Source organism: Salmo salar, chromosome ssa25 (genome assembly GCF_905237065.1).
Source record: "Salmo salar chromosome ssa25, Ssal_v3.1, whole genome shotgun sequence".
Taxonomy (NCBI): Eukaryota; Metazoa; Chordata; class Actinopteri; order Salmoniformes; family Salmonidae; genus Salmo; species Salmo salar.
Window position 1 is genome coordinate 19,242,487 of NC_059466.1, and position 144,179 is coordinate 19,386,665.

Consider the following 144,179-nt stretch of genomic DNA (forward strand, 5'->3'; position numbering starts at 1 on the left):
ATGTATTGAATGCTGCTTAATAATTATGTAATATGCCAGGGAGATATGTATACTGTAGCTAAGAAAGTAATACTAAGTGTATGTTGTGTAGTAAGCTGTTAGTAGCCCATGTGCCTCACCCTAATAATTTGGTCTATTTTCACCTCCTAATTTTGCCTACTGTTCTGACATGTAGCCTATAACCTGTTTTTGAGAAATGTAATCATCAAATATTGTAAGAGCTTTCATTGTCTGCTTTTATGCCCCCTTTATTTATCCTACAGTTCAGACTTGGTGTACAGGGAGAACACTGTAAGAACGGCCCGTGTTCTGAATTCTGTTGCTGTACATTTCAAAAGTGCTGAACAAATAGTTATATTGACTACGTCTGTCCTAGCTCGCTCATTAATGTCTTAATCGAAATTACAGATTGCCTCTTATCCGCTTGTCGTCCCCTTATGCCATAGTTTGTACATCTCAATTATCAGTAGAAACCACATTTGTTTAAGCAGGTCAGCCATATCAGCTATGTTTTTCTAAAGGCAGTAAATGAGGCTCCGCTGATAGCCAGGGGTAGCAGTGGTAAGGTGTTGGGACTCCTTATGTAGGCCCTAACAGTTTGTGGGCACCGTTTGTCACCGTTATAGTTCAATTAATGCATTGTTTAGTGTTGTGTAGTGGCTTTGCTGGCATGCATCCCACATTTATTTATTTTTACCCCACCAAAATGTACAGTTGAAGTGGGAATTTTACATACACCTTAGCCAAATACATTTAAACTCAGTTTTTCCACAATTCCTGACATTTAATCCTAGTAACAATTCCCTGTCTTAGGTCAGTTAGGATCACGACTTTATCTTACGAATGTGAAATGTCAGAATAATAGTAGAGAGAATGATTTATTCCAGCTTTCATTTATTTCATCACATTCCCAGTGGGTCAGAAGTTTACAGTCAATTAGTATTTGGTAGCATTGCCTTTAAATTGTTTAATTTGGGTCAAATGTTTTGGGTAGCCTTCCAAAAGCTTCCCACAATAAGTTGGGTGAATTTTGGCCCATTCCTCCTGACAGAGCTGGTGTAACTGAGTCAGGTTTGTAGCCCTTCTTGCTCGCACACGCTTTTTCAGTTCTGCCCACAAATTTTCTATAGGATTGAGGTCAGGGCTTTGTGATGGCCACTCCAATACCTTGACTTTGTTGTCCTTAAGCCATTTTGCCACAACTTTGGAAGTATGCTTGGGGTCATTGTCCATTTGGAAGACCGAGTTGCGACCAAGCTTTAACTTCCTGACTGATGTCTTGAGGTGTTGCTTCAATATATCCACATCATTTTCCTCCCTCATGATGCCATCTATTTTGTGAGGTGCACCAGTAATTTACTGGAATTTTCCAAGCTGTTTAGAGGCACAGTCAATGTAAACTTCTGACCCACTGGAATTGTGATACAGTGAATTATAACTGAAATAATATGTCTGTAAACAATTGTTGGAAAAATGACTTGTGTCATGCACAAAGTAGATGTCCTAACCGACTTGCCAAAACTATAGTTTGTTAACAAGAAATGTGTAGAGTGGTTGAAAAACAAGTTTTAATGACTCCAACCTAAGTGTATGTAAACTTCCGAATTCAACTGTATGTCATAACAGGTGTAAATATATGGGTCATGACAGTCTTATGACAGGTTATGACCAATCAAATGTATTTATAAAGACCTTCTTACATCAGCTGATGTCACAAAGTGCTGTACAGAAACCCAGCCTAAAACCCCAAACAGCAAGCAATGCAGGTGTAGAAGCACGGTGGCTAGGAAAAACTCCCTGGAAAGGCCAGAACCTAGGGTGAAACCTTGAGAGGAACCAGGCCTCTTCTGGCTGTGCCGGGTGGAGATTATAACAGAACATGGCCAAGATGTTCAAATGTTCATAGATGACCAGCAGGGTCAAATAATAATAATAATTCTATGGCAAAGATACTTATATGTCTCCCCTTTCATCTGTGTCTAGTGTTAGCTAGTTACTGGCTAGCTAGATCTTCAACAAGCATGGAACAAAAGGGGGGGAGTTTCATTCAATACTCTGATGCAGTTGTCATGTGCTGCTGTGAATTGCAACACAAGCGACATGCCAAACGGGAGATGTAAACAGAAAAAGTACATCATTCCTGCAATTTCAATGTTGTTTGAGTTGCTTTGTTTATCACCACATTTGCTACAACACTGCATCCAAGTTTATAGAAATAGGTGTTTTATGAATATAAGCTCCCCACCAACTCGGCCTGTCTTTTCAAACTTCTAGTAGTTAGCCATGAGAGAAAAAGTACTTTCTCAAATTTTTTGCATTTCTATCCCACCAAAAATATTATCGTGATATTTTAGTCACTCAAAAGCCGATTTTACATGGGACTCAGAATGACTGTTCTGGACCTTTAAGATGGTGGCATGGATCGTTCTGTTCTGCTCAGCTCGAGATGAAGAGCGGAAGAATTCAAGTGATGAATCTGAGCCTCAGTGTTATCAGCTGTGAAAGGTGGGGTTTACACAGCAAGGCACGGTTTTCATTTGCCTTGTCAGGCGTGATTTTAAGTTCTTCAGTTCAGCTTCCCATAATGTGTTGTACCGAGAGTACTGACTGAGAGGGAACTAAAGCTGGCAAAAGATTTGCTGTGATTAATTGCAAATTCTGAATTTGCACGTATTTAGCTGTAATTTGAAGTGTAGGAAATATGAGTATTTACTCACCAATGTAACAACACAGTGTGGTCAAAGATTTTATTGTAGTCACGATCTGGCTACTTCAAAGTAAACAGTTATGTTTTTGGGTTATTACATATTTATTAACTTATTCAGATATCTTCTAAACTACCCACAATGCGCTATTTCTCAACGTCATATGGAGGATCTACTCCATGCTACCAAGTTTGTATGCTAGCTCGGTAGCTAGCTCAAGCTCTTCACGGACTTTGTGACTGTGTTAACTAATGGGAACCCGTTAGCATGGCAGGCTCTGGTGCCTTCTTGCTGTGGGCTCAAAATGAAAGAAAAATCCTACGTGCCTGCTCTAATTGTGTAGTACCTCGTCTGTTTTGCTTTTTGTTTTCTCAACTTTTTTCATGTTCGCTGTGAAATTGGCTACGGGACTTTTTCCACCTTCCACCCAGCTGACTGACATCTGGAATCTATCCATTTCGGATTTTTCTCGCTATATAGCTATTGGATTTCCCTGACTCTTCCTCAGTCCAGTGAAGCGCCCGCCTCCCCCTCGCTTTGGTAGCTCTCAGCTTGGACTCTTTTAAAAAGGATGGGCCTGCACTCTACCATCGAATGGGCCCCGGTCATCAATCTGTAAGTCTCTGCTTGCGCTTTGCTTTTATTTGCGGTTATGTTTCAGTTGTGTTCTAGCTGGTCTCCAGTAGTTGCCGACCATAACCTTGGTGGTTGGCTAGGCTAATAGCAAGTTGGCTAAAAAGCGAACATTAGCTGGCTGGCTAAGATAACTTCATAAATATAACATTCTTTGATAACTGGTTAGATGGCATTATGTATTTCCAAAACTTTGGTTTACTTTAATGTAGCTATAAGGTAGGTGTTGATAGCAACTGGCTGACTTATTCAGTGCTACATTATAAGGAATAGGCTGGCTTGCCGGGTCCTCGATATTACACCGCAACCCGGAAAAACATTTTCTGACATGACATTCAGATTGCTGATTGGTTTTATATAATAAAAACTTTAGGAGAGTGATGTGTAACTTTGCATTGGGACTTTTGTTGTGTACACTAATGCAAATCCATACAGTATGTTATGTTTATGCTACCTACCCTTTAAGATTGATACAAAAAGCATTACAAGAATATTGACGCCTTGATCTTGCCCAAAGTAACATTAAACAAAATGTGGTAAATTGATAATCACACTTTCTTTTACCTCAATGTCAACCTGTTTTGACATTGCATTGTTGTTTTTAGCTGTATACAGTAGATTATCTATTTGAGATGTTTTCAGTGTATTTTGAATGCTTTCAGACAATGTGATTAATCGCAATTAAGAAAATAAGTGCACAAAAATGTTAAATAGTTATACCAATCACAGATACCAATACTATACATTTTAGTGTCAAATTAAAATGTTTATTTTTTTACCAATGTAACAGGACTAAACTAGGAGATGTTTATAACCAACACTCACTTGACATGTACAGACTTTGGCTAGCTCCACAGTTTGAATCCACCCCCTCAGTCAATTACTGACAAAGTAGAAAAGTTGTCTGCATTGACTTAAGTAAAATTACTCAGCAATTTAACAATTAACAGCACTTAACATCCTTCTTCATAGAAACAGCACTAACATTAACAAGGACACCTTTCTCTCTGCTGCTATATGTAAGGCTACGTCTTTACAATATAGAATATGTAATTGCACTTTCAACTAAGATTCAATATATTTAGGTGACAAGGGAAAACCTACGGTGATTGCATGTATATCAATAAGCATTATTATAGTGAGAAATGCTTTAAGAAGTGGTAACTAATTACTGCATACAGTACGAGCGCGATGGGCAGCGTGAGAGTGTCTGGGGCTACAGAACAGACAGAGCATTGTGAGCGCCTAAGAGATGATGGTCTTCAACCAATAACTGATTGGGCAACACTGGAGAGCCACAAACGATCACAATCAAGTGGCAGGGAAAAATACATGATATGCTATTTAGCGTCCTAATATATTACCACGCAGGGAGATAGGTCAAGGGGAATACTCTTATCCCCCCCCCCATTTTATTAGAATTTTTTTTTCTTTTCATACAAGGGTACATTTATTTTCCCCTAGTATATTTTTTGTCAGAGCTACGCAACAAAAAAGCATGAGATTTATTTTACTACACAACTGACCGTCATAGTAAGTTCAGTTCCCAGTTGAGTACAGTCTATTTTGCATTTAAACCCCAAATAACGGAATAGTCTAAATCAACAAATAGTCGTTGGTAGCCCTCCGGGAACCAACGAACAGTCTGATATGAGTCGTTGCACAGTGCGATGATTTCATAAGCGCTGCCTGCCAGCCCACCATTCTGTTTCTCCGATCCTCCTAGGAGACACTTGAGATGGTGCCAGCCCTGAGATGGGTGGAGCTTTCCGTCATGTGGCTTTGGAACAAACCATATACTCGCCCATAGCTCCACCCATGACGGGATGCACACAGCCTTGATTGAGTCACTGACCAGAGATCCCAAATGCCCTCCTGACCTCCCACCAACACTCCCTGGTTCATCTTCCAGACTAGCCCCTCTCTCTCCCTCTCTCTCAATTTCCTTCCTTTCTCTCTCTCTCCCTCCCTCAGAAGAAGGAGGTGTCGGATGAGAAGGCCCCAGCCAGCCTGAAGTCTTCTCTCATCAGGACACAGAAGAGACGCTGGGGGAGGGCCTTGGAGTAGGGCGCGGGCCGCGGGACACACGTACGCAGCAGGATCTCACGCCCTGCAGGGGGAGGGAAGTCTGGCACACTGGCACCTCCCATTGGCTTTTTGTCATCAGCTCCACCCCCACGTCCTGTGTCTTCATCCAATGGAGCCAAAAGGGCAGCCTGTGGGGGGCGAGGCAGACAGATGGGAGGAGTCAACAGCTGCGTTTAGACAAGACAGCTCAATTCTAATACCACTAATTGGTATTTTGACCAATCAGATCAGCTCTGAAAATGATCTGATGGGATTGGTCAAAAGACCAATTAGTGGAAAAAAGACCAGAATTAGGCTGCCTGTCTAAATGCAACCAAAGTGGCTAAAATTCAGGCTGGCACAAAATGGAGAATGCAGGGCCCAACACACGTTAGACTTTCTATAAAAGCCCAATAAAATGTGGAAACTGGAACACAATATATTTTTAGGCAGTCTAAGCAGAACCTTAACACATACTACACTTTTACAATGTGAGTATAACAGAGTGTGACACGCGAGACTGAGAAAAACATACATACAACTCATTCTATCGCTCCATATTCTAAGTCGTTGGGGGAATGAAACAACCTTGACAGTGATCAGACCTGGCGCAAGTGAAAGCGGCTGGACTGGAAAACGACAGCAGCATGTTAACACAATCTATTTTTACTGAGCAGGAACAAATTACGTGAATTAGAAAGCTGATTACAAATTAACAAATGCCTTCCCACATCTCCCAAACTATTGTCTAAGGCGAGGAAAGGAGAACACATTTAATGGATTGGAGCGATTCGGTGTGTGCTTCCAGATCAATGTATGCATTTGTTTTCAGTGGGGCACAGCATAGCCCTGGAGGGATGGCAACACAAGAAAGCTACGTGACGCTAAGATCTAAAGCCAAAAGGGATCAAACACATCACAGCAACCTCCAATACTTACATAGTAAACTAGCAGGCTAAAACTAGTATATAACTAACCAGATAGAAAAGAGCAACCTACCACTCCTAAGTGTACATTCTAAACAGCAGGATACCGCTAACCTACTGTAAATGTATACACAGTGTACAAAACATTAGGAACAAATTCCTAATATTGAGTTGCACCCCATTTTGCCCTCAGAACAGCCTCAATTCGTCAGGGCATGGACTCTACAAGGTGTCGAAGGCGTTCCACAGGGATGCTGGCCCTTGTTGACGGCAACGCCTCCCCAGTTGTGTCAAATTGGCTTGATGTCCTTTGGGTGGTGGACCATTCATAATCAAATCTTACTGGTCGCATCCACATATTTAGTAGATGTTATTGTGGGTGTAGCGAAATGCTTGTATTACTAGCTCCAACAGGGCACTAATATCTAACACACACAAATCTAAAAGTAAAAGAATGGAATTAAGAAATATAGAAATATTAGGACGAGCAGTGTTGGAGTCCGGAGTATAATTATATATGTACGCGATGGCATGTTTAGACATTAGGTGGATAGAATATGTAGTATATCTGAAGAATATGTAGGATTCTTGATATACATGGGAAACTGTTGAGCATGAAAAACCCAGCAGCGTTGTAGTTCTTGACAAATCGGTGCGCTTGGCACCTACTATCAAAGCCCGTTCAAAAAGGCACTTAAATCTTTTGACTTCCCCACTCACCCTCTGAATGGCACACATACATAATTCATGTCTCAATTGTCTCAAGGCTTGAAAATCCTTCTTTAACCTGTCTCCGCCCCTTCATCTACACTGATCGAAGTGGATTGAACAAGTGACATCAATAAGGGATCATACTTTAGCTTTCAGCTGGATTCACCTGGTCCGTCTATGTCATGGAAAGAGCACGTGTTCCTAATGTTTTGTGCACTCAGTGTATAGAGACATACCACTCCTTAGTAAACATAGTATACATAGTAAACCAGCAGGCTAAAACTAGTCTATTATAAACCAACCTCCACATCCACCAGAAAACACTTGTTTATCAACGCAGACCCATCAGAGAATGAGAGCAAATGGACATACAACAAAAATAATTGATTAGAGCTACACTAACAGATAGGTGGTTAGAAGAATAGATGGAAGGGAGGAGGAGAAGAAGAGGGGGAAGGTGGTTAGGTAAAAAGGTCAGGTGGGAGGTTAAAAACACGGTAAGTGGCATCGCTTTAGGAACCCTGTGCTTCTCCTTTGTGTTATGGAGGTCTGGAAATTGCAGCGGTTCACTCTTCCAAACCATTACCAGAGAAATAACTGTAATCTTTGTCTGTATCCCTCCCTCAGCTAGCCTGAACCTCAGTGGCAGCACTGCTTTGCAGGTAGAAAGAGGGAGAAGTCATCGTCGAGAGGGGCATGGGGGGTGGATGGATGGACTGGGGGGGGGTGGAGGCAGCTAGGGTGGGGGGGGGTGAACTAGGGGTGTGAAGGGGGGATAGGGAGGGTTGCTAGTGGTTACCTCATCACTGCTGTAGTCAGCGAGCTTGACATGGGTGAGAGGCAAGCAGCGTCAGGAGACAAAAAACACAATACGATGGAGAGAACGAAAAAACATAAAATAACAAACAGAAGAACAAACAACACAAAGTCAGGTGATTAAGAGGATTAGGTTCTGCTTGAGAAGACATGACATTCATCCCACCGAACGCATCACATGCATAGCATACGCACTCAAGCCAAAGCAAGCGGCATTGCAATCAGACAACAATCAAACTAGTGCTCTAGTCTTGTACTGGTAACATGGGTAAGATGAGGGGCAGGACATCTCTCCTCCCTTCTGTGTCTCTCTTTCCCAAGAAACTCACCTCATTTGATTGGCTGATGATTTCATCTGATTTACATGTGCTTGGGATAATTACTAGCTTTCTTTTGAGAGCTTGGCAAAACACAGGCTGTAATTTAACACTCCGACATCTTGCTGGGTGAAAGAAAAAAAAAAGTGATTGAGGGAGTGAGAGATTGCTGAAATCTAAGTATTTTTTCGCACCGTTTCATCCTCCAACACAAGGCACAGGGGAGAGAGCCAAGACAAGCATTCATTCCCTGTTTGCATTTTACTAGCAATTATTCTAAAGGAACAGATCTGGGGCTAGGGACTGCATCTGATGAACTCCGGGAAGAAGACACATTTATTGGCTTTAACTAACTTTCACGTTGAACAAACAAATGTATGCGTCGTTGGATGTGCCAAGACCAAACCAGGCATTGTACTTCAATGTGTTACAGCCAAGCATACACTTACTTTCATAACCAATACAGGTGCAACTACACAGCACAATGCTAGAGGTAATCTATCATTGCAAGAGCCTTTTAACTGATCATCTCAGACTATCCAGTCAGAGTATACTCAGAAAGACATGCAACACAGAATAGACAGTCATTTGGTCCAGGGGTCTCTCTCCTTGCTTGTCAAATCATATCAGACTGAATAAAACAAGACATGTGTTTAATTGTCCTAATTACCATAAGAGGGAATTACAGACCCTGGATCTTTATCTGTCAGATTGCACGAAGCCATTTCTTGACAGAAGTTTACCGTAAATTCCGGACTATAAGCCGCAACTTTTTTCCCAGGCTTTGAACCTCGCGGCTTAAACAATGCCGCGGCTAATATATGGATTTTTCCCGCTTTCAATTTTTTTTCGCAAAAAAAAAAAAACACATTCTGTGACGTGCTCAGTTTTTTGCCGGCATGAAGCTTTCATTAGACCAACGAAATTGCCGAACGGGTTAAGGTCAAACAACTTTTTTATTTACTGTTTAGATTAAATCGAGCGCTTTCAAACTTCCAATCATTCCATTTTGTCACCCTCATCATGGCAAAGACACGGAGAAATGCATATGATGCAGCTTTCAAGTTGAAGGCGATTGATCTGGCTGTTGGAAAAGGAAATAGAGCTGCTGCATGGGAGCTTGGTCTTAATGAGTCGATGATAAGACGTTGGAAACAGCAGCGTGAGGAATTGACTCAGTGCAAAAAGACAACTACCGGTAAAGCTTACTGCAAATTTTTTATTTTTTGTTACAAGCCGTGTTTCGTTAAAGCCTATTTATTTTTGTTACAAGCCGTGTTTCGTTAAAGCCTATTTATTTTTGTTACAAGCCGTGTTTCGTTAAAGCTTATTTATTTTTGTTACAAGCCGTGTTTCGTTAAAGCCTGTGTAAAGTTCATTTGTTTCAATGTACCGGTAGGCACCTGCGGCTTATAGACATGTGCTACTTATTTATGTTCAAAATATATATATATTTTTTAAATTCAGTGGATGCGGCTTATATTCAGGTGCGCTTAATAGTCCGGAAATTACGGTATATCATACTTGGTATGAGTTGCATTATGTGATATGCAAGAAGAGTGACTTAACTGAAGCAAGTAAAACGGTTTAATAAAGCGGCAAGAAGAAAGTAGTGATAAGTGAACACATTAGAACACAGTCGAGCAGCAGCATGCTTTTTGTTACTCAGGCAGCATGCCCAGGAGCCCCTCAGGGCCTGGAAGAAGAGTGGGGTTGTAGGAGGGGAATCAGTCAGGGGGAACATAACATCTCCTGCCTGGGCCGTTGGACAGACAGCAGGTGAGCCGATAGTGGTGGCGGGATATCCTGTGATGCCAGGATTTAGGAAAGGCTCCAGTGGGAGACGGTGTGTATGTTTGTACAAGTGTGTGTGTGTGTGTGTGTGTGTGTGTGTGTGTGTGTGTGTGTGTGTGTGTGTGTGTGTGTGTGTGTGTGTGTCCTGGATGGTGGTGACAGTTTGAGAAGGTGTGCTTTACCCTCTGAGCACTGACAAACAGCTTGTGGATGATGCTGCCGGCTGGGCCGCGTCCTGCTCCGATCACAGACACCTCAGGCTCCTCCAGCAGAGAGCTCACGAACCTGAGAGCGAGAAGAAGAGGAGATGGGGGAAGAGGTTCATTTCAGGGGAGCATAGTCAGAAAACACATGCAGGTATATTATATTTAAAAGACATGCAATTGTACTTTTACCAACGGAATAACGATAAGGGGTTGTAAAACTAGCTACAGTACACAACATGTGAAAACTACAGCCTTTTGGAACGCATCCCTCTCCCCCGACACAGGATCTCGGATACAAGACAGGACAGGCCGTTCATTGTTGGAGAGAAAAGGGACAGGTTAGTGGCTGCATGGTGTTCCAGGCCAGCTCTGAGTGTCCTCAAAATGAGTCTGGCACTGCCTGGTTCTACTGCCTGACTGGCTGGGCCATCAGAGGCCCCTGGGACAAATGAACACTGGGTGCCTCCCTAATATAACCCTGTCTGTCTGTATATCTATGTTTCTCTCTCTCAATGCACCTGAACCTCTGACACCGTACGTAAATACCTAGACAGACAGACACACAGACAGACACACACACACAGGTGGATCTATTCACTCCCAAGATACATACTCCAGACACACACTCACTTATTCACTCCCAAGATAGGCACACGCACACAAACACACCCACTATACTATGCTCCCTTATTACAATCTGAGCAGAGTGTGTGCCTGGGGAGAGGGTGGTGGAGTTTTAATATAGCACACAACACAGTACGTGTGTTTGCCAAACATTTATTAGCATTCCTACTCATGCGCCCCCCCCCGAGCAGGGTGTATGATGAAATAAGAGCTGGCTTGTGATATTAATAAAGCGAGAAGTACGGGATGGAAGGTACACAAGAGGTACCCACTCCAATTCACATCCCGCCTCAACTAAGCCACAGATGACACAATCTCTATTGCACTCCACACCACACTCTCCCATCTGGACAAGAGGTACACCTATGTGAGAACGCTGTTCATCGACTACAGCTCATCGTTTAACACCATAGCGCCCTCCAAGCTCATCACTAAGCTAAGGACTCTGGGACTGAACATTTCCCTCTGCAACTGGATCCTGGACATCCTGACGGTCCGCCCCCAGGTGGTGAGGGTAGGCAATGGGGATTTTCTCTAAAATCGACAGTTTCAATACCGGGAATAATTCATATAACCAGAGAGTCCTGGGAAATAGAGCAAAAATCTGAAGTGCCCATTTAAAGCGTTCAAAACCAAGATATGGTGACTATGCAAGGATTCTCCGCAAATAAGAGGGGTGCTGCGCCAACTTGTCAGCGCCACTACGTAAAGATTTCACAGAAAGTGAAACTGATTAGCAATTAAATTGTTGTGAATTGAGAAACAGGCCGTTCACAAATACAGAGTGTTATCATGTTCCTCAATTAATTCATCACATTTCAGCAGTTGGTCCAGGCTACAGTATCTTGACACAGAGCGCACCCCGAGTAGGCTATAGCGTTGTCGGATCATACAAACTCTGTAACGGCAGTCAAACAAAAGTAAAATGACCTAAGTTGAAAGCTTGCTAGATAACCTCCAACGAATGACAGAATATCTCCTATTTGGCAAAGTGGAGTTGATGATTATACAGACAGCAGATCAGCTCATGAATAACGGGGAGATGATGAGAGGGAACTGTTTAAATATCAAGGCATCTTAACGGGGACCAACTATAATTTTTTTTAATCCATATCTACTCTCATACCGTTTCTTGGTCACATTCTCTACGGAAGCTTTCATACGGGCAGCAATACGAGACAGCGCAGACATCTTATTTTGACATGCATTAACATGCATAGGCGAGACATGCTTTGAAAATGCAACCTATGGATTACAGAATAAGGTTAGGAATTTTCAAGCGAGACAGGAGTCAGGATTTGGGGTTTCAGTGGGATTGGGCAATAGGAAAGTAACCTGGGGTCTATATAAAGGCTACTAAGTGAGTCAATAGATAAATAACACACTTGATTTAGGCTACAATATTGCATTCTAAAAGTTTCTGATCAGTGATAGATGAGCAAATGAATAAATGAGCTACCACTTCCACCTGTCCAGCCAGAGATCAATTAACCAAATATACAGACAGAGATTCAGTGAAACAAAATCACATTGATTGATTATCAGACAAGTCAGGGGTTTTTGGTCAAGAGTAGGCCAGGTTACTACACGAGTGAAGGTCAAGGAGACTAGCATGTATAACATACAGTGCATTCGGGAAGTATTCAGAACACTTGACTTTTACCACATTGTTATGTTTTAGCCTTACTCTAAAGTTAATTCAAAGTTTTTCCCCCATCAATCTACACACAATAATCCATAACGACAAAGAAAAAAACAGGTTTTTAGACATTTTGAAAAAAACTGAAATAATCACTTTTACATAAGTATTCAGACCCTTTACTCAGTACTTTGTTGAAGCCCCTTCGGCAGCGATTACAGCCTCAAGTCTTCTTGGGTATGACCCTACAAGCTTGGCACACCTGTATTTGGGGAGTTTCTCCCATAGTTCTTTGCAGATCCTCTCAAGCTCTGTCAGGTTGGATGGGGAGCGTTGCTGCACAGCTATTTTAAAGTCTCTCTCTTAAAACGTTTGATCGGGTTCAAGTTAGGGCTTTGGCTGGGCCACTCAAGGACATTCAGAGACTTGTCCCTAAGCCACTCCTGTTTTTTTTGGTTGTGTAGTTAGGATCATTGTCCTGTTGGAAGGAGAACCATCACCCCAGTCTGAGGTTCTGAGCGCTCTCCATTCATCTTTCCCTCGATCCTGACTAGTCTCCCAGTCCTTGCCGCTGAAAAAGATCCCAAAAGCATGATGCTGCCACCACCATGCTTCACAGTAGGGATGGTGCCAGGTTTCTTTCAGACATGACGCTTGGCATTCAGGCCAAAGAGTTCAATTTTGGTTTCATCAGACCAGAGAATCTTGTTTCTCATGTCTGAGAGTCCTTTGTGCCTTTCGGCAAACTCCAAGCGGGCTGTCACGTGACTTTACTAAAGGAGTGACTTCCGTCTGGCCACTCTACCATAAAGGCCTGGCTGGTGTAGTGCTGCAGAGATGGTTGTCCTTCTGGAAGGTTCTCCCATCTCCACAAAGGATCTCTGGAGCTCTGTCAGAGTGACCACCGGGTTCTTGGTCACCTCCCTGACCAAGGACCTTCTCCTCCGATTGCTCAGTTTGGCTGCTCTAGGAAGAGTCTTGGTGGCTCCAAACTTCTTCCATTTAAGAATGATGGAGGCCACTGTGTTCTTGGGGACCTTCAATGCTGCAGACATTTTTTGGTACCATTCCCCAGATATGTGCCTCAACACAATTCTGTCTTGGAGCTCTACGGACAACTCCTTCAACCTCATGGCTTGGTTTTTCGCTCTGACATGCACTGTCAACTGTGGGACCTTATATAGACAGGTGTGTGCCTTTCCAAATCATGTCCAATCAATTGAATTTACCACAGGTGGACTCCAATCAAGTTGTAGAAACATCAGTGATGATAATTGGAGTTTGAATACTTATGTAAATAAGGTATTTCTGTTTTTTATTATTGTGCAATTTTTTTCTCCCAAAACTGTTTTTGCTTTGTCATTGTGGGGTATTGTGGGTAGATTTATAAGGAATGCATTGTATGCTACCAGCTCTCATGTCAGAATTACATGTTTGTCAAACGTCAAATTTGGAAATTATTCCAAATGTCAAATTTTGAAGTGTTAAAAGGTTAAGTTAAGGGCATTAACTCCGGTTAATGTAAGGGTTAAGGTAAGGGATTGGCCCCCCAAAAAATTACACGCAACCTTTGGAATCAGAGGCAGATGCTTACGCTCATCCGCCGTCCCTAACGCACTTGAAAAACCGAAACCAACTTAAAAAAAAGGTAACAGCGCTCACTGTTTATCCTTGTGGCCGGTTTCCACTTCATCTCCCGACATCGCCAGACATGGATGGACGTTGAATACTAACTTGTATCACGAGTGACCTGGCTGAATATATGAGCAAACGTAAAAATAAATAAATATGATCATTAGCACTCACCTCAACAGCTAACATTTCCCCTAGACTAATTGTTACCAAATATCCAAACTTAACACTTGGTCCCCATCGGGGGTGGATGCTCAGTCCCCTCCTGTACTCCCTGTTCACACATGACTGCGTGGACTCCAACACAATTATTACGTTTGCTGACAACACAACGGTGGTAGGCGTGATCGTCGACCACAATGAGACAGCCTATAGCAGCGGTTCCCAAACTAGGGGTCGTGACCCCATGTGGGGTCACCTGATATGAAAATGGGTCGTGGATAATCTCCAAAATCCTGAGAAAAATATATACAGTTGAAGTCAGAAGTTTACATACACCTTAGCCAAATACATTTAAACTCAGTTTTTCACAATTCCTGACATTTAATCCTGGTAAAAATGCCCTGTTTTAGGTCAGTTAGGATTACCACTTTATCTTAAGAATGTGAAATGTCAGAATAATAGTAGAGAGAATGATTTATTTCAGCTTTAATTTCATTCATCACATTCCGAGTGGGTCAGAAGTTTACATACACTCAATTAACATTTGGTAGCATTGCCTATAACATTTTTAACTTGGGTCAAACGTTTCAGGTAGCCTTCCACAAGCTTCCCACAATAAGTTGGGTGAATTTTGGCCCATTCCTCTTGACAGAGCTGGTGTAACTGAGTCAGGTTTGTAGGCTTCCTTGCTCGCACACGCTTTTTCAGTTCTGCCCACAAATGTTCTAAAGGATTGAGGTCAGGGCATTGTGATGGCCACTCCAATACCTTGACTTTGTTGTCCTTATGCCATTTTGCCACAACTTTGGAAGTATACTTGGGGTCATTGTCCATTTGGTAGACCCATTTGCGACCAAGCTTTAACTTCCTGACGGATGTCTTGAGATGCTGCTTCAATATATCCACATCATTTTCCTCCCTCATGATGCCATCTATTTTGTGAGGTGCACCAGTCCCTCCTGCAGCAAAGCACCCCCACAACATGATGCTCCCACCCCCGTGCTTCACAGTTGGGATATTGTTCTTCGGCTTGCAAGCCTCCCCCTTTTTCCTCCAAACATAATGATGGTCATTATGACCAAACAGTTCTATTTTTATTTCATCAGACCAGAGGACATTTCTCCAAAAAGTACGATCTTTGTCCCCATGTGCAGTTACAAACCGAAGTCTGGCTTTTTTATGGCGGTTTTGGAGCTGTGGCTTCTTCCTTGCTGAGCGGCCTTACAGGTTTTGTTGATAAAGGACTCGTTTTACTATGGATATAGATACTTTTGTGGCTGTTTCCTCCAGCATCTTCACAAGGTCCTTTGCTGTTGTTCTGGGATTGATTTGCACTTTTCGCACCGAAGTACATTCATCTCTAGGAGACAGAACGAGTCTCCTTCCTGAGCGGTATGACGGCTGCTTGGTCCCATGGTGTTTATACTTGTGTACTATTGTCTGTACAGATGAACGTGGTACCGTCAGGCGTTTGGAATTTACTCCCAAGGATGAACCAGACTTGTGTAGGTCTACAATGTTTTTCTGAGGACTTGGCTGATTTCTTTTGATTTTCACATGATGTCAAGCAAAGAGACACTGAGTTTGAAGGTAGGCCTTGAAATACATCCACACGGACACATCTCCAATTGACACAAATTATGTCAATTAGCCTATCAGAAGCTTCTAAAGCCATGACATCATTTTCTGGAATTTTCTAAGCTGTTAAAAGGCACAGTGAATGTAGTGTATATGAAATTCTGACCCACTGGAATTGTGATACAGTGAATTATAAGTGAAATAATCTGTCTAAATAATTGTTGGAAAAATTACTTGTGTCATGCACAAAGTAGATGTCCTAACCGACTTGTCAAAACTATAGTTTGTTAACAAGAAATGTGTGGAGTGCTTGAAAAACAAGTTAATGACTCCAACGTGTATGTAAACTTCTGACTTCAACTGTATATACCCTCCCAAAATGATCATAATATCGTCTTTGTATCTCAAAATCATTGCAACGTGGTTAACCATAATCTACATTTTTCAAATCTAAAAAGATACAACTCTACCAGAGTGCCCTTAGATCATTTGAAAAGGCTGCACTTGACTGTTGCACTTGAATCATTCCCACTGTGAATTGCTAGGCCCCCTATGCTATGAAACCACACACTATTGCAGAGACTTTGATATTACTGGCTGCAATTGATATGGTGAAAACAATGTGTGGGGTGGGAGAAGTACAGAAACTCATATCAATACCTTTGTCAGATAACACTTCTAAATTAAGAAATTAAGCTATTGCTAGCAATCAAGAGAAAACTCTGACTGAATGACTCAAACTCCCCAGCTTATGCTCTCCAAATGTACGTTAGCTGTGAGGGCCGAGATGTACAAAAATCAATTCATGGATGTCGGGGATGCTGTTCACGAGGACATATTGTTCCGTCCCACGACTCCCGAGCAAGAAACGGCACAGGGGATGTTCAGTGTGCTGAGTGGCTATATTGACGAAAAACAGATTCCATGGGATCGAATGGTGGGCTTTTGCACAGATGGGGCTCCATCTACTGCGGGAAGGCAGGCGATCCTCTGCACTCTAGTTATGAATGTGTCTCCCTCTGCCATATGGAAGCATTGTATGATACACCGAGATAAACTGGCAGCAAGAGAGCTGAGCACAGAACTGAGATATACTGCAGCAGGTAACTTCAATGGTAAACTACATCAAACCATATCCACTGCACGCAGGCCTGTTCACAAAACTATGTGATATGGGATCAGAGCATGACAATGTTCTATTTCACACTGAGGATTGGTGGTTAGCAAGGGGGAGGGTTGACATTTTTTTCACATTGACAGAGGAAGTTCTGTCATTCACAATGGATGTAAAAAAAAAAAAGAAAAAAAAGACGACTTTCTGTGTAAAGTAAAAGAAAATGTCTCCTTGCCTATGCAATAGACATCTTTGGGAAACTGAACGCAAGCATGCTGGGGAAATAAAAAACATTCTACAGATGCGTAACCGCATCAGTGGATTCTGAGGAAAGAGTTCTTATTGGAAAGTCTTACTTATTGGAGAGTCTTACAAAAGCGAACCATGCCCCCTTCCCACAGCTGAGCATGTTTCTAACAGAACACAGCATCAGTAAGTGAACTGGGAACTCAGCAATCTCAGACTTCTGACTTCAGTGCATTAAGGACAACTGGGAACTAGGGAAAAAAACGAGCTCTGACTGGGAAAAATCCTTTTGAACGGTCATCCAACTCGGAATTCCAACTCGGGCCTCTTTCTAGAGCTCCAACATTCCGACCTGAAGATCACTGACGTCATGATTTGACCTCTAATTTTTCAAAGTTCCCAGTTATCTTGAAAGCACCATAAAACTCATAGTACCCTTCGCCAGCTCAAATCTGTGTGAAGCTGGATTGAGTGCTCTCGTTTGCATTAAAACCAAAAATCGATCCAGGTTGGATGTGACAGCAGAGATGAGGTGCACACTGTCGACTACGACTCCTGACTTTGAGAAGCTCCGACGCGACATGCATCAAGCACACCCATCTCATTAGTGGTGGTGAGATAACACATTATGTCAGACTCATTTGCAATTGACTGTCATAGCCCCACACTCAAAGTATGTGATGGTGAGTTAAGACAATCAGAATGTTAGAAATGTTTTTCAATTGACTGCAATAGCCCCAAATAAAAATAAAAAGTTAACATAGGCGCGCGCTACCCTCTGTAGCGTCTTGCGGTCGGATGCCAAGCAGTTGTCATACCAAGCGGTGGCGTAGCCAGTCAAGATGCTCTCAATAGCGCAGCTGTAGAACGTTTTGAGGATCTGAGGGGCCATGCTCAATCTTTTCAGCCTCTTGAGTGGGGAAGAGGCGTTATCGTGCCCTCTTCACGACTGTGTTGATGTGTGTGGACCATGATAGATCCTTAGTGATGTGGATACGAGGAACTTGAAGCTCTCAACCCGCTCCACTACTGCCCTGTCGTTGTGAATGGGGGCGTGCTTGGCCCTCCATTTCCTATCGTTTTCCATTTCCTTTGTCTAGCTGACGGTGAGGGAGAGGTTGTTGTCCTCGCACCACCCTGCCAGGTCTCTGATGACCTCCTTGTAGGCCAGGGGTTCTCAAACTTGTTTAGCCCATGACCCATTTTGATATATGAAAATTCTCACGACCCCAACCATGTGAAAGAAAATTGTCATTAAGAGCCTACGGTTGAGGTCACGAGAGTTTGGGAACCCGTGGCCTTTTAGGAGGTTGTCAGAGACCTGGCAGGGTGGTGCGAGGACAACAAACTCTCCCTCAAACGTGTTATTACTTTTCTATTATTTTCTTTCTCTCTGCATTGTTGGGAAGGGCTCGTAAGGAAGCATTTCACTGTTAGCCTACGTCTGTTGTTTACGAAGCAGGTGATGAATAAAATGTTATTTGATTTGAGAGGACAAAAGAACAACAGAGGGGATGGAGGAGTAGTGGCATGGAGGGTTGGTTAAAATGTGCCTGCTGGTTTCATCAAGAGTAGGGCTGGAGAGAATCTACAGGGAAGTTAAGAGCACTGTCTGAAAACCGAATCGATAACACTTAAGCTATTCATGGTTTCGATTGGTCTCACTTGCAAAAGAGATTTTATCTCAATAGAAATAGACCTGCATAGAAATAGATAGGTTTGAAGTAGTTGGATTGATTTCATTTAACTCCATAGGTATTTTTGTATCTCTGCAGATCTATCTGGCCCTACTGGTTGACATTAAATTACTTCTGGTAGCGCTACGGTGCTTGCAATGTCAGGAATGTATGCATGCCTAAGTCGCTTTAGATAAGTGTCTGCTAAATGGAATATATTCTTAATATTTCAGGGCGTGCTGCTTTTGTCCTACTGTACCTCTCCAGATCCTCTGTGTTGTCGCCCTGCTCTGCCTTCCCGATGCCAAACTTGGCCTTCAGAGAGCGGGAGCGGGCAATGACCGTCTCCACCGCTATCAACTGGGTAATCACGTCCTGTTGGAGGAGACAGACACATAGACACAGTACTAGGGTGGATGAATTGGGGGTAGAAAAAAAGGTATACTGTAGCTACTTTGCAGTCCAACCAATGGGTTAGAGGTAGAGGTTAGGGATTAGAGACTGGTAGGGAGAGATCGTCAATCTTGCCAGGTCTCCCTTGAAAAACAGGATTTCTCCTGGTAAGATAAAGGCTAGATGAAAAAAAATGTTGTTTCCAGTCACCTCTAGTTTCTTGTAGTCTGGGCTGGGGTGGCGCAGCAGCTTGCTGGCATGAGAGGTGGCCTGCTGGATGGCCTTTCTAGCAGATAGGATGTCCTCTACTGACTCTGTATGGGAGAGAAGAGAGGAAGTTGGTGAGATATGAGAGAGAGATAGATAAAGAGATCAGAGAGCAACAGGACCCTGCAGTCACTAACCCTCCTCCTTCTCCTTGAGGATGGCAGCATGGAGGATGCAGGGCAGGAGATGACGGGTCAGGTCTGCTGGCTTCTGTACCGCCAAGTAGTGCAGCACCTGGGGGTAGGAGAAGAATATCAAAAGCAAATTCTCTCTCTCCATCTCCCTCTCTCTCTCTTACAGCAATTATGATTCCAGAGGTTGTCAGGGACCCGGCAAGGTACTTGACATTTCCAAAGGCATTGTTCTTTTACAAAACTGGTTCATCGGCTTCTTTTGACTTATGGAGGGTGCCTGCCGCATAAACGCAATTGTGTTGGCGAGAGGCAGCGTTGCATTTTAATGACCCTCCTCTTTATACAACACAGGGTCATTCGTTATGTTGAGTGAGTCGGTGATGAGATTCCAGGAGCTCAATCTGATTTGGTATCCCTTAATAACGCACAACCCTTCAGGCTCTCGTGCACAGGGAGAGAACAGGGATAGAAGGAAAGGCACAGTACAGCGCTCTTAAGTTGTCGCAGAGTGACCTTGTGGCGATGATCTTGACTGCAATCAGAGGACTGTGGAATATAGAAGCACACCTGTCATCTACCTACTTAAGAGGACACCTTACTGGAGCAGGAAGAAAAAAGGAAAGAAATAAATATATAAATCAGCAGTAAATTAATTCCAAACTAAATTGTGCACCTGGAATTTCCCCAAAAGAGCCGGCTGGCTGGCGGCAGCCATACGGATGAAGGACGCGGCGCTATAGGCTAGATGACCGACCTTCAAGGCCCGGCAAGGTTCCCCTGAACTCAGTTTAAACTCTCAGGGAGGGGACCCATGGCAGGGAGGGGAGGGACACCTTGTGTGTGTGTGTGTGTGTGTGTGTGTGTGTGTGTGTGTGTGTGTGTGTGTGTGTGTCTCGTAGCAGGGACACCTTGTGTTCTGACCTACTTCCTAATTCTAGCAGCGCTGCATGGTGATTGGCTGAAACAGGGACAAACAGAGAGGCAGAGTGTGTAGTGAACCTGGCAGTGTTTAGTCCTCTGGGCTGGCAGCAATGAGCTGCAGAACAGGTGGAGGTGCCATTCACTGAGTCTCAGTCTAGCAGTTCAAAGGAGAGGCCTTTTGAACGGCTACTTATATTAAATCAGTCAGTGAATCACAATGCAAAATGTCTCTGGGTAAAACTTGTTCTTTGGCACAACTTATCCTCCCCAAATCCTAACCTTGAGGGAAAACCCCAAACTGAGCTTATCCTCCCTTTAAGTTTTTCCTGGTCTGGTAACCAAAAACTCTGGAACCAATATGGTATGGTGTGATTAATCAGTTGTAAAAAGGTTTAATATGGGCTCTGATGGGACCAGAGTATTTCTAAATCAGGTCACATGGTTTTAAAAACTCCTGGCCTTTGGGAGGATGAAAACCATGTCAAACTGCAGCAACCTTTATATTTTAAAGCTAGACTAAAGGGGTTCATCTACACATACACCGAGATGCCAGAATTATTGGACAATAGAACTCACAGGGCTGAGCTTGCTTCATGCAGGTCTGCTTTACGCAGGTCTGCATCGTGTAGGCCTGCACTATGCAACTATAGGCCTAATAGAAATAAAAGACCTCACAGTCTATGAGTTTATTGATTCATTCCAGTTAATAATGTTGAATTGAAAAAGTCTAGGTTTCCTTTTCACCCAAAGTTTGAATATAAACTAAATTGGATCCCATTCACATTTTTTCAAAAACAAAAAAATGAGCTAGCTATAAATACACAACGTTACCTCTTCATTTACCCTGGCCAGAGGGATAGGGTGTAGTAGATTGTATGCAGCTGTTAGGATTCCACAGTTGATCAGACTACATTTTTTTTTTTAATTATGGCGGCCCTGCAATGCACAATACAATTCTTAAAGCTCAGTACCTTCTCAGCCTCCTTGGTGTCGTCAAACAGGCGTCTCTGTCTGCGAGCGGGGGTAGTCTTGGCTGTGGCCCACGCCTCCATCCACATGTTTCCCGGGATCTTCATCCTGGCACTCAAGTCACCCCTGACCACCGTGTCCCCGTTCTCGTCCACCACCTCCTCCTCAACGTAGTCCCTGGGTGAGTACCACCTCACAAAGTCCTCCAGGGTACAGCCAGGGTTCGCTGCCTAATGGACACGGACAGACACAGGCTTGTTGCAGTCACCGTCATAGCCAAGTCATGTTCTCAAACCCCACAGATGTTCAAGGTTTTCAACTATATTATAATCTTCCAAAACATAAATACACACACAGAGAAATCATAAGCCTTCTAAAAAAAAACCTGGCAATAGTAGCAGAAAACACACATACATCTGGCTGATGTCATCACCACCACTAGCGCTTCAGCTCCACTCCAGAGAGGTGCTCGCTGTCTGTGAGCTCATGACTCAGAGACAGGTGATGATTCAGGTGCTGGAGACAGCATCAGTCTGTTAATGGCCCTCAGAGGGAATGAGTCTGAATCAGAGTACCTGCTGCTGTGAAATAAATCAATGTCTCACTGTTTCCCTGCTTCCTCTGGAAACCAACCGACTGACCAACTGAACAAGAAGAACTTTTGTGTGACCTTTCGCTGATGTGCGTTAGTGAGTTTCAACACAGTAATTTCTCTCCTTCATTCACACTCCATAATTAATTAGAAGCCTGCCTTACTTCATTTCCTCTATTTTTTTCCCCCCTGTGGTAAGTTTCATAGCGAGGAGACAGCTCCATTTCAGTGCAGCGGCAGTAGATGGATTGATGAGAAAAAGGATAAAGCGTGAATAACTGAGACAGGATCCCCTCCGTAGCCTGGGGGTCCAGGGCAGGACAGGAGGCTTCTCCTCTACTGCAGTCCCCCTAAAGAAGAAGTGTGTGTGTGTGTGTGACGTGTATTTGTGTGTGTGTGTGCATGCCGGCATTCGTGCGTGTGACATATTCAGGTGAGGAGGGGGCTGGTTACGTAGTGCTTGGCTGTCATATTCCTATGTCCCTACCATTCATCAGTGGTCCATCCTTGGCATTGCGCCCGCAGGGACCGGGATAATTAAAGCTAAAATGCCAGATAATGCTTGGCTAAGCACAATTACATACAGAGCAGGTCGGCCCGGCCCATGAAACATTTTGAGGCCATTCTAACTCAACTAAGGGCCCCATTTACCGCTCTGGCTGAATACACAACATTCTTCTTCCTCTAGTTTATAACCCATCTCCCTCCTCCTCACGTCAGCCGTTGTCGGAGCTCAGAAAGAACAGAAGAAGAAGAGGTCGAGAACATTACAACTAACTCCAAAGTAGAGCATTTAGTGGGCCAGCTAAAAACAGACCGGGGCAATGCAACAGAAAGTTGCAACTGTGCCCCCTGAAAGAACACCATTTGTCAACGTTTGTTACTGTTGGGAACAAAGGGGTCGAGCCGGAAGTCCCATCAGAGAAGTTTAAAGATAATGACTTGAAGTTCTGAACCTCTTGAATCCAACAGCTTGGAGTTGGCAGGTGTGGCTGCATTCTACTCAGCAGAAAAATGGGGTACGTTTCACTGTATTCATTGCACAATAAGGTGACCATAGAGATTACTGAAGCTTTCTTTAGCCTGAGTCCATTCTTTTTTTTAAAGGGACAACTATTAAATGTAACTTGATGAAATGAATGACACACAGTAGGATTGTAAAGAGCGGCTTTGTAGATTTGTCTGCATGATGAAGGAAATTGACATGAATCATCAAAAGCATTTGTGTGTTCAATCTTCTATCAACTAAATACTTTTACTGACATAACATCAACGACTAGTATTCAATAATTCAACACGACGGAGGCTTATTTTCTAAATGGAAATATTTTGAAGCACTAAAACAGAAATCTATCCAGTATATCAGCTCTCGAAGACCTCTTCAACTGTCCAAATCCACAACCCTCACGCTTTCTAATAAGAAAGAAGTCTTTCATTGATATTAATAACACAATTAGCATGCCCTCCACTATGCCACCGTGTGAGACAAGGGAGGCAGAGAGACTGAGAATCAAATCAAACGCCCCCAGTCTGACACATTGACTGACTGAGAGGACGGAGAGCACTAATAGGCTCCTGTGCCACTCAACCAGTCTGGGTGTCAGTGAGAGTGCCTCTCTCTGTTTGTGTGTGCCAGCATTAATTAATTAATTTTTATATATCTATCTCTCTCTCTCTCTCTCTCAGGGTGCGGTGTGTCCCCTCACCTTAAAAGACTCCATGTCTGAGAGCAGACAGGCACTCTGCATGCGGGCGCGGAGGTGGGCACCCTCGGCTGACGTGCCCAGTTTGGCCAATACCTCCGACTGCTCCTCCAGAAGGTCTTCTGTCATGGGTGCTGGCTCCTGGGGAGGAGGACACTCAGGGTTTCTGTGTTTTAGTGGTTTTACTGTGTGCATGAAGAAGCGTGTGTGTGTGGGTTGGTTTTCCGACACACACAGAAACCAGAAACTGACCCCTAAAGTTGATCCATAAGGTCTGTATCTTACAGTACTTACTAGTGCGAGAGACATGCTGCAGTGACACAAGGTTTGGCCCGGTCATTCACTCTGAGCAGAACAGAGGAGACAGCTCGTCATGTTCATTAGCAACCTGTGGAACAATGGAACACTTGGGGCACCTACAACCCCATGCCAAAACACCTACAACGCCCTGCCAATCTCCCATCAGCCCCAGCTAATGAACACTGGTTCTGTCTTGTAGAGCAATGTCCACAGTCCTGTCTAGTGTCCAAGTTGCTGAAGGGCAACTGAACACTGCATAATGTTCGCTAAGGTCGGACTCGGATCCACCACTGGCAAAGTCAGTCATGATCAATGGCCAATCAGGTGCATAACCATTTTAGTTATGCACCTATTTCAATGAGCAAGAAAGATTGATTACATGTAGAGGTAGGTGGTGGTTGGCCAAACTCCACTTGCTTGATGAGTAACCGTGCTTGAGACTCTGGAACTTGAGTTAGTCCTCTGAGCTAAAGCCCTGGCTAACATTGTCTTGAGTAACACAGATTACCCAGTTTTAATACCGAGTAGGTTTGTTATGTACAAAATAATCACGATTGTTCAGATAAAGCTGCTAAAGAAAAGTTCCTAATTTCATAGAATCCTAAATGTGCTCCTTGGCTTGTAATAACTCCCTAATAGCCATTACTTAAACATTCTATAACCTGCTTTAATTGGCCATTCCTGCCTTTTTCATTGCTGCCATTATGCAACTGTTTTCCAGCACAAAGCAGGCTTATATAACAATGGGCTCGATACAACACCCAAAGGACTTCTCAGCGGAAGTAGCCCAATGTAAGGCTGCTGTACCTACCTTTTTAAACAACGACCGCATACCTCTAAATGCAAAAGGCCACACCATGCAATCATGAATGGAAATGGGGTGGGGGGGGGGGGGGTGCAGAATCCAACTGTGCCTTTCTTTCTTTACCATCACAGCCTCTAATGCATTCTACCCAGTAGGCTCAGACTGACTAATGCACAGTCGGGTCTGGGAGAAAGAAAAGACTAAAAGCCTGTCCCCTCCTGAGCAACTTTCTAATGAAATAAAGAAAGACCTGAGTCAGAGGGGACCATTAGCTGCGGCTCTTGAGAGACCCGCGTCCTAAATTGCACCCCATCCCCATATATAGTGCACTACTTTTGACCAGAGCACTATGGGCCTTGCCCCTTGTCAAAAGTAGTGCACCATATACAGTATAGTATGCTATTTAGGACGCAACCAGAGTGTGGAGAATACAAACAGGGCAGACAGGAGCGGCGATCAAAAAACACTTTACCCAGACTAATTAAAACTAGGGAAGGAAGGTGAGAATGCCGAGCAGAGCATGAGTAGTAGTGGAGCAGAGGCATCCACCTCATTACAAATAGTGGCAATGCCATGAATCTAAAACACCCATCTCTGCCTACCTCTGTCCCCCCTCCTTCTACCCTGCCCCTGCTGTTTAAAAGTTCGACAGAGAGGGAGAAAGAGAAAAGAGGGAGTGCGGGAGAGAAAGAGAGCGCGAGCGAGAGATTGACAGGGGTGTCAGAGAGGAAATGGTTGAAAGGTAATAGAAAGAAAAAAAAAACAGACAGGTGAGTAGAGATGGAGACAACAGATCCAGACAGAGACAGAGCAGCACAGATGAGCAAACAGACGTACAGATAATCGATGGATGTAGGAAGAGAAAGAGAACGAGAGAACATGTCATTGAGAGGACAGACAGCGGGAGAAAGAGAGAGAGGAAATGGAAAAGGACTGAGGGGTAGTGGGAGTGATATATGAGAGACAGAGACACAAAAGTTTGGAGAATGGTGTGTAGATAAAGAGGGAGAGAGATAGAAAAGCGCAGACAGAGAAAAGACAAGTGCAAAAATCCCTGCATGATACACCGAGACAGCCAGAGACTGAGGCCATGTCTAGACTTGACAGTTAATGAATGCAGTTTTTGTATTCTTTACGGATACATCATGCATCTACATTTAAAATGTATCCAGTCAGTGTTGCCAATTTAGCGACTTTGTCAATATATTTAGCCAGTTTTCAGACCCCCTCCAGTGACTTTATTGGTAAGTGGATAGCGCCAAATTCAGCTACTTTTCAGGCTGCTTTTGGGGAGTTTCGATACCGAGGATTACTCCGATTTTAATAGCATTTTGCGACTTTCCCCACTCAATTCTGCCACAAACTTGAGTGGGAGAAGCTGTCTGTGCAACAGAAGTCACTGCAACGGTTCAGAGACAGGCAGAGAAGCACAAGGGGAGGGGGTGCAAGGTAAATTAGTCCACATTTTGTCAGGATTTTCCACACTATATTCAAATGCCAGTATGTAGTCTTCAAACGGTGGAATAGGCTAAATATTATAACACAACTTAATGGTAGTAGCTAACTACTGTAGCTAACAAGACAGGTAACCTCTGTGGCTAGCCAGCAAGCAAAGCTAAAGGGATTGCAAACGGGTTAGAATAACTCTAGAAATAGTTGCTAGCTGGCTAGCATTCATGAGGCCAGCAAACACGTTCCTCACACGCTAGGAATGCATTTCCGCAAATGTTATAATGAAAAGGTGCCGCTCTTTCCCTAAACCCAAGTGTTCTGGACTCTGTATACACCAGGGATCATCACTGAGATTCAGCCGCGAGACAATTTTTTCTTGAGCGGATGGTCGAGGGGCCGGAACATGAATACAAATAATTTGTAGACTGCAAATTGACCGCAAGCAGCCCAAACATATGTTTAACTAAAACATAATCATGTCAAACCTTACATTTGTATACGATCACGTCTTGTCTCTATTATGCGTGGGAATACTTGGGAACAGATTTCTTCAATTAAAATCCCTTGGAGCTGATTTCCTGGGGACTTTTACAATATTTTATGTCCAACAATGAAAATTCCACACCCAATTATTATTATAAACATCTTGAGGGAAAATGGCTCGATAAGGTGGTCAGCCAGATCTGAACACAATCAGACCACAATGCAACTTCAGTGCGTCTAGACCTGATCTTCGATCTTCGTATTCCGATAGCAGAAGTCAAATGTAAGTGTCAATTGTAGACACGGCCTGAGACTGTGTGTGTTAGCAGACAGAAGCTGTGTGAAAACGTTGGGGCCCATCTAGAAGTGCTGACACTAGTTTATTTTACACTCACACACTCCATCCATCTCTCCCTCCACGCAGCACACAGTCGTTCCACTCTCTTAACACGGCAAGGCGTCCGTCCTCGCCCACCATCTGCAGCATGTGCTGTGTGTGTCCGCGTACTGGGTCTGTGTGTCGTCTTTGTGTGCGTGCACCGTGTATATGTCCGTGTACTGTGTGTGTGTGTGTGTGTGTGTGTCTCTCGTCTTTGTGTGCGTGTGCGTGTTATGCATTTGTGGATAGATAGCAGCTTCAGACAGGCCGGGCCACTATCTCCCTTCCTGCGTCTCACCTCCTAGTGTTAATCATTGAACAGTGTCAGCCTGAGCCTTGTGCATTAATTAACTCTACTATTCATCCCAGTCTATAATTGATGAGGGGTAGAGGAGCTACTCATCTCTCCAGGCTAGCTCTGGGCTCACACACATAGCAGGGAATGTAGAGGGAGGGAGGTAACACTATCAGAGAGACTCATAGCATAGAGCACATGTGCCAAACTCGTTCCACGGAGGGCCAACGGTCTGCGGGTTTTTCGCTCGTCCCTTGTACTTTATTGATGAATTAAGGTCACTAATTAGTAAGGAGTGCCCCTTACCTGGTTGACTAGGGCTTAATTGAAAGGAAAAACCATAAACCAGCTGACACTAGGCCCCCCATGGAATGAGTTTGACACCCCTGGCATAGAGGCTGATCACCAAATGGAAGAGGATATAGCCAATTATAACAAGATGTATTGTAGTATCTACCTGCCCCCAAATGCCTTCTACAATAACAGGCTGAGCACAGCCTTTGTTGAGCTGATTCTGTCAGGCTAAGTTCCACATCATGCTGCTCTTGGCTTTTACCATACTTATTAAGATGAACCGACAGACATTTAAAGCTAATTATGGGATTTATGTTACAACAATTTCTTAAGTCTGTGATAAGGAATTAGGCACTGTGGTTTGGTCAGGATTTATGGTACCATAGTAACAATGAGTCACAGTATCACTACAATGTAGTACTGAATAGTTCAATGAGTCACAGTATCACTACAATGTAGTACTGAATAGTTCAATGAGTCACAGTATCACTACAATGTAGTAATGAATAGTTCAATGAGTCACAGTATCACTACAATGTAGTAATGAATAGTTCAATGAGTCACAGTATCACTACAATGTAGTAATGAATAGTTAAGAGTTAGTGGTGCATATTGTACAGTACATCTGCCATGGCTGTCTGTCTGTCTGTCTGACCTGTGGCATTGTTAATGACATGGTCAGTATGTGGACATATTGTTCCTAGGAATCATTTTACAATGATATGCACTGAGTATACCAAACATTAGGAAACAATTAAAGGGTGCTTGAAGCCACCTGTCAATCACATGAAGATTGAAATTGCTGTGTGCGCTTGTGTGTCTGACCTGAGTAACAGGGATGTACAGGGGTTCCTGGGAGTTGAGCAGGGTCAACTTCCCGTGGGGGTGGAGCCGACCCTCTGGCTTGGCCACCTTGGCCCCGCCCTTCTCTCCGTCTGTGGACGCAGCCTCCTTCATCTCCTCCGTGTCGCTCAGGCACTCAAAGAACTCGTCCTCGCCCTCGCTGTCACTCCACGAGTCCCACGACTTCCCAGGAGACACCTCTCTGCCCATCTCCGCACTCTCCGGCCCCAGGCGCCCATTCTCAGTCCCGGTCGACCCTGACTTCTTCCTCTCCCTCCCTCTCTCCCTCTCCTTCCCTCCCTCAGCAGTCTTCCTCCCATCATCCCTCGCTCTCTTCCTCTCAATGCAGCAGTTGAGCATCTGGGGGGCAGAGACGGACAAAGAGTGATGAGTGCAGGGAGTCAGGGAAACAGCAGCAGATGGCGAGCTTTTGGGCGGTGTGTGTGTGTGTGTGTGTGTGTGTGTAATTCTATCCGGTATAACCCCATCCCTTTGCCCCTTATCGAGCCATTTCTCATCATCATGTCCCTGTGTGCCCACACTAAAGTCTTCTCTTCCTCCTACACTGAGCTCCAAACGTCTACCTAGTGCAGGCTGCAGCACTTTATTACTATGAATAGAGTCACTTCCTGCTCTAATACTGATGCATGCCTAGCCTAGGTGTGTGTGTGTGTGTGTGTGTGTGTGTGTGAAATAGAGAACAGAGAGAGAGAAAGAGGAAAGAGAGCAGAGAGGTAGAGAGAGAGAGCGAGAGAGCGATACAGAGACAGACTCAGCTTATGAGTCAGGAGCTCCCTGCCCAGCGCAGCCTGGGCACCTCTTCCTCTTATTAAAGTGATTGCAGATAAAGTGGCTCTCTCCGCCTTTCCAGAAAGATATTACCTCTCCTTCCTTCCCTCTCATCCTCGCTCACACTCTCTCCGGACATCTTTATTACCACCTCTCCCTACTTCCTTTTATCGCTTCCTCTCACTCTCCTCAATCCCTCCCTCCCCCAGGTGAGGCGTGGGCAGCTGAATAACAACACTGTTTATGGGTCTGATTCTGTCTGGGGCCTCTGCAGACATCTGGCTGGGCCGTGGGGAGTAGGACTGGCACAACAGTTGACTGGATGACCACAATGCAGCAGCAGGACACATAGAAAAAATTATTAATAGAACAGGCTTGGAACCGCTGCATGGTATTGAAATCATTTCCAAAGTAATGTAGAATGTTCATTCAAATGATGTTCACAGATTCTTTTTTGGGGGGGCTGTTCTATTCATTCTATTTCTATGGCAGCAGTCATAGAAATATACAGTACCAGTCAAAAGTTTGGGCACACCTACTCAATTCCAGGGTTTTTCTTTATTTTTACTATTTTCTATATTGTAAAACAATAGCAAAGACATCAAACTATCAAATAACAAATATGGAATAACGTAACAACCAATAAAGTGTTAAACGTAGCCAAGCTGTCATCAAGGCAAAGGGTGGCTGCTTTGAAGAATCTCAAATAGAAAATATATTTTGATTTGTTGGAACACTTTTTTGGTTACTACATGATTCCATGTGTTATTTCACAGCTTTGATGTCTTCACTCTTATTCAACAATGTAGAAAATAGTACAAAATAAAGAAAAACCCTTGAATGAGTAGGTGTGTCAAAACTTTTGACTGGTTCTATAAGAATATTTTGAAGATAAATACACAACGCAGAGGATGAGAGGACGACAGTACTAAAAACTAAATAGAGTACTAATGGTCAATAGGGAATTGTTAAGGGAAATAGTTGGGTCTCAGTTCAACAGATGTTTAGAATCTGTGGAATGTCAGTCCTGAACTCAGAGCTACGTGTGCTACATTTTCATTGGTCTGTACATTGAGTCTGGAGCAGGATCCTTGTTATTTGGCCATTGGCCTAGTTGTACTGTAAGGACTTCTGATTGGTCAACTCCAGGCTAGGGTGGGGGGTTATAAATGACATCCTGTTACTTTGTTCTGTGGAGAAAAGCTGAGGACAGGGGAATGAACATCTACCTCCCAGCATAACAGCTATGATTTGTCCTTCTCAAATAAATTGTATTTTTTATTTTATTTTCTCCCCCGATTTGCTTTGGGGTTTGTGTTAATGAAGTACAACAACTGCAAACAATACTGTATAGATTTATTTTCTTGCTATTCAAATGGTTATTACGGTGACCGCGGTCATTTGGCAGGTCAATCACTGTCATCCAAAATTCCATGACCGTCACAGCCCTAGGGGGGAGACACTCCTACCTGTCGACTGGCTGGTCGCCTCGCTCGCTCCCCTACCCGTCGCCTCGCTCGCTCCCCTACCCGTCGCCTCGCTCGCTCCCTCTCCCTCTTACCTAACTAGTCACTCACTCACACCCTCTCCATCATAAACTTAAGGCAGAGGCATTATTAGCAACAGTTCTACCTTATTCACCCTATCCTCTCCAGGATAAATTTAGACTCAATTGAGTGAACACTCGGAGGAGAGATGTTCTTACATGCTATCGCTATCAGACTAATATGCAAAACACACAGAAAGATAGAGATCCTGGTGTACAAGTTGCTGCTGCTGCTACCACCATCTTAATCCATCATTCCTAAGCAATTAATTTCTGCAGATAGTTTGCTTTGTGCTGGATTAATGCTTTCATGTAGCTATTGTTTATGTTGGTGTGTGGGGCTTATAGTGGTCTTTATCAAAGACTTTACAGAGAGCTTTGTTGTTGTTGCAGGCCTTAAAGAGAGAAAACTCTGACAAAGCTTTTTTTTAATTAGGACTGAGTAAACAGCCTTAGTAATAATCATAGTGAGGTCTGTATGTATACAGTTGATAGACTGGGCTAGTCACCTGGAGTTTCTGGTGCAGGAGACAGCAGCGAAGGTCTGGAGGACCACTGGCCAGTCTGAAATAAAAGACAGGGAAGGGGATAATTCAGTATACAGTCACAGTGTATACCCTCAACATCATTATTGATGGGATTCCGGTTTGGGTTCAATACAATTTGATGAGGGTTCAATCCAATTTCGATTTCTATTCCCTCTGTAATCAAGTGCAGTGTTTCCCCCAGGATTTTTTTCAACAGCGGTGGGAAAGGTAGCGGGAGGGGTGGGGGGGCTCTTCGCTGCGGGGGTTCAGGCGCATGCCCCCGGTGATTTTTTTGTAGAACGACTTTGAGAAGGTGACAAAAAACAACAACATTTGACACCAAAATGCATGAAAATTAAATGATGTTGACACCATTTAAATATAACTGATGGGAGCCAGTGCACTGTAGAGATATGAGCAAGCGGTGGCTGTGCGCTCGTGGCTCTGAATCGCGCCACTGCTCGCTCTGCTTGCTACAAATATATGATGTAACTTGTTTCTCTGATCTTATAGGGATAGTGTGAGATTTTGGGAATTACCATTTTTTTATGTCTCTGCGTGCAGTTTGAACGAAGTTGAAGGTAGTTTCACAAGCCATTGCTAACTAGCGCAATGACTTGAAGGCTCGGGGAACAGCTAGCACGTTGGTAGTCTACAGGAACAGCTAGCACGTTGGTAGTCTACAGGAACAGCTAGCATGCTAGCTGTTCCCATAGACATGCAGTCATTGCGCTAACGATAGCTAGCAACTTCCTTCAAACTGCATGCAGAGACATAAAAATGGTATCCATGAGTTCATCTGACTCTGGATAAGTAAAGAAATGGCTCAGTTGTCAAAATGTCACACTATCACTTAAAAAAAAAAATTAAAAGCACACCGCTGCTAAATTAATATATAGACTCAGCAAAAAAAGAAACATCCCTTTTTCAGGACCCTGTCTTTCAAAGATAATTCGTAAAAATCCAAATAACTTCAAAGAGCTTCATTGTAAAGGGTTTAAACACTGTTTCCCATGCTTGTTCAACGAACCATAAACAATTAATGAACATGCACCTGTGGAACGGTCGTTAAGACACTAACAGCTTACAGACGGTAGGCAACTAAGGTCACAGCTATAAAAACTTAGGATACTAAAGAAGCCTTTCTACTGACTCTGAAAAACAACAAAAGAAAGATGCCCAGGGTCCCTGCACATCAGCGTGAACGTGCCTTAGGCATGCTGCAAGAAAGCATGAGGACTGCAGATGTGGCCAGGGCAATAAATTGCAATGTCCGTACTGTGAGACGCCTAGTACAGCGCTACAGGGAGACAGGACGGACAGCTGATCGTCCTCGCAGTAGCAGACCACGTGTAACAACACCTGCATAGGATCGGTACATCCGAACATCACACTTGCGGGACAGGTACAGAATGGCAACAACAACTGCCCGAGTTACACCAGGAACGCACAATCCCTCCATCAGTGCTCAGACTGTCCGCAATAGGCTGAGAGAGGCAGGACTGAGGGCTTGTAGGCCTCTTGTAAGGCAGGTCCTTACCAGACATCACTGGCAACAACGTCGCCTATGGACACAAACCCACCATCGCTAGACCAGACAGGACTGGCAAAAAGTGCTCTTCACTGACGAGTCGCGGTTTTGTCTCACCGGGCGGGGAGCGGCGATGGTCGGATTCGTGTTTATCGTTGAAGGAATGAGCGTTACACCGAGGCCTGTACTCTGGAGCGGGATCGATTTGGAGGTGGAGGGTCTGTCATGGTCTGGGGCGGTGTGTCGCAGCATCATCGGACTGAGCTTGTTGTTATTGCAGGCAATCTCAACGCTGTGCGTTACAGGGAAGACATCCTCCTCCCTCATGTGGTACCCTTCCTGCAGGCTCATCCTGACATGACCCTCTAGCATGACAATGCCACCAGCCATACTGCTCGTTCTGTGCGTGATTTCCTGCAAGACAGGAATGTCAGTGTCTGCCATGGCCAGCGAAGAGCCCGGATCTCAATCCCATTGAGCACGTCTGGGACCTGTTGGATCGGAGGGTGAGGGCTAGGGCCATTCCCCCAATAAATGTCCGGGAACTTGCAGGTGCCTTGGTGGAAGAGTGGGGTAACATCTCACAGCAAGAACTGGCAAATCTGGTGCAGTCCATGAGGAGGAGATGCACTGCAGTACTTAATGCAGCTGGTGGCCACGGCAAATACTGACTGTTACTTTTGATTTTGACCCCCCCTTTGTTCAGGGACACATTATTCCATTTCTGTTTATCACATGTCTGTGGAACTTGTTCAGTTTATGTCTCAGTTGTTGAATCTTGTTATGATCATACAAATATTTACACATGTTAAGTTTGCTGGAAATAAACGCAGTTGACAGTGAGGACATTTATTTTTTTGCTGAGTTTAGTTTGTTGCGTAATAAATACGATAATGATCTCACCCGTAGACGAGGTAGTTGTTCTCCCAGCGGTATCTCATCTCCAGGACAAACTCCTGCCAGAGGTGAGCCACCGCCCTGACCCCGCCATGGTAGAAGTTAACCAGACACACACACAGAGCCAGGCGGTATGTCAGACTGTCACTAGGAGCAGACTTCAGCTGGTTGTACAGGTTCTGGAGACGGTTGACAAAGAGAATGCAATCAGGATGCAGTACTACAGAAAATTACACTAATCAATCATGGATTTTCTGAATGTGTAAGTTTGACAATAGAAAATTGTATTTGTGAGTTTCGTTCAGTAAGGAACAATCTCGTTCACACTGAAAAAAAGACAATGAGTGCTTTTATCAGACAAGTTCAGGTATTTAAATGTTTTTTTGGAATGTCATGCCTACTGAACTGATGTACAATGTCTGTCTGTCAGAACGATAGTGAGATAGAGAGCAGACATACATAGTCGTCAGACTCCTTCTCTTCTGGTTTCCCATCAGTATTCAATTGAGAAGCCTTGCTCTCGCTGTTCTCTGAGGATGACTTGTCTACGGCGGCGTCTGGGAAGAGATACTGAGACACACACAAATATGAGCTTAACCATTCTCTTACATAGGGAACAGCCATTCCATCTCACCCTTTGGACAAATAAAACCCCTCAAGGAAGAATTCTGCTACCAACTGAGAGTCTGGTTTAAATGTTTTATTCACCTCACTGACTCACCACTGAGCCTCTAGGCCAATGGCAATGTGTGTATCCCAAAACGGCACCCTATTCCCTATTCAGTCCACTACTTTTGACCAGGGCCCATAAAGGCCCTTAGGGACTTGCCAATTGAGACTCAAAGTGTCTTCACGGCTGATTAAGAAACTGTTCCACACAGCAGTGCCAGTGGAGCCTGGCTGCAGACTCATCTCTCTCACACACACACCACACACACACAGCCAGTGAGGCAGAGCCACTTGTGTAGTGTGTCAGCCAGACTAAATCCCCATAAGCCTTCAGAGGGCTGCAGTAGACATCTGAGCAGGCTAAACACATGGCCTAGTGAACCCATCAGAGCTGATGCATTGTTTATATGGGGTTTCACTGTGTGTGTGTGTGTGTGTGTGTGTGTGTGTGTGTGTGTGTGTGTGTGTGTGTGTGTGTGTGTGTGTGTGTGTGTGTGTGTGTGCGCGCGTGTATGCGTTGCCCCTCTCACCAGCAGTATGGAGTTGAGCACATCGTTGCTGAGCGGTGATTCGTCGACGCGGCGGTGGCGGCGGATGCGTTTGCGGGCGCTGTGCACCATGTTAGAGACAGACAGCTTGGGGATGGGCACGGCCGTGGGCTCTGTCAACTTAGACAGGGCATGGCTGATGTCATCTGTAACGACAGGGGAGGGGAGGGAGACAGAGAGAAATTATACACAGGGAGGGAATGAGGGTGGGCTCTGACAGAGAGAGCATATGCTCCCTTCACATGCACCAGCAAACAAACAAAAATGGAAAGACACAAGCCAAGGGTGCATCTCAATAATCCAAAGTGGCTTCATGTTCTACTCTTCCTTTCCTCCATCAGCACTGAGCTCTGCACAAATCCCCTTTGGGCATACAACATATTGGGAAATGAGAGGGAGTGATGTTAGACTATTGAGACACATCCCAGTAGCCATAGAACACACTAATAGAGAGGGAGTCCTATTACCTTTGCCTTCCTCCTCAACTGGACCCCGTCCCAGGATCTCCTCTGCTGACTCCTTCTTAGAGCACAGCTTGAAGAACTCCGTCAGGAAGTCACCTAGGATGGGCAACATTAGGTTTTATTACATTCAATTCAAAGTTAAATAGCTTTATTGAAGGGTTGGGCAATGTCAACCTTTGTCGTATCGTGCTTAGGTACCCATAAAACATTGTGATATGATGCTCTCTCTACTGGCCACCAAAAAACTTAATCAGCTAAAACAGTGGCGCTAGTGTGAAATTGAATGCAACTGGAAGAACCATGACAAAAGATAATGTTGTTGAAAGCCTGGGCAGAGGCTAAGTGCCGGCAACGGCAAATCTTTTCTAATTTTCCTTTCTGGTGGAGGAGCAGAACAGGTTTGTGTGTGTGTGTGTGTGTGGCACGTACATGCTGGAGCAGTAACTGTCTGATGAGGAACGGGCTTTGTTACTGTAGTGAGCTAGGTTATAGGCCTACATCACGGGCTGGATAGAAGCAGTCTACCGTCTTCAAAACTGGACAATAATAGCTTTATTTGCATCATAAAATAATAGAACAAACAATATTATTTACTTTTCTTTCCCTCAAAGCTGTGAGTGAGAATAGCCTATGCCTAGACCATAGACTTCCATTCTGGTTATTTTTGAAAGCCACAACTTTAGGACAACACCTTCGTAGGCTACAATATTTGGGAAATAAGCTACTGTTCATCACTTTAACTTGTCTTGAAGCTTTTATGATCGGCCTCGTTGGAGGATAGGTTATTGGCCATTTGGTTTTCAACCTCGCATCATTTCTTTCTTAAAAAGCTTAAACTTGATTTAACTAGTCATTCTATTTTTCTATGGATATTGTTTGTTCTCTCTAATTATTAATACTCTGGCTACCTTAAGTTTTTAGACTATTCAAATAACTTTTGGAGATGGAACTCGGTTACATCCATGGCTTGATCGGAGACAAAGCCATGAATCACGAGGAAGCATAGCCTTCAATCATATTCATAGCCTATCGAATTGAGAGAGAAAGGAATATAGGACACGTTTTTTTGAAACAGCTAGACACAAGATAGTTAAATCAGTGTCCGATATAAAATAGGCCATAACAAAAAGGAATAGGCAAATTACTCGGAATGTCACTTGTGTGCTGCCCTGTGACACTCAGTTTTCTTTACTGCGCGGTGCCAGTCAAGATCAAATAGGCTAAACCATCATCTGTCACATGATTTAGTCACCATTGACCTAACCCTACTTTATTGTCCAACAAATCTTACAAAAGACGTCTTTTGCATGCATCTCCCCCTAACCCCACTATCCACATATCTGGTAGCTGAAGGACAATGGAAATGCGCACTACTCTACATGGGTATCCATAGGATTCTATAAGGTCAGTAAGTATTTTTGTGAAGGTCTTACCGAGTAAACACGTGGGGCTGTCCGCTTTCCTGACTCGGACTGACCAATGAGGGGCCTGGAGCGGGTCCAGGTCACTGAGGTCACACAGAGAGCACGGTCAGACAACACAGGGGTGGAAGGTAAACTGGCCCTGGATCGTTTCAGTGGTTCACATTTACCATTATAGTCGAGGTTAGAACTGAACAACGGCTATTAAAACATGGTGCTCTGAAAGGAAGAAAGGTTCCTTGTTAGTGTGGTTTATTTTACAGCCTGGAACTTCCTGGTGTTAGTATAGGGATTATATAGTGGGAAGAGTAATTACTTGATAATCATCTATTGACTTCTTGGTTAATTTGAGATCCTTGAAGTAAGAACCACTAAATATATCACTTGCCATATAAGCTACACTGAGTGTACAAAACATTAAGAACACCTGCTCTTTCCATGACACAGAGTGACCAGGTGAATCCAGGTGAAAGCTAAATCCACTTCAAATCAGTGTAGATGAAGGGGAGGAAACAGGTTAAAGAAGGATTTTTAAGCCTCGAGACATGGATTGTGCATGTGTGCCATTCAGAGGGTGAATGGGCAAAACAAATATTTAAGTGCCCTTGAACGGGGTATGGTAGTAGATGCCAGGCTCACCGGTTTCTGTCAAGAACTGCAATGCTGCTGGGTTTTTCACACACACAACAGTTTACTGTGTGTATCAAAACTGGTCCACCACCCAAAGGACATCCAGCCAACTAGATACAACTGTGAGAAGCATTGGAGTCAACATGGACCAGCATCCCCGTGGAACGCTTTCGACACCTTGGCCATGCCCTGACGAATTTAGGCAGTTCTGAGGGCAAAAAGGGCTTCTTACCCAGGTACAGTGAGGGAAAAAAGTATTTGATCCCCTGCTGATTTTGTACGTTTGCCCACTGACAAAGAAATGATCAGTCTATAATTTTAATGGTAGGTTTATTTGAACAGTGAGAAACAGAATAACAACAAAACAATCCTGAAAAACACATGTCAAAAATGTTATAAAATGTATTTTACAGAGGGGTAAGTATTTTACCCCTCTGCAAAACATGACTTAGTACTTGGTGGCAAAACCCTTGTTGGCAATCACAGAGGTCAGACGTTTCTTGTAGTTGGTCACCAGATTTGCACACATCTCAGGAGGGATTTTGTCCCACTCCTCTTCTCCAAGTCATTAAGGTTTCGAGGCTGACGTTTGACAACTCGAACCTTCAGCTCCCTCCACAGATCTTCTATGGGATTAAGTTCTGGAGACTGGCTAGGCCACTCCAGGACCTTAATGTGTTTCTTCTTGAGCCACTCCTTTGTTGCCTTGGCCGTGTGTTTTGGGTCATTGTCATGCTGGAATACCCATCCACGACCCATTTTCAATGCCCTGGCTGAGGGAAGGAGGTTCTCACCCAAGATTTGAGGGTACATGGCCCCGTCCATCGTCCCTTTGATGCGGTAAAGTTGTCCTGTCCCCTTAGCAGAAAAACACCCCCAAAGCATAATGTTTCCACCTCCATGTTTGACGGTGGGGATGGTGTTCTTGGGGTCATAGGCAGCATTCCTTCTCCTCCAAACACGGCGAGTTGAGTTGATGCCAAAGAACTCCATTTTGGTCTCCTCTGACCACAACACCTTCACCCAGTTGTCCTCTGAATCATTCAGATGTTCATTGGCAAACTTCAGACGGGCATGTATATGTGCTTTCTTGAGCAGGGGGACCTTGCGGGTGCTGCAGGATTTCAGTCCTTCACGGCATAGTGTGTTACCAATTGTTTTCTTGGTGACTATGGTCCCAGCTGCCTTGAGATCATTGACAAGATCCTCCTGTGTAGTTCTGGGCTGATTCCTCACCGTTCTCATGATCATTGCAACTCCACGAGGTGAGATCTTGCATGTAGCCCCAGGCCGAGGGAGATTGACAGTTCTTTTGTGTTTCTTCCATTTGCGAATAATCGCACCGACTGTTGTCACCTTCTCACCAAGCTGCTTGGCGATGGTCTTGTAGCCCATTCCAGCCTTGTGTAGGTCTACAATCTTGTCCCTGACATTCTTGGAGAGCTCTTTTGTCTTGGCCATGGTGGAGAGTTTGGAATCTGATTGATTGATTGCTTCTGTGGACAGGTGTCTTTTATACAGGTAACAAACTGATTTTAGGAGCACTCCCTTTAAGAGTGTGCTCCTAATCTCAGCTCGTTACCTGTATAAAAGACACCTGGGAGCCAGAAATCTTTCTGATTGAGAGGGGGTCAAATACTTATTTCCCTCATTAAAATGCAAATCAATTTAAGACATTTTTGAAATGCGTTTTTCCTGATTATTTTGTTGTTATTCTGTCTCTCACTGTTTAAATAAACCTACCATTAAAATTATAGACTGATCATTTCTTTGTCAGTGGGCAAACGTACAAAATCAGCAGGGGATCAAATACTTTTTTCCCGCACTGTATATTATCCATTCAGTCAGGGAAGGTAGAATTTAAATTTCAAGTTGCCACGAGGCATGTCATATCTTTTTTTTTAAAACGCCAAAATACCATGTATAACATTTCTATCCCAGAATGCCCTAAGGGGATTCAACAATAAATACAACCATCAAAATAAAACCCAAAACATATTTGGAGGAGGACCATCTTAGGCTAGGCTAATCTCTGTCTTCGATTCTCTTCAGAGGGCTGAGATTAGTCTCGATGTCTTTATACAGTGAATGTCATGAACATTTAGGATGAAGGGCCTCGAAGAAAAACACAAACACCGTTAATAAGATGCGCTGGATCACTGAGCACCACTTTATCACTAAACTGAAAAGCGTAAAGTCACTCAGCTTTAATGCAGTTGAACAAGCGAGTGGTGTTGCTAGGGCTGAAGTACTTGTTATATCAACTCCCACACAACTCCTCCACATACGCCCTCAACACCTACACTGTCTGGCACACAGGAAATTATTATGGGCAACAACCTTTCCCAATGTTTCAAAGGGAACTTCTTTCATTGTTGGCATCACCTACCTGGAGGTTCCCTCTCTCTGTCTATCTCAATGCTCACTTACTTGATGAGTTTAAGCTGGCTACTGATTCTATTTATTGAAGACGACACCTCCATCTTCCCTGTCTAAATACCTGTCATTCTGTGGGGGGACAAACAATGTTGTTGATAGATCATAGCTCAGGTTGTTGAGATGTATTTTCAGTGTGTGTCAACCAGCAGCGCAGAAGAGAGGGAGGGTTGTGGTGGATACTTACGAGTACACATCGTTATCCACCACGATGCCTTCTGTCAGGTGGGGCCAGGTGGTCGCTAGGTGAAGCTCACTAAACAACAATTAAATACAGATATGTTTGTTTTGCATAATCAACTTCACATTATGAGATTAATTAATTACATAAAACAATTAATTAAAGGCTCACACTAAAAGACACAAATAATACACATGACCAATGATGTAAATTGCTAAATCAAGCATGAATTGTTTTATCGTCATGGCTACAGTACCATCGGTCCTACCTGATTGGATCCTCACACGCTCCGAATGGCAGCTTCCCGAACTCCACCCCTCCCACCTCACCTCCGAGGAGAGCGTCGAAGTCTGGAGGCAAAGAAAAAAAACACACAAAAAAACACCACTTACCTTCATTGTTCAAACATGACTTTGATTCAGCACACAATAATTCCACTTAGAAGTAGCTACAAGAACCCAAACTGTAAACACTTTTTACGCTTTATCATCTTCAATGCCTTGAAGGCAAACAAATTCATCCCATAAAAACTAAAGGTCCAAATATACTCTGGTCTCTCAAACTAGAGCTCACCAGCCCCATTCAAGAGGAGCAGAAATAGTGACTGTTTGTAAGCCGTTTAAAAAGCTCTCCGAGCTCTTACCTTTTACCGCCTTCCCTGCACCACTCAAAGAGTTGAGCATCTCTTTGCAGCTCTAAAATGTACCCCGGAGAGCAGCACTTAACATGACCGTGGGAAGAATCATCCACTATTGAATTTGGAGCAAAGAGATCTAGTGGATTATATCAGTTTCCTAAAAAAGTTGGCAATGCGCGTGGAGGCGTTGAAAGACCGGTTCCAATACACTATGGGCTAACCTATATAGGCCTAGCACCATTTTTAAGTTCAAAAGTAAAAATATAATAAGTCACATAATAAGTTGCATGGACTCACTCTGTTCAATAATAGGGTTGAACATGATTTTTTAATGACTAACTCATCTCTGTACCCCACACATACAATTATCATCTGTAAGGTTCTTCAGTCGGGCAGTGATTTCCAACAGATTCAACCACAAAGACCAGGGAGGTTTTCCAATGCCTCGCAAAGAAGGGAATCTATTGGTAGATGGGTATAAATAAATAAAATGCAGACTTTGAATATCCCTTTGAGCATGTCGAAGTTAATTACACTTTGGGTGGTGTATCAATACACCCAGTCACTACAAAAGACACAGGCATCCTTCCTAATTCAGTTGCCAGAGAGGAAGGAAACCGTTCAGGGATTTCTCCATGAGGCCAATGGTGGCTTTAAAACAGTTACAGAGTTTAATGGCTATGATAGGAGAAACCTGAGGATGGATCAACAACATTGTAGTTACTCCACAATACTAATCTAAATGACACAGTGAAAAGAAGGAAGCCTGTACAGACAAAACATATTCCAAAACATGCATCCTGTTTGCAATAAGGCTCTAAATAAAACAGCAAAACGTTTGGCTAAGAATTTAACTTTGAGTCCTGAATAGAAAATGCTATGTTTTGGGAAAATCCAACAACAGATCAGAGAGTACCACTCTTCATATTTTCAAGCATGGTGGTGGCAGCATCATGTTGTAGGTATGCTTGTAATCGGCAAGGACTAAGGAGTTTTTTTGGGGGGGATACAAATAAATGTGAAAGAGCTAAGTACAGGCAAAATCCTAGAGGAAAACCTGGTTCAGTCTGCTTTCCAACGGACACTGGGCGACAAATTCACCCTTCAGCAGGACAATAACCTAAAGCACAAGGCCACATATACACTGGAGTTGCTTACCAAGACGACATTGAATGTTCCCCTTCATAACCAAGTTACAGTTTTGACTTAAATCGGCTTGAACATCTATGGCAAGACTTGAAAATGGCTGTCTAGCAAAGATCAACAACCAACTTGACAAACCTTGAATAATTTCTTAAAGAATAATGTTCAAATATTGTACAATCCAGGTGTACAATGCTCTTAGAGACTGAGTATCTTGTGTAGATCGTCAACAACAAAAAAAGACAAATCCATTTTAATCCCACCTTGTAAGACAACAAAATTTAGAAAAGGCCAAGGGGTGTGAATACTTTCTGAAGACACTGTAGCTCCTTTCTGTTTCATATTTTGTGGTTTTATAAGATCAGCCAGGTAAGGTTGGAGGAGTGCGACTGGGCGAGTTAGAGGGGCAGTGGGCTGAATTCGAACCCATATCGACTCTGGAATACACAGTGCCTTCCGGAAAGTATGCAGACCCCTTGACTTTTTCCCACATTTAGTTAGGTTAAAGCCATATTCTAAATTCCATTGATGAGGGGAGAAAAACAATCTACACACAATAACCCATAATGACAAAGCAAAAACAGGTTTTTGACATTTTAGCTAATTTATTATAAACTGAAATATCACATTTACGTAAGTATTTTTTTGCTTGGACATGCACTGTCAACTGTGGGACCTTATGTAGACAGGCGTGTGCCTTTCCAAATCACGTCCAAATAAATTGAATTTACCACAGTTGGACTCCAAGTTCTAAAAATATCTCAAGGATGATCAATGGAAACAGGGTGACCTGAGCTCAATTTCGAGTCTCACAGTAAAAGGTCTGAAAACGTATGTAAATAAGGTATTTCAGTTTATTTTTATTACATTTGCAAAAAATTCTAAAAACCTGTTTTCGCTTTCTCATCGTGGGGTAGTGTGTAGATTGCTGAGGATGTATTTATTTCTTTAATCCATTTTCGAATAAGGCTGTAACGTAACAAAATGTGGAAAAAGTCAAGGGGTCAGCGGCTCTAATAACTAGATACATTTCTTCCAGTCTAGTAGGCTGTGTGGTTGTGTTGTTGGTGGTACTTACCAGGGGGCTGCTGAGGCCAGGAGTACTGCTGCCAGTCTTGCAGGACATACGTGAAGCGGATTGCGATGTTGATGGGAGGAAGAGGAGTCAGGGGACAACCCTGGAAAACAACATAAAAGAGAGAAGAGAAAAAGGGAGAAGGGCAGAGACAGAAAGAGTCAAGATGATATAATATCTTGTTTTATCCATATGTACAGTTGAAGTCGGACGTTTACATACACCTTAACCAAATACACAAACTGTTTCTCACAATTCCTGACATTTAATCCAAGTAAAAAAATTCCCTGTTTTAGGTCAGTTAGGGTCACCACTTTATTTTAAGAACGTGAAATGTCAGAATTATAGTTGAGAATTATTTATTTCAGATTTTATTTCTTTCATCACATTCCGAGTGGGACAGAAGTTAAAAAAAAACTCAATTAGTATTTGGTAGCATTGCCTTTAAATTGTTTAACTTGGGTCAAGAGGGTAGCCTTCCACAAGCTTCCCACAATAAATTGGGTGAATTTTGGCCCATTCCTTCTGACAGAGCTGGTGTAAATGAATCAGGTTTGTAGCCCTTCTTGCTCGCACACGCTTTTTCAGTTCTGCCCACAGATTTTCTATGGGATTGAGGTCAGGGCTTTGCGATGGCCTCTCCGATACCTTGACTTTGTTATCCTTAAGCCAATTCGCCACAACTTTGGAAGTATACTTGTGGTCGTTGTCTATTTGGAAGACCCATTCGCAACCAAGCTTTAACTTCCAGACTGATGTCTTGAGATGTTGCTTCAATATATCCACATAATTTTCCTTCCTCATTATGCCATTGTGAATTGCGCCAGTCCCTCCTCCAGCAAAGCACCCCCACAACATGATGCTGCCACCCCCGTGCTTCACGGTTGGGATGGTGTCTTCGGCTTGCAAGCCTCCCCCTTTTTCCTCCAAACATAACAATGGTAATTTTGGCCAAACAGTTCTATTTTTGTTTCATCAGACCAGAGGACATTTCTCCAAAAAGTACAATCTTTGTCCCCATGTGCAGTTGCAAACCGTAGTCTGGCTTTTTTATGGCGGTTTTGGAGCAGTGGCTTCTTCCTTGTTGAGCGGCCTTTCAGGTTATGTCGATATAGGACTCGTTTTACTGTGGATATGGATACTTTTGTACCCGTTTCCTCCAGCCTCTTCACAAGGTCCTTTGTTGTTGTTCTGGGATTGATTTGCACTTTTCACACCAAAGTATGTTCATCTCTAGGCGACAGAACGTGTCTCCTTCCTGAGCGGTATGACGGCTGCGTGGTCCCATGGTGTTTATACTCGCATACTATTGTTTGTACAGATGAACATGGTACCGTCAGGCATTTGGAAATTGCTCCCAAGGATGAACCTTGAAAGGCCTTGAAAATACATCCACAGGTACACCTCCAATTGACTCAAATGATGTCAATTAGCCTATCAGAAGTTTCTAAAGCCATGACATAATTTTCTGGAATTTTCCAAGCTGTTTAAAGGCACAGTCAACTTAGTGCATGTAAACTTCTGACCCACTGGAATTGTGATACAGTTATAAGTGAAATAATCTGTCTGTAAACAATTGTTGGAGAAATTACTTGTGTCATGCACAAAGTAGATGTCCTAACCGACTTGCCAAAACTATAGTTTGTTAACAACAAGTTTTAATGACTCAAACCTAAGTGTATGTAAACTTCGACTTCAACTGTATCATAGAATTTAATTGTTGGGACTGAGTGTCCGGACCCAGATTAACCCTAGTCATGGCTTAACGAGCATGCTCAATGGAGATTCACCTTTGAAAGTACATCCTAGTCCACTATGCTTACTCTCATTCCGGGAAACCAGTCTTACAATTATTTATGGGTGGCCCATGTGAAAGGCACTACTCATAAATGCCCATGTAAGGCAATAAGTAAGCCCTGGTCCTTCCATACTCACTATTTTGGACTTGAAGATGTCCAGTAGGCCTGAGAGATGGTTGTATTGGCTGGGCACTTTGCGGAGGTGGACCATCTCAAAGTCGGTACGCACCCCCAGGCCCTGGCACTCCCCATGGTACATCCTCCTCCACTTCTGCTGGATCTGAACAAACATGGGTACCTGGCTGCATGCCATCCACAGGGATAGAGGACACTTCAAATTCTAATTCATTCAGATGTTTTGTGGGAAGGTAGCCACACATTGAAATCCTGTTGCTACTGTAACTACACCTGTTCTTGTGTCAAGACGAGGTAATGTCCTATGCCATCAGTTGTGAAGACATAGCTATGCGCATCAACTCCAAATGAATGAGAAATATAAACACCATCTAGTTGAATCATTTTAGATTTTGCTCATCTGTCCCATTCGTTTGGGATTGAGGCATACAGTTGGAACTGCACAACAGACAAATCATGATGTTTGAAAAACTTTGATTTTGAAGTGATCCCTTTAGAGATATGCAAGGCATCTCTGGTATCAATGTGGAAGAGGAGCCACACACTGAAATCCTGTAACTACCTCAGCATCCCTGATATACCACAGCTACACAGCAGCACCTGGTGCACAATAGAGAAATTACAGTCAAAACATACACCACCTAGTGGATTGAACAAGTATGGAATTTAAATAATAAGCTTTGTTATATCTATTGAATATTATTCTATTGACCAGTCGGTCATTCATTTTTTATTTTTTTTTCCAGTCACAAGATTGTGGTAAAAAAATAAATAAAATTGCTGTAAATGCTCGATGCATTAGTAATAGAACAAGTGCTCATGCAAGAAAAGAACTTGAAGCTATACAGTGCCTTCGGAAAGTATTCAGACCCTTTCCCTTTTTCCACATTTTGTTAAGTTACAGCCTTATTCTAAAATAGATTTTTTTTTTTAAATGGCGTAATTTGGAAAGGCACACATAAGGTCCCACAGTTGACAGTGCATGTCTGAGCAAAAACCAAGCCATGAGGTCAAAGGAATTGTCCGTAGAGCTCCGAGACTGGATTGTGTCAAGGTACAGATCTGGGGAAGGGTACCAAAACATTTCTGCAGCATTGAAGGTCCCCAAGAACACAGTGGCCACCATAATTCTTAAATGGAAGAAGTTTAGAAACATCAAGACACTTCATAGAGCTGCCCAAACGGAGCAATCGAGAGTTTTGGTCAGGGAGGTGACCAAGAACCAGATGGTCACTCCGACAGAGCTCTAAAGTTCCTCTGTAGAGATGGGAGAATCTTCCAGAAGGATAACTATCTCTGCAGCACTCCACCAATCAGGCTTTAATGGTAGGGTGGCCAGATGGAAGCCACTCCTCAGTAAAAGGCACGTGCCAGCCCGCTTGGAGTTTGCCAAAAGGCACCTAAAGACTCTAAGACCACGAGACACAAGATTCTAAACCAAGACTGAATTCTTTGGCCTGAATGCCAAGAGTCACATCTGGAAGAAACCTGGCTCCATCCCTACGGTGAAGCATGGTGGTGGCAGAATCATGCTGTGGGATGTTTTTCAGCGGCAGGAACTGGGAGACTAATCAGGATCGAGGCAAAGATGAATGGAGCAAAGACAGAGATCCTTGATGAAAACCTGCTCCAGAGCGCTCAGGACCTCACACTAGGGCGAAGGTTCACCTTCCAACAGGACAACAACCCTAAGCATAGAGCCAAGACAACGCAGGAGTGGCTTCAGGACTTGTCTGATTGTCCTCGAGTGGCCCAGCCAGAGCCCAGGCTTGAACCCGATCGAACATCTCTGGAAAGACCTGAAAATAGCTGTGCAGCAACGCTCCCCATCCAACCTGACTGAGCTTGAGGGGATCTGCAGAAAAAAATGGGAGAAACTCCCCTAATACAGGTGTGCCAAGTTTCTAGCGTCATACCCAAGAGGACACGAGGCTGTAATCGCTGCCAAAGTTGCTTCAACAAAGTACTGAGTAAAGGGTCTGAATACTTATGTAAATGTGATATTTCCGGTTTTTATTTTTAATAAATTAGCAAACATTTCTAAAAACCTGTTTTTGCTTTGTCATTATGGGGTATTGCGTGCAGATTGAAAAAATACAATTGAATCCGTTTTAGAATAAGGCTGTAACGTAACAAAATGTGGAAAAAGTCAAGGGGTCTGAATACTTTCTGAAGGTACTGCATGTTCTGCTACATGCTTCCTCCTCTTATAACCGTGTTATTAGTGTCACTCTGCCTCACAGTAAACTCCCAGAGACACAGTGGGAGGCCAGGTGACCTTGCTGCTACCACAGAGCAGAGCTGCAGAGCCACAGCACTCGGAGCATCTACAATGGTACCATCTCCCATTTAGCCCAGTGTTGCCATGGATACCAGCTGATCTACCGCATTACGATGCCACAGAGAGCTGTACTCACCACCCACAGTGTTGCTATTTTAAAACATGCTTGTGTCATCAAACAGAAACACACACAAAGGGCATGTTGCCACTAGATGTGTGAATGTGTAAGAACTAACATTGTTTTCCCTTAGCGTAGATTCATGAATATGAATAGAACACATTGGCAGTATCAGCCCTTTTCTTTGTCAAAAAAAATTCTGTTACCAATTTTAACTTGATTTTCCATAAGAACATAAAGTGATGTTGTGGCATACTAATGTAACTGTGCATTATAACAATTATACTGTTCCCAAAGAGTATTAGTTAACATAGTATTCACTGTTGCTCTGAGTTACTGTCACCTACCAGCCTGTGTTGGCCAGAGAGATGGAGATGGAGCTAAGTAGCAGGTTGCACTTGGACTCACTGATGACCGCCTCACAGTTGGCCCCGGGGGAGATGACCACAAACTCACGCATGCCATACCTGCAAACACAGACGGAATACTTTAATGAGAGCAGACAGCTACCATCTACCATCCATCAAGTTGAGTCTTATTCAAACCAAACTCTAATATATTTCTCAAAAAGATCAGACATCAGCAGGATTTGGTGTTAACAAATATCAATAGCAGTTGTGAATGTCTATATTCAGTCATTTTAATTCCCATCTTAAAATAAATGTAAGAGGTAAAGGTTAGAGGTCGGAGGTTAGGAGACCTGTACTCACCATCTGACGAGGCAGTGGGCCCTGGGAGGGAAGTCATTGTTCATACAGAGCAGGTCCTGCATGGCTGTGGGGAAGGCATCTGGGGAGAGAGCAGAGTGGGAAACTTCATTTATATTTTAACATCCACTAAGATTCTCTCTGTTGCTGGAGAGCAGAGCAGTGGTCCAGACAAAACTGTAGAGTTCATCCATATAGTCACATCATATAGTTTCTGTGTTGGAATGGTGTGGGAATACCCTAACAGAATGGTGTGGGCGTATGCCGGTCATTACAAATATTACATTTGAGTAGTTGCTGATTGGCCAGCTCCTCCTCCTCTAGACCACTGATTTGCCAGCTTATCCTCCTCAGAGTATGACATACTCTGTGAGGAAATAGCAATACTTTTTAAATGGTCTGTTTGAGATACAAATTTGAGGTGGGGGTTTTGAAGTGGGTTTTTTTGTCCAATTTATGCTTAGGCCACAAATACATGTATAGGACGAGTCACCAACATTATTTGGGTATGAGTTTACAGAATAATTACTTTTAAAAGTGAAATTATCTGCAGCCAAGAAAGGGACCTCTAAAATTTTAGTTTGGAGACCACACCCACTACACTAAGTTTGCTACCACTGCTGAAATAAATCCTAGGGGAAACACTGAGTGACAATTCCTATGAGACAGATATGATAACAGGGATTATAAATAAAAGCCGCAGCAGTAATGTACCCTCCTCAGGTTCCTCCTTCCCCTCGCCCTCCTCAGACTCCTGCTTCAGGCAGTGGTGCGTTACGGAGAATTTAAAATCAGCAAAATTGATATCCTGGGTCTTCTCCTCCCAGGTACCACTGGTGTATTCACCCTGGATCAAGACGACAATCAGGGAATCCATGAATGAATTCAACAAGCTTACCAGATCGCTGCTTATTAATGCGTGGTGCTTGTTACATAACATTAAGGTCTGATTGAATGAGGGTTTATTGTTACCTTCTCTGGTGGTTTGCTTGAATTGTTCCCAATCAACTTCCAGTCATTCAGAACCTCCTCTACTCTGGACACAAACCTAGCAAACAACATGGTGGATCATAACATATACAAGCAGAAGTCAGAGAGCAGTGTTCACACAAGCAGGCGCGCGTGCGAGCACACACACTCGAAATAAATGGCTCTGGGAAATACTGTTGATAAGGAAGGACAAGCTACACTACAAGGTCAAAGGTATGTGGACACCTGCTCATCTCATTCCAAAATCATGGGCATTAATATGGAGTTGGTCCCACATTGCTGCTATAACAGCCTCCACTACTCTGGGAAGGCTTTCCAACTTTATGTTGGAACATTGCTGTGGGAACTTGCTTCCATTCAGCCACAAGAGCATTAGTGAGATCAGGCACTGATATTGGGCAATTAGGCCTGGCTCGCAGTCGGCGTTCCAATTAATCCCAAAGGTGTTCAATGGGTTGAGGTCAGGGCTCTGTGCAGGCCAGTCAAGTTCTTCCACACCGATCTCGACAAACCATTTCTGTATGGACCTCGTTTTATGCACGGGGGCATTGTCATGCTGAAACAGGAAAGGGCCTTCCCCAAACTGTTGCCACAAAGTTGGAAGCACAGAACCGTTTAGAATGTCATTGTATGCTGTAGCATTAATATTTCCATTCACTGGAACTAAGGGGCCTAGCCCGAATCATGAAAAACAGCCCCAGACCATTATTCCCCCGCCACCAAACTTTTGTTGGTTGGCACTATGCATTGGAGCAGGTAGCATTCTCCTGGCATCCGCCAAACCTAGATTCGTCCGTCGGACGGCCAGATGGTGAAGTGTGATTCATCACTCTAGAGAACGTGTTTCCACTGCTCCAGAGTCCAATGGTAGCGAGCTTTACACCACTCCAGCCGACGCTTGGCATTGAGCATGGTGATCTTAGGCTTGTGTGCGGCTGCTCGGCCATGGAAACTCAATTCATGAAGCTCCCGACTGACAGTTCTTGTGCTGACGTTGCTTCCAGAGGCAGTTTAGTGTTGCAACTGAGGACAGATGATTTTAACATGCTACGCGCTTCTGCGGTCCTGTTCTGTGAGATTGTATGGCCTACCACTTCGTGGCTGAGCAGTTGCTGCTCCTAGACATTTCCACTTCACAATAACAGCACTTACAGTTGACTGGGACAGCTCTAGGAGGGCAGAAATTTGATGAACTGACTTGTTGTAAAGGTGGCATCCTATAATGGAATGTCCCTGAGCTCTTCAGTACAGGCCATTCTACTGCCAATGTTTGTCTAGGGAGATTGCATGGCGTAGGGCTCAATGTTATACACCTGTCAGCAAAGGGTGTGGCTGAAATAACAGAATCCACTCATTTCAAGTGTGTCCACGTGTATGTAGGGCTCTGCTGAGCTGTCAACATTGGTAAGCACGGTTGCCATCTTTCGCAATCCTGATGTGACAGGACAGGTAGCTTATGGGTAAGCCACTAACAAAACCCTTACAAAAAATATTGCCGTTTTGAAACTGCAGTAAAAGTGAAGTAACTGCAGTCGACTGTGGTATTTTTGACACAGTAATTGCAGAATAACTGCAGTGTACTGCACTGTAACTGCAGTTGTACTGCAATATTTCTTCGTGAAGGAATGCAATGCAAACCAGCATAGCTAGCCGATTGAGCAAGTGATTGACAGCACAAGACAGGAGACGAGAACGTTGTCTGCCATATACTCAGCATATTATGCTAGCTATATGGAACAGGCGAACTATATTTGGCCAGCCATGAATAGCTTCTAATCCAATTCTTCCATCTAGTCTGAGTCTGATGATGATTCACAACTAATGTTACTGTTGTTGTTAGCTAAAGCTAATTTAGCTAGCCAGAGATCTCCAGTATCCACCTACCTCTCCCACTCCGACGCGGTGGTAAAATCCGTGATCTCGAAGACCTCCGACTCGGGCTGCAAAGGAAATAACGTTAACATCCAATATTTTCTAAACATTGTTAATATCATGCAATGTTTACTTTATAAACTGTACACCAGTACTGTACTCACGTCACTGTCAGCCGCCATTATGAATCCCTGTTTATGATTTTTGCCGTCCGTTGCATTATGGGATTCTTGTCGACGGAGTCTCTTCCGCAATTAATCAATGACGTCACCGGATTTGACACGTTTTACACCAAAAAAAGCTTTTGACACAAGGCTCGTGCTTTGAACCACTCGTAATGCAAATGGTCAATTTACCTTCATTCGAATCCTTTGTTTTAAATTCCTTTCTTTAATGCAGTTTAATTTGTTCATCTAGTAGTAACAGTAGTAGAAAAATATATCTTACTTTACAACTTAGTCTTGGAATTACTATCAGTCTGCATATTGTCAAACACTCAAATAAGATCAAATCAAATGTTATTTATCACATGCGCAGAATACAAGTGTAGCCCTTACAGAGAAATGCTTACTTACAAACCCTTAACCAACAATGCAGATACTTACAAGCCCTTAACCAGTTTTTGCAGATACAATTATTGCTTTGATACATATTGTAATATATTTGTTACTAAAGGTGATATGATGACATAATAATAAGCCAAATTGGAGACATGAAATGCCTTCATGGACACATGTTGCCAGCAGATGGCAGCAAATAGTGACACATGTGACATTACACAAGGTATTTACCGAACACACAACTCCAGTTCCGTAAGTGCCCGTGACTCGTCAGTTCTTCCAATTTATTCGAACCGAGGAGGTAAGCAATCTACACATTTAAAGAAAAAAATATTAACTGTGCTCAAAAGCTAATGATGATGTAAGGTAGGCAATGTCTTTTACTGTAATTTTCATTCGGCATTTTACCAAAAGTGAAAGAGTGCTGTGTGTTTTTGGTGCTAAAGAAGGTACTGTAACAAACTGGACTGCAATGTAATTAATGAAGTATAATAATGTTTCTGCATGCATAATAACACAATTTCATTTTCTTATTATTCTAGCTTCCACTGTAATTCAGAGGAAGATTACATCATTTCAATCATGAAGTCAGTTGTCAGCATTTCTTCCTCAGTTAGGGCTGTGTGTCAGTATTCTCCCAACTATTTCATGACTAGTAGTCGGGGATTAATACGTCACTCAAATTCATCTGGAAGAATATTGAAATCGGACGTTTCTTGTAAAACCAGAATGGCACAACCATGTGTAAAAAGTACTTTAGGCTGCTTCCATAACACACGTGAGATGGGGGCGGTGGCGCAACAGTTAAGTAACCTCCCATTTGCAGAAGAGAAAGACTACGAATTAAGGGTTCACCTGGAGAAAGACCTTTTGCCCAAAACAGCTGGACAGCCTTCCATTGACACCCAATTAGGAACCAGTGCTTCACCAACAAAACTAGGGCACTTAAAAGTGGTGCCACTTTCTGTCAAATCCCTTTTTGAGGTTGAGGTTTTACCTGAGTTGTTAACACGTTTGAAAGAAGCTCCCAGCAATGAGAAAACTGAGGGTCTGGCAACTTTACTGGGAGTATGTGTTGAGTTTGGTGTGGACTATCAAAGTTCAATTGTCTCCAGATTGAAAGAGGAGTGGAGGACACACCTCTCCAAAACAGACATTGGGGTCATTCACCTGTGCCATCTTGGAGAAGTAGCCTATAATCTGGAGGGGAAGAGGTCAGAGATTGTCGAGCAGGTTCTCGACTACGTGAGCATCAGCATTGATGAGGCTGAGGCTCTCACCCAAAAGGAAACCGCTCGTGTGTACTCCTTCCTTGCACTACTCGAGGACCCACACCGTTGCCAAGATCTCATGTCAAGACTGCACAGACACACAGAGAAATTGATACACAGACTACAAGCCATCAACATCAGTGACATCTTCCACTCCCTGGTGGCATTACAACAGAGGCAGGCCATTGCACTGATTGTGAAGCTGAGCAGACGGGCCTCTAGGGTATTCAGATTGTTCCGAGATGAAGAGCTCATCAAAGTTCTAGGTGCCTTAATGCATTTCGGTCAGCATGATAAAGACTTCATAACAGCCATGGAAAAGCACCTGCCAGGCAAAATAGTAGACGCAGACCCCGAACTCACAAGCGTGGTGATGGAGTTTTGCCTTCAGATGAGGTGTCGCTCAGAGCCCATATTCGAAGCTGTGGCTGAGAGCTTTATTTGCAACTCAGAGAAGTATACCACCACCCAGATAGCCCGGCAGATCATTGCCATGGGGAGACTGAACTACCTGCCCCAGTGCTCCAGTCAGATGTTTAAAAAGCTGGAGAGTGTCCTGTCCTCTCGCTTCTCCCAGTTCCAGCCCAGGGCTCTGATTGAGGTGCTCCACTCCTGTATTCACCTGGAGAGATTTCCACTCAACTTTGTGTCCAAAGTCTTCAGCCCCTACTTCCTACAGAGGTTGCAAGGTAGGCTAGTCAGTTTATGTGTGTGTGTGTGTGTGTGTGTGTGTGTGTGTGTGTGTGTGTGTGTGTGTGTGTGTGTGTGTGTGTGTGTGTGTGTGTGTGTGTGTGTGTGTGTGTAAAAATAAATAAAAGTGAGTGAGAGCAAAAGTAAACAGGCTACATGTGAGTGTGTGTGCACAATTTCATGTCACGTGTGTGTGTCTATGTAACAGGGTCCGTTTTGTCCTTTCCATTCAGTTGCAAATTAAATTCCTCCAGATGATGGTCAGAAATACTCTTTGGCTCAAGTTACTAATCATACTAGCAGCACAGTTCTGTCACTGTCCACAGCTGAGTTAGCCAGAGTCATGTTATGTATGTGTCTGATGAAGGCTGCTATTCTTTCACAGCACAAGGGGAGCCCCTGGACAAGCATGCCTTAGGCCAGCTAACCCAACTCAACCTCTCTATCTCACTAGAGTGCACCTACTACCGGGTGAGTACCTCACTAATAACATTGTAAATATACAAATAAATCATACAATAATTATGCAAAATTGTCTGTCAAATTAAAGCCCTCTGACTCTTACAATGGGCCTTCACGTGTCACACTGAATGAAAAATATTATTTTGAAGTAGTTGGATTGAACACTAAGTTCATTCTGATGTATATACTGTATATTATACTGTGTTCCGTACAGGGCCCGAGATTACCTTACCATCTCCATGTGAAGAAGTTTTCCTCCGTGGACCACTCCTTTGAGAGCCCTGTAGAGAGCTACCTGTACAACCAGGTGAAGGGCCCTCTTAACAAGCTGCTAGAGGGAAAGACCTACTACTCTACCAGGGTCTTCACACAGCCTGGATACACCATAGACGTGGAGATCTGTCTGGATGAGGAGGGGTTTGTCCTGCCTCTCTCACAGTGGGACAACACTCATAGGAGGTTAGAGCCATTGGAGCTGTGTTAGAGGATCAGTCTGACAGGGTGCTGCACAGACTCATTCCCCGATCTACCAATCACCCTGTTTTCCAAAGTGCCCAATAAGTGGTCCTTACTTCCAAAGATTCAACTCAATTGAAATACAACAATTTAATCCAATGAGCAAATCTTCACAGCACCTTGTTCAGGCAGATCCTCCCAGACACAGAGAATGATACTTATTGCATTTCACGACTTATCACCCATTGAATAAAATGTCCAGTCAGATAACAGGTGATGTGTTTTCCTCTATGTAGGATTGCCTTGTGCCTGGATGCTCAGGACCGCTTCTGCAGCAACACCCATCACCTTCTGGGAAAGGAGGCCACAAAGAGACGCCACCTCTGCAGAATGGGCTACGAAGTGGTTCAGGTAGGGGAACTACCTGGCTTCTTTCACATTACAGGCTAGAATAGACACACAATGTGAGGTGTGTGGAAGGTGTGTTAGTACTGTATGTGCTTTGAATTCATCTCTATAATCAATGTAATGTGTCATTTTCTGTGTTATTCTTTGACTGAGTTACATTTGTCTAGGGGTATTTCTTTTCTCATGAAGACCTATCTGACATTGGTCTTTGTCTGTATGTTCCCAACCAGATCCCTTACTTTGAATTTGAGAAATTGAGAACACAAGAGCAACGGGTACAATACCTTCATAAGAAGATATTCCCCACATTCTTCAGGTTTTACCGGTGACTTCTCAGATAGGATAGGAGGACGTTGTGTGACATCACATCCAAGCTCTGTGACCTCTGACCTGACATGGCCTTCAACAAGATGAACTAGGATGTTTCTTAAACTGTCTACTAATCATCACAGAAAACATTGGATTGGATTAGGCATGAACCTTCCATTTATAAAGTCTTCATAATACTATTGTTATGACAGTGTTGGGCTTATGACAGAGTGGTCTAGAAAAGTGTTAAGTCATTGCACATAATGTATATATGTGATGGCATTTTTCACAAAATATGGCTATGGTAGGTAATAGGTAAACTATAAACTGCATGCTTCCATATAGGAGCTTTCTGTAGTTTGTTAGTTATACACTGACTCTATATTCATAAATAAATCAGGTTTGTGTTTCCATGTAAGCTTGAAGGTATATTTTGTACAATGTACTGTATATTCATTTACATTTTAGTCATTTAGCAGACGCTCTTATCCAGAGCGACTTACAGTAGTGAATGCATACATTTCATTTTCATTTCATACAATTTTTTTTTTCTTCTTTTTGTACTTGGCCCCCCGTGGGAATCGAACCCACAACCCTGGCGTTGCAAACACCATGCTCTACCAACTGAGCTACGGGGAAGGCTATTCCAATACAGATGATTCTATATTGCAAAATAAAATGTGTAAAACCAGTTTTCAAACTACTATGGGGGAAACTCAAAGTTCCATCGCTGTTATGTGTTTTTGTAAACAATAAACATGATTTGTATAAAGCCTCAGCTCTCTTTAAGTTGAATGGGAACGTAATGTAATAGATTAAAGGGTATTTAAATGCTGACAGGCATATGGACCAAACATGTACAAGGGGTGCTCTGCGTAACAGGCTTGCGTAACAGGCTACTGCAATGCTCTACTTTCCGGCTACCCGGATAAAGCACTAAATAAACTTCAGTTAGTGCTAAATACGGCTGCTAGAATCCTGACTAGAACCAAAAAATTTGATCATATTACTCCAGTGCTAGCCTCCCTACACTGGCTTCCTGTTAAGGCAAGGGCTGATTTCAAGGTTTTACTGCTAACCTACAAAGCATTACATGGGCTTGCTCCTACCTATCTTTCCGATTTGGTCCTGCCGTACATACCTACACGTACGCTACGGTCACAAGACGCAGGCCTCCTAATTGTCCCTAGAATTTCTAAGCAAACGGCTGGAGGTAGGGCTTTCTCCTATAGAGCTCCATTTTTATGGAATGGTCTGCCTACCAATGTGAGAGACGCAGACTCAGTCTCAACCTTTAAGTCTTTACTGAAGACTTATCTCTTCAGTAGGTCCTATGATTAAGTATAGTCTGGCCCAGGAGTGTGAAGGTGAACGGAAAGGCTGGAGCAACGAACCGCCCTTGCTGTCTCTGCCTTGCCGGTTCCCCTCTTTCCACTGGGATTCTCTGCCTCTAACCCTTTTACAGGGGCTGAGTCACTGGCTTACTGGTGTTCTTCCATGCCGTCCATGGGAGGGGTGCGTCACTTGAGTGGGTTGAGTCACTGACGTGGTCTTCCTGTCTGGGTTGGCGCCCCCCCTTGGGTTGTGCCATGGCGGAGATCGTTGTGGGCTATACTCGGCCTTGTCTTTGGACGGTAAGTTGGTGGTTGGAGACATCCCTCTAGTGGTGTGGGGGCTGTGCTTTGGCAAAGTGGGTGGGGTTATATCCTGCCTGTTTGGCCCTGTCCGGGGTATCATCGGACGGGGCCACAGTGTCTTCTGATCCCTCCTGTCTCAGCCTCCAGTATTTATGCTGCAGTAGTTTATGTGTCGGGGGCTAGGGTCAGTCTGTTACATCTGGAGTATTTCTCTTGTCTTATCCGGTGTCCTGTGTGAATTTAAATATGCTCTCTCTAATTCTCTCTTTCTGTCTTTCTCTCGGAGGACCTGAGCCCTAGGACCATGCCTCAGGACTACCTGGCATGATGACTCCTTGCTGTCCCCAGTCCACCTGGCCTGCTGCTGCTCCAGTTTCAACTGTTCTGCCTGCGGCTATGGAACCCTGACCTGTTCACCGGACGTGCTTGTTGCACCCTCGACAACTACTATGATTATTATTATTTGACCATGCTGGTCATTTATGAACATTTTAACATCTTGACCATGTTCTGTTATAATATCCACCCTGCACAGCCAGAAGAGGACTGGCCACCCCTCATAGCCTGGTTCCTCTCTAGGTTTCTTCCTAGGTTTTTGGCCTTTCTAGGGAGTTTTTCCTAGGGAGTTTTTCCTAGCCACCGTGCTTCTTTCACATGCTTTGCTTGCTGTTTGGGGTTTTAGGCTGGGTTTCTGTACAGCACTTTGAGATATCAGCTGATGTACGAAGGGCTATATAAAAATAAATTTGATTTGATTTGATTACCCGTACATGTCACGTGAAATATGAGCATAATACTGATTAACTACAGAGCTGAGTGTCAGAACAGCTTGTTGTGACTGAATCAACAAATTTTTGGTGTAATTTATGATTACTAATTCACAGTGGTGTGAAGTACTACTTAAGTAGTTTTTTGGGGGGTATCTACTTTACTATTTATATTTGACAACTTTTACTCCACTACATTCCTAAACAAAATAATGTACTTTTTACTCCTTACATTTTCCCTGACACCCAAAAGTACTACTTACATTTTGAACGCTTAACAGGACAGGAAAATTGTCTAATTCACACACTTATCAAGAGAACATCCCTGGTCGTCCCTACTGCCTCTGATTTGGCACTCACTAAACACAAATGCTTCATTTGTAAATGATGTCTGAGTGTTGAAGTGTGCCCCTGGCTATTCGTTAATTAAAAAATCAAGATCATAGTGCCATCTAGTTTGCTTAATGTAAGGAATTTCAAATGATTTATACTTTCACTTTTGATACTTAAGTATATTTTAGCGATTACATTTACTTTTGATACGTAAGTACATTTAAAGCCAAATACTTTTACTCAAGTATTATTTTACTAAGTGACTTCCACTTTTACTTGAGTCATTTTATTTTAAGTTATCTTTACTTTTACTCAAGTATGACAATTGGGTACTTTTTCCACCACTGCTAATTCATACGGGAAAAAGATACATTTGACAGATCTCACTTCTAATTGTAGGCATGCACTCAGTATTGCCTTCATTTGTTTGAGAGGCCCATTCAGACTGCTAATTAATCTACTGTTGGCTGACTATCTCCTTGGTAACAGAATGTAAACATTCTAGCGACACTGCACAGGGAAGGAGAGCAGACATACACTGAATAAGCTGTTTAAACTAGAAGGAAGTTTACTTATAAAACAGCTGCTATTAAAATGCAGAACATTATATTTGTTTGTCAAAGAACATTGGAGTAAATGTGAAGCATGAAAATTGGGCAAAGGATTGAGGAAGATATTTCAAAGTCGGAGACCAAGAGTACTGAAGGTGAGTAAAGTTGTTCATTTCACTCAACTGCTGCTTTTCTTTTTCAAGACTTCTTGCTTTAACTATGTCCATTCTGACTGAAACCTGTAGTACTATTCCATTAATTGGTTCTAGAATGCTAATCTGTAAAGAACTCCCAAAATGGTTTAAATGACTGGTTGTCAGTCATGAATCCACTAGGACGCTGGTTAATGTTCCAGAGATGAATAGTTATTATTATGATGCCAGTCAGGCCTGTGGTTTGAATTAGTTCTAGTACTCTCTCATTAACTCGTCATTGTCTAAGTCACATCATGAGTCAGTTTTTGTGTCCCTAATGGCACCCTATATCATTGTTTCCCAACCCCAGTCCTTGAGTACCCCCAACAGCACACATTTTTGTTGTTGCCCCAGACAAACTCACCCAATTCAACTCATTGAGGACTTGATGATTAGTTGACAAGTTGAATCAGGTGTGCTTGTCTGGGGCTACAACAAAAATGTGTACTGTTGAGGGTACTATATACAGTGCCTTCAGACTTGACTTATTCCACATTTTGTTGTGTTATAGCCTGAATTCCAAATTGATTTAAACATATTTTTTTCTCATCCATCTACCCACTATATCAAATAATGAATGTTAAAACATGCTTTTAGAAATGTTAGCAAATGTATTGGAAATTAAATACAGAAATATCTCATTTACATAAGTATTCACACCCCTGAGTAAATTCATGTTAGAATCACCTTTGGCAACGATTACAGCTGAGTCTTTCTGGGCAAAAGCCTTATTCATATTGGCAGGTTGAAGTGACTCAAGTCAAACTTGAGCCATGTCACCAAATTACTGTTGTCTGAACTCTGAACACACACAAATCCAATTTGGTCGCTTGTAACTTGCTGTTTGGACAGTAATTATTCCAAAACGGATTTGAAAAACAGAACTGATTTGAGCACTAAGGCCTGTAGTGTGAACAAGGCAAGAGCGTTGCACATCTGGATTGCGCAACATTTGCTCATTATTCTTTTCAAAATTCTTTAATCTCTGTCAAATTGGTTGTTGATCATTGAAAGACCATTTTCAGGTCTTGCCTAAGATTTTCATGCAGATTTAAGTCAAAACTGGAACTCGGCCACTCAGGAACATGCACTGTCTTCTTTGTAAGCAACTCCAGTGTAGATTTGGCCATGTGTTTTAAGTTATTGTCCTGCTGAAAGGTGAATTCATCTCCCAGTGTCTGGTGGAAAGCAGACTGAACCAGGTTTTTCTCTAGGATTTTGCCTGTGCTTAGCTCTATTCCGTAAACATTTTTAATGTGAAAAACTCCCCAGTCCTTAACGATTACAAGCATACCCATAACATGATGCAGACACCACTTGAACATATGTAGAGTGGTATTCAGTAATGTGTTTTGGATTTGACCCAAACATAACACTTTGTAATCATGACAAAGTTAATTTCTTTGCCACATTTTTTGCATTTTTACTTCAGAGGTTTATTGCAAACAATGCATGTTTTGGAATATTTGTATTCTGTACAGACTTCTTTCTTTTCACTCTGTCATTTAGGTTAGTATTGTGGAGTAACTACAATTTTGATCCATCCTCAGTTTTCTCCAATCACAGCCATTAAACTCTGTAACTGTTTTAAAGCCACCATTGGCATGGTGAAATCCCTGAGAGGTTTCCTTCCTCTCTGGCAACTGAGTTAGGAAGGATGCCTGTATTTATCTAGTGACTGCGTGTATTGATACACCATCCAAAGTGTAATTAATAACTTCACCATCCTCAGATGGATATGCAATTATTCCATTTTATTTTCACCCATCTATCAATAGGTGCCCTTCTTTGTGAGGCAGATAAAGACATTTCAGCTTTTAATTTTTTATTATTTTGTAAAAGTGTCTAACAACATAATTCATCACTATGGGGTATTATGTGTAGGACCGTAGTGCATTACTTTTGACCAGGGGCCCTGCATCAAAAGCAGTACACTGTATAGGGCCCTCAAACACAACTCTGGACATCAAAGCCAGTTCCACTGCTTTTTTCATTGTTCCCCTCTAATTTAGAGGGGACTCCAGGTGCGTGCAATTAATTATCAGGTAGAACAGAAAACCAGTAGTTTCCAGACCATGTAGGGTAAGCGTTTAATACCCCTGGTATAGGGGATAACAGGCTATCATGTGAGGCAGTCATTCTCTGATACACATGATACAGTAACGAGAGGAAATGTCCTCCACTCCACTGTCCCTCTCCTAATAGAACTTATTATATTATAGTAATTATTATAAGCATGTGCGCTAGATTGTGTTGGAGTGAAAGCCTACTGGACGGTAGCTCTAAAGGAACAGGGATGGAGAGCCCTAGAGGCTTGCATCAACATTCAACACAAACATACTGAAGCCCCACATCATACGTGGAGGGACCAGATCTTGAAAGAAGAGAGTAACCACGTACGAAGTGTCCACAGCAAACAAACCAAGCTGAAAGGCAGCAAGTTACAGAGCAACAAAACAACCTTCACTGTTATCTCTTACATTCATCCTTCTGGCTTCTATTCACACCAACTTGTCAACAGGACCCTTGTGGATGATGGAAAGTAGTGAGAGAAGGGGTCTGGGGGCTGGTATTGAGCTGCTGAGGGGAGAGCTGGAGGTGGTAGGCCTGGGGCTGGAGGAGCTGGGAGATTGTCCCTGGGAGGAGGTGGATGTTCCCCGCATGGAGGGGGGCTGTACTCCCCTTATCACTGCCTGCCAGAGGGGCTTGACTGAGGTAAGCACCATTGGGGGAGGGGAATTTGGTTCAAGGGGAGGTCTGTCTGGTAAGTTAGTCTGCTTCAGAGACCCTTTGACTGAACTGATAAGATGTGATTAGTATTCTTATTGTTAGTGAAAAAGCCTATATATTTGAATGGAAACACAGCATGGCTGATATGCTTTATACAGACTTTGTTCTGTTTATGTGGTTGCACGTTTATTAGTCTTGCACATTGTAATCTATATTCAACAAAAGCATCACTGTGTGAATGAAGGAATATTTAAATCAAAAACAGATTAACATACTGTGAGGATGTGAACAATCCATTTAAACACAGGAAACACAGAAAAAATTCTAGACTATTTATTCCTCTCAGCGTTACAGTGACATTACTCATCAGTTGAATTTTTTCTTCCCAATAACAATAACACGGTGTCATGTGACATTGAAGGGGGGGGGGGGGGTGAAGACCCATGATCATTCTCTGGAGATACACTATCAAAACAACCACAATACTTTTTTAGTACTGTGTCTAAGGCCACAGGGGAAACAATTGATTGCATGTGTCCCAGGAGTTGGGTCTTTACGGCTTTTGTTTTGACTCTGTATGATTTAACAGATTTCACTGTTGCCAAAGCAAAACATGGCATTGTACTTTGTACACTGAGAAAACATGCAATAAACCCCATACTATTATGTTGGCTATCGTTTACTTGACCTTTGCCATTTTGAAATAGTGGACCAAAGCATGTCATTAACCCTACCCTACCAATAAAACATAGGGGGGGGGGGTATTTTAATGTAAATTTTGTTGTCAGGTTGTACACTTCCTTCTGAAAAGAGGAGCCGATGTGACTCTGTGCAACCATAGCAACCAGACACCACTGCATGTGAGTCTTCCAGTCCTCCAGGAGGTGCTGTTATCAGCCATGTTCAGGGCTCTGCCCCACCAGACCCAGCTCCTCCAGGCTGCCTGGCAGGGAGACCTCCACTCCCTGCAGCACCTCCTGGTAAGTCCGCCTCCCCCCAAAACTCCTTTACAATGTCTCACCATAGACCACACACACACGCGCGCACAAGCACACACCAAGCGAGCACACAGTCACTGCCACCGCCACTGATATCACTCCCAACGCCCTTTACATTGTGTAACTGGAAATGTGATACACAACATCAGGTGCTTGTCTAACAACGGGGGTAGGCTAGAGTTTAGATTAGCACAAAGGACAGCATTGTGTGGATGCAGCCGAAGCAGCTATGAGCATTCCATCTGTAATCATCTCCAGCACATTTCTCACTTGACCTATCTTTGTTCGTAATGTGTAACTCTCAGGCACCAGTGCTGAGCCTATATCTCAATGTCTGTGTGTGTTGCAGGCCCAGACTGACCTAGTGGACGTGAACACTCAGAACCGCGACGGGCTGACCCCTCTAATACTGGCTGTGAGGGACGTCGACCTGTTTGAGGAGCTGGACGTCCGGTTGCCATGGGAATACAGACCTGTGGAGGTGGTCAGGGAACTGCTGGCTCTCTCAGCGTAAGGAAACCAGCAGCAATGACAAAATCGCTTTGGTTTTGTTATTACAACAGCCTAAAACCTTACATTATTATAGAACCTTATTGCAAAATGACCTTATTATTACTGCAATACAATTTTATTACAATCTTATAACATAATAATATATTCCACCTCCCAAGCTAACAACTTCCTTGTTCCATAACAGCACTCACAAATACTTTTTCACATTGCCCCTGCATTTTTATTGGTCTATATGCTGCCTTCCGCTCTATAAATGATGTTAATTATTCTCCCTCTTTCCAAACAGTGACCTGGGGGTGTGTGATGTCAACGGCTGTTCTGCTCTTCACTATGCTGCTCAGATAGAGAGCCCCCTGAAGGACGAACTCATCTACATGATGGTTGAGTCCCTCAGACAGCCAGGTATAACATGACTTGCAACCAAGATGGTCAGACAATGTTGTTACTACAGTTACTGCTGTGTAATTACCAGACATGACTTTCAACCAAACAAATCCAACATAACACAATCCCGATTGTTGGTATGGTTTGATATATTCTCTGTTTACATTTGAGGATATTCCAGGGAAATACTTCTCTATCCAAGTACAAACCATGTGATCTGTTTGTTATACACATACTTGTACCACACCAAATCTGCTTGTTTGTGGCAGTTCGTTCTTATGACATCACAGCACTCAAGTCATGTGCAACATGATGCCTTTAAAGTTTTCCTCTAAAGTAGATTTTTTCAAATCGATACTGACAGAAACGCAATATGGATTTGACTTATCTATTAGCTTAGTGTATAGCACAGGAGGCTGCTGAGGGGAGAACTGCTCAAAATAATGGCAGAAACAGCACAAATGGAATGGCATCAAACACATGGAAACCATGTCTCTGATACCATTCCACGTATTTCGCTCCAGCCATTACCATGAGCCCCTTCTCCCTAATTAAGGTGCCACCAACCTCCTGTAGTGAATAGTATTGATTTAGTCGATCCGTGCAGTGTGTACTTGCGTAATCAAATGTTTTCCTGAGCTTGGAGGAGTGGTCAAAGCCAGCACTCATATGGGAAATCCTAGTGAATTCCTGAGGGGCTGAGTGTGTGAGAGGGCCTTGTTTCCTCTTGTGCTCAATGACTCCACACCTCCGTCTCATTCTGCCCTGGTCAACAAACAGCGCCCACACCCCTGGACCTGCAGTGCTTCCACCCTGATGAGCTGAGAGTAAACTCCCCCAGACCCTCTCCCTCTCTGACCGATGAGCTGAGAGCAACAAACTCCCCAAGCTCCTCTCCCTATCTGACCCAAAATGTCCTCATTCAGACTGCTGTCAGCACAGAGGTAAGTAAACGTCCGGTCGTACAGTTATGTAAGAAGTGTACAAGTCTGTAATTTTGTGGAGACCTACTTCATAATGTAATTTTGTTCACTGTCTGTTAACACATTTTAAGACCATCAAATATATTATTACAAGACAAGTTAGTTGTATTGCATTAACAAACAAAAAATGACTACATCATAGCTTCTTTCTCAAATGCATTAATTATTACTTAACCAAACAATGCCCAAATATCCTTAATCAATTAAAAGACTTAATCCATAGTGGCTCTTCCCCCAAAGCAATGGGGCCCAATTCACCAGAGACCTGAGTTAGATCAGTGTAATTGGCTGGTGGGGAGTCCGTGTTCTGACTAGCTGACTCTTAGATATATCCTGACTTTGCTTTGAAGTGGCCTTAACAGGTAAGACAAGGGCAGGGAGCGCAGCTGGCTACTGTCTGGTGTCTAATGACCCAGCCCACTTATTGAATAGAGGAAAAGCAGATGGTTGAAAGAGGCTATCCCAGGGGCACACAAACATAGCAGACTGGGCACTAATGTGAAGCTATATAATATTTTAGGGCCCCCCCCCAGGGAAATTAAATGGGGGGGGAGTTGTTCATTATAGGCTCTGAGATAAATTTCAGTTGAACATAACAACCACTAGCTACAACAGTCACCATCGTCCTCCTAACTACACTTAGGACAGTGATATCATAGATATGTTTGTGGATACGTGCCAAATGCCACAGGGTTCAAGGCTACTTATGATCATTCTTATTTTCCCATTGTAGGATTTGCTGGAGTCTCCAGAGTGCGTTCTTTTATCCGACCATCATAAAGCCATCAATCAAGGTAAGCTATATTTCCCTATTGTGCACTGTCACCTACAGTAGGTAGGGTCTTGGACAGTGACTCCTTGTGTCTCTGGTCTGTGTGCCCTGTTGGCTCTACACAAGACCACCCCCTCCTCCCAAACACACCCTTCCCCTCTCTTCACACAATGGGCCTATCCCACAAAGAGACAGCCACAAAGGCCAGCCCTGCCATGGCCCAAGCTGATTGGGTCAGTGTGCTAAATCACTCCCCTCAGGGAGACACAATACAGACTCCCAGCTGGAAACCTTCCTGACTCCTGTCAGAAACACACAACAGAACAGAGTAGCTCAGAGAGCGAAAACGAGAGCGAGCGAGCTAGAGGTGTACAGCCCCTCTCAATCTCATTCTGTCATATAATCTGAGGAGGCTGAGATGAGGGTAGATTGGATTAACTGGCTCAGAAACAGGTAACGTCTATTGTTTCTTATGTTGTTCTCCAACCACTTTGTTTGGAAAGTACTGTAAATGCTAAATGTAATTTGTAGTTTTCTGCACATAGGCTGTGTATAGAAACAGTTGTGTAAAAACAATGTGTAAATAGTGTAAAATGTTTGGCATTATGCAGTGATAATAAATTGTATTATTGGTTCATTTTGATCTTGGTGAAATTCTACTGAGTTTATCATAAACAGTGTCATGGTGGAGCATCTGGGATCCAGAGTGGCGCAGCGGTCTAAGGCACTGCATCTCAGTGCAAGAGGCATCACTACAGTCCCTGGTTCGAATCCAGGCTGTATCACATCCGGCCGTGATTGGGAGTCCCATAGGGCGGCGCACAATTGGCCCAGCGTCGTCCGGGTTCGGCCGTCATTGTAAATAAGAATTTGTTCTGAACTGACTTGCCTAGTTAAATAAAGGTTAACTGGAAGAAAAAAAATCGGATTTGTCAGTGAACTGTTGTGATACTGAATGCTATCCTACGTGTAACAGAGGAACCATTCACTGTTGGCTTGGGACTTTTGCTGTTGACACACAGTAGCAGTAATGTCCCTGCTGTATGTGAAAGGTACATCAACCCCTACTGACCTCAGGCTGTGTTGGGTCCTGTAGATAAGGGGCTCTCCCTCTCCTTCCAGAGCGCCATGGATACTCTGATGGACATGAGGCAAGCCTACCAAGATCTGGGGAAGGGTAGCAGGTGGGCTCGCACACACGCTCCATGTTAATTAGAACGGCTATAAATTAATACAACAATACAGTAACCACAGAGCAAATTGACAGTCAGGAACACACCCAAACACCAACACCTGTTCATACAGACACACACAAACACTTATGCACACATCCTTGCAATTAACAAGCACTCTCACACACATGAACAAACAAATCCACCGTATGCTAGTCCCTCCTCCTTGTGTGTACTTCAACCCCCCTTCCACACCTCCCTCTCACTTACATAAATACAGAATAAGAAGCATCCAGTTACACGGTCAGGCCAGCACTCATCATGTCAAGGGCATGCCAATCTCCCCAAACAGAGAACAGAGGGAGACCGAGAGAAACAGAGGGAGGGAGGGAGAAACCGAGGGAGAGTCTACTTTGCTTTCTGAAACAGATCATTGTCTGTAGGGCTCTTACTGCTGAAAGAGGTCCAAAGGGATCTTGGGAGAATAAACCCCTTTGAAAAGTTCTCACTTTACAGCATCAGCCCCTGGCCAGCGTCCTTCTGCTGTGCCCTCTGTCTTGCGTCCACACAGAACAGAGAAAGTGCAATTGAAAGGGACAGTGTTCATTATTAGGACATTATATAAGATTACCCTTCGTCTCGGCTCCAGGTTTTGTGAATTATAGATGATTTTAATGAACCAAATTATTTTACCAAGATTACCTGTGAGAGCATTGTGAGGTGTAAAGGATTTATTCTCAAATCTAATTTGTTCTCTCTTCAGTCAAGGTTCGTCTCTACCCAGTCTGTGGCTCAGAGCCATACACTTAGACAAACTGGATCCTACACCGGGGCTGTTGAAGACCACAGGAAGCTCCTCCTGCCTGCCTGTTCCCCCCAGGCTCAGATGTGAAGCTGTGGCCCCCAGCCCGGTGACCCCTCACCCAGCCCAGCTGAGCCAATCTGCCCCCGGTCTATTGGAGCCTCTCCTGGACTCCAGCTCTCTGGTCCAGGCCCGAGTCCACATCCAGAACAGTTAGTAATATAATAATCCTATGTCTGCTCAAGGCTTAGAGGACAGTATAAGGTCAGCATGTTGTTGATTAATATGTTTAGGTAAAGGTCATGCTCATGAATGTGTTTAGAGAAGTACTCTTTGTTGAGGAAATGAGTTACATCATTTTGTGTTTGTAAAGCTTGGCACGTTCTTGTCTTGCAGGGCTTGGGTGTGGTGAAACGGAGAAAAAAAGCAGTGGTCGAAAGGTAGGTCAACTCAAATAAATCATGTTTTATTCGTACATCACATTTTCATACAGCTTCCTTAGTTTGTAAAACCACCTGTAATCTGCTATTTATCCACCTTTGCCTTTTCCAATCATCTCTGTCCAGGGCTCCTTCCCTGCCCTGCTTCCAGGCCCCATCAGGACCCCCAAGCTGTTAGCCCCTCTGGAGGGGAGGCATAGAAACGGAGGAGTGCTGCCCGGCCTGAAGCACCCTTCTCCCCTAAAGCCCATCAGCCTCGTGCCCCTGATGCCCCTGACCTCCATGTCCTCCATGACCTCCAGGCTGAGGAGGGAGAGGCTGGCCAGGACCAGGGTGAGCCCCAGAGGATCCCCAGGCACCAGGGAGGGCAGCTTCAGTAGCCAATCCTCCATCGACCTGGAGGTAGAGGTGGATGACAATAAGAGAGACTTAAGAGACATAAGTGAGACTACAGCAAAACAACACGCTGGAGAGACTTTTGAGGGAAGGTTGCAGTTGGATCTAGACTCATCTGGAAAGTTTCATGTTGGAGATTACAGTGAGGAGAACGCAGACCATAGGAATAGGGAGTCGACAAGACATCAGGGTGCCTTTCCTAGGGATAACAAGGAGGGAGTATCTATCAAATCTGACCCTGGAGAGAGAGGGTACAAAGCAATAATTGAGTTGAGGCACCAACTTAACACCGATTTGACGAATTTCAAAGATGTTAACAGCACTTCATGCTCTGAGAGGGACTGTGAGGGTGAGGTTGTGGCAGTGGAATGGACAAAGGTGATGTGCTCAGGGGGTCTCTCAAAAGAGATCACAAGTACTGAGCCAACTACCACATGCCCCTTTGCATCTAAAAATGGAAACAAAGATATTCAAGTTGATGACAATGCAAACACTAGTGTTGTGGATAACGCCAAGTATCAATGTCTTCCTTCTACTGTGAATGTCACACTACCTGAATTAAACCTTCCTACAGAGAAAAAGATCAAACCTATCAAGCCTGCCAAGAACAAAGAGAGAAGAGGCAGCACTAGTGTCCAAATCAATCAGTCTTTCAACGTCTTGGCACACAAAGATCACATTCGGGGGAACAGCAAGTCCAAAAGCAACCTGAGGACTTCACCCATTCCTTCACAAGTCAAAGGCAAAGTCAGAAAACCTCCTGATCTCATCGTCAGTGGGATAATCTCTACAAAGACTGGTCAGAAAAGCACAGACTCAACCTCTGTCAGAACGAGGGTTACAGAGCCCGTACAGCCAAGCTGCAAAAGGCTAAACAACGACAAAAAGGCACTTAAAATAAAAGTCCCTTGTCAGAAACATATTCAGCAGAGGGAACCGAAAAGTGCCAGACAAGCCAAGACTGGGTCACAACTGGGGACCCTGAGGGCCAAGTCAGCCGTGGACTACATCACGTATAGTGATATCTTCCAGGAAATCAACACCGGGGATGAGGGACCAGTCATCTATGAGATGTTTGCCGGCCCGGTGTTTGACAACATAAGAGTTTCCAGTTCATGTGAGAGGACCAGACAGGTCCAGTCTGCCCCATCTAGGAAGACCCAAACCCACAGGACCAAACACAAATGCCCTAAACCAATGGAGAGCATAAGAGTGAGGCGAAGCCCAGTGGACAAGGCCAAGCAGAGGAAGAACAGGGCTATTAGGCCTATATCCAGGGGAAAGTCGCATCTGACGCCTATCGCCATCACGGATGACAAAGACGACGTGGTGGTTATTTCTGGGCTCGACTGGCAAATCCACATCCAGACTAAGACTGAGCTGGTCCTCGGTAAATATGGAGAAGAGACCGTCTCTCCCAGCACACCAGAGGTTCAGGAGGTGGACCATATGTTGTCACTGTCAGTGATAGAAGAAGTGCTGTCTATGTCCAGCCATGCGCCAAACCCACTAATCTCTCACCACCGGCCGAGAGACAAAACCTCTCCCAGTCAGACAAAGACTAAACTCACATCTCATTCTGACCCAGATGATGATCACCTCCATGTGCTGCACAATAGGGGACCCATGGGGAACAACATGTCAGAAAATGAGAAAAACAAGGCAAATCACTTGGACCATTCATCCACCCCATCCGATTGCCCAGTGCAGCCTAAGATCAACACCTGGACCTCAGGTAGCTGTGACAGCAGGACAGTGTCCCCTGTGTTCCAGAAGTTTCTGGATGATGTGGGGGAGGGACCACTGACCGATGACCTGCTCCGTTGTCTGGCAGAAGAGCTGATATCACTGGATGAGAGAGATGGTGGATGTCCAGAAAACAACTGTGACTCAGACCAGAGGGAATTCAGAAACGATTCTGAGCTGAGATGTGAGAAGTCATTACCGGGGGTAAGTTGGCACTAGTGGAGTACCTACACCAATTACAGCTAATCATATATACACACACAAATACTTGTGGTTATGTGTGTGTAACTTCCTACCCTGTGCCCCGTCCATTAGGATATTACATCACCTGGAGAAGTGCTCAGTGGGTCTGGGTTGGTAGTGGATGATGCCATCACCTGGAGGAAAGGAGAAGTGCTGGGCAGAGGAGCTTATGGAACTGTGAGTATGTCAGCTTCTCAATATGCCTTGGAGAAAAGGAAAAGTTACATCACAGAAAAGAGAACCAATCATGCCAACACCCAAACCTTGCTATAGTTGTATAATCCCATATCAATACAAGGCTACCTTCATTTTATAGATATTCAAATGAAACAGTCTCAAATTAGCACCCGAGCCTGTCTGTAATAGGAATTTTAAATAAGTTTTGTCTTTAAATCCTAAAACATCATATTTACGCTGGTTTTAGGTGTTCTGTGGACTGACCAGCCAAGGCCAGCTGATAGCCGTAAAACAGGTGGCCCTGGACGCCTCAGACCTCGAAACCGCAGACAAGGAGTACAACCGCCTACAGGAGGAAGTAGACCTCTTAAAGAACCTCCATCACAGCAACATTGTGGGATTTCTGGGCACCTCTCTGCGGGACCACCTGGTCAGCATCTTCATGGAGTATGTCCCCGGAGGCTCCATCGCCAGCGTGCTCCACCGCTTTGGCCCCCTTCCGGAGCGTGTCCTGGCCCTGTACACCCGTCAGATCCTGGAGGGGGTGTCCTACCTGCACCTCAACAGGGTCATTCACAGGGACCTGAAGGGGAACAACGTGATGTTGATGCCTACGGGAGTAGTCAAGCTGATAGACTTCGGCTGCGCCCGCCGTTTGAGTTGCCTCACTCACACACACAGTCATAGTGACCTCCTGAAATCGGTGCACGGCACGCCCTATTGGATGGCGCCAGAGGTAATCAACGAGACGGGTCACGGCAGGAAGTCGGACATCTGGAGCGTGGGGTGCACAGTGTTTGAAATGGCCACGGGGAAGCCGCCACTGTCACACATGGACAAGATGGCAGCGCTGTTCTACATCGGGGCGAGGCGAGGCCTGATGCCCTCGCTGCCTGACAGGTTCTCAGAGGACGCCAGGGATTTTGTTCAAGTCTGTCTGACCAAGTGAGTTGATTTACAATTCTGTACTACATAACACTTTTAAAGGCATAGTTCAACTGAATGACTGGATGTTTCCTTACCTTGAACGTGGTCTCCAAATATGAGGATTGGGATCTACACTCTGGGTTTATATAGAACGCTACGAAGGCTAAAGTAAAAGTGTGGATTAACATTTCAGTAATTTAATTAGATCAACAATTACTAAGTCAAAGATGAATGTGACAACTCACCAACAGTCAGTAAATCATGGTAATAAAAGGGCATGCAAGTTGAATAACATTCTGTCCTCTTTGCAGTGACCAGAAACAGCGCCCGTCTGCAGAACAACTATTGGACCACCCTTTCATTCCTAACAATGTGATCTTAGTTTAGGACCTACACTCAAAGTTGTTAGGAAATAGCGCCAGAAGTGCCAATCAGGAACACCTATCAATCATTTATATAACATGTCCAAATTGTATATTTAAATTCCCTTTCAAATGTATTGCTTGAAACTTAGATACATTCCCTAGGCTATTGCAAATAATTCCTTGAATTTTTGGGCACCTTTGATACAAAGAGCATTTGTCAAACATATTGCATCCATACTTTTCATATAGCATACAGTAAATACCAATCATACAACATGGGTCATGTTTTAAGGTAGTGGTAACCGTAAGATTTATTTGTAGAACAAAAAAAACAAAAATGGATGTCACGGTTTGCATTTGCCTTCTTGTTGAGACCAAACCACTGTAATAATGTCTGTGCCCAAGAATATAATCACTATCAGTACTGGGGAAATATACCATCTTGGCCTCAATACAAACTGTCTGCACACTGAAATAAAGGACTAACCAGTCAAAGAACAGTTACTATTGTGTGTCCAGAATTGAGAACGATATACTCCATATATATATTAGGAAACTGACCCGTTAGAGAACAAACAGCCTACAAGCCACCGTACTGTATCAACACTGATGGAACGTTAAGCCCTACAGCCTTTACTGCTAGCCTGGTCCCAGATCGGTTTGTGCTCTTGCCTACTCCATTGTCAAGCCATATCAATTACATAAGGAGTTGGCAAGAGAGCAGAAAGACTGGCATCCAGGCTACTTTTCTGCTGTTGTTTTCTTTCACCAAACATAAACAATACTACATTACTTACCTACAGCTTTGTATCTATGGGCTATAGCGTCAAGCCAAGTAACAATTTTGTGTAAATGCTCTTCACAGCAAAGGTTAGGCATGTAAACGTTATAGCACTATTATTATTGTCCTCTTCTCATGTATGTCTTTAGTTTTTTTGTGTGAGGCAAAGCCTTTGGCATCCAGCTTAAGGTAATCTTGGAAGTCCAAAAAAAAAAAAAAGTGTACAAATTGCATTGCCTCTGACAACATGCCAGGTGGTTGGTACTGTTTGTAGGGTCTGGATTGGCTGAGTTGGAAAGGTCGAAGTTCAAGTGCCATCTCCTGGCAGCCAGCCATGTGTAATACAGGCTCTAAGCACAACACAGGAATGTGGCAGTCAGAATCACCGATGATAGGACTCCTACATCAAGTTACAATAGTATTTTTCCCCAATATATATATATATATCTTGTTATATAGTTACAAGCAGCTCCAAACCTGAGTATTTATGGTATAGCTTTTTAAACATACAAAAATGTATGTACATTTATCTTTACTTTCTGTAAACAGCGGTCAGCTTTCTGCGTTATCCCTTTGATGATTGCATGCAGATCCTACATACAGTATTCAGCATAAAAAAGGAAAAACTAATTCAAGAGAAATTAACAACTAAAAATCCAACTTCCATTGGCAGCCATGTTTGGCATGCCTTTACTTCTGTCTGAGCTAAGCCCCCTCCTGGCAACACGGAGGTCTACTTGACATGTTTTCTCACCAGAATGGATAACAGCTGTGACAATGCTGTTTAAATTATTATTTGGAAAAAAATATTCGAAATTGCACCTTTCGTGCCTTTTCAGTATTTATACTTTTTCCCCCTCCGAACATGGAGATTTAAACTCGGATGACCCCCCCTAACACTCACACACGTCCGCATTCCAAGACCCATCCTGAGAATATGGAGGACAAAGCAGCAATTACACATTGAAAAGGGCAGGACTATACCAGCACTGCCAAAAGATCAGATGATCAGGAAGCATTAATTTCTCATTTTTTTGCCTCAACCGTTGAAATGTCCTACACTTTCCGTTATATTTTTTACTTTACCTTCCTATGCTTTGCTACAAAGTGTTCATGAGTTAATTCCTTGGGCACTTGAGAGAATCGAGCATGTCAAAAGTGTTTGTAGTCTGCCCGATGGCAGAAAACGCCCGCACGGCTCCCTCAAGACTGCGGTTCTCCACTGGCTTCTTGTCCAGTTTCACTAGGGCGTTGAGATGTTCGTAGCCCACCTGGTATGTGACAGGGGGAGGAGGGGGGAAGGGAAGGTTAAAACCAGAGCTGTGACTGAGACGACACACACTGTGACTGAGACGACACACACTGTGACTGAGACGACACACACTGTGACTGCAGCTGAACAGAGGAACAATGAGAGGAGGAGGAACTACCTGCGCCGCCCTTGGAGCTTTTGCTCGTTTTGGAGGAGTGGTGGTTGTGGCTTGCGACGTGTGGGTGCCCCCTCTTGCGGGAGGAGCTGGAACCAGAGCTAGGGGCCATGCCCGCCACCCCCTCAACACCCCCCAGCCCTAGGGGTCTCCGGAGGACGGCTGGCCCGGCCCCCGCTGGCCCCTCGGGGACCCCTCGGCCGTTGCCACTGTGCTGTGCTGCATGAAGGTGAGAGTGGCCGTGCTGCTTGTGGTGGTGGCGGTGGGTTGAGTGTTCCCGGTGCTTCTCCTTGCTCACTAGCGGGCTGGAATGTTTGCTCTTGGCCCCGCCCTCATCAGAAGAGCTGTGGCGCTCCGAGGACACCTTGATTTTCATCTTCAGCTCCTCTTTGCTGGCCACGCCCCCCTGAGAAGGAACTGGAAGGCGGAGTTTGAGTGAGCCCCCCTTGTCCCGTTTGTCAGAGGGGACCTTGTCCTGGCCTGGCGTGGCCAGCTTCATTTTAAGAGGGGAGGCAGTGGTGCTGCTGCTGCTCCCAGGGTTAGGGTGGAGCTGCATGTGTTTCCTATGGTCTGATTGGACAGAGGAGGGTATATATGAGTCCCTGCCGTCAGGCTCGAAACTCTGCTGCTCTGCCCTGCGTTTATGCTGCACCGCCAGCTCAGCAGCGTGCTTCTCTCTATACTTGTCCAGGGACATTTTCTGAGCCGGCGGGGGCGGTGGAGGGAAAACTGGCTGCTGTTGCTTCCCCACACCCCCTGCCGACCCGACCTTATGTTCATGTTTAGTAGGGTTGAACTCTGTCTTATCTGGTCTGTTCGGGTTCATTGGAGCACCCTGCTGGAGGCCAAGTGCATCTGTTTTGAGGGAATAGCTTCCTCCCTCCAAGCGACCCCCCGTATCCTGGGGCCAGTCGCTGGGGGCTGTGAAGGTGTAGGAGCTGCCCTGCATGGACGCGATAGAGTCCAGGGAGAGGGGCCCACTGGCGTGCCCTGGCAGAGGGACAGGGAACGATGAAGCGGCCTTGGAGAAGGCTGAGTTGGAGACCCCAGGGATGGCATCTCCCAGGGAATGTTCGTGGACCAGGGAGGGTCCTGGGTAGGGGTCGTTTGCCTGAGAGCCATCTCCCTTGGTCTTCTTGGCAGCTTGCGTGGTCTGGCAAGTGGGAAAAGAGAAAGATGGCGTGAGGAGGCGATTTTGCGAAGGGCATTATATAAAACTGTACAGCCATAAAACTACACTGAATTAAAATCAGCAGACACAAGACGCTCTAGTGTTTAACGTGAGTAAGAGGTCTTAATAATTCACTGGTGAAAAACTGAAGCTTACCCTCCAATTTCGTATCCTCTTCAACCTGCTCGGTGTCTTCTCCAGAATCTGAAGGAACTCATGCGTCAGTTCTGAAGGCAAGGAAAGATCACACTTGGTTTTAACACCTAATTCATAGCAATGACATATCGCAAACATTTCTCATTGACGAAAACAAACTATTCTTCTAAACTAAACCACATTGTAACTGTGGCTTTTCGACTATGAGCATGAATCAAAATCAAATCCTCACCATCGAGAAGCTCCAGGGTGACAGAGTTGTCCACGTACTCCCACCAGTGTTTCCCGTCAGTGGAGACAGGGATCTCCCAGTTGGACCATTTACAGGCCAGGTGGATGCAGACGCAGGCGATTACTGTGGGCTTGTGTTGCAGGCAGAAGGTGGTGAGGTGGAGGCTGCGTGAAGAGAGGCCGGAGCACAACGGGTCACATGGACGAGAGGGAAGAAAAAACAAAGAGGGGAGGGGGGAACAACGTTAGTAACAGGTGCTTAGGGCTGAGGTAAAACATAGAACACACAGTATTAGAGAAGAATCATTATAACAGAAATGTTAGACCCAGATTGACACAGTTGCACACTTACCAAAATAACAAACAATGACTGACATGCAGAATAGACCATGAGTCAGTTTCACATTGTGGCTACCATCCTAGTGTTTACCACAAGGAGCTGCAGATATAGCAATAACTTCAATTCTAATTAAAAAGATGACTAGTATTTTTTTGTGTGTGGGGAAAGTGACCGAATTTCACCCTTTATTGAAACATCAACCGCCAATAAATAACACAGGAACATTTTATGGCAAAGTAAACTCAAGTTAATTCAAACACACTCAATCTGCATTCATCACTCATAACTAACTGGTTATGGTGAGACATGCATAGAAATGCCTTCTTCTGGTCAACTCTAGTGCAAGTTGGTTTGAGTTCTAAAGAAGCTGAGTAATAGAGAACTAGATCGAGCTACAATACTGAACCTTACAATATTTTCTAGCACAGAGAGCTAGATAGCCTACCATTTGAAAGACCGTGGTAAAAGCTGGATGGTAACCTTGTGTCACAACAAGTACAATGCCTGGACGCTAGACAAAACGCATATTATGGGGAAAAATGTTATCCATCTCCTGTATGACTGCGCTGCCTGAGACTAGTGCGCACACAATCCTGAAAAACAACAGATCAGAAGTTCCAGAATTCACCATGGTGACTAACCTTAGTATTTCTATGGTTTGAATTCTACAACAGACATTCCCATTCAAGTCAATTATATTTCTATGCTCCTACTTGCTGTGGCTGGTCATTGGGTTCAGTTCAGGCATTAAGGAGGCATTTATCCTCAAATTACAGCGATGTCTCAGGCACAGCGTCAACCTCTTATTCTCCTTGTTCACTGTCTATAAGCCTCTCCAGTTCTAACGTGTCAAACCCAGCCCAACAGGCCGCTTTTGGAACACAACGCTGTTTTTGATATTTGTTTCTATAAAAAAAGATATATATATATATATATATCCATACGATTGCTGAATCACAGCACCTTAATTAAGACTAGGCCTAACAGAAAAGCAACTATCAAAATCTGCGTCCAGACACTGTAGTTTGTTTTGAGGGCATTCAACAGTTGGAAACAAAAAGGCTCTAATTAAATCCCAACCCAACATGTCATGTTAAAAGTAACCCTTTAAGGACCTAGTTCTACGAGAATTTGCAGAACATGAACTGTGAAAGGTTGATTGTACGCGAAAAGCCAGAAACCAAGAATAATACGTATGATAATGGGCAGATGTGGCACCAAATCAGTATTTTACCATGCTAAGGTGTATGAAAACATGAATTCTCCTCTTCAAATCTAATAAAAACTTGCCATTTGAGCAGGTCCTTAATGGGTTAACATCAGAAATGTAAAATTGCCACTTCCATTTCTGTTTTATATACAAAACAGCGCATTCGGGAAGTATTCAGACCACTTGACCCTTTCCACATTGTTACGTTACAGACTTTTCCTAAAATGGATTAAATCATGTTGTTTTCCCTCTATCTACACACAATATCACAATGACAAAGTGAAAACAGGGTTAGAAATGTCTGCAAATTAATTCATTTAAAACAGAAATACCTTATTTACATAAGTATTCAGACCCTTTGCTATGAGACTCGAAATTGAGCTCAGGTGCATCCTGTTTCCATTGATCATCCTTGAGATGTTTCTACAACTTGATTGGAGTCCACCTGTGATCAATTCAATTGATTGGACATGATTTAGAAAGGCACACCTGTCTATATAAAGGTTCCACAGCTGACAGTGCATGTCTGAGCAAAAACCAAGCCATGAGGTTTGAAGGAATTGTCCGAAAGAGCTCAGAGACCGGATTGTGCCGAGGCACAGATCTGTGGAAGGGTTCCCAAAACAATTACTGCGTCATTGAAGGTCCCCAAGAAAAAAGTGGCCTCAAACATTCTTAAAAATGGAAGAAGTCTGGAACCACCAAGACTCTTCCTAGAGCTGGCCGCCTGGCCAAACAGAGGAATTGGGGGAAAAGGGCCTTGGTCAAGGAGGTGACCAAGAACCCGATGGTCACTCTGACAGAGCTATGGAGTTCCTCTGTGGCGATGGGAGAACCTTCCAGAAGGACAACCATCTCTGCAGCACTCCACCAATCAGGCCTTGATGGTAGAGTGGCCAGACGGAAGCCACTCCTCAGTAAAAGGTACGACAACTCTCAGACCATGAGTAACTAGATTCTCTGGTCTGATGAAACCAAGATTGAACTCTGGCCTGAACGCCAAGCGTCACATCTGGAGGGAACCTGGCACCATTCCTACGGTGAAGCACGGTGGTGGCAGCATCATGATGTGGGGGTATTTTTCAGCGGCAGGGACAGGGAGACTAGTCAGGATCGAGGGAAAGATGAATGGAGAAGAGTACAGAGAGATTCTTGGTGAAAACCTGCGTCAGAGCGCTCAGGGCTTCAGACTGGGGGTGAAGGTTCACCTTCCAACAGGACAACAACCCTAAGCACACAGCCAAGACAACACAGGCATGGCTTCGGGACAAATCTCTGAATGTCCTTGAATAGCACAGCCATTGCCCAGACTTGAACCTGATCAAACATCTCTGGAGAGACATGAAAATAGATGTGCAGCGACGCTCCCCATCCAACCTGACATAGCTTTAGAGGATCTGCGGAGAAGAATTGGAGAAACTCCCCAAATACAGGTGTGCCAAGCTTGTAGCATCATACCCAAGAAGACTTGAGGCTGTAATCGCTGCCAAAGGTGCTTCAACAAAGTCCTGAGTAAAGGGTCTGATTACTTACGTAAATGTGATACAACATTTTTTATTATACGTTTACAAAAATTTCTAAAAAACGGTTTTAGCTTTTATCATTATGGAGTATTGTGTGTAGATTGATGAGGAAAAAAACAAATTTCATCCAGTTTAGAATAAGGCTGTAACGTAACAAAATGTGGGAAAAGTCAAGGGGTCTGCATACATTCCGAATGCACTGTATATGATATCATTCCACTAAAAAGTATTTGGTTAACTGACTTAAAAATGTTAAACTTATGAAAATACTTAAAACTATTTTGTGAAATTGGAAAAATACAAATAAAAAGAAAATAGGGTATTGGTACTTACCAGGATGACTTCTACGTTATGTTTACATCTGTGTAATCTTTAGCTGCTATTCAGGCTACCAAAGTGTCTTTTTAGACATATGCACTTGTGTAACCGAGCAAACGTGAGGTTCTAGCGCACCACTACACTTCACATTGTGCATTCAACCCCACTGTGCCAACTCTGGTCCCTTGTACAATACACCGCACTGCAACCGGGGCCGGTACCGCCAAACGCCCCCAACCTGGGGGGCAAGGAGGGGGCTGGCGTCCCAGTAGCCACCGGCGCATAGAGGGCCGTTGGACACTGAAAGGGTACCCTGCATTAAAGGAAGCTATAGTGTGCAGTAGTCACAGTGCAACAAAGGAGGGTCAGGATAACAACCTGTTGGTAGCCATGAAATAGGAAGTCTGTGCCAGATCCTTGCTTGCTGCAAGTGAAAGAAAAAGAGGGTAAGTTTTTGCCAACCAGTAAGCTCCGATAAGGGTTATCATTAGAAGTTCACAAATTGTACATCATGTTTTGTGAACTTGAAGGTCAACAATGACTTGTTGCACAATCATTATGTCAGCATTATCTTCCCACCCACCCACATTAGAGGTTGGGTGGACTAGAGGGCATGAAAGAGCAAAGAAAGAAGCCTCTACCTCTCACTAGCTGGGAACATTTCACCACATCAGTGTGTGGATGTTCAATAGTTATTTCAAATCCTGGAACAAAATACATGACAGGTGAGTTTCAACAGTAACACAGTTTGTAGATTAAATGTATTAAAGTAATGTTCTATGGTTCTTCCCCTCTATTATTTATCACAAGAGCACAGTCAGGATAACATGTGGACTATGAAAGGGAGTTCTCATTTCTTTCCATCCAAATAAGGGTGAGTATATTGGTGTTGTATAATCGAAATGGCCAGATGGTGGCCACATAATTAGAGTATTTCGTAGTCATAGAGACCACAGATTGGAACATGCTTGGGACTGCTGTTTGCCAAGATCTGAAATTCATCATAACAGAAGAACATTTTGACCTGCGCGGGTACAATAGAATTATGACATTGAGGAATGATCAACATCTTACCATGACAAACCTAATTTAAACAGCCGGAAAAATGGCAATTCACCAATGCCTGGCAGCAATGAACCAACAGAATATTCAAACACTTTGTAGACAAGATCAAGCTCTCACTATACGCTCACTCCGTCAGACTTTACTTACCTAAAGTCTGCAGCACTATGGTTTCAAGTATCACCAGCTCTTGAGCTTGCTGGAGGTATGCCTGAAGTTCAATAGACAATCATTACATGACATTTATAATTTGTCTATCCATACCTCTATTTCAAAGCCCAATTCCAAACTGTAACAGTATTGTTTTCTTAGTGTTAGTGGTTTCAACTCAGTCTCACTACTAGGAATAATATTAGCACTCAGATCTTGCTGAGAGTGGACTGAGACATCAGTCTGACAAAGCCTGAAGATTGTCACCAGAGGGCGAATCTAGATTGACAAAGGAGAATATACGCTGAGTATACCAAACATTAGGAACACCTACCTAATATTGAGCTGACATCAATAAGGGACCATAGCGTTCACCTGGATTCGCTTGGTCAGTCTCATGGAAAGAGCAGATATTCTTATTGTTTTGTACACTCAGTGTATACTAACACTTTGTATAAACCTTTACACTCAAACCTCAATACAATCACACAAAAGAAAGTGTTCAAGCCATTGACAAGGTGGGAAGGGAAAATAAAACCTACAATACCCATACTACCCAGACTTACATTACTCTTTGTATCAAGTGGGGTCTCTTGAGGGTTTAGACAAGCATGGGCAACTTTAATAACATGCTCAAGTTTCCGAGGTTGCTCTTCAACTTTCGCAGCTAGGAATAAGGTGGTTGGAGAAATTATCTGTAACAAAATAAATTGATTTGAATATATTAATATGTAAACATGTTGCAAATTGTATGGAGAAAGCAGAGAGTCAGGCTGACTATAGATAATGAAGAAAATAAAATACTTACATTTCTGTGGAATTTGGTGAAAGAGTGGAACATATAAAATCTATGCATGTAAACAATTGCTGTATTTATTGTAAGTTGTGAGCTGGAGAAAATGGGTTAAGGAAATCAAATATATTTCAACTTGCCCTGTTTCACCAACTAGCTAAAATTATGTATTTTAGTCCACAGATCACAATTGCGTTTACAATCAGTCCAATTGTGATATTTTTTTTTGGTCCTTTGACCAATCAGATGAGCTTTAAAATCTGATGTGATCTTTTTTCCCCACTGATTTATCTTTTGTCCAATCACAATCGGGCTGCCTGTATAAACGCAGCCATTGTTATCCATGATATAAGCCATTCGTTAATTAAATCAAGTCAATGAGATGTGGCAACTCCTAATCATTTGATCCACGTTGTGTTGACAATGCTGGCTAGATACTAGCGATCTATTAGTTAAGGTACAGTAGCTACATACATTTTATCCAGTAAGCAAAATACTAACATGGCAACCGAAATTGACAAATACAACAATGCACGTTCTGCTTTACCTGATTGAACTTGCCCGCGCCAACTAGCGATAGATAGCAAGCTAAGCAACTTAGTCACAACGAACTAGCTAACTTGACAGGACCGTTCAATGCTACTATAGCTGGCAAGTGTTGGCATGCTGGGCAGCTATCACTTGTCTAAGCGAAGGAACTATGATTCATCATTAAACATCAGCGTTAGCTAACTAACATTTCAGTTATGGTAACTAACAAGTAGTGTGCTAGTTAGCTGCTAGCATGGCTAGTTTGCTAACTAGCGCCAGAGAGATGCCCTTTATGTTGAATGTAGGGTGATGTTTGCTAGTTAAACTTGGATGGATAATAACCGACACCACACTGGCACATTTTAAATGTTCTACTATGACAAAATAACGTCGAACATAACCTGCCTCTAGCGCGTGCCCCAGACACGGGCCTACAAAGAGCGCTATGTAAATCCTCCTTCCTTCGACATCTGATGACTGCAAGCTCGTATATAAAGGATACACGTTGAGTCTCTGGCCCATGTCTTGAATGAGGTTAGCCGCCTGCTGTCGGTAAGATAGCTCCCTGTCCGGATCCACTCCCGAACGGCGGGACGGCGTGGCTTCGATTTGCTCCCGGGTGAAAAACCATTTTGAAGAGGATCCCCGGCACGCCGCCATAGCTCTCCAGTTTTCACACAGCACACCAAGGACCGAATGGACGCATGCGCGGCACGTACCGGAAACCACAATAGTTTTTCTTCGATAGCTTTTTTTGACACAGCCAAACCAACTGGTAGTGCATCATCGCCACCATTCGTTCTGGAGTGTGAACTTCACGATTCTGATGTGTAGTTCAATGCGCACATTTTTTATTAATAGGCTCATTTTAATTCGGTTACAGCCGATAAAAGCAATAGAGAGGAAGAGGCGAATCTTGGCAATATGGGGTAGCAACGCCCCTTTCCCAATGATCCCTCTACCTACATGTCCTGATGGACAAAGATAAAATGAACAATGAACCAAAATTGTTAACAGTTCCGGTCTGCTTAAGGGGTGGCTCTCCCATTTGCACCAATGCATTAGCAACTGGGTCTGGTCTTCTTAGTTCATTGATTGTTTATGAACCAGAAAAAAAAGGAGCAAAGGAGATATCTGCTGATGGAGGCCCAGCAATGGCAGTTTATGGTTGTGACTAGATGGCGTACAGCCAGCAGGCTAGGAGAGCATTTGAGCTAACCCACTTTTCTAACCTCAACCAAATTTTTCCAGAACCAAAAAATATACATTTTCAAGGAACAGAAACAGAACCTGGAACAAAAGTGATCCATACTGTTCCATAACAGAACCATTAATTTAAATGCATGGGAACCGGTTAATAAATGTATTTAATGCACCAGGCATTTTTTTCTAGTCCCACAAAAAAACACCTATGCAAAGCCCTCACTCTGTCCCTCAGAAATGTATTCCAGTGTTTGCCTGCAAGCTGAAAATCTTTGCCTGTGCGTGTTTTTTTTGCTACCTGCTCCTCCCCCTTCAAAGCATAGGCTACTGTACTGACATTACAAGCTTGATTCAGAAGCAAGATGTTTAATTAGCTAGATAATGCATGTCACAAGAAGATGCCCAGTGTCTCAAGCCTCATCAACCCTCTCTAGCTCTCACCCCACCCGCAAAATTTCAGTCGCATCTTGCGCCATAGGCTACACTGTCTGCCCATCACGCATGTAAATAATTAGCTTGCCTACTCTATCCACACTTGATTGGTGAAGTAATTTAATGAGCTCAATGTAAAAAAATACATGTATTTCACAGGTTAAAAAAGGAGCAGAAAGGAACGATATAAACCAGTACTTTTTGTTATAAAAGCTTTATGAATGCATGCATAAAAACACCTACAGTAAAGTGTTACCAAATATTTTCTGTTGCAATCTTCAGTTGGCTCCTCTTATATTAAATGGATAAAAGTATTAGTGTGATATAATGCTTACTTGAGAATGTAAGTGCAGTTTACATTCGGCCATAGAATCAATTACCAAAGAAATACATATTTTCAACTTCTGGAATTTACATTTTCTCAACTTTTTTTCGGAACATAAAAAATGTGCCCGATTTCAATGTCCAAAAAATACATATTTTCAACATCTGAAAAACACATTTTCAACATCCGGTTAATACGTATTTTCACCTTTCATCCAGAACCTAATATTAACCTAACTTCAACATCTGGAAAACACCTTTTCAATGTAATTTTTCGACGTGATAACTCATGAGGAACATTTCAACAAAGAAATTTAAGCATTGTTCCCTACTTTTAAGTAAGTTTGATACTCATGATTTGGAATAATAATTCAACAAGCTCAGACTCACTGCAGAATTAAATGTTGATCCATGTTCTCCAAACTTCAAATTTTGAAGTTGCTCCAAACGTCAAATTTCAAAGTGTTTTTCTTGCTCCTGCTGCTCTATATTGTTCCATTTATCCAAACGTCAAATTTTGAAGTTAAGGGTTAAGTTGAGGCACTCATTATGAATGGTTAAGGTTTGGGATAGGGTTAAGCACAAAAGCTCATACGGGTTAAGATATTTCAGTTAGCACTACTTTGTTGGGTAAAGGCTCAACATCAAAACTCAAAATAACAGACACAATGATTCTTCTGTTTCACTACACTCAGCCCCGGGTCTGTGACGCACCAAACGGCAAGGGTCACAAACACCGGGATATAATCAATTGCTCCAACTCAACATTTAAAGCTACCTCAGAAATCACTCCTTTCAAATGGTGCCCTGTTCCTAAGAGCAAAGCAAGAAACAGATCTTGACCTGAGTTGACTGGAGTACTGCTCTGTTTTCTTGACCCGAGTTGTCTGGAGTACTACTCACTCCGTTTGAACTTGACGCCACTCACCCTCAACCCACCTTCTCCCTCGGAACTCAACTTTTCCTCTCTATCAGTCGACACACCATAAACTCTCTCTGTCTCTTAGCTGTGTCCTTTGCCTTTCTACATCTTGTGTCCATGCTATTAAACGTTTTTTTGCTCTTCAATTCGTGGCTTACATTTACATTTACGTCATTTAGCAGACGCTCTTATCCAGAGCGACTTACAAATTGGTGCATTCACCTTAAGATATCCAGTGGAGCAACCACTTTACAATAGTACATCTATATCTTTTTTTTGTTGGGGGCGGGGGGGGGGTTAGAAGGATTACTATATCCTATCCCAGGTATTCCTTAAAGAGGTGGGGTTTCAGGTGTCTACGGAAGGTGGTGATTGACTCGGTGATTGTCCTGGTGTCGTTAGGGAGCTTGTTCCACTATTGGGTGCCAGAGCAGCGAACAGTTTTGACTGGGCTGAGTGGGAACTGTGCTTCCGCAGAGGTAGGGGGGCCAGCAGGCCAGAGGTGGATGAACGCAGTGCCCTTGTTTGGGTGTAGGGCCTGATCAGAGCCTGAAGGTACAGAGGTGCCGTTCCCCTTACAGCTCCGTAGGCAAGCACCATGGTCTTGTAGCAGATGCGAGCTTCAACTGGAAGCCAGTGGAGTGTGCGGAGGAGCGGGGTGACGTGAGAGAACTTCTGAAGGTTGAACACCAGACGGGCTGCGGCGTTCTGGATGAGTTGTAGGGGTTTAATGGCACAGGCAGGGAGCCCCGCCAACAGGGAGTTGCAGTAATCCAGACGGGAGATGACAAGTGCCTGGATTAGGACCTGCGCCGCTTCCTGTGTAAGGCAGGGTCGTACTCTGCGAATGTTGTATAGCATGAACCTACAGGATCGAGTCCCCGCCTTGATGTTAGCGGAGAACGACAGGGTGTTGTCCAGGGTCACACCGAGGCTCTTAGCACGCCTCTTCTATGCAACCACAACATGTGGACAGCCGGTCTGCCATCTTCCACTCCAGCGGCAGTGCCATTGAGGCAATCTCCATTTTTAAGTAGTCAATTTTCTTCTACTACTTCTATGAGTTGGCAAACCATCTAAAAGGTTGCATACTTCCACCTGTAGTTTGTTGTTTGAACAGGTAATTTACCAAGGTTGGTAATTTACTGCCACCTGCAGTTATGGAATATTTGCTGACGAGTATAATTCATTCACTGATCCCTTCTGGTGATGACCCAAGTGGAATTATGAAATCATTCCTTAACCCATAGGAAGTCCCACCCAGTTGACTACTTCAAAATTGTGAAAGTCCTCAATGGTGCTGCCCATGCTAAAATAGGCTTTTGGCCATTAGAGTTATCAAAATTCTCTGAGTGTCACTGAATAGACTAGAGGATTTCCACCTTTTTTGCAATTCTAGAAGTATTTGTATTTGAAACCAGCCTCTCTAATTGTGGAACCAGCTACTCTCAAACAACTTTGCTAAATCTTTCTCCATAATATTACAACTAATAACACGTCAAACATTAATAGCATACAAAACTAACACCAATCTGAACATTTCCAATGCTTAACAACAAGCTAAAATAGCCATCTAACTATTTTATTATAGAGATTAGCTAAAAGGTTTGGAAAATTGTCTTACCACAGTAAAGTTACCGTGTTTGAATCATCCATTGCTGTAGCGGACTAAAACTCCAAGTTTATGATGAACTTCACCAACAAAGCGGAGCATAAACCAGCCTTTGTTGAATCTAGGTCTGACTACATCGATTCGCCCAAGGTCAATACAATTTTAATCATGAAACGCCTACCTTGTACCTATGTTTATCCTCTGTAGGTGCATGCCTTTCTTTGCTTTTCAATAAACAATCAAATACAACCACAACTTTTTGCTCGTTTCTGTTTCTCAAAGATATTAGCTCAGTGTGAATGCGCATGTGTCAATTGAATCTCAGATGACGTTTGTATATGAAATATAGACTATAAAATGTGTAATATGCAAAATAAAATAACTGCTGTTCTTTCTCAATATCAAATGTTTTTTCTTTTTTTCTCTCCACAATTTCATGGTATCCAATTGGTAGTTACAGTCTTGTCCCATCGCTGCAACTCCCGTACGGTCTCTGGAGGGGCGAAGGCTGAGAGCCGTGCGTCCTCAGAAACACAACCCAGCCAAGCCGCACTGCTTCTTGACACAAATAGATGGCTTCATGAGGAATGAAATTATGTGAATATATTGAAGCAACATCTCAAGACATCAGTCAGGAAGTTAAAGCTTGGTCGCAAATGGGTCTTCCAAATGGACAATGACCCCAAGCATACTTCCAAAGTTGTGGCAAAATGGCTTAAGGACAATAAATCAAGGTATTGGAGTGGCCATCACATAGCCCTGACCTCAATCCTATAGAACATTTGTGGGTAGAACTGAAAAAGCGTGGGAAGCAAGGAGGCCTACAAACCTGACTCAGTTACACCAGCTCTGTCAGGAGGAATGGGCCAAAATTCACCCAACTTATTGTGGGAACTTGTGGAAGGCTACCCAAAATGTTTGACCCAAGTTAAACAATTTAAAGGCAATGCTACCAAATACTAATTAAGTGTATGCAAACTTCTTACCCATTGGGAATGTGATGAAAGAAATAGAAGCTGAAATAAATCATTCTCTCTACTATTATTCTGACATTTCACATTCTTAAAATAAAGTGGTGAGCCCAACTGACCTAAAACAGGGAATTCTTACTAGGATTAAATGTCAGGAATTGTGAAAACTGAGTTTAAATGTATTTGACTAAGGTGTATGTAAACTTCCGACTTCAACTGTATTTGCATATAGGCCTACTGCAGCTCGGATTGGTTATGCCGTACAGGTCTATTTAGAGTATGTGCTGAGTCGCGCGCAATATAATCCTACTACTCAGTGCCATCCAGACAGACAAACCTGAAACCCTCCTCCCTGAGTTGGACCTCCAGTAGCGCGAGGAAGTGTGTGAACAGAGACAACCAGACTGTGAGCAGGCTAGACATTAGCACCTCCAACTTGGAGCTGCTCATCCAGTTTTCTGAGAGATTGCTCTCCTCTTCCTGAGGAAACTCCACCAGCTCACTGGCCTTGATCTGGCCTCTGCACAGAGAGCACCGCACCTGCTCGGTGCGTATGACCTCTGCGATGCAGTCTGCAGTAGGCGTGTGCACAGTGTGTGATGATGAGCAGACGGACAGTCCAGACATATAGCACACTCACATCAGAGCCACTGGACCAGCACCAGCCTCTATCAGACGTTCTCTCAACTCTCCAGGAGTCACAGCAACCCCACCTGTGTGTGTAGTGGTCTTGCACAGTAGGTCAGGGTGGCAGCAGAACTGTCTCAGCCTGAAAAGGATAGCCAGAACATCCACGTAGTTCCTGAGGACGGTCCCCTCTGCAACATACCTGCTGATGGTAGTGCGCCCCTCTGTGCATGCCAGCTCATATTCCTTCCTTTCTGTGTCAGCTCCAATACAATGTACCAATTTTAGCTTGGCATGGCAACATAGGCACTAGGATAAAACCATACGACCATCAGCAGCTTTAAAAACTGTGATATGCTGTCAAACAAACATAAATGACAAGTAGTTTAGTAAGCTAGCTAGATAACATTAGTTAGATGAGTTGATAACGTTAGCTAACAGTTACTCACAGTAAACAGGACTCTCAGTGTTGATAGCTAGCTAACTGTTTTGTTAGACTTCAGTGCGGCTTTTGACATTACCGATCATAGTCTGTTGCTGGAAAAACTTGTGTTATGGCTTTACAGCCCCTGCCATATTGTGGATAAAGAGTTACCTGTCTAACAGAACACAGAGGGTGTTCTTTAATGGAAGCCTCTCCCAACAAAATCCAGGTAGAATCAGAAATTCCCCATGGCAGCTGTCTAGGCCCCTTACTTTTTTCAATCTTTACTAACGACATGCCACTGGCTTTGAGTAAAGTCAGTGTGTCTATGTTTGCGGATGACTCAACACTATACAATGTCAGCTACCACAGCACCTGAAATGACTGCAACACTCAACAAAGAGCTGCAGTTAGTTTCAGAATGGGTGGCAAGGAATAAGTTAGTCCTAAATATTTAAAAAACTAAAAGCATTGTATTTGGGACAAATCATTCACTAAACCCTGAACCTCAACTAAATCTTGTAATGAAAAATGTGATAATTGAGCAAGTTGAGGAGACTAAACTCCTTTGAGTAACCCTGGATTGTAAACTGTCATGGTCCAAACATATTGATAGAACAGTAGCTAGGATGGGGAGAAGTCTGTCCATAATAAAGCGCTGCTCTGCATTCTTAACAGCGCTTTCAACAAGGCAGGTCCTACAGGCCCTCGTTTTGCCGCACCTGGACTACTGTTCAGTCGTGTGGTCAGGTGCCACAAAGAGGGACTTAGGAAAATTGCAATTGGCTCAGAACAGGGCAGCACGGCTGGCCCTTGGATGTACACAGAAAGCTAACATTAATAATATGCATGTCAATCTCTCCTGGCTCAAAGTGGAGGAGAGATTGACTTCATCAGTATTTGCATTTGTGAGAAGTATTGACATGTTGAATGCACTGAGCTGTCTGTTTGAATTACTGGCACACAGCTCAGACACCCATGCATACCCCACAAGACATAAGACTGGCCCTTGAACTAAACGATCATCACCCAGTAGCACTCACTTCTGTCATCATGAAGTGCTTTGAGAGACTTGTCAAGGATCATATCACCTCCACATTACCTGTCACCCTAGACCCACCTCAATTTGCTTACCGCCCCAATAGGTCCACAACGATGCAGTCACCATCACACTGCCCTATCCCATCTGGACAAGAGGAATACCTATGTACGAATGCTGTTCATTGACTATAGCTCAGCATTCAACACCATAGTACCCTGGGTCTGAACCCCGCCCTGTGCAACTGGGTCCTGGACTTCCTGACGGGCCACCCCCAGGTGCTGAAGGTGGGAAACAACATCTCCACATCGCTGATCCTCAACACTGGGCCTCACAAGGGTGCATGCTCAGCCCCCTCCTGTACTCCCTTGTTCACCCACAACTGCATGGCCATGCACGCCTTCACCTCAATCATTAAATCAAATGTATTTATAAAGCCCTTCTTACATCAGCTGATATCTCAAAGTGCTGTACAGAAACCCAGCCTAAAACCCCAAACAGCAAGCAATGCAGGTGTAGAAGCACGGTGGCTAGGAAAAACTCCCTAGAAAGGCCAGAACCTAGGAAGAAACCTAGAGAGGAACCAGGCTATGAGGGGTGGCCAGTCCTCTTCTGGCTGTGCCGGGTGGAGATTATAACAGAACATGGCCAAGATGTTCAAATGTTCATAGATGACCAGCAGGGTCAAATAATAATAATCACAGTGGTTGTCGAGGGTGCAACAGGTCAGCACCTCAGGAGTAAATATCAGTTGGCTTTTCATAGCCGATCATTCAGAGTATCTCTACCGCTCCTGCTGTCTCTAGAGAGTTGAAAACAGCACGTCTGGGACAGGTAGCACGTCCGGTGAACAGGTCAGGACTCCATAGCCGCAGGCAGAACAGTTGAAACTGGAGCAGCAGCACGGCCAGGTGGACTGGGGACAGCAAGGAGTCATCATGCCAGGTAGTCCTGAGGCATGGTCCTAGGGCTCAGGTCCTCCGAGAGAAAGAATGAGAGAATTAGAGAGAGCATACTTAAATTCACACAGAACACCGGATAAGACAGGAGAAATACTCCAGATATAACAGACTGACCCTAGCCCCCCGACACAAACTACTGCAGCATAAATACTGGAGGCTGCGACAGGAGGGGTCGGGAGACACTGTGGCCCCATCCGATGATACCCCCAGACAGGGCCAAACAGGCAGGATATAACCCCACCCACTTTGCCACTAGAGGGATATCTTCAACCAGCAACTTACCATCCTGAGACAAGGCCGAGTATAGCCCACAAAGATCTCCGCCACGGCACAACCTAAGGGGGGCGCGCCAACCCAGACAGGAAGATCACGTCAGTTACTCAACCCACTCAAGTGACGCACCCCTCCTAGGGACGGCATGGAAGAGCACCAGTAAGCCAGTGACTCAGCCCTTGTAATAGGGTTAGAGGCAGAGAATCCCAGTGGAGAGAGGGGAACCGGCCAGGCAGAGACAGCAAGGGCGATTCGTTGCTCCAGTGCCTTTCCGTTCACCTTCACACTCCTGGGCCAGACTACACTCAATCATAGGACCTACTGAAGAGATGAGTCTTCAATAAAGACTTAAAGGTTGAGAACGAGTCTGCTTCTCTCACATGGGTAGGCAGACCATTCCATCAAAATGGAGCTCTATAGGAGAAAACCCAGCCTCCAGCTGTTGCTTAGAAATTCTAGGGACAGTTAGGAGGCCTGCGTCTTGTGCCCGTAGCGTACGTGTAGGTATGTTCGGCAAAACCAAATCGGAGAGATAGCGAGGAGCAAGTCCATGTAATGCTTTGTAGGTTAGCAGTAAAACCTTGAAATCAGCCCTTGCCTTAACAGGAAGCCAGTGTAGAGAGGATAGCACTGGAGTAATATGATCAAATTTTTGGGTTCTAGTCAAGATTCTAGCAGCCGTGTTTAGCACTAACTGAAGTTTATTTAGTGCTTTATCCGGGAGCCGGAAAGTAGAGCATTGCAGTAGTCTAACCTAGAAGTGACAAAAGCATGGATTAATTTTTCTGCATCATTTTTGGACAGAAAGTTTCTGATTTTTGCAATGTTACGTAGATGGAAAAAAGCTGTCCTTGAAACCGTCTTGATATGTTCGTCAAAAGAGAGATCAGGGTCCAGAGTAACGCCGAGGTCCTTCACAGTTTTATTTCAGACGACTGTACAACCATCAAAATGAATTGCCAGATTCAACAGAAGATCTCTTTGTCTCTTGGGACCTAGAACAAGCACCTCTGTTTCGTCCGAGTTTAAAAGTAGAACATTTGCTGCCATCCACTTCCTTATGTCTGAAACACAGGCTTCCAGCGAGGGCAAGTTTGGGGCTTCACAATGTTTCATCGAAATGTACAGCTGTGTGTCATCCGCATAGCAGTGAAAGTTAACATTATGTTTCCGAATAACATCACCAAGAGGTAAAATATATAGTGAAAACAATAGTGGTCCTAAAACGGAACCTTGAGGAACACCGAAATTTACAGTTGATTTGTCAGAGGACAAACCATCCACAGAGACAAACATATCTTTCCGACAGATAAGATCTAAACCAGGCCTGACCAATTTGGGTTTCCAATCTCTCCAAAAGAATGTGGTGATCGATGGTATCAAAAGCAGCACTAAGGTCTAGGAGCACGAGGACAGATGCAGAGCCTCGGTCTGATGCCATTAAATGGTAATTTACCACCTTCAAAAGTGCAGTGATGGGGTCTAAAACCAGACTGAAGTGTTTCATATACATTGTCTTCAGGAAGGCAGTGAGTTGCTGGGTCAATTTTGGGCTTTTTCAAGAGAGGCTTTATTACTGCCACTTTTAGTGAGTTTGGTACACATCTGGTGGATAGAGAGCTGTTTATTATGTTCAACATAGGAGGGCCAAGCACAAGAAGCATCTCTTTCAGTAGTTTAGTTGGAATAGGGTCCAATATGCAGCTTGAAAGTTTAGAGGCCACGATTATTTTCATTATTGTGTCAAGAGATATAGTACTAAAACACTTGAGTGTCTCCCTTCATCCTAGGTCCTGGCAGAGTTGTGCAGACTCAGGACAACTGAGCTTTGGAGGAATACGCAGATTTAAAGAGGAGTCCTTAATTTGCTATCTAATGATCATGATCTTTTCCTCAAAGAAGTTCATGAATTCATCACTGCTGAAGTGAAAGCCATCCTCTCTTGGGGAATGCTGCTTTTTAGTTAGCTTTGCGACAGTATCAAAAATACATTTTGGATTGTTCTTATTTTCCTCAATTAAGTTGGAGAAATAGGATGATCGAGCAGCAGTGAGGGCTCTTTGATACTGCACGGTACTGTCTTTCCAAGCTAGTCGGAAGACTTCCAGTTTGGTGTGGCTTCCAATTTTCTGGAAGCTTGCTTCAGAGCTCGGGTACTTTCTGTATACCAGGGAGCTAGTTTCTTATGACAAATGTTTTTAGTTTTTATGGGTGCGACTGCATCTAGGGTATTGCGCAGGTTAAAGGTTAAATTCCTCAGTTAGGTGGTTAACTGATTTTTGTACTCTGACGTCCTTGGGTTTGGCCGAGAATTTACAGCACGACTTTTGATGATCCTTGGTTGTGGTCTGAGCAGATTATTTGTTGAGATTGCAAACATAATAAAATGGTGGTCCGATAGTCCAGGATTATGAGGAAAAACATTAAGATCCACAACATTTATTCCACGGGACAAAACTAGGTCCAGAGTATAACTGTGGCAGTGAGTAGGTCCGGAGACATGTTGGACAAAACCCACTGAGTCGATGATGGCTCCAAAAGCCTTTTGGAGTGGGTCTGTCGACTTTTCCATGTGAATATTAAAGGCACCAAAAATTTGAATATTATCTGCCATGACTACAAGGTCCGAAAGGAATTCAGGGAACTCAGTGAGGAATGCTGTATATGCCCCAGGAGGCCTGTAAACCCTAGCTATAAAAACTGATTGAGTTGGCTGCATAGATTTCATGACTAGAAGCTCAAAAGACGAACGTCGTTTTTTTGGTAAATTGAAATTTGCTATCATAAATGTTAGCAACACCTCCGCCTTTGCGGGATGCACGGGGGATATGGTCACTAGTGTAACCAGGAGGTGAGGCCTCATTTAACACAGTAAATTCATTAGGCTTAAGCCATGTTTCAGTCAGGCCAATCACATCAAGTTTATGATCAGTGATTAGTTCATTGACTATAACTGCCTTGGAAGTGAGGGATCTAACATTAAGTAGCCCTATTTTGAGATGTGAGGTATCACAATCTCTTTCAATTATGGCAGGAATGGAGGTCTTTATTCCAGTGAGATTGCTAAGGCGAACACCGCCATGTTAAGTTTTGCCCAACCTAGGTCGAGGCACAGACATGGTCTCAATGGGGATAGCTGAGCTGACTACACTGACTGTGCTAGTGGCAGACTCCACTAAGCTGGCAGGCTGGCTAACAGCCTGCTGCCTGGCCTGCACACTAACTCATTGTGGAGCTAGGGGAGTTAGAGCCCTGTCTATGTTCGTAGTTAAGATGAGAGCACCTCTCCAGCTAGGATGGAGTCCGTCAATCCTCAACAGGCCAGGCTTGGTCCTGTTTGTAGGTGAGTCCCAGAAAGAGGGACAATTATCTACAAATTCTATCTTTTGGGAGGGGCAGAAAACAGTTTTCAACCAGCGATTGAGTTGTGAGACTCTGCTGTAGAGCTTATCACTCCCCCTAACTGGGAGGGGGCCAGAGACAATTACTCGATACGACACATCTTTCTAGCTGATTTACACGGTGAAGTTATGTTGCGCTTGGTGACCTCTGACTGTTTCATCCTAACATCGTTGGTGCCGATGTGGATACTCGCCAGTTTTAGCTTTAGCCAGCACCATCTTCAGATTAACCTTAACATCAGTAGCCCTGCCCCCTGGTAAACAGTGTATGATCGCTGGATGATTCGTTTTAAGTCTAATACTGCGGGTAATGGAGTCGCCAATGACTAGGGTTTTCAATTTGTCAGAGCTAATGGTGGGAGGCTTCGACGTCTCAGACCCCGTAACGGGAGGAGTAGAGGCCAGAGAAGGCTCGGCCTCTGACTCCCGACTCGCTGCTTAATGGGGAGAACCGGTTGAAAGTTTGTCGGCTGAATGAGCGACACCGGTTGAGCATTCCTACAGCGTTTCCCTCCAGAAGCCATGAGAAAGTTGTCTGGCTGCGGGGACTGTGCGAGTTGATTTATACTATTATCTGTACCTACTGGTGGTACAGACGCTGTTTCATCCTTTCCTACACTGAAATTACCCTTGCCTAACGATTGCGTCTGAAGCTGGGCTTGCAACACAGCTATCCTCGCCGTAAGGCGATCGTTGTCCTGTATATTATGAGTACAGCGACTGCAATTAGAAGGCATCATGTTAATGTTATGCTACGCACTTTAGCACTCTGCAGTCCAGTTCTGTGATCTTCACTGCTTAGCCATTGCTGCTCTTAGTTGTTTCCACTTCAAAATAACAGCACTTACAGTTGACCGGGGCAGCTCTATAAGGGAAGTAATTTGACAAACTGACTTTTTGGAAAGGTGGCATCCTAAGACGGTGGCACATTGAAAGTCCCTGAGCTCTTCAGTAAAGACAATCTACTGCCAATGTTTGTCTATGGAGATTGCCTAGTGTGGCTGAAATAGTCGAATCAACTAATTTGAAGGGGTGTCCACTTACTACTGTATATATTGTGTATGTTGCAAAACTGAAAACTATGTTTTGGTTGGTAATGTGAACCATAGATTAAGCTATAATACACACATATTTTAGGTTTATAACTGTTTATTATAATAAAACAAAAGGTGTATCCGGCGTTCTGTTTTCTGCTATGTGCATTTTGCGCCACCTTGTGGACTCATTCTTTCAAGTTGCTGAAAACCCCACTATTGATTGAGTTGCGTTCACTCATACCATTCAATCCATTACTGAAGTTTAATCTATTACTTGTAAAACCAGATCAAGTGTAGGCAACATTGAAAAGTAACCTATTAAAATAATGTATATCAAACTAGAAAATATAGTTACAAACCAATAGCTTAAGTAATTATTGTCAATCAAGTCGGCCCAGGTAGCCTATCGATATCACACTAAAGGCTATTATTTTCCAGAAAGAAATGAGTGAAATCCAGTGATACTGTATGTTGACAGTTGTTTTTTTGAGAGGGGTTCTTGCATTTTGCGCATGGTTGCGTGCAAGGATTTAGAAGGAGGGGTGAAAAAGTTGCTGTGTCTCAAATCGACAATTGAGCATCACATGGCAGTCTTATGTCTAGAAAATGCATGTGCTGATAATCAGATCTCTCCTACACAAGTGAAGCAAAATAACCTTAGTTTAGGAATCTGCTCACGTCAGAGTTGAGAGGGAGGGGTTTGGGGTCTGTTGCTGCTGATGCTGTGGTGTGGATATTGCGTTTATATTTCTTCTAGTCATCGCCGCCTTCACTTCGTGCTTGTCAACACCGGCGGCATTCGCGCCCTAGATGGCTGCACTTGGTAGTCCTTTGTGAGATTATTTTCCCGAGGACTTTTGACCTATAAGTAAACCATGACTGACCCAACGACACAAGATTCCTTCCCCGTCCCGGATCCCACAATCGTGGATCCTTCAGCTGTAAGAAACGGCGTATGCGCTCCGGAGGCGAACCTATCCAAAAGACCGAGTCAGGGCGATCCTTTCAGTATGGACCGGGACCAAGAGATGAAAATCACGGACAGTGTTGAGGGACAAGGTAGTAAGTAATGCAGGGATTACAAACTTTATTGTTGTAAAAGTAAATCCCCACTTCGATGTGATTGATTGGCACTTCTGGACTTTACTTATAGGCCTACCATCTATAAAGTTTAAAAAAATATATATATATAAATTATGAATTTGGTAAATTGTTAATGTGTTCTTCTAATAATTTACAACGTGCATAATAGCCTATCAAATACATGGCAATATGTCACACATTTCTTTGAGAGACAAATAATAGTCACACATTTTTCTTGTCATTATATTTATCAAGGTGTTAATTGAGTGTGACATCTATTTTTTCTGGATGAATCACAAAAACCATTATGTGAATGTGTATAGGTTATCAAACAATACAAAAATGAATGTACATTCTGAGCCCTAACTCAGTCTGTAACATATATACATTTTTAAGAGAGATAATAAGATACAGTTTACAAAACAGTTCTGCAAGACAGTAGAGAGTCTTTGGTGATGCAGTGGTTATGAAAATTCACTCAATATTCAGAAGTTTTGTCATTCTCTCTCTCTTTCACACTCACTCACTCACTCACTCACTCACTCACTCACTCACTCACTCACTCACTCACTCACTCACTCACTCACTCACTCACCACTCACTCACCACACACACCACACACACCACACACACCACACTCACCACACACCACACTCACCACACACACACACACACACACACACACACACACACACACACACACACACACACACACACACACACACACACCACACACACACCACACACACACAGGTTAGCACATACTCTTGTTTTAAGTCCCTGTTTGAAAGAATTGTGTTCACAACCACAAAATGTGCTATTGTCCTCAGAAAGGTGGTGAGGGCATCATTCATCTTTACTTTATGGTCACATTCAACATAATCATACATGATTACTATAGCTTATTTGAACTCAATAACTGACATCAATTCTATACATAACCTATGTTATATACTCTTATAAAACTGGTTGTTTGGATCCTGGATGCTGATTGGACAAGCAGCGTTCCAAGCCGTGCTGTATTGGCGGTCACAGACACACCTATGCCTGCTAACAGTTCCATCTGAAAATGATCACTATGCCCCCTAAGAATATCGTGTTCATTGTCGCTGTCTAAATCATCCAGTGGTGTAGTGGTATACCCACTTATTTTTCCGTGGGCGTTCCGTGTACTTACTTCTTAATCCCCACTGATACGTACCAAAGTAGTGTAGTGGAAGTATACGCCGTTTCAATAAAGAAGGCTGATGGAACAGATCAGCAGTTTGCAGGAAACAACGTTCTATAACGTGCACCGCACATGCGAGCGGTTTCATGGACAGAGATAGACATATCCGTTAGAAATTTAGAAAGAGGGGGGATTTAAACATGCAACAACTATCGTGGGTTGCTAATATGACTAGGATAATGCCTTTGGCTGCTAGACAATGAAAGACAGTTGAAAGAAAATCAATAGAACATTAGAAAGCATATGAGTAAGAAGCATCATACAAATAATTGCCTCCTCGTTTCTATCGTGGGATTTTGGCTATGGGCTACTTTCAAGTAAGGTAGGCCTAAAACATGCCTCATAATATGAAGTAAAACATCCAGGTTTCAAACAAATAAGGAATAGCCTATATGTTTTCTAGCGATACTAATGGTAGGCCTAACCATCTTCTGGTAGATGGAAAAGCTTTCTCAAAACCTTCTCTATTAAATGTTAACTACAGTAGCTACAAAGTAGTATACCTGTCAGAAAGACATCATGATTATTTGCATCAATCCAATAGCCATTTCTTTTGAAAACTCCAACTCATGTGGTACAGAAACACTGCTAATCAAACAACAGTGCTAGGTGCTTCTACACTTTAATTAAGGGTAACTACACTTAAAAATATACATTTCTTAGATTTTTCCAAGACCTCAAAAGTGGTCTCCTGATGTAGTTTGAGCATGGTTATGGACTTAGAACTGTGTTTCCCAACCCTGGCCCTCGTGTACCCTCAGCAGCACACAATTTTTGTTGTAGCCCTGGACAACCACAGCTCATTGAGGGCTTGATGATTAGTTGACAAGTTGAATCAGTGTGCTTGTCCAGGGTCACAATAAAAAAAAGTGTACTGTTGGAGGTACCCCAGGACCAGATTTGGGAAACACTGACTTAGAACATTCCATTTTTTGTTTGTTTCTGTTTAAAAAAAAGTGTGACTTTGAGAGTGAAAACCTGAAAAAAAATTGGAAAAATCTGAAACCTGTAATTTTGATTACAATTATCTGTTTCAATGGTAGGATTACTAGTAGCCTACTTGCACAGTACAGCTTGGGTTGGCCGGACTGTGAAAGACCAATATGGGATTTATCATTTTAGGGAATTCAGAGTGTATGTCACTGTTTCTCATAGAATTTTTCACACAGGGCGCCTTTCCTTCACGTTGTTTGAATTAAAAAAATTAAAAAAATTCAGTATACCCACTTCTCCAGACACCACTATACCACTGGAATCATCTCTTGTATTTATCTTGTATTTATCCTAACTCGCACATTATTTCCCCTTGCTTCCAGCCTAGTATTTAGTTTGGTACAGCGGTGGTTAATATAACCCTGTCCAACCTCGGGAACAATGTTTCAATTTTCAATTTCTATTTCTGTAGTACCATACATAGAGTGAACGAGACAACCACGTTGCGTTGTGCATAAGAACAACCCTTAGCCGTGTTATATTGGCCATATACCTGTCACGTCCTGGCCAGTATATAAGGTTAATTGTTTTGTAGTTTGGTCAGGGCGTGGCAGGGGGTATTTGTTTTATGTGGTTCGGGGTGTTGTGTTTGTGTAAAGGGTGTTTGATTTAGTATTCCGGGTTTTGGTTTATGTTTAGTTAATTCTATGGTTAGTCTAGGTTGTGTGTTTCTATGTTTGGTTGATTGGGGTTGGGACTCTCAGTTGAAGGCAGGTGTTGTCTATCTGCCTTTGATTGAGAGTCCCATATATTAGGGTGTGTTTGTATGTGTGATTTGTGGGTGATTATTCTGTGTATAGCCTTGTGCCTTACCAGACTGTTTATTTGTCGAGTGTTCGTTTTTTTGTGTTTTGTATGTTCATTTTTGAGATTAATTAAAAATCAAGATGAGCATTCACGTACCTGCTGCGTTTTGGTCCTCATTCACCGACAACAGCCGTGACAGAATCACCCACCACCAAAGGACCAAGCAGCAGAGGAAGGAGCAGACGGAGTTCGAGTTGGACTGGCGGGAGAAGTGGACTTGGGAGGAAGTTCTGGACGGGGCCGGACCCTGGCATCAGGCTGGGGATTATCGACGCCCGCAGTGGGAAATTGAGGCAGCCAAGGCAGAGAGGCGGTGGTACGAGGCCAAGTACGCGCTGAAGGAGAAGCACGAGAGGCACCCCCAAGAAAATTTTGGGGGGGGGGCACACGGGTAGTTTGGCTAGGCGTAAGAAGAGCCGGAAGCCAGCTACTCGTGGTTATATGGAGGAGCGTATGGGGTGGAGAGCGCTATGTTTCGCTGAGGAGCGCACTATCTCACCCATACGCACGCACAGTCCGGTGCGCGTTATTCCAGCCCCTCGCAGGTGCCGTGCTAGAGCGGGCATCCAGCCTGGTAGGAGGATGCCTGCGCAGCGCATCTGGTCGCCGGTACGCCTCCGAGGACCAGGCTACCCAACTCCCGCTCTACGCACGGCTACCATCAGGCCCCTGCACAGCCCAGTCTGCCCTGTACGAGCACCCCGCTCGTACAGGGCTACTAGTTCCATCCAGCCAAGGCGGGTTGTGCAGGAGGTAAGATCTAGACCGGCTGTGCGCCTCCATAGCCCTGGGTTTCCAGCTCCTGTCTCTCGTGCGGACCCGGAAGTGCGTCAACCCAGTCCGACTCGTCCTGTTCCCGCTCCCCGCACTAGCCTGGAGGTGCGTGTACATAATCTGGTAAGCCCAGTACCAGCACCACGCACCAGGCTACAAGTGCGTCAACCCAGCCTCGCCAGTCAACAGTCTTCATCAGAGCTGCCCGCCAGTCAACAGTCTTCATCAGAGCTGCCCGCCAGTCAACAGTCATCATCAGAGCTGCCCGCCAGTCAACAGTCATCGTCAGAGCTGCCCGCCAGTCAACAGTCATCGTCAGAGCTGCCCGCCAGTCAACAGTCATCGTCAGAGCTGCCCGCCAGTCAACAGTCATCGTCAGAGCTGCCCGCCAGTCAACAGTCATCGTCAGAGCTGCCCGCCAGTCAACAGTCGTCAGAGCTGCCCGCCAGTCAACAGTCGTCAGAGCTGCCCGCCAGTCAACAGTCGTCAGAGCTGCCCGCCAGTCAACAGTCGTCAGAGCTGCCCGCCAGTCAACAGTCGCCAGAGAGGTCAGACTGCGCTGAACTGCCGGAGTGGCCAGACTGCGCTGAACTGCCGGAGTGGCCAGACTGCGCTGAACTGCCGGAGTGGCCAGACTGCGCAGAACTGCCGGAGTGGCCAGACTGCGCTGAACTGCCGGAGTGGCCAGACTGCGCTGAACTGCCGGAGTGGCCAGACTGCGCTGAACTGCCGGAGTGGCCAGACTGCGCTGAACTGCCGGAGTGGCCAGACTGCGCTGAACTGCCGGAGTGGCCAGACTGCCCTGAACTGCCGGAGTGGCCAGACTGCCCTGAACTGCCGGAGTGGCCAGACTGCCCTGAACTGCCGGAGTGGCCAGACTGCCCTGAACTGCCGGAGTGGCCAGACTGCCCTGAACTGCCGGAGTGGCCAGACTGCCCTGAACTGCCGGAGTGGCCAGACTGGCCAGACTGCCCAGACTGTCCCGAATTGCCAGACTGCCCAGACTGTCCCGAATTGCCAGACTGCCCAGACTGTCCCGAATTGCCAGACTGCCCAGACTGTCCCGAATTGCCAGACTGCCCAGACTGTCCCGAATTGCCAGACTGCCCAGACTCTCCCGAATTGCCAGACTGCCCAGACTGTCCCGAGTTGCCAGACTGCCCCCCGGCGATGCCAGACTGGCCCGACTGCCCCTCGGCGATGCCAGAGTGGCCCGACAGCCTGGAACGGCCGGAACCAGAGCCACCTCCAGAAATAGGTGGGTTGGGGAGGGGGGGTGTAGCACAGTGCCGTCGTTGACGGCAGCCACCCTCCCTTCCCTCCCTTTAGAAAAGGGGACTTTTTGTTGGTGTTGCTTGGGGTTATTTTTTGTTAAGGTGCTTCTGGGGTAGCACCTTTAAGGGGGGGGTACTGTCACGTCCTGGCCAGTATATAAGGTTAATTGTTTTGTAGTTTGGTCAGGGCGTGGCAGGGGGTATTTGTTTTATGTGGTTCGGGGTGTTGTGTTTGTGTAAAGGGTGTTTGATTTAGTATTCCGGGTTTTGGTTTATGTTTAGTTAATTCTATGGTTAGTCTAGGTTGTGTGTTTCTATGTTTGGTTGATTGGGGTTGGGACTCTCAGTTGAAGGCAGGTGTTGTCTATCTGCCTTTGATTGAGAGTCCCATATATTAGGGTGTGTTTGTATGTGTGATTTGTGGGTGATTATTCTGTGTATAGCCTTGTGCCTTACCAGACTGTTTATTTGTCGAGTGTTCGTTTTTTGTGTTTTGTATGTTCATTTTTGAGATTAATTAAAAATCAAGATGAGCATTCACGTACCTGCTGCGTTTTGGTCCACATTTTCTGATGACGATTTCGCATTATCGTCAGAAGACGAAAACAATTGTGACAATACCACACCACCTCGGGCCTTATTGCTTAATTCTTACATGTTCTATGTTTGAGCATCGTTCATTATTTTCCATAGAACGCATAGCCCCTCGTTGATTATCCTTCACATGATCTCTTTCACAAGTTTGATCATAATCCCTTTGTTATCCACATGGAGACTTGAAAATTATATAAAATATTACTGGATTGTCACGGATCCCTCTGGAACTTTCATTGCGCACACCTGGCCCCTATTCCCACTGATTGTATTTGTATATATGTGCCCTTTGTTCACCATGGTGAGGTTGATTATTGTTACTAGGTCCGTTGGTGCGTGTGAGTACCTGTGCTGTGTGTTTTGGGCTTTCGTGCCCTTGTGGATTGCACAGATGATTACGGGTATCGTCCCGTGTGTTAATCATTGTGCGCGTGTGTTATTTATTCGAGGTACTCCTCGCTCTTTTGTTTTATTGTTTCAACCCTGTGTTTTTGCATAGTGTTTGTTTGGTCTTCGTCCCCGTGCCTTTACACGGCGCGCTGTAATTTGGGTGCAATAAATACCCCTATTACGCACTCCTGCGTCTGTTTCCCGAATCTCTTTATACCAACGTGACATGGATATGACCAAGGATATGACCAAGGTCCCAATTATGCTTATCATAACTCCCACCCCCACTTGGCATTCATCTTTGTAATAGTGTGAGATTACACATGGTGGCCCTTTCCATGCCAAATGATTAACAATTATTTATTTTTTGCTTTATGCTGTAATATTTATATTTACTCTTAATGGAAATCCATTACCAATTGGGTCATATGATGACCAGAGCCATTGTAATGAGATGGTAATAAGGTAATATAACATAATTGCCCTAAAAATTATAGTATTTATTTTTAGGGCAATCTCGTTGGAAATTGTACAAATAGAGAGGTTCAAGACCCTCATAAGACATCACAGTAAAATAGAAGGATGTATTGCAAAAATAAATAATACAATATGGTAGTGAACTGGGAAAGATCTGTGGACATCTGAGGGTTGGAATTAAGATTGGAGTGATTGGTTTATTGGCAGATGTGCTTGGATTCCAGTGCAATTAGGAAATAAACTTTATATATAATTTGTATGTTTTCCATTAAGTCCTCCAACCAGGGGAGAGGGGGGTAGGGGCATAATAAATAAAACAATACAGTATATATAAAAAAGGGGATTAGAAATTATGCAAGTAATGTTACTTGATAGACTTCAATTCTATCTGCTTACTTCATAGCTGATTTAACCCCCCCGGACCGCTTACTCTAGTACTGTTAGTACCTATCAAAAGCGTCTGTTGAAGACAGACAGGTAAAGTGGTGAATGAGGAGGAACCCTAACTTCCTTAAAAGGAGCCAATCACCCGCCCTCTGGTTATTCTCGAGCATGCTTCTCTTCCTCACACTCTTGCAAGCAGGGGAATGCGATGATACATTTCACTCATATTATTAGAGAACCAGGGTTAAGCAAGTAACCTTAAGTTCTCTTTCAAATACTTGCCAATTGTTACATTTTTTTATATATATATAGTCGCATAAACCAGATAGGTGTAGTGAAATGTTTTAATTTACAGGGTCAGCCATAGTAGTACGGCACACCTGGAGCAAATTGGTGTTAAATTCCTTGCTCAAGTGCACATCGACAGATTTTTCACCTTGTTTGCGCATGTATTCAAACCAACAACCTTTGTGTTTCTTGTCCAATGCTCTAACCGCTAGGCTACCTGCCACCCTAATTTCACTGCATCACTATGGGGATATGGCCAACATCTGTATCGCAAAACACACTCTCTTAAGCCAGGGAAGTCCCAACATCAGCAACCCTCAGAGGTCCCGAAACTAAGGGAGTACTGCCCCAAAAAGGTGCAAGAGACAACCCATTAAGGAAAAAACCTCATAACAAAGTAAGGGGAAGCCCAATACAAGGCGTATACAATCTCAACAAGAAAATAGCTTCAAGTGTTTTGTCCAAATACTCGTGGATTCTAGTAATAAAAGAATGGACGACCTGACCAGAGAGGTCCAGGACCTGAAGAACAGTTTGCAGTTTTCCCAGGGTCAGCTCGATGAGTTGAAACAGGAGAACGGCAAGATGACAGCAATCTGTAAGTCATTGATAGAGGACATCAGTTCTGTGTGTGAATCCATGACAACAATGCTTGTCTCGAGGGACAATCAAGGCGGAACAACATGGTGGTGGACGGAATTGCAGATTCTCCACATGAGACTTGGATTGAGTCTGAGGACAAAGTGAGGGAAATGATCTCTGAGAAATTGAAGATGGACCACAGGGAGATTGAGGTGGAGCACACCCACAGGACTGGAAAACCCACCACCGGCCCAGATGATAAGCCCAGGCCGATAGTGGTCAAGTTCCTGAGGTTCAAGGACAAGGTAGCTGTTCTGGAACGAGCAAAGAACTTGAGAGGAACGTATATCTTCCTCAACAAGGACTATCCTGAAGCTGTGCGCCAGAAGAGGAAAGAACTGATCCCAGCCATGAAAGCTGCCAGAGTGCGTGGGGACATTGCTTGTGTCCCTTATGACAGGCTCATTGTCCACCCTTCCTTCCAGAAGCCTGGAAGAGATGAGAGAGCCAAGCCTATGGTTTCGTAGCTCCAACCCCGCAGCACACACACACACACACACACACACACACACACACACACACACACACACACACACACACACACACACACACACACACACACACACACACACACACACACACACACACACACACACCAATGGATTAATGGACTGCTGAAGGTATATATTTTTCTCTTGCTTTGTTTGCTCTTTTCAGTTTTATGTTTATCTCTGATAAGCTACCCAGGAAAGGGCTAAAAATAGCCCATATTAATGTATGTAGCCTTAGAAATAAGGTTCATGAGAATAAATAACTTGCTAACATCAGATAACATTCATATATTAGCCATTTATGAGACTCACTTAGATAATTCAGTTGATGATACATCAGTAGCAATACAAGGATATAACATCTATAGAAGAGACAGAAATTATTTTGGGGGAGGTGTTGCTGTATATATTCGGAGCCATATCCCTGTAATGGTTAGAGAAGATCTTATGTCAAGTGTTATTGAAGTGTTGTGGTTGCAGGTTCACTTGGCACATCTAAAGCCTTTTCTTTTGGGGTGTTGCTATAGGCCACCAAGTGCTAACAGTCAGTATCTAAATAATATGTGTGAAATGCTTGATAGTGTATGTGATGTAAACAGAGAGGTCTACTTTCTTGGGGACCTGAATATTGACTGGTTTTCATCAAGCTGTCCCCTCAAGAGGAAGCTTCTTACTGTAACCAGTGCCTGTAATCTGGTTCAGGTTATTAATCAACCAACCAGGGTGTTTACAAACACTACAGGAACAAGATCATCTACATGTATCGATCACATTTTTACTAATACTGTAGAACTTTGTTCTAAAGCTGTATCCATACCCACAGTATAGTGGCTATATCCTGGAAAACCAAAGTTCCAACAGCTGGGCCTAAAATAGTGTATAAGAGATCATACAAACGATTTTGCTGTGACTCTTAGGTGGATGATGTTAAAAATATATGTTGGTCTGATGTGATTAATGAGGAGCATCCAGATGCTGCACTTTACACAATTTATGCAATTGCTTCTTCCAATTATTTATAAACATGCACCTGTCAAGAAACTGACTGTTAGAACTGTTAAGGCTCCATGGATTGATGAGGAATTGAAAAACTGTATGGTTGGAAGAGATGGGGCAAAAGGAGCTGCTAATAAGCCTGGCTGCACATCTGACGTGCTTACTTCTTGCAAATTGAGAAATTATGTGACTAAACTCAACAAAAATTAGAATAAACTTTATTATGAAGCCAAGATCAATGATATAAAGAATTTTTTTAGTACTTTAAATGAAATTATGGGCAGAAAGACAAATTCAACTCTATCTTTCATCGAATCAGATGGCTTATTCATCACAAAACCATTTGATGTTGCCAATTATTTTAAATATTATTTCATTGGCAAAGTGGGCAAATTTAGGCAGGAAATGCCAACAACGAACAGTGAGCAATTGTATTCATGCATAAAAAAAACTAATAATGATAGAAAAGCAGTGCAAGTTTGAATTTTGTAAAGTTAGTGTGGGAGAGGTGGAAAAATGATTGTTATCGATCAATAATGACAAACCTCCTGGCATTGACAACTTAGATGGAAAGCTACTGAGGATGGTAGCTGACTCTATAGCCACTCCTATCTGTCATATCTTTAATCTGAGCCTAGAGGAAAGTCTATGTCCTCAGGCCTGGAGAGAAGCCAAAGTAATTCCGCTACTGTAACGGCTGTCTTCTGTAGAAATGGACCAAGGCGCAGCAGGTATGTGAATACTCATCTTTAATTAAAATAAAGGAGTAGAGCATCCACTTAACAATTCAAACAAAGTAACAACAGCTACAGTTCTGCAGGCTAGAAACGCAGTGCAAAAAACAACCACCCACAACCCCAAAGAAAAACACACACACCTATATAGGACTTCCAATCAAAGGCAACTATACACACCTGCCTTCAATTGGAAGTCCCAATCATCCACCCAACATTTAACCAATACAAACATGCCACGTCCTGACCCCAAAACTAAAACACTAGCTCCATCTGCTGGTCAGGACGTGACAGTACCCAACCCCTCAAGGTGCAGACCCCGGAATGCACCTACCAACAAAAAAAAACCAACACAAAACCCATAAACAATAACCCTAAAACAATAAGGGAGGGAAGGGAGGGTGGCTGCCGTCACCGACGGCACTGTGCTACACCCTCCCTCCCCAACCCACCTATCCTGGAGGTGGCTCAGGTGCAGGGCGTGGACCTTGCTCCACCGTCGGCGTAGCCCACTTCGGTGGCGCTGCTAACTGCGCCGGGCAGATGGGCCACTTGGGCTGACCCTGGCAGACGGACCACTCGTGCTGGGCCGGAGGACAGGAGGACCCCCTCGGGCTGGACCGGGGGACAGGAGGGCCCCTCGGGCTGGGCCGGGGGACAGGAGGGCCACTCGGGCTGGGCCGGGGGACAGGAGGGCCACTCGGGCTGGGCCGGGGGACAGGAGGGCCACTCGGGCTGGGCCGGGGGACAGGAGGGCCACTCGGGCTGGGCCGGGGGACAGGAGGGCCACTCGGGCTGGGCCGGGGGACAGGAGGGCCACTCGGGCTGGGCCGGGGGACAGGAGGGCCACTCGGGCTGGGCCGGAGGGCAGGAGGGCCCCTCGGGCTGGGCCGGAGAGCAGGAGGGCCCCTCGGTCTGGGCCGGAGAGCAGGAGGGCCCCTCGGGCTGGGCCGGAGGGCAGGAGGGCCCCTCGGGCTGGGCCGGAGGGCAGGAGGGCCCCTCGGGCTGGGCCGGAGGGCAGGAGGGCCCCTCGGGCTGGGCCGGAGGGCAGGAGGGCCCCTCGGGCTGGGCCGGAGGACAGGAGGGCCCCTCGGGCTTGGCCGGAGGACAGGAGGGCCCCTCGGGCTGGGCCGGAGGACAGGAGGGCCCCTCGGGCCGATCCTGACAGGCAGGGCACCCTGGCAGATCTGGGCAGGCGGGCACCTCTGGCAGAACCGGGCAGTCTGGCCACCCTGGCAGAACCGGGCAGTCTGGCCACCCTGGCAGTTCAGGGCAGTCTGGCCACCCTGGCAGTTCAGGGCAGTCTGGCCACCCTGGCAGTTCAGGGCAGTCTGGCCACCCTGGCAGTTCAGGGCAGTCTGGCCACCCTGGCAGTTCAGGGCAGTCTGGCCACCCTGGCAGTTCAGGGCAGTCTGGCCACCCTGGCAGTTCAGGGCAGTCTGGCCACCCTGGCAGTTCAGGGCAGTCTGGCCACTCTGGCAGTTCAGGGCAGTCTGGCCACTCCGGCAGTTCAGGGCAGTCTGGCCACTCCGGCAGTTCAGGGCAGTCTGGCCACTCCGGCAGTTCAGGGCAGTCTGACCTCTCTGACGACTGTTGACTGGCGGGCAGCTCTGACGACTGTTGACTGGCGGGCAGCTCTGACGACTGTTGACTGGCGGGCAGCTCTGACGACTGTTGACTGGCGGGCAGCTCTGACGACTGTAGACTGGCGGGCAGCTCTGACGACTAGACTGGCGGGCAGCTCTGACGACTGTAGACTGGCGGGCAGCTCTGACGACTGTTGACTGGCGGGCAGCACTGACGACTGTTGACTGGCGGGCAGCTCTGGTGATGGTTGACTGGCGGGCAGCACTGACGACTGTTGACTGGCGGGCAGCTCTGGTGACTGTTGACTGGCGAGGCTGGGTTGACACACTAGACTCCTGATGCGTGGGGCTGGTATAGGACGTGCCAGCCTGGAGACACGCACCTCCATGCTAGTGCGTCTGGCGGGAAACACCGGACCGAAAGGGCGCGCTGGCGGTCTTGATTGTAGGGTTGGCATCCCCCCTTCCGGCTCGATGCTCACCTTGCCCTGGCACCTGCGGGGCGCTGGTACTGGGCGAACTGGGCTGTGCGTCCGTATAGGCGAGATGGTGCATACCTCAGCGTAACATGGCGCCCCTCCACCTCGTACGCACCTCCCTGTAGTCACGGGTAGCTGGCTTACTGCTCCTCCCTGGCCTGGCCAAGCTACCCGTGTGCCCCCCCAAAAAAAAATCTTGGGGCTGCCTCTCGGGTTTCCTAGCCAACCGTGTTCCAGCGTAACGTTCCCGATGGTTCCTCTGTCCAGCTGCCTCCACTCTCCTGAGTGCCTCCACCTGTTCCCATGGGAGGCGATCCCTTCCGGCCAGGATCTCTTCCCAGGTGTAGGCTCCCTTGCCGTCCAGGACGTCCTCCCATGTCCATTCCTCCCTTTTTCTCTCCTGTGGCTTCCTCCTCTTCTGCTGCTTGGTCCTTTGGTGGGTGGTTCTGTAACGGCTGTCTTCTGTAGAAATGGACCAAGGCGCAGCAGGTATGTGAATACTCATCTTTAATTAAAATAAAGGAGTAGAGCATCCACTTAACAATTCAAACAAAGTGACAACAGCTATAGTTCTGCAGGCTAGAAACGCAGTGCAAAAAACAACCACCCACAACCCCAAAAAAAAACACACACACCTATATAGGACTTCCAATCAAAGGCAACTATACACACCTGCCTTCAATTGGAAGTCCCAATCATCCACCCAACATTTAACCAATACAAACATGCCACGTCCTGACCCCAAAACTAAAACACTAGCTCCATCTGCTGGTCAGGACGTGACAGCTACCCAAGAGTGGTAAAGCGGCCTTTAATAGTTCTAACAACAGACCTATAAACTTGCTGCCAGCTCTTAGCAAACTGTTGGAAAAAATGGTGTTTGACCAAATACAATGCTATTTTTCTGTAAACAAATTAACAACAAACTTTCAGCATGCTTGTAGAGAAGGGCACTCAACATGTACTGCACTGACACAAATTACTGATGATTGGTTGAAAGAATATAATAATAAGAATATAATAAGAAGAAGATTGTGGGAGCTGTACTGTTAGATTTCAGTGCAGTCTTTGATATTATTGGCCATAACCTGTTGCCTGTTGTTGAAAAAACGTATGTGCTATGGCTTTTCAACCTCTGCCATAATGTGGATTTAGAGCTATCTGTCTTATAGAACTCAAAGGGTTTTCTTTAATGGAAGCTTCTATGATGTCAAATATGTAAAGTGCGGTGTACCGCAGGACAGCTGTCTAGGCCCTCTACTTCTCTTCTATTTTTACCAATGACCTGCCACTGGCATTAAACAAAGCATGTGTGTCAATGTATGCTGATGATTCCACCATATACGCATCAGCAACCACAGCTAATGAAGACACTGAAACCATTAACAAAGAGTTGCAGTCTGTTTTGGAATGGGTGGACAGTAATAAACTGGTCCTGAACATCTCTAAAACTAAGAACATTTTTATTAGGTACAATTCATTCCTTAAGTGCTAGACCTCAGCTGTATCTTTTAATGAATGGCGTGGCTGTTTAACAAGTTGAGGAGACTAAATTACTTGGCATTACCTTAGATTGTAAACTGACTAGGTCAAAACATATAGATTCAATGGTTGTAAATATGGGGAGAGGTCTAGCCGTAATAAAGAGAGACTCTGCTTTTTTGACACCACACTTCAAAAAGCAAGTTCTGCAGGCTCTGGTTTGGTCTAATCTTGATTATTGTCCAGTCGTGTGGTCCAGTGCTGCAAGGAAAGACCTAGTTAAGCTGGCCCAGAACAGAGCGGTACGTTTTGCTCTTAATTGTAATCAGAGAGCTGATATAAATACTATGGATGTCTATGGAGTCTTTCTTGGCTAAGAGTTGAGGAGAGACTGACTGAATCACTTCTTTTTATAAGAAACATTAATGTGTTGAAAATCCCAAATTGTTTGCATTGTCAACTTACTCACAGCTCTGACACACACACTTACCCCACCAGACATGCCACCAGGGGTCTTTTCACAGTCTCCAAATCCAGAACAAATTCAATAAAGCGTACAGTATTATATAGAGCCCTTATTGCATGGAACTTCTCATATTGCTCAAATAAACAGCAAACCTGGTTTGAAAAACAGATAAAGCAAAACCTCTCCCCTACACAACGCCTCTCCCCTATTTGACCTAGATAGATTGTGTGTATGCACTGCTATGTAGGCTATGTGTGCCTTTTACATTTTTTTTATGTCGTTCTGTCCTTGTCTATTGATGTTCTGTATTATGTCATTCTGTATTATGTTTCATGTTTTGTGTGGACCCCAGGAAGAGTAGCTGCTGCTTTTGCAACAGCTAATGGGGATCCTAATAAAATACCAAATACCAAATGAGATATGCTCCAAAAACAGTTCCCAATAGGTAAACTCATCAGAATATTGTCCCAAGAGAGAAGGGCCCAATGAGAGAGGAGCATGATACCCTTGCCCAAGCTCGCTTACAATCCAAGTAGATGCGAACCGCACGTACTGGACAACGACAGGGACATGTTTCTAGGGAAGGCGACAGGTGAAAAGCCATAGTCAAGGTGCAACAATGGGAGAAGAAAAAAAATTGACCCGAGCCAAAGATGGGGTTAGGTACATTAACCTGAAATACCTCTGGGCAGACTGCAGGCACGAACAGTGGCTGGTAGAGCACAGTCCAGACATACGCTTAGGGCAGTAGTAAAGCAAAAGTTGGAGTAATATTAAATCTCCAAGCTTTAAGCACAATAGACATGTCCCAGGACGAGCTAAAAGCTTAGCGACTGGGCGTAAGCAACATACCCCCCTTAGAGACGACACAACAGTTATGGATAAACTGTATAACTGTTGGGGCCTTGGCAGGCAGAGAAAGATGAACCTTCTCTCCAACCAAAAGATCCCGCAGGGAGTATAGGACCATGGAAAACAGAGTGTAGGAAGGAACAATCTGTATAGTCACACCACTTCTCCACAAAAAAATGTAACAACTGTAAAACAGAGAGCGTGCATAAAGGGCTGGCACTCTTTTCCAAGAGTTGTGGGCCTGTCTCTTTTCCTACTCTCTTTTTCCCCCCTTTTTCTCTCATCAGCTATCCCCGAAGGCTGAAGTGTCCTAGCCTGACGACTTATACTAAATTCTTCCACCGCTTTATTGCTTCCTAAATACTTTAGTCTGAGACTGCCACTATTGAAGTCATTTGTGGTGACGAGGGGCACGGGTGGTGTTGTACAAAACATAGTCATCAGCGGTTGGATTGTCTCTAACCAATCAGAATATCAAAGCCAATGACACATTTTCTAACTGCCGCTTTCAAATTAAATAAAATGTTATTAGTCACATGCACCAAATACAACAGGTGTAGGTAGACCTTACAGTGAAATGCTTACTTACGAGCCCCAAACCAACAATGCAGTTTAAAAAAAATAAAATAAATATGAATAAGAATAAGAAATAAAAGTAACAAGTAATTAAAGAACAGCAGTGAAATAACAATAGCGACACCCTATACAGGGGTGTACCGGTACAGAGTCAATGTGTGGGGGCACCGGTTAGTCGAGGTAATTGAGGTAATATGTACACGTAGGTAGAGTTATTAAAGTGACTATGCATAGATGATAATAACAGAGAGTAGCAGCAGTGTAAAAGAGGGCGGGGGGGGGCAATGCAAATAGTCTGGGTAGCCATTTGATTAGATGTTCAGGAGTCTTATGGCTTGGGGGTAGAAGCTGTTTAGAAGCCTCTTAGACCTAGACTTGGCGCTCCGGTACCACTTGCCGTGTGGTAGCAGCGAGAACCGTCTATGACTAGGGTGGCTGGAGTCTTTGACCATTTTTAGGGCCTTCCTCTGACACCGCCTGGTATAGAGGTCCTGGATGTCAGGAAGCTTGGCCCCAGTGATGTACTGGGCCGTATGCACTACCCTCTGTAGTGCATTGCGGTCGGAGGCCGAGCAGTTGCCATACCAGGCAGACAGGATGCTCTTGATGGTGCAGCTGTAGAACCTTTTGAGGATCTGAGGACCCATGCCAAATCTTTTCAGTCTCCTGAGGGGGAATAGGTTTTGTCGTGCCCTCTTCACGACTGTCTTGGTGTGCTTGGACCATGTTAGTTTGTTGGTGATGTGGACACCAAGAAACTTGAAGCTCTCAACCTGCTCCACTACAGCCCTGTCGATGAGAATGGGGCCTGCTCGGTACCCTTTTTCCTGTAGTCCACAATCATCTCCTTTGTCTTGATCACGTTGAGGGAGAGGTTGTTGTCCTGGCACTACACGGCCAGGTCTCTGACCTCCTCCCTATGTCTTGTCGGTGATCAGGCCTACCACTGTTGTGTTATCGGCAAGCTTAATGATGGTGTTGGAGTCGTGCCTGGTTGTGCAGTCATGAGTGAACATGGAGTACAGGAGGGGACTGAGCATACACCCCTGAGGGGCCCCTGTGTTGAGGATCAGCGTGGCGGATGTGTTGTTACCTACCCTTCACACCTGGGGACAGCCCGTCAGGATGTCCAGGATCCAGTTGCAGAGGGAGGTGTTTAGTCCCATGGTCCTTAGCTTATTGATGAGCTTTGAGGGCACTATGGTGTTGAACAGTGAGCTGTAGCCAATGAATAGCATTCTTACATAGGTGTTCCTTTTGTCCAGGTGGGAAAGGGCAGTGTGGAGTGCAATAGAGATTGCATCATCTGTGGATCTATTAGGCCGGTATGCAAATTGGGTCTAGGGTTTTTGGGATAATGGTGTTGATGTGAGCCATGACCAGCCTTTCAAAGCACTTCATGGCTACAGACAGGAGGTTACCTTAGTGTTCTTAGGCAGGTTACCTTAGTGTTCTTGGGCACAGGGACTATGGTGGTCTGCTTAAAACATGTTTGTATTACAGACTCGGACAGGAAGAGGTTGAAAATGTCAGTGAAGACACTTGCCAGTTGGTCAGCGCATGCTCGCTGTACACGTCCTGGTAATCCGTCTGGCCCTGCGTCCTTGTGAATGTTGACCTGTTTAAAGGTCTTACTTACATCGATTGCGGAGTGCGTGATCACACAGTCTTCCGGAACAGCTGGTGCTCTCATGCATGTTTCAATGTTATTTGCCTCGAAGCAAGCATTGAAGTTATTTCGTTTGTCTGGTAGACTAGTGTCACTGGGCAGCTCTCGGCTGTGCATCCCTTTGTAGTCTGTAATGGTTTGCAAGCCCTGCCACATCCAATGAACGTCAGAGCCTGTGTAGTACGATTCGATCTTAGTCCTGTATTGAGGCTTTGCGTGTTTGATGGTTCGTCGGAGGGCATAGGGGGATTTCTTATAAGGTTCCGGGTTAGAGTCCCGCTCCTTGAAAGCGGCAGCTCTAGCCTTTAGCTCAGTGTGAATGTTTCCTGTAATCCATAGCTTCTGGTTGGGATATGTACGTACGGTCACTGTGGGGACGACGTCAATGATGCACTTATTGATGAAACCAATGACTGATGTGGTGTACTCCTCAATGCCATCCGAGGAATCCCGGAACATATTCAAGTCTGTGCTAGTAAAACAGTCCTGTGGCTTTGCATCTGCTTCATCTGATCACTTTTTTATTGATTGAGTAACTGGTGCTTCCTGCTTTAATTTTTGCTCGTAAGCAGGAATCAGGAGGATAGAATTATGGTCTGTTTGCCAAATGGAGGGCGAGGGAGAGCTTTGTATGCTTCTCTGTGTGTGGAGTAAAGGTGGTCCAGAGTTTTTTCCCTCTGGTTGCACATTTAACATGCTGATAGAAATTTGGTGAGACCGATTTAAGATTCCTTGCATTAAAGTCCCCGGCCACTAGGATCGCTGCCTCTGGGTGAGCGTTTTCCTGTTTGCTTATGTCGGAATACATCTCATTGAATGTGGTCTTAGTGCCAGCATCAGTCTGTGGTGGTATGTAGACAGCTACGAAAAATACAGATGAAAACTCTTGAGGTAGATAGTGTGGTCTACTGCTTATCATACTCTACCTCAGGCGAGCAAAACCTCGAGACTTCCTTACATATCATCCACTAGCTGTTATTTATAAAAATACATAGTCCGCTGCCCCTTGTCTTACCAGACGCCGCTGTTCTATCCTGCCGATACAGCGTATAACCAGCCAGCTGTATGTTGATAATGTCGTCGTTCAGCCACTACTCCGTGAAGCATAAGATATTACAGTTTTGAATGTCCCATTGGTACCTGTTGAGGACAGACGTTCCGTTAGCGGAATGCCTCACCAATATCCAATTGTAGAGCGTGGCGCGAAATACAAAAAACCTTAAAAATGCTATAACTTCAATTTCTCAAACATATTACTATTTTACACCATTTGAAAGATAAGACTCTCGTTAATCCAACCACATTGTCCGATTTCAAAAAGGCTTTACAGCGAAAGCAAAACATTAGATTATGTTAGGAGAGTACCCAGACAAAAATAATCACACAGCCATTTCCAAAGCAAGCATATATGTCGCAAAAACCCAAAACACAGCTAAATGCAGCACTAACCTTTGATGATCTTCATCAGATGACACTCCTAGGACATTATGTTATACAATACATGCATGTTTTGTTCAATCAAGTTCATATTTATATCAAAAAACAGCTTTTTACATTAGCATGTGATGTTCAGAACTAGCATTCCCACCCAAAACTTCCAGTGAATTTACTAAATTACTCATCATAAACGTTGACAAAATACATAACAATTATTTAAAGAATTATAGATACAGTACTCCTTTATGCAATTGCTATGTCAGATTTTAAAATAGCTTTTCGGCGAAAGCACATTTTCTATTCTGAGAACATAGCTCAGCCATCACAGGCTAGCTATTCAGACACCCGCCAACTTCGGGGCTCACTAAACTCAGAATTACTATTAGAATTTTTTTATTACCTTTGCTGTTCTTCGTCAGAATGCACTCCCAGGACTGCTACTTCAACAACAAATGTTGTTTTTGTTCCAAATAATCCATAGTTATGTCCAATTATCCCCGTTTTGTTTGTGCGTTCAGGTCACTATCCAAAGGGTAACGCGCGAGCCCATTTCAAGACAAAAAAATTCAAAATGTTCCATTACCGTACTTAGAAGCATGTCAAACGCTGTTTAAAATAAATTTTTATGCTATTTTTCTCGTAAAATAGCGATAATATTCCAACCGGACAATGTTGTATTCATTCAAAGAGGAAAAGAAAAAATGGCGAGGTCACGAGAACGCGCATCTCCAATCTCTTTGTCACCAGGCAGTCCACTGACAAACTGTGCTCCTGTTATCTGCCCAGAGACAGGAGACACCTCAATCCGGTTTATGAAGGCTTTAGAGAGCCAATGGAAGCCTTAGAAAGTGTCACGTAACAGTTCAGATACTGTAATTTTGATAGAGATGCAACAGAAGGACTACAAATTCGCAGACAGGCCACTTCCTGCTTGGAATCTTCTCAGGTTTTTGCCTGCCATATGAGTTCTGTTATACTCACAGACACCATTCAAACAGTTTTAGAAACTTTAGAGTGTTTTCTATCCACATCCACTAATTATATGCATATTCTAGTTTCTGGGCAAGAGTAGTAACCAGATTAAATCGGGTACGTTTTTTTCACCCGGCCGTGAAAATACTGCCCCCTATCCACAACAGGTTAATCTTCCACGTAGGTCATTAATTTTATTTTTCAAAGATTGCACGTTTGCTAGTAGAATTGGAAGGCAGTGGGGGTTTATTCGATCGCCTACAAATTCTCAGCAGGCAGCCCGCCCTCCCGGACCCTTTTTCTCCGCCTTCTCTTCACGCAAATGACGGGGATCTGGGCCTGTTCCTGGGAAAGCAGTATGTCATTCACGTCAGGCTCGTCGGACTCGTTAAAGGAAAAAAAGGATTCTGCCAGTTCGTGGTGTGTAATCGCAGTTCTGATGTCCAGAAGTTTTTTTCGGTCATAAGAGACAGTAGCAGCAACATTATGTGCAAAAGAAGTAAAAAAATAAGTTACAAACAACACAAACAAACAAAACACAATTGGATAGGAACACGTAAAATGTCAGCCTTCTTCTCCGGCGCCATCTTTACCCTCATGTGTTCTGGCTCTGGCCCAACCCATCAGTTTCTGGACAAATCAGACGGCCACGAATGTGTTCACATTCAGTGAAGGGTCGGGGAGGTACTCAGATCCAGACTCATTGTGGCGAATAAACTTTTCTGGTATTTGGTATTTTATTAGGATCCCCATTAGCTTTTGCAAAAGTAGCAGCTACTCTTCCTGGGTTCCACACAAAACATGAAACATGACATAATACAGAACATTAATAGACAACAGCTCAAGGACAGAACTAAAAGGCACACGTAGCCTACATATCAATACATACACACAAACTATCAAGGTCAAATAGGGGAGAGGCGTTGCTTTATCTGTTTTTTTCAACCAGGTTTGCTGTTTACTTGAGCAATATGAGATGGAATGGAGTTCTGTGCAATAATGGCTCAATATAATACTGTACGCTTTCTTGAATTTGTTCTGGATTTGGGGACTGTGAAAAGATCCCTGGTGGAATGTCTGGTGGGGTAAGTGTGTATGTCAGAGCTGTATGTAAGTTGACTATGCAAACAATTTGGGATTTTCAACACATTAATGTTTCTTATAAAAAGAAGAAGAGATGCAGTCAGTCTCTCCCCAACTCTTGACCAAGAGAGACTGGCATGCATAGTATGCATAGTCCGTGGGTATGGCGTAGCGTTTGGCCGGATCAAAAAGTATTGAGAATTGAGGATTGAGAATTGCTTCGTTCACTAGGATGTTTGCTGAAGTGTTTTAGGGAGTGTTTGACAGTGATGAGGGGTGGTCGTTTTACCGCGGGCCCATAACGGACGCAGGCAATGAGGCAGTGATCGCTGAGATCCTGGTTGAAGACAGGTGTATTTAGAGGGCAGGTTGGTCAGGATGATATCTATGAGGTTGCCCGTGTTTACAGATTTAGGGTTGTACCTGGCAGGTTCCTTGATAATTTGTGTGAGATTGAGGGCATCTAGCTTTGATTGTAGGACGGCCGGGGTGTTAAGCATATCCCAGTTTAGGTCACCTAACAGTACAAACTCTGAACATAATTGGGGGGCAATTAATTCACATATGGTGTCCAGGGCACAGCTGGGGGCTGAGGGGGGTCTATAACAGGTGGCAACAGTGAGACACTTATTTCTGGAAAGGTGGATTTTTAAAAGTAGAAGCTCGAACTGTTTGGGCACAGACTTAGATAGCCTGCAGAGTTCTGTTATGCTATCTCTGCAGTAGATTGCATCTCCAACCCTTTGGCAGTTCTATCTTGGCGGAAAATGTTGTAGTTGGGGATGGAAATTCTGAATTTTTGGTGGCCTTCCTAAGCCAGAATTCAGACACGGCTAAGACATCAGGGTTGGCGAAGTGTGCTAAAGCAGTGAATAAAACAAACGTAGGGAGGAGGCTTCTGATGTTAACATGCATGAAACCAAGGCTTTTACGGTTACAGAAGTCAACAAATGATAGCACCTGGGGAATAGGAGTGGAACTTGCAGCTACAGGGCCTGGGTTAACCTCTACATCACCAGAGGAACAGAGGAGGAGTAGGATAAGGGTATGGCTAAAGGCTATAAGAACTGGTCGTCTAGTGCGTTGGGGACAGAGAATAGAAGGAGTAGATTTCTGGGCATGGTAGAATATATTTCAGGGCATGATGTACAGACAATGGTATGGTAGGATGTGAGTACAGTGGAGGTTAACCTAGGCGTTGAGTGATGATTTCATCTCTGGAGGCACCAATTAAGCCAGGTGAGGTCTCTGCATGGGTGTGGGGTGGGACAAAAGAGCTATCTAAGGCATTTTGAGTGGGACTGAGGGCTCTACAGTGAAATAAAAACAATAAGAACTAGCAAAGACAGCAGTAGACAAGGCATATTAACATTAGAGAGAGGCATAAAGTAGAGGTCGACCGATTATGATTTTTCAACGCCGATACCGATTATTGGAGGACCAAAAAAAAGCCGATACCGATTAATCGGCCTATTTTTATATATATATATATATATATATTTTTTTTTGTGTAATAATGACAATTACAACAATACTGAATGAACACTTATTTTAACTTAATATAATACATCAATAAAATCAATTTAATCTCAAATAAATAATGAAACATGTTCAATTTGGTAAATAATGCAAAAACAAAGTGTTGGAGAAGAAAGTAAAAGTGCAATATGTGCCATGTAAAAAAGCTAGCGTTTAAGTTACTTGCTCAGAACATATGAAAGCTGGTGGTTCCTTTTAACATGAGTCTTCAATATTCCCAGGTAAGAAGTTTTAGGTTGTTGTTATTATAGGACTATTTCTCTCTATACCATTTGTATTTCATATACCTTTGACTGTTGGATGTTCTAATAGGTACTTTAGTATTGCCAGCCTAATCTCGGGAGTTGATAGGCTTGAAGTCATAAACAGCGCAATGCTTGAAGCACAGCGAAGAGCTGCTGGCAAATGCAGGAAAGTGCTGTTTGAATGAATGCTTACGAGCCTGCTGCTGCCTACCACCGCTCAGTCAGACTGCTCTATCAAATCATAAACGTAATTATAATATAATAACACACAGAAATACGAGCCTTAGGTCATTAATATGGTCAAATCCGGAAACTATCATTTCGAAAACAAAACGTTTATTCTTTCAGTGAAATACGGAACCGTTCCGTATTTTATCTAACGGGTGACATCCCTAAGTCTAAATATTGCTGTTACATTGCACAAGCTTCAATGTTATGTCATAATTATGTACAATTCTGGCAAATTAATTACCGTCTTTGTTAGGAAGAAATGGTCTTCACACAGTTCGCAACGAGCCAGGCGGCCCAAACTGCTGCAAATACCCTGACTCTGCTTGCACAGAACGCAAGAGAAGTGACACCATTTCCCTAGTTAAAATGAAATTCATGTTAGCAGGCAATATTAACTAATATGCAGGTTTAAAAATATATACTTGTGTATTGATTGTAAGAAAGGCATTGATGTTTATGGTTAGGTACACATTGGTGCAACAACAGTGCTTTTTTGGCGAAGTAGCCTGTGATTCAATGATAAATTAACAGGCACTGCATTGATTATATGTAACGCAGGACAAGCTAGATAAACTAGTAATATCATCAACCATGTGTAGTTAACTACTGATTATGTTAAGATTGATTGTTTTTCATAAGATAAGTTTAATGCTAGCTAGCACCTTACCATGGCTCCTTGCTGCACTGTAGTCAGCCTGCCACGCAGTCTCCTCGTGGAGTGCAATGTAATCAACCATAATCGGTGTCCAAAATGCTGATTACCGATTGTTATGAAAACTTGAAATCGGCCCTAATTAATCAGCCATTCCGATTAATCGGTCGACCTCTAGCATAAAGCAATCACAGCTGTTGATCAGGAGAGCTAAGACAACACCGGGTAAATGGCGATGAATGGGCAGAGCGGGTCAGTTAGGTACATACAGGACCTGAGTTCGAGGTTGGGGCGGACAGGTAATCAAAATGAAGTACTGTGTTATTGAAACAGTCCAGGGGGCATCAGCTGTGTAGCCGAGTGATCATAGGGTCAAAAGAGCAGCAATAGGTGAGTCAGGGTGCCGTTCGGTAGTCACTACTACGCTAGGCGAGCAGGGGACACAGCGTTCAGAAAAGCTAGTGGGCCAGGGCTAGTAGATGGTTCTTCGGCAACATCGTAAGAGAATAGCCTGTTGAGACCACATCGGGCGATCACGTCGGCAGTCCAGTCGTGATGGATCGGCGGGGCTCCGTGTCGACAATAAAGGGTCCAGGCCAATTGGCAAAGGAGGTATTGTAGCCCTAGGATTAGCTGGTATATGGGCCTAGCTCGAGGCTAGCTCAAGTCTAGCTGGTGCTTACTTCAGGACAGAAGCATTAGCTAACAGTAGCCACTCGTTTGCAGCTAGCTAGCTGCGATGATCCGGTGTAATGATCCAGAGCGGCAGGAATCCGGTGATATGGTAGAGAGAAGCAGTCTGATATGCTCTGGGTTGATATCGCGCTATGCAGACTGTCAGGTGTTGTCCGAGCTAAGGCTGGCTGGTTACCGAGAAAAAGGTGAAGACCACTAGCCGTGGCTAACAAAGACTAGTGGCTAGTTAGCTGGCTAGCTCCTGTTGGAAGTTCCGGTTATAAGGAATAAAAATAGCAGATTCGTACCACATTGGGTGAGGCGGGTTGCAGGAAAGTATATTTAGTTTATAAATAGATAGTGAGATTAAGATATATACGAAAAAGACTGGCTATTTACACGGAATAAGACACGGGATAAGACAACAACAAATACACACGTCCTACTGCTACACCATCTTGGGCATTTGTATGTTAGCTCTGCCATCCCAAACGGCATGGTCACCATGTTTTGGGATGGGGTCTCCCTGGGCCCTCATAGGGTCGTCTCGTCTACCAGGCTGCAGCAAGTCAGTCTGGATAGATGCAGCAAGCGGGCTCTTTCAGGACAGAGCAGCCAGCGCCATGACATAAGACATCAAGCAATAAAGCCTAAGGAAGAAGCACACAACTGTGGCGCAGTATTCGTAATCCTGGGCAGCAGAACAGCTTCGTAACTGGTATGTCTTGGCCCTGCTCCATGAAGAAGGGTTTTCAAGAGCAAAGGCAGAGCAGTCAGTGACCTGGCTGCGTGAACCAATCGCAGTAAAAAGTGGTAAGATGAAAAGCCGAAGCTTTGTGGACTCCCAAGACCGCAGAGCCATGAGGCTAGCCAGTCGGTCTAGTTAACACAAGCAAATAAACATGGGTTAAACTTGATGAGAGAATTGATCTAGCAATGTTACTGTGTTGCAGGTTGTAATGCTTGGGTGGTTATCTTGCCTGGGGCTTTAACTAACTAGCAGGTACCTCGTGGTGAAGTTGTGCCATGGCAGCTCGGTGCTGGCTGAAGGAAACCCCATGGGGGCTGAGTTAGAGTCCTCCCATGACCGACGGAGCCGTGAGGCTTAGACGGTCGGTCTAGTTAACACAACGGGTGAACGTAGGTTAAACTAGATAAGAGAAGGGAGCTAGTAATACTACTGTCTTTAAGGTAGGGTATGCTAGTGAAGTTAGCTTACATCTCAGTGAGCTAGCCAAGTTAGCCTTGCAGCATGGGCTAAATGAGTCTCAATAGCTAGCCTTGATGCTAGCTACCAACGGAGACTGAGAAGTAGAAAAGGAATTAGCCAGTTAGCTTCAGCTGGCTGGTGTGCTAACGTGGCAAAGTTGGTTTAACTTTGGAGAGCGTATCGCTGGTGATAGTTAGGGACTGTCAAGAAATTACACAATGTAAATGGGACAATATTTTCATTTTGCACATATTTTAGTTGTCTCATTAAATGCTTTCAATATTTGTATATGAATTACTACAACTTATAGTTGGTTTGAGGTTTTTGACGCATTGAAATTTGGAGCTATTAACCTTTTAAAATATTGTCCCATGTACGTTGTGTAATTTACTGATGGTCCCTAACTAGCCCCATAGGTACAGTTGAAGTCGGACGTTTACATACACTTAGGTTGGAGTCATTAAAACTCATTTTTCAACCACTCCACACATTTCTTGTTAACAAACTATAGTTTGGCAAGTTGGTTAGGACATCTACTTTGTGAATGACACAAGTAATTATTCCAACAATTGTTTACAGACAGATTACTTCACTTATAATTCACTACATCACAATTCCAGTGGGTCAGAAGTTTACATACACTAAGTTGACTGTGCCTTTAAACAGCTTGGAAAATTCCAGAAAATTATGTCATGGCTTTATAAGCTTCTGATAGGCTAATTGACATAATTTTTGTCAATTGGAGGTGTACCTGTGGATGTATTTCAAGGACTACCTTCAAACTCAGTGCCTCTTTGCTTGACATCATGGGAAAATCAAAAGAAATCAGCCAAGACCTCAGAAAAAAGGTTGTAGACCTCCACAAGTCTGGTTCATCCTTGGGAGAAATTTCCAAGCGCCTGAAGCTACCACGTTCATCTGTACAAACAATAGTACGCAAGTATAAAAAGGGTGAGGCTTGCAAGCCGAAGAACACCATCTCAACTGTGACGCACGGGGGTGGCAGCATCATGTTGTGGGGGTGCTTTGCTGCAGGAGGAACTGGTGCACTTCACAAAATAGATGGCATCCTGAGGAAGGAAAATTATGTGGATATATTGAAGCAACATCTCAAGACATCAATCAGGAAGTTAAAGCTTGGTTGCAATTGGGTTTTCCAAATGGACAATGACCCCAAGCATACTTCCAAAGTTGTGGCAAAATGGCTTAAGGACAACAAAGTCTAGGTATTATAATGGCCATCACAATGCCCTGACCTCAATACCATAGAAAATTTGTCAGCAGAACTGAAAAAGCATGTGCGAGCATGGAGGGCTACTAACCTTACTCAGTTACACCAGCTCATTTGGAGTAATGGGCCAAAATTTACCCAACTTATTGTGGGAAGCTTGTGGAAGGCTACCCAAAACATTTGACCTAAGATAAACAATTTAAAGGCAATGCTACCAAATACTAATTTAGTGTATGTAAACTTCTGACCCACTGGGAATGTGATGACATAAATAAAAGCTGAAATAAATTATTCTCTCTACTATTATTCTGACATTTCACATTCTTAAAATAAAGTGGTGATCCTAACTGACCTAAGACAGGGAATTTTAACTTTGATTAAATGTCAGGAATTGTGAAAAACTGAGTTTAAATGCGTTTGGCTAAGGTGTATGTAAACTTCCGTCTTCAACTGTATACCGAATGTCAAACCTAATTGACCATGGGCATTGAGTTCTCCAAATTGATGATTACTTGGGTGCTGCCAGCTGTGCGCATGTGGGGAGGATGAAAATAACTCATCTAGAGCTGTGGCGGTCATGAGATTTTGTCAGCTGGTGATTGTCAAGCAAATAACTGCCGGCCTCACTGTAATTGACCATGAATTAACATGAACACATTTAGCATTACCTGGCTTCCACGCATTGCCTACAACCACTGACGCAGACCTTTGGAACATCTACATTTGATAAAGTCTAATAAATCAATTTAATATCGCCTACAATATCACAGTAAATCCATGATTTATTTTAGACAGGTCTAAAGAAGCATGATATGAAGAAAATGTAGTCTATTTCAGAAGAACAGAATAGCATACTCTGATTTGTCCTTATGTTAGGCCCTGATCTGGCTATGCCATTATGGCTGTGGGCTTCACTAGCAGACAAGATCTGCTTAGAATTCCTTTATTTTATAGATTGAAGAATACAATTTAACATAGCTGAATTAAATAGAAAGGATATTTTCTCCAAACGATTTGAGGGAGTGCGCACATGCGGCTATTCTGTGTTGAGCGGTTAACAAAGAAACAGTTCCTCCTATATACTTCATTTAGAGTTATTTATGCAACTTTAGTTGTGATATAAACACTAGGCTATATGTTTTGATTTTTAATACATTCTAAGGCTGCATGATGCGACTATTGATGATTTTAAAAAAGACGCATAAAAGGCATGATCTCTGCTTTGTTTCTTGTGCAGGCTGCAAACACTTTTTGCAGCCTGCAGGCTGCAGACACATGAGTCTCTCATTCCCAATTTGACAAGCACTTGATAATATTCTCACCAGGCCTCAAATTTCCCGGCAGCATCCCCCTTGTGTGGCTGTAATGCCCCCTAAAAAAATCCATGCCTTTTGCAGCCAAAGTGGCTGTTGTGCCCCTGGGGTGAATATAATTATTATTATTCCCTTCTCCCGGCTGCCAATTGCAATGCGCCAAAGCACCTCTCACTCACAAGGTTGTCTCAGATATGTCAATTCTTATTAGCCAATGCCCATGATCTCGACCTTCTCACAGGCATCTCAGCTCTGAAGTAAGCTACAAGTGAAGACAGACACATCAGGGACACATCTGCACGTGTTCCTCTTATCGAATTCCGAGGTGCATATTGAAGATGTTAGAAGAACTGCCCCCATTTACTTTTCATCAAGCAACACGATGAGTAGGCCTAACGAACAGCAAAAGCAGCACTAGACTATGTCAATCAAATCAAATGTTATTTATCACGTGCCGAATACAACAGGTGTAGACCTTACAGTGAAATGCATACTTACAAGCCCTTAACCAACAATGCAGTTTTAAGAAAATACCCCCCAAAAAGTAAGAGATAAGAATAACAAATAATTAAAGAGCAGCAGTAAATAACAATTGCGCGGCTATATACAGGGGGTACCGCTACCAAGTCAATGTGCAGGAGCACCGGTGTCGAGGTAATTGAGGTAATATGTACATTATTAAAGTGATAATAACAGAATGTAGCAGCAGCATAGAAGGGGGGGGGGGTAGCCATTTGATTAGATGTTCAGGGGTCTTATGACTTGGGGGTAGAAGCTGTTTAGATGCCTCTTGGACCTAGACTTGGCGGTCCGGTACTGCTTGCCGTGCGGTAGCAGATGGAACAGTCTAGGACTAGGGTGGCTGGAGTCTTTGACAATTTCTGGGCCTTCCTCTGATACTGCCTGGTATAGAGGTCCTGGATGGCAGGAAGCTTGGCCCCGGTGACTGTTTTGCGGGTACTATTTAATGAAGCTGCCAGTTGAGGACTTGTCCTCTTGCTCAGTTGTCTGTTTCTGTTTCTCAAACTAGACACTCTAATGTACTTGTCCTCTTGCTCAGTTGTGCACCGGGGCCTCCCACTCTTTCAATTCTGGCTAGAGCCAGTTTGCGCTGGTCTGTGAAGGGAGTAGTACACAGCGTTGCATGAGATCTTCAGTTTCTTGGCAATTTCTCGCATGGAATAGCCTTCATTTCTCAGAACAAGAATAGACTGATGAGTTTCAGAAGAAAGGTCTTTGCTTCTGGCCATTTTGAGCCTGTAATCGAACCCACAAATGTTGATGCTCCAGATACTCAACTAGTCTAAAGTAGGCCAGTTTTATTGCTTCTTTAATCAGTACAACAGTTTTCAGCTGTGCTAACATAATTCCAAAAGGGTTTTCTAAAGATCAGTTAGCCTTTTAAAATTATTAACTTGGATTAGCTAACACAACGTGCCATTGGAACACAGGAGTGATGGTTGCTGATAATGGGCCTCTGTACGCCTATGTAGATATTCCATAAACAATCTGCTGTTTCCAGCTACAATAGTCATTTACAACATTAAAAATGTCTACACTGTATTTCTGATCAATTTCATGTTATTTTAATGCACAAAAAATGTGCTTTTCTTTCAAAAACATGGACATTTCTAAGTGACCCCAAACGTTTGAATGGTAGTGTATATGTTAGATGTAACATATCTGTGTCTATGTGTCTACAACAGTGCCTTTCTGCTCCTCATAGATTTAAACTGAGGTTTCAGTCTTCAGACCCCCATCATGTGTTACTTGGAATCACCCCAACCAATCACTTCAGTGCGTTGAATCATTTATGGGTGTTTTTAATTGACAGCTGGCAATATGGGAGACTGTGGGGAGGAGGGGAATGTCAGAGTGAATTGACATTCTGTTGGATCTACCTTTTGAAAGGGAGGGTTCCATGGGTTTTATTCATATCATTTATGAACATTCTATGAGAGATTATAATCATAGCCTAGAATGTCATGAGAATATAATGACCTATTCATTAGAGGGAGAAAATTTGAATTACTGCCAATATGAGTATGTTGAACATTCTGAATCTATTTAATCCACAAAGCCAACATGGATGGAAAATCTATGTATTTCTCTGGGATAAATAAACACTAGCCACTACGTATACAGTGATCTTTACCCTCCATAGTTCTGGGAAAGGGAAAGTGTGAATCATCCAATGTATGCTGTTTGTCATCATGATGGCAAATGTAGTGTGTGTGTGTGTGTGTGTGTGTGTGTTCGTGCGTGCATGTGTCTACAGAGGGGTTTGTTGGGCACATGCTTCCACTGCTGATCCTAGATGTGGATCATGTGAGTTGAACGAGGCTGCATCCTTCCCTGCTGCTCTCTCACTCACTAAACACACACACACACACACACACACACACACACACACACACACACACACACACACACACACACACACACACACACACACACACACACACACACACACACATACACACACACACACACACACACAGCTGATTGCAGGTCAGTGCTCAACAAGTGATAAGATCTGTTGGGTCCTGATGACATTCAAATCAAATCAAGTCAAATTGTATTTGTCACATGTGCAGAAAACAACAGGTGTAGACCTTACAGTGAAATGCTTACTTACAAGCCCTTAACTAACAATGCAGTTTGAAGAAAAATAAGTGTTAACTAAAAAATAGATACAAATTAAATAAATAAAATTGACAAATAATTAAAGAGTAGCAGTAAAATAACAACAGCGAGGCTATATACAGGGGGTACTGGTACAGGCTCAAGGTGCAGAGGAAATGTGTTAGTCGAGGTAATTGAGGTAATATATACAGGTAGGTAGAGTTAAGGTGACTATGCATAGATAATAAACAGAGAGTAGCAGCAGCGTAAAAGGGGGGGGGGCAATGCAAATAGTCTGGATAGCCATTTGATTAGCTGTTCAGGAGTCTTATGGCTTGAGGATAGAAGCTGTTAAGAAGCCTTTTGGACCTAGACTTGACGCTCCAGTACCACTTGTCATGCGGTAGCAGCGAGAACAGTCTATGACTAGGGTGGCTGGAGTCTTTGACAATTTTTAGGGCCTTTCTCTGACACCGTCTGGTATAGAGGTCCTGGATGGCAGGAAGCTTGGCCCCAGTGATGTACTGGGCCGTACGCACTACCCTCTGTAGTGCCTTGTGGTTGGAGGCCGAGCAGTTGCCATACCAGGCAGTGATGCAACCAGTCAGGATGCTCTTGATGGTGCAGCAGTAGAACTTTTTGAGGATCTGAGGACCCATGCCAAATCTTTTCAGTCTCCTGAGGGGGAATAGGCTTTGTTGTTCCCTCTTCGCAACTGTCTTGGTGTGTTTGGACCATGATAGTTTGTTGGTGATGTAGACACCAAGGAACTTGAAGCACTCAACCTGCTCCACTACAGCCCTGTCGATGAGAATGGGGGTGTGCTCGGTCCTCCTTTTCCTATAGTCCACAATCATCTCCTTTGTCTTGATCACATTGAGGGAGAGGTTGTTGTCCTGGCACTACACTGCCAGGTCTCTGACCTCTTCCATATAGGCTGTCTCATCGTTGTCAAGGATCAGGCCTACCACTGTTGTGTCATCGGCAAACTTAATGATGGCGTTGGGAGTCGTGCCTGGCCATGTAGTCATGAGTGAACATGGAGTACAGGAGGGGACTGATCACGCACCCATGAGGGGCCCCCGTGTTGAGGATCAGTATGGCGGATGTGTTGTTACCTACCCTTACCACCTGGGGGCAGTCCGTCAGGAAGTCCAGGATCCAGTTGCAGAGGGAGGTGTTTAGTCCCAGGGTCCTTAGCTTAGTGATGAGCTTTGAGGGCACTGTGGTGATGAGCTGTAGTCAATGAATAGCGTTCTCACATAGGTGTTCCTTTTGTTCAGGTGGAAAAAGGCAGTGTGGAGTGCAATAGAGATTGCATCATCTGTGGATCTGTTGGGGCGGTATGCAAATTGGAGTGGGACTAGGGTTTCTGGGATAATGGTGTTGCTGTGATGCATGACCAGCCTTTTAAAGCACTTCATGGCTACAGACGTGAGTGCTACGGGTCGGTAGTCATTTAGGCAGGTTACCTTAGTGTTCTTGGGCACAGGGACTATGGTGGTCTGCTTGAAACATTTTGGTATTACAGACTCGGTCAGGGACAGGTTGAAAATGTCAGTGAAGACACTTGCCAGTTGGTCAGCGCAAGTACGTCCTGGTAATCTGGCCTTGTGAATGTTGACCTGTTTAAAGGTCTTACTCACATCGGCTGCGAAGAGCGTGATCACACAGTCGTCCGGAACAGCTGAGGCTCTCATGTATGTTTCAGTGTTACTTGACTCGAAGCGAGCATAGAAGTAATTTAGCTTGTCTGGTAGGCTCGTGTCACTGGGCAGCTCGCGGCTGTGTTTACCTTTGTAGTCTGTAAAAGTGTGCAGGCCCTGCCACATCCGACAAGCGTCGGAGCCGGTGTAGTACGATTCAATATTAGTCCTGTATTGACGCTTTGCCTGTTTGATGGTTTGTCGGAGGGCATAGTGGGATTTCTTGTAAGCTTCCGGTTTAGAGTCCCGCTCCTTGAAAGTGTCAGCTTTACCCTTTAGCACAGTGCATGTGTTGCCTGTAATCCATGGCTTCTGGTTGGGGTATGTACGTGCAGTCACTGTGGGGACGACGTCATTGATGTACTTATTGAAAAAGCCAGTGACTGATGTGGTGTACTCCTCAATGCCATCGGAAGAATCCTGGAACTTATTCCAGGCTGTGCTAGAAAAATAGTCCTATAGCTTAGCATCTGACCACTTTTTTATTGACCGAGTCACTGGTGCTTCCTGTTTTTGTTTTTGCTTGTAAGCAGGAATCAGGAGGATAGAATTATGGTCAGATTTGCCAAATGGAGGGCGAGGGAGAGCTTTGTACGTGTCTCTGTGTGTGGAGTAAAGGTGGTCTTGAGTTTATTTTCCATTTAACATGCCGGTAGAAATGAGGTAGAACTGATTTAAGTTTCCCTGCATTAATGTCCCTGGCCACTAGGAGTGCCACCTCTTGATGAGCTTCCTGTTTTGTTATGGCAGTATATAGCTCATTTAGTGTGGTCCTAGTGCCAGCATCAATTTGTGGTGGTAAATAGACAGCTAGGAAGAATATAGATTGGTAAATAATGTGGTCTACAGCTTATCATGAGATACTCTACCTCAGGCGAGCAAAACCTTGAGACTCCCTTAGATTTCGTGCACCAGCTGTTGTTTACAAATATATACAGACCGCCACCCCTTGTCTTACCCCCTTGTCTTACCAGAGGCAGCTGTTCTATCCTGCCGAAAAAGCGTAAAACCCACCAGCTGTATGTTATTCATGTCGTCGTTCAGCCATGACTCGGTGAAACATAAGATATTACAGTTTTTAAATAGGATATAGGATATCCGTTGGTAGGATATACGTGCTCGTAGTTCATCTGTTTTATTATCCAATCATTGTACGTTGGCTAATAGAACCGATGGTAAAGGCAGATTACCCACTCGCCGTCGGATCCTTACAAGGCACCCAGACCTACGTCCCCGATATCTCTGTCTCTTTCTCCTGCGAATGACGGGGATGAGGGCCTTGTCGGGTGTCTGAAGTAAATCCTTTACGTCCAACTCGTTAAAGAAAAAAAATCTTATTCCAGTACGGGGTGAGTAATTGCTGTCCTGATATCTAGAAGCGCTTTTCGGTCATAAGAGACGGTGGCAGAAACATTATGTACAAAATAAGTTACAAATAACGCGAAAAAACAATAAATCCGTAAAAACGGCAGCCATCTCCTCCGGCGCCATTATTCCTGCCTCCCACTGAATACAAATTAATGAATGAAGGGACTGGGAGAAGAGCTGTGAATATTCTGTGAATATTCTATCACTATAGTCCTCCCAGGCAATTTCTCAGAGAGAGTGCCCTTGTCCTCTAGCATGGGACTGTGAGGATCAGAATAAAATGAGAGGAGGGGTTCCCATGTTGTTTTCCACCCTTATGATGTCACTACAGTCAGTGTGTATAAAATGTTAAGTCTTAGTGCTCATTCACACGAAGCCACATGACAATGGAGAAGGAAGCCATGCCAGATTCACAATCCCAATATCTAGTAATTCTCTCTCTCTGTGCCTTTTCTTCTCAGGAGTCTGTCTTCATGGGTCCATGATCACACCGCCACTTGTCAGCACACTGTATTTAACTTCGCAACACCAAACTTAATTCATCCTTTATCAAAAAGAGCAACAAATTAGTGAGCCCTGCCATGTCCTGAGAAACGATTTAGTCAAGCTAATTAAATGTAGCTGTGTTGTACTTGCTCTCAGTGAGTCATGCACCCTTTACCTCCCTACAACACCCAGCAAATTACATATTCACTGACCCAGTGCTTTCTTTGCTAGCTGGGAAAGGAGGAGAGGGAGAACTACTCCATTGTGGTTTGAAACAGTTTTAATTAGCTCTTGTTGTAGTGTATTCTTCTCCAGCCTTTGGTTTGACGTGCATGAGTGCTGCCATTAACCACCAGTTTCTCATCTCTCTACAGGCCTGCTGGAAAGCAGCATGCGACTAAAGCCCCACGAGGCTCAAAATTACAGGAAGAAGGCATTGTGGGTGTCTTGGATCTCCATCGTGGTGACACTCATCCTGGCAGTGGCAGCCTTCAGTGAGTACATACCATTCAATGGTGTCCTTCAATGGTGCTGTATTGTTTAGTGTACCCTGGTGTCCTTCAACTGTTTTATATTGTTAAGTGAATGTCCCTGAGTGACTGTGATTCCAGATGTTTCTTGATGAGCATTGCTATTAGGTTTTTAACTTGGTGCTCATGGTGAAGTGTGAGAGAATATTTTTCTTGCAAAAAAGGCTATACTGTAATATTTTGGTGTCGGTATGTTTGTTACACTCAATTATAACTCAGTCCATCAATATAAAGATCAGAAGAAAGAATGAGAGGGGAAAAAAACGTGGATAGTCTTTTGAAGCATTTATAAGCAAAACCAACCTGCCACTAAATCTCTGTCCCATTGGCACTACTGTACAAAACAACAGAAAGATAACTTTGCAATCAGACAGAACAGAAGACCAAGTCTAACTCTTGTTCATAAATATTGTAGAACATAATTATTTTGAAGCCTTCACAATGCACTGTGAAAAAAGAAAGCAGGCCTATGAACTACAATTCGGGAAAATACTCTTGCATTGCTGCCATGCTAGTCGCGTCATGTCAAAAAGTTCACTTCATGATGACTCATTCCGTTTGGTGTATTTTGGTGTTTAGATTCAAGAGATAAAGAAGAGAGAGATTGTCTCTTCAGGTTCAAAGCACACTAGGGCATTCCATTCCAACTTCCTGTTACAAGTCACTCTAGTGCCCTTGAACTTTCCTGTCACCATGAAAAGGGGACAGGGTTGTCTTTATGGTGTGGTGCATTCACTTGGCAGGTTTGACTTTTAAATGTCTCTGTGAAGGCAGCGGTGTCATCATGTAACCTTTTCAAGCTTCATCCCAGGAGGATGTCTTTTGTCCTCTTTCACGTGTAACTGTCTCTCACCTCAGTGTTTTATATTACAGTTGTAGTGCCTTAAACGGCCTTGCGTGACTCAAAGTACAGCTTACTGTTGCTAGCTGCAAACAGCTGTGGCTCAGCTGTGGCTCAGAATCAACAACAAGTAGTTGCACAAAGTGGAGCGTCTTTAAACTGGCTCAGTCATAAGTGTCTGCAAACTCAACAGAAAAATAGAATATAAAGCGTTGGAGGTTTGGAGTAGACAAAATCAAATCAAATCAATTTGTATTAGTCACATACACATATTTAGCAGATGTTGCGGGTGTTGCGAAATGCTTGTGTACCTAGCTCCAACAGTGCAGTAGTATCTAAAAATTCCCAACAATACACACAAATCTAAAAGTAAAAGATTGGTATTAAGTAATATATAAATATTAGGACGATCAATGTTGGAGTGGCATGGACTAAAATACTTCAGAATAGAATACAGTATATACATATGAAATGAGTAAAGCAGTATGTAAACATTATTAAAGCGACTAGTGTGCAATTATTAAAGTGACCAGGGATTCCATGTCTATGTATATAGGTCAGCAGCCTCTAAGGTGCTGGGTTGAGTAACCGGGTGGTAGCCGGCTAGTGATGGCTATTTAACAGTCTGATGGCCTTGAGATAGAAGCTGTTTTTCTGTCTCTCTGTGGATCTATTGGGGCGGTAAGCAAACTGAAGTGGGTCTAGGATGTCAGGTAAGGTAGAGGTGATAGGATCCTTAACTAGCCTCTCAAAGCACTTAATGATGACAGAAGTGAGTGCTACGATAGTCATTTAGTTCAGTTACCTTTGCTTTCTTATGTACAGGAACAATGGTGGACGTCTTGAAGTAAGTGGGGACAGCAGACGGCCCTTGAGCAAGGCCCTTCAGATCAATCCAAATAGCTTGATTGTCCACATGGTAATGAGTATCTACAGTGGCATAAACTTAATGTATATTCTAATGTTGCACCTTCCAGAATAGTGGCGTTTGTTTTGTTTTTAATTTTATTTTTATTTCACCTTTATTTAACCAGGTAGGCCAGTTGAGAAAAAGTTCTCATTTACAACTGCGACCTGGCCAAGATAAAGCAAAGCAGTGCGACAAAAACAACAACACAGAGTTACACATGGGATAAACAAACGTACAGTCAATAACACAATAGAAAAATCTGTATACAGTGTGTGCAAATGAAGTAAGGAGGTAAGGCAATAAATAGGTCATAGTGGCGAAGTAATTACAATTTAGCAATTAACACTGGAGTGATAGATGTGCAGATGAGGATGTGCAAGTAGAAATACTGGTGTGCAAAAGAGCAGAAAAACAAAAACAAATATGGGGATGAGGTAGGTAGTTGGGTGGGCTATTTACAGATTGGCTGTGTACAGCTGCAGCGATCGGTAAACTGCTCTGACAGCTGATGCCTAAAGTTAGTGAGGGAGATATAAGTCTCCAACTTCAGTGATTTTTGCAATTCGTTCCAGTCATTGGCAGCAGAGAACTGGAAGGAAAGGCGGCCAAAGGAGGTGTTGGCTTTGGGGATGACCAGTGAAATATACCTGCTGGAGTGCGTGCTACGTGTGGGTGTTGCTATGGTGACCAGTGAGCTGAGATAAGGCGGAGCTTTACCTAGCAAAGACTTATAGATGACCTGGAGCCAGTGGGTTTGGCGACGAATATGCAGCGAGGACCAGCCAACGTGAGCATACAGGTCGCAGTGGTGGGTAGTATATGGGGCTTTGGTGACAAAACGGATGGCATTGTGATAGACTGCATCCAATTTGCTGAGTAGAGTGTTGGAGGCTATTTTGTAAATGACATCGCCGAAGTCAAGGATCGGTAGGATAGTCAGTTTTACGAGGGTATGTTTGGCAACATGAGTGAAGGAGGCTTTGTTGCGAAATAGGAAGACGATTCTAGATTTAATTTTGGATTGGAGATGCTTAATATGAGTCTGGAAGGAGAGTTTACAGTCTACCCAGACACCTAGGTATTTATAGTTGTCCACATATTCTAAGTCAGAACCGTCCAGAGTAGTGATGCTAGTCGGGCGGTGCGGATGCGGGCAGTGAAGAGCATGCATTTTGTTTTACTAGCATTTAAGAGCAGCTGGAGGCCATGGAAGGAGTGTTGTATTGCATTGAAGCTTGTTTGGAGGTTTGTTAACACAGTGACACTTGACAATTACATGTAAATGAGGCAATGTCTCACCTGTTAGACAAACGGTAGGCAATTTGTGGTTGTTAGTAGTAGTGGTCCTCTGTAGCTCAGTTGGTAGAGCACTGCACTTGCAACGCCAGGATAGTGGGTTCAGTTTCAGGGACCACCTGTATATGAACTGTATGCACGCATGACTGTAAGTCGCTTTGGAAAAAAGAGTCTGCTAAATGGCATGTTTTATACTGAACAAAAAATAAATGCAACAATTTCTAAGATTTTACTCTGTTACACTTCATATAAGGAAATCAGTAAATTGAAATCATTTTTTAGGCCCTAATCTATGGATTTCACATGACTGGGAATACAGATATGCATCTGTTAGTCACAGATATCTTTAAAAAAAAAAGTAGGGGTGTGGATCACAAAACCAGTCAGTATCTGGTGTGACCATTTGCCTCATGCAGCACGACACATCTTCTTCACATTAAGATTATGGGAATGTTGTTCCACTCCTCTTCAATGGCTTTGCCAAGTTGTTGGATATTGGCAGGAACTGGAACACGCTGTCGTACACATCGATCCAGAGTATTCCAAACATGCTCAATGGCTAACATGTCTGCTGAGTATGAATGCCATGGAAGAACTGGGATATTTTCAGCTTCCAGGAATTGTATACAGATCCTTGTGACATGGGGCTGTGCATTATCATGCTGAAACATGAGGTGATGGCGGCGGATGAATGGCACGACAAAGGGCATCAGGATCTCGTCACGGTATCTCTGTGCATTCAAATTGCCATTGAAAAAATGCAATTGTGTTCTTTGTCCGTAGCTTATTCCTGCCCATACCATAACCCCACCGCTACCATGGGGCACTCTGTTCACAGCATTCACATCAGCAATCCGCTTTCCCAGAACAAGGTGCATCTGTTTAATGATCATGCTGTTTCATCATCTTCTTGATATGCCACACTTGTCAGGTGGATGGATTATCTTGGCAAAGGAGAAATGCTCACTAACTGGGAAGTAAACAGATTTGTGCACAACAATTTGGAGAACTAAGGGATCTTTTATTTCAGCTCATGAAACATGGGACCGACACTTTATGTTGCATTTATATTTTTGTCCAGTGTATATAATCATATCTCTGTGGGATTGTGTGATGCCTGATGATGATTGAACGTGTTTTAATTATTGTGCCTGCTCTATCTACAGTAGTCTATGCCTTCGAAGGTTAAATACAGTGTATTACTGTTCTGCCTGCCTGCTGTATAATAGCAAAGCTGCTTCATATTCAAAAACGTGTTTCTTCACAACAAGCTGATTTAAGATAGCCTACAGCCCTGTTAGGGATTGTCTGAGGATTCTGGATGGTGATGGTGTGCTGCTCGATTAATCTGTCCCTCTGTCCGGTTCCATTTGATGCTATGTGAGGAGGGAGGGAGAGAGAGATGGGAGAAGCAGGAAGGTGTAGATGAGAAGGAGAGAGATTGGGATAGAGAGTAAGATAGGAAGAGGGATAGAGAGTGGGATATAGAGATGGATAGAGAGGGAGAGACAGAGAGAGGGCGAGACAGAAAGAGAGAGAGAAAGCAGGAGAGATGGGGAGAGAGGGAGAGAGAGAGAGGAGGATGAATAAAGCACATCAGTGCAATCTCTGTTATGGGTGGTCCAAATTATTCCCATCTGAATGTGGAGAGAGCTAATTTGGCTGAGAAAACAGTTGCTCCCTCCTCTTAACCATCTCTCACAACATTAATTGGCTTGGTTTTAACCCAGTTATAGTCTGAACACAAGTTAAAAATAAACACTCAATGATTCTGGTTATTGAATCGGGCCAGCAGCATACAACCCTGCATCCCACTGCTGGCTTTCCTCTGAAGCTAAGCAAGGATGGTCCTGGTCGGCCCCTGGATGGGATACCAGATGCTGCTGGAAGTGGTGTTGGAGAGCCAGTAGGAAACACACTTTCCTCTTGTCTAAAAAAAAATATCCCAATGCCCCTGGGCAGTGATTGGGGACAGTGCCCTGTGTCGGGTGTCCCATCCTTCGGATTAAACGTTGTCCTGACTCTCTGTGGTCACTAAAGATCCCATGACAATTGTCATAAGAGTAGGGGTGTTAACTCCAGTGTCCTGGCTAAATTCCCAATCTGGCCCTCATATCATCATGGCCACCTAATCATCCCCAGCTTCCAATTGGCTCATTCATCCCCCCTCCTTTCCCCTGGAACTATTCCCCAGGTCGTTGCTGTAAATATGAATGTTTTCTCAGTCAACTTACCTGGTAAAATAACGGTAAAATCAAATTGGCTATCCAGTTCACATGAAATGGATTCTCCGGTACTTTTGAATACTTTTTAGCCAGTAGTTCTGAAAGTAGCGCCCGCAAGCCAAAAGTGGTCTCCTAAAATTGTGTACTATATCACATATGTGCAGATAATGTGCACCAAGTCATTGCTCTCTCTCTCCCTCTATCGTGTGTGATTCTTGGCTGGAACTTGAATTGCTAGGGGGCTGGCCCATGTAGGGGGAAATGAGGGGAAAATGGTGCAGCACCGCTTCCAGAAAACAGTTGCTTTCAAACTAGGGATGTCTTGGCTAATTGAGGTAAGACAGTAATTCTGCTCATAGATTATGCACGTATGAACTACTCATTGACACATCCACCCCAAAGTGGTTTAAAAAAGACTTAGTAGTCCCCAAATACCGGAGCATGTCTTTAAGATAACTTTGTGCACATAAGGGACATTCTCTTGCAGGTACTAAAACAGTTAAATGTGGTAGCTAGTGCAGGCAAATGTTCACAGGAATCTATATATTGTGTATTGGACATCAGATCTGAAGAATTAATTATCTTATTTGAGACCACTTTCATCGTAGAGGTACCCCTTTAACTAGAATCATTGGCCTTCAACTTGGTGCTGTGTTTCCTATGTTGCTCCTAGACCTCCAGCTTTCCCCTTGGTTTTAAATAAAACATTAGCTGGCTTTCATAAACCGCCGTGCCGCCAGGCTTAGTGCACTTCGCCTCCTTCTCCGTTCCCTCTGTTTTCTAATCAACTTCAAATCTAATCACTTCAGCCAAAGTGCAGCGTCAAAATTGCTTTTAGGGCACAGGAGTATAAGGGAATGAATACCTTCACATCTTTAGAAGATACTGTTCATATTCCATTCGTATAAAATGGTATTGTCATATAATATTCTGTTCTTTGAAGTGGATGAAGCATACAGTGCCTTCAGAAAGTATTCACACCCCTTGAGTTTTTCCACATTTTGTTGTGTTACCAAGTGGAATTAAAATGGATTTAATTGTCATGTTTTTGTGAACAATCTACACAAAATACTCTGTAATGTCAAAGTGAAAGAAAAAAATCTAACATTTTTATAAAAAAATATAATGTAAAATTAAACAGTAATTTATCTTGATTAGACAAGTATTCAACCCCCTGAGTCAATAAATGTTTGAATCACTTTGAGTCTTTCTGGGTAAGTCTTTAAGAGCTTTCTGCACCTTGGTTGTTCAACATTTGCCCATTATTCTTTTCAAAATTCTTCAAGCTCTGTCAAATTGGTTGTTGATCATTGCGAGACAACCATTTTCAGGTCTTGCCAAGGATTTTCAAGCAGAAGTTTAAGTCAAAACTGTAACTCGGCCACTCAGGAACATTCAATGTCTTCTTGGTAAGCAACTCCAGTGTAGATTTGGCCTTGTGTTTTAGGTTATTGTCATGCGGAAAGGTGAATTCATCTCCCAGTGTCTGGTGGAAAGCAGACTGAACCAGGTTTTCCTCTAGGATTTTTGCATGTGCTTAGCTCCATTCCGTTTATTTTTTATCCTTGCTGATTACAATAACATGATGCAGCAACCACTATGCTTGAAAATATGGAGAGTGGTACTCAGTAATGTGTTGTATTGGTTTTGCCCCAAACATAACACTTTGTATTCAGGAGAAAAGGTTAATTGCTTTGCCATATTTTTTGCAGTATTACTTTAGTGCCTTGTTGCAAACAGGATACATGTTTTGGAATATTTTTATTCTGTACAGGCGTCCTTCTTTTCACTCTGTTATTTAGGTTAGTATTGTGGAGTAACTACAATGTTGTTGATCCATCATCAGGTTTCTCCTATCACAGCCATTAAACTCTAACTGTTTTAAAGTCACCGTTGGCCTCATGGTGAAATCCCTGAGCGGTTTCCTTCCTCTCTGGAAACTGAGTTAGGGAGGACGCCTGTATTTTTGTAGTGTCTGGGTGTATTAATACACCACCCAAAGTGTAATTAATAACTTTACCATGCTCAAAGGGATGTTTAATGTCTGCTTTAATTATTTTACCCATCTACCAATAGGTTCCCTTCTTTGCGAGGCATTGGAAAACCTCCCTGGTCTTTGTGATTGAATCTGTGTTTGAAATTCACTGCTTGACTGAGGGACCTTACATATAATTCTATGTGTGGAGTACAGAGATGAGGTAGTCATTCAAAAATCATGTTAAATTATTATTGCACACAGAGCGAGTCCATGCAACTTATTATGTGACTTGTTCTCAACATTTTTACTCCTGAACTTGTTTGCCATAACAAAGGGGTTGAATACTTATTGACTCAAGACACTTTTGGTTTTGTGAAAAAGTTAAACCTTGTTCGAACATAAATGTACCTGAGGTCATTACTCACACAGTATTCCGGGATTTGACTATGACTGGTCCCAGATTCCATGCCAAATACCATAGGAGTTGGTAAAACAGCACAAAGAGATCTGGGACCAGGCTTTGGAATGTGAGTGACACTTGGAAGGAAAGCTTCACTATAGTTGCTGGGCAGCTGAACATGACAGATGGGTGGAAAAGCCACATTACAACGGAGGGCAGTCCACCCCCATTCCGTCTGAAAGCTCTGCTAAACTGTTGGTGAATATCTGTGTCCTAAATGGTAACCTTTTCCTATATGGCTCTGGTCACAAATAGTGCACTATATACATGTAGGGAATAGGGTCTCTATTGAGACTCACTCAAAATATTTTTTTAGAGAGACAGACAGATGTACAGGAGTCTGGAGGGAATACAATAAATCATTTGTAGCTTTGAAAACACCCAGCAAAGGAAAACATTCTCACCGGCTCAGCCATTCATCTTGTCGCCTTTTGCTTGGTGGAAAACATGATTATTTATTCATTTGTTTTTCTTTCCTGTAACCTATTTGTGTTGGTAAATGTCAAAACAATAGGGAGAGATGGACAACAAGGCATGGTGAATGAAAATGGAATCCATTTGTGTCTATAATTAGAGGGGCCAATGTGTGACATCAGGGTTAAAATTTCAAAATGGTTTAATATACATATAAATATGATTTTCTTGCAGCTTCACATGTGTATTTACAGGAATAAAGTCTAGACAGGCACAATGAGACCATAAATCCACCTAGCAACAACAAAACATCTACATGTCATTCAAAATGTCACAAGAAACATGTTTCTTTGTCATGCCTAGTTGCCAGGTCTTTTTGTACTTTAGTAAACTTCTCTATAATTTATAGCCTTGCTAAACATTCCTGAATAATGAAAAAGATAAATAACAGCATTTCTATATGTTTTAATAGTTTATATAATAATGGAATATAATAAAATTATATAATACAATGGGTTCTGTCAACAAAATCATTAACACTTATAACCAATAATGAAATCATTATTATAAGTTAACTCTTCAAGCGTTGTGTGTGTGTGTGAGTCTGTCTGAAAACTAGCCATCAAATTCTTGCTTCCTCTGTCCTTCCTCCACTCCTTGCCTCTCCTTGAAAATGCATTGTAGCCTGAGGAGAAGGACCTTCACTCCTCACCCCCAAAGTGCTTTGAGAGGGTGTAACAGCCGTCGGGAGAGAGAGTAGACCAAGGTGCAGCGGAGTTAGTGTTCATCATTGCATTTAATAACAGAAAGAACACTATACAAAACCAAAAAAAAAAAAAAAACGACAGCCAAACAGTCCTGTCAGGTGCAAAACACTAACAGAAACAATTACCCACAAAACCCAAAGGAAAAACATGCTCCTTATGTGTGACTCCCAATCAGCAACAACGAGCTTCAGCTGTGCCTGATTGGGAGCCACACACGGCCCAAAACAAAGAAATACAAAAACATAGAAAAAGGAACATAGAACGCCCACCCAATGTAACACCCTGGCCTAACCAAAATAAAGAACAAAAACCCCTCTCTATGGCCAGGGCGTTACAGAGGGATGAGAGGAATGGTGAAAAAAAGGAGAGAATCTCAATTGCATTTCCTTGTTGCCTCACATCCTCTCTCCTTGCCTCCTTCTCAAAATCCATTGGATAAGAAGGTGAGAGGGGAAGGACCTCTGACATTCTCATCTAATCGGTTTTGAGAAGGAGACGAGGAGAGAGGATGTGATGAATCAGGGAAATACAATTAAAAAAAGCACAGAGGAAGTAAGTATTTGACAGCTATTAAAGCCCCCATGCAGTCTTTCTAATTGTATTTTTAAATCATCACTATGTCTAATAAATCCCTCCAAAATACTTGGCTCTTGAAATGCTCAGTCTGATCGTGTGGGTGTTATGAAACAAATTTGAAGATATTTACATACACAGCCCTGATCTGCTGATAAGATTGTCTAGAGAGCCTACCCCCTTACCCAGATGAACAGTCATTGGTGTATTATAATCAGATCACATTGTGACGTCATGACGTTCCAGAAGGACAACCATCTCTGCAGCACTCCACCAATCAGGCCTTTATGGTAGAGTGGCCAGACGGAAGTATCTCCTCAGTAAAAGCCATATGACAGCCCGGTTGGAGTTTGCAAAAAGGCACTTAAAGGACTCTCAGACCATGAGAAACAACATTCTCTGGTCTGATGAAACCACGATTGATCTACCAGGCACCATCCCTACGGTGGAACATTGTGGTGGCAGCATCATGCTGTGGGGATGTTTAACAGCAGCAGGGACTGGGAGACTAGTCAGGATTGAGGGAAAGATGAACAGAGAAAAGTACAGAGAGATCCTTGATGACAACCTGATCCAGAGCGATCAGGACCTCAGACTGGGGTGAAGATTCATCTTCCAACAGGACAACGACCCTACGCAGGAGTGGCTTCAGGACATGTCTCTGAATGTCCTTGAGTGGCCCAGCCAGAGCCCGGACTTGAACCCGATGGAACATCTCTGAAGAGACCTGAAAATTGCAGTGCCGTGACGCTCCCCTTCCAACCTGACAGAGCTTGAGAGGATATGTAGAGAAGAATGGGAGAAACTCCCCAAACGCAGGTGTGCCAAGCCTATAGCGTCATACCCAAGAAGACTCAAGGCTGTAATCGCTGCTAAAGGCGCTTCAACAAAGTACTGAGTAAAGAGTCTGAAAACTTATGTAAATGTGATATATCAGAATTTTTTTTAAATAAATTAGCAAAAAATTCTAGCAACCTGTTTTTGCTTTGTCATTATGGGGTATTGTATGTAGTGTAGATTGATGAGGGAAAAAACACTTTTTAATCCATTTTAGAATAAGGCTTTAAACGTTTTCTTTGGGGGAAAAAGTCAAGGGGTCTGAATACTTTCCGAATGCACTGTATTTACAAACGATCAAAACGTACACTGACCACAATCTTACCTCAGGAATCTTGACATAATGTTGTTCATGGCTAATTATCTTGACCACCATAACAACATAGACACAATTGTTCTGTCAATTCTCCAGATCAACGTTAATTCCCGCACTTTAGCTGTTGTTCAATCGCGTGCAGTATTCCACCCACTCTTTATCACTTGACTGTCATTCAGAAAATCCTTTCCTGAATTAGCTGATGTTGCGCGATAATTTCCCCACGTAACTAAACAGCTAGACATCAAATGAGGATCAAACAACTATTACGCATAATTATTGAAGAACCCCATTAATGACCCTAGCGATTTTTGTTTAATTCATTTTGTTAAAGTTACTCTTTCTGTTAGAAGCATTCAATTTTGCAATCCATACATTATTTTGCATATGTGTGCCCATGAAAACTATTGTCACACTAACATAGAGAGATACGAAATGTTAGTAGGTTACAGTGCTTTCCGAGATCGCCATAGCAAAAAATTGTCTGACAGCAACATTGGCATTTATTCATGGATGCCAAGGGAAGCCAGGCTTCCCCCAAAAATGTTTAAAAAATGTTTTATCTTTCGTCTCTCTGTGTTTATTTTTCTTCAATTCGCAAGAGGTTGAATGCAGCTCACCTGAGATGGCATCCGAGTGCCTCTCTGTCTCTATATGTGTAACCCATCTATCTGATGCTGTCTGGTCAAAAAGAGTATGATATTGTTGCCGCCCGTAGCATTGAATGCAAGGGAAGCCAGTGAGCATTTGGCCTCCCGTGATAAAAAATGTATAAAATAATAGCCAGTCAGCGTTGAGCTAAACTGAGCGAGCTCAACCGTGAAAAAAAAAGCGTCAAGGGAAGCCAATTTGGCTTCACACCAATCACATCAAAAGCCAAATGTCATTGACAGAAAAACTTGAAGTGTTGTTGTACTCCAGTGTCCCTTTCCTAAATTAGCCATACTTTGGTAAAACATTTGTTGTTTTTTTTGGGGGGGGGGGGGGGTAGATCAGCTTTAATATTGCAGATAGATTGTGACTTCTGTCAATGTAATTGTCTGCATCATTTCCAATCCCCCATATATTTTTGAACTGGCCACAAACTGGCCAACTGTCCAACCATAATCCAACCATAAATTCGTACATTGTGCCCCTTGCCTGAAAGGATGAAAGTTCAATATGTAGTTAGCTGTATTAGGCTAATGTTAACTAGCTGACTCATTGTTGCCCATGAAAGGAAGGTAGGATAGCAAGCAAGCTAAAAGCTAGTCGTAGGGTTGCCAACTGTCCCGTATTAGCCGGGATGTCCCTTATATTGGGCTAAATTGGTTTGTCCCATACGGGACCTCCCTTGTCCTGTATATTCATTCAATCACAGTATAGCGTAAACATGCCAATTCCTGTAAAGTAATTTCTGTTATTGTTCGGTCGGTTTGGCATATCAAGGAAATATGGATAAACATGCAAAAAAGACTGTGCAGCTACAACAAACAATGTGAAGCAAAAAAGATGTGGGTTAAGCCCGTCAGTGGTGACTCGACGAAAGCTTTCTGTACTTTATGCATCGGGAATTCTCAATTGGCCATGAAGGGGAGAATGACCTAACTCAGCATGCATCCACAGAAATGCACAAGGCCACGCTAGCTAAAGGTGCTAGCAATATCGGTGCATTCTTCGTGACGTCTACTGCGGAAACTGACCAAATTGGAAAACACCTCTCTGTTTACCAGTTATTGAGCAGTGCCAACAATCAAATTCTGAAAGCTAATTGCCCAGCTCACATAGCTCATAATGCCGGCAAGCACGCCTGTGATCAGCTGTCAGTGGATATTGAGACAATTGTTTTTCAGATCTACAGCCAATTATCAGTATCTGCTTCCCGAAGAGAGGAACTGCGACCATTTTTTTGCCTTTGTTGACATTGAGTGGCGTGAAATTCTGCGACATGTTTGCACACGATGGCTCTCTCTTCCTCCAGCTGTCGATCGTCTCCAGCAAAGCTGGCCAGCTCTTACATCATACTTTAGGTCCCTTGGGGAGAGCTGTCCTGTGGCACTGAAGAGTATTTTTGAGTATGAAGAAAAAACGGAAGCTGCTGAGATTTATGTGCTTTTTCCACAAAGTGGGTGTGTTTTTGACCAACTTGTAAAAATGCTGGAGGAAACAACGCTCTGCATCACAAATGTTTACGAAGAAGTCCAAAAGTTCAAAATGAAGATGCTTCAGCTGAAACAGGACAGTTTTTTCCCGATACCAGACCAAGCAGCTGATGGACAAACAATTGTCCGCACAAAGGTCCAAGCAGCAACAGGACTTTGAAGTTCTATGACAATGTCATTACATACATTGACAAGTGGTTTGATTTCTCACCAGAAAATGTAATGGTGAAACTGATCGGCCTCTATGAGGAGCTCTCCTTCACTGGCCTGGAGCAGGTGGTGGTTGCCCTGACTTGACAGAGACAGTCAGTATGGACCAACTCTATGAAGAGTTTTGTGCTAGCCGGGAGGAAATACAGAAAGCCAGACAGGATACCACAAAAAGGTGGCAGTTTTCCAAAACCTAGGGAAAGCCAACTTGGTCAACATGTTCAGGATTGTCTCATTTGTCCTCAGTGTGCCAGGTTCAAATGCCTTTGTAGAGAGGATTTTCTGTCTGATGACCATTAAATGGTCAGACTCAAGAAACAGATGTAGCACAGAGCTGATCAAAAATGAACTTCAAATATCTGTGAACTGTGATTGGTCATGTAATGACTTCTCTCTGGCTATGCAAGAGGAGAAAGGACTGCTTGAATCAGTCAAGAGCAGCAAAATATAAGTAGACTTGTTGAGTGACTCATGCCCCTCTTTTCCTCTTTTGCAGTTGGAAAGTAGTTTTTTTGCTGTAAAGGTCCAAATTGTGATTTCTTTGATCATTTATTTTGAAGTTTATTCACATAAGTTTACATAGCGATACAGTTTTAGTAAAGCTATAGACTAAATGGAATATACAAATGTTTTGCCTTTCCAATTGAATAAGAATATGAATATACACTGTATATTCATTCACACAACACCATACCGCCGTGGCACCGTGCACTGGCACGCCACCTTTTGTCCCTTATTTGGTAGTGAGAACATTTGCAACCCTAGCGTGTACTGTATGACAGTGTCATAGACCATTTCAGACAAAATGAAAGAGAGGAGGATGGCATTGGCATTTCTTTACAAGTAGGGTGAGTGAGTCATCATGTTTGTTTTACTTACAAGCACACACACATGCACATGCACAGAAATCAGTTCCATGGACAGCCACATCATATTTAGCTGACGTTGATTGGACTAAATTGTTTTTGGTATCTTTATTTGTCACTGTGTTAGACTAAGCAGAAGTGATTTGATGATGATGAAATGTTAAAGTTGAAATGGTGCTAGAATAGTGGAGGCAGCTTCTGTTTTCTTTGTGACTTGCGGTAGGTAGCCTAAATCTCCATGGTTTTAAATCAATAACATTAGTTGTTTAGTAGTCCGGATATGTTGGAAACATTAACTTGCTTGACTGTGCTGTAGGTCTTGTAACTGTTTGTCACGTGCACTATGCTTTGTGGACTTCACTAGATAGATGTTGCTCTCCGGTTTTTTGATGAAACACAGGTGTGGTTCAATTTATTCTGCCACTGTGTCTTCTTATTGTCTCGGCCTTAGGCCTATATATCGTGGTGGCAAGGCATATGAACTAACAGGTTATAGTGC

At 43.7% G+C, this 144,179-nt stretch overlaps 5 protein-coding genes across 9 annotated transcripts in view; 3 read left to right on the forward strand and 2 right to left on the reverse strand.

The window, feature by feature from the left end:
• Positions 1-4,083: 4,083 nt before the first annotated feature.
• rab3gap1 (RAB3 GTPase activating protein subunit 1) lies at positions 4,084-51,330 on the reverse strand. Of its 2 annotated transcripts, XM_014173464.2 has the most exons (25): positions 51,237-51,330; positions 51,085-51,140; positions 49,183-49,258; positions 48,925-49,057; positions 48,214-48,292; positions 47,851-47,970; positions 45,106-45,271; positions 43,174-43,273; positions 40,584-40,665; positions 40,322-40,390; positions 37,081-37,154; positions 35,651-35,743; positions 35,166-35,329; positions 34,426-34,536; positions 33,973-34,145; positions 31,521-31,575; positions 28,659-29,036; positions 23,829-23,966; positions 21,533-21,760; positions 19,644-19,740; positions 19,450-19,553; positions 19,106-19,221; positions 10,152-10,254; positions 7,842-7,865; positions 4,084-5,554 (listed from the first exon to the last, which is right to left on the reverse strand). In XM_014173464.2, the coding sequence occupies exons 1-25, from the start codon at positions 51,252-51,254 to the stop codon at positions 5,309-5,311; spliced, it is 3,003 nt and encodes a 1,000-aa protein (XP_014028939.1). In that variant the 5' UTR covers positions 51,255-51,330; the 3' UTR covers positions 4,084-5,308. The 2 variants fall into 2 exon arrangements, with proteins under 2 accessions (XP_014028939.1, XP_014028940.1); XM_014173465.2 differs by lacking the exon at positions 7,842-7,865.
• Positions 51,331-51,806: 476 nt separating this feature from the next.
• On the forward strand, positions 51,807-56,001 carry LOC106586309 (FAST kinase domain-containing protein 3, mitochondrial). The gene is made up of 6 exons (XM_014173463.2): positions 51,807-51,933; positions 52,175-53,592; positions 53,979-54,064; positions 54,270-54,514; positions 54,808-54,922; positions 55,150-56,001. The coding sequence occupies exons 2-6, from the start codon at positions 52,215-52,217 to the stop codon at positions 55,246-55,248; spliced, it is 1,923 nt and encodes a 640-aa protein (XP_014028938.1). The 5' UTR covers positions 51,807-51,933; positions 52,175-52,214; the 3' UTR covers positions 55,249-56,001.
• Positions 56,002-58,469: 2,468 nt separating this feature from the next.
• map3k19 (mitogen-activated protein kinase kinase kinase 19) lies at positions 58,470-71,862 on the forward strand. Of its 2 annotated transcripts, XM_014173459.2 has the most exons (14): positions 58,470-58,671; positions 61,232-61,425; positions 62,229-62,420; positions 62,788-62,948; positions 63,238-63,353; positions 64,116-64,279; positions 65,052-65,112; positions 66,187-66,274; positions 67,026-67,276; positions 67,461-67,504; positions 67,631-69,850; positions 69,962-70,066; positions 70,314-71,011; positions 71,305-71,862. In XM_014173459.2, exons 1-14 carry the CDS (start codon positions 58,611-58,613, stop codon positions 71,378-71,380), a joined length of 4,431 nt encoding a protein of 1,476 aa, XP_014028934.2. In that variant the 5' UTR covers positions 58,470-58,610; the 3' UTR covers positions 71,381-71,862. The 2 variants fall into 2 exon arrangements, with proteins under 2 accessions (XP_014028934.2, XP_014028936.2); XM_014173461.2 differs by lacking the exons at positions 58,470-58,671; positions 61,232-61,425; positions 62,229-62,420; positions 62,788-62,948; positions 63,238-63,353 and having other exon boundaries at positions 63,430-64,279; positions 66,213-66,274.
• LOC106586308 (cyclin-T2) lies at positions 71,639-81,771 on the reverse strand. 2 transcript variants are annotated; one of them, XM_014173462.2, is made up of 10 exons: positions 81,554-81,771; positions 80,536-80,617; positions 80,294-80,422; positions 79,728-79,788; positions 79,157-79,219; positions 78,894-78,939; positions 75,126-75,289; positions 74,894-74,964; positions 73,570-74,719; positions 71,639-73,410 (listed from the first exon to the last, which is right to left on the reverse strand). In XM_014173462.2, exons 1-10 carry the CDS (start codon positions 81,709-81,711, stop codon positions 73,343-73,345), a joined length of 1,992 nt encoding a protein of 663 aa, XP_014028937.1. In that variant the 5' UTR covers positions 81,712-81,771; the 3' UTR covers positions 71,639-73,342. The 2 variants fall into 2 exon arrangements, 1 of the variants encoding a protein (XP_014028937.1); XR_001324169.2 differs by lacking the exons at positions 71,639-73,410; positions 73,570-74,719 and having other exon boundaries at positions 78,531-78,939.
• Positions 81,772-94,860: 13,089 nt separating this feature from the next.
• The window catches only part of LOC106586306 (transmembrane protein 163), a 110,539-nt gene continuing 61,220 nt past the window's right edge, over positions 94,861-144,179 (forward strand). Inside the window, exons 1-2 of one of the 2 annotated variants that reach the window (XM_014173457.2) lie at positions 94,861-95,340; positions 129,691-129,810. In XM_014173457.2, the coding sequence (XP_014028932.1) occupies positions 95,154-95,340; positions 129,691-129,810 (307 nt within the window). In that variant the 5' untranslated portion in view covers positions 94,861-95,153. The remainder of the gene's footprint in view (positions 95,341-129,690; positions 129,811-144,179) is intronic. The other variant, XM_014173458.2, reaches the window with a different exon arrangement.

Bases quoted from the DNA above. Each gene is read 5' to 3' on its own strand.
- map3k19 (XM_014173459.2), top strand. From the start codon at position 58,611: ATGAAAATTGGGCAAAGGATTGAGGAAGATATTTCAAAGTCGGAGACC. The intron at 65,113-66,186 runs GTAAGCTATATT...TGGGTCCTGTAG, and splicing joins TCATAAAGCCATCAATCAAG to ATAAGGGGCTCTCCCTCTCC. The intron at 71,012-71,304 runs GTGAGTTGATTT...TCCTCTTTGCAG, and splicing joins GTTCAAGTCTGTCTGACCAA to TGACCAGAAACAGCGCCCGT.
- LOC106586308 (XM_014173462.2), bottom strand. From the start codon at position 81,711: ATGGCGGCGTGCCGGGGATCCTCTTCAAAATGGTTTTTCACCCGGGAG. The intron at 80,618-81,553 runs GTATCCTTTATA...CATTTTCTCCAG, and splicing joins ATGGGCCAGAGACTCAACGT to CTCACAACTTACAATAAATA. The intron at 74,720-74,893 runs GTAAGCTTCAGT...CCCACTTGCCAG, and splicing joins AGAGGATACGAAATTGGAGG to ACCACGCAAGCTGCCAAGAA.
- rab3gap1 (XM_014173464.2), bottom strand. The intron at 35,330-35,650 runs GTAATAGGACTC...CTGTCGTTACAG, and splicing joins AGTTGAGGAGGAAGGCAAAG to ATGACATCAGCCATGCCCTG. The intron at 34,537-35,165 runs GTGAGAGGGGCA...TGTGTGTCTCAG, and splicing joins TGCTCAACTCCATACTGCTG to TATCTCTTCCCAGACGCCGC.
- LOC106586309 (XM_014173463.2), top strand. From the start codon at position 52,215: ATGAAGTCAGTTGTCAGCATTTCTTCCTCAGTTAGGGCTGTGTGTCAG. The intron at 54,065-54,269 runs GTGAGTACCTCA...TGTTCCGTACAG, and splicing joins TAGAGTGCACCTACTACCGG to GGCCCGAGATTACCTTACCA. The intron at 54,923-55,149 runs GTAGGGGAACTA...GTTCCCAACCAG, and splicing joins TGGGCTACGAAGTGGTTCAG to ATCCCTTACTTTGAATTTGA.